We start from the raw sequence: 133,734 nt of genomic DNA, 5'->3' as shown, positions 1-133,734 counted from the left end.
AATATGGTGAGAGAAATATGTGAACAAACGAAGCGTCAGTTACATCGTACATCCACGAAAATTATCGAGCCGATATTGGCAGAAGAATTGCTTGCATTCATTGGAATAATGCTTGCGTCTGGCAGAAATAGGACCCGAAAATTAAGCTTAAATGAATTGTGGACTAATGACAGCGCTTTTTGCCAACCATTTTTTACGGCATCTATGTCTTGGGATAGGTTCATCACAATATTCAGTCAAATTCGTTTTGACGACAAAGAAACCAGACAAGAAAGAATACACGTGTCGTCTGATAAATTAGAACCTATCAGGACAATTTTTAATGAATTTGTAGAAGAATGTAAACGTAATTATTCTCCAAGTTGCAACATTACTGTGGATGAACGTTTGGCTACCTATAGAGGCAATTGCCCATTCCGCGTATATATGAAGTCGAAACCCGGTAGATATGGAATAAAAATGTGGGTATCGGCTGACTCTTCAACAGCATATATATTAAATATACAGGTTTATACAGGTATGGTTAATAATTGCCGAGAGATAAATCAAGGGAATCGTGTAGTGATGGATTTAGTTCAACCGCAATATGGCACCAATAGAGGTGTAACAACGGACAACTTTTTTACTTCGGTGGCATTAGCTGATAGCCTTTTAGATAAAGGGCTAACTCTAACTGGCACCCTACGTAAAAATAAACGGGAAATTCCCAAAGAATTTTTACCATCGAAACATAGACTTTTACACAGTAGCTTGTTTGGTTTTACATCAACCAAGACATTAGTTTCGTATGTGCCAAAAAAAAAATAAAGCAGTTTTGCTATTGTCTACTCAATTTCATGACAGTGAAGTGAGTAGTCATGAAGAAAAGAAGCCGGAAATAATAATGTTTTATAATAAAACAAAAGGCGCAGTAGATACCGGCGATAAAATGACAAGTGAGTATTCTTGTGCAAGATCAACAAGAAGATGGCCTTTTAGAGTGTTTATGGAGATGCTGGATATAGCTGCGCTAAATGCATATTTGCTATGGGCGCAGAAATATCCAGAATGGAAGGCGAATAACAGAAGTCGACGAAAATTATTTATTAGAGAACTTAGTTTGGAATTAGCTATGCCCAATATTGTAAGGAGAAAAAAAAGTACAGTAAAATTCCATAAACAACAACAGGATGCTATTGATATGGTTATATCGCAGTATGATCGACAATCACTAGAAGCACATTCCACTAACATTCCGCAAGAAGGCATATTGGAGAATACATCTACCATTTCTAGAGTGCAAACGAGAAACTGTAGATTCTGCCCTTATCCAATGATAAAAAAAAGAACTCGGCTATTGTGCTATATTTGTCAAAAGCCTGTTTGTATAACGCACATAATTGAACAAAAAATTATTTCATGCTCTGATTGTTATGTAATGGACACAAATATTTAATTTTATTGTTATTCGGTTTTCGTACATTTTTGATGCTATTGTTCTTTACTTACATTTACATAAAATTTATATTTTTATCATTCATGTGAATTTTGTAATTTTTGTAATTGTCTACTTGTATTATAGCAAGGATGAATACTTATATTTATCAATTAATTATTATTATTATTGTCTTATATTTTTTTTATTTACGTTTACTTCTCATTTTTTTTTATCAATTTATGTATTTGTGTATTAAAATTATTATTGTGAAAATAAATACATAAAAAGTACATATAAATATATTTTATTTTATTTGATGAAAAAATTGAATATATTTTTACGCATAGGTTTTGAATCATCGCGTAATTCTGGCGGATGTGGCGTGATCACTGATCAGCGAGTCGCGGAGTGGGGGCCTAGTGTTCGTCCTCACTTGGAGATGGGCGGCCTTCTGTGATTGTCGTTCACGCGTCTTCAATTTCATGCTTTTTAGATCGTTTTTAGCAGTATATTACCAATATTGATACATATATATTCATTTATATAGATACGGACTATTACTATAGTCATGAATAGAAGGAAAAATGGTTAAATATTCATATTTATCCGACTTTAAAATCACGAATTTCTAGAACGACTGAGTCGACATCACCGCTGCACGCGTAATTTTTTAGCACCGTAAGGGAAAGGTTAAAAAATAGAAAAACCGGATGAGAGTTTTGGACACTGTATAAGGAGCTTGTGGATGATGGACAATTTTTTTTTTTAATATTTCCATATGAACCGATACCAATTTAAACAATACTGGATAAAATAAAAACACAAATCACTAAATCTACAAAAGTAAGTAAAGTAAAAGTAAGAGCACAAGTTGTGCTATATTCATACAGTTGCAAACTTTTTATTTGTTCTACATGAAAATGTTTAGATTCATTCAAGTGCTGCATGTGTCGATTGATATAACCCGGAAAAACCCGGTATATTCCAAACATAGAAAACCCGGTTTATTCCTGGAAATAAACCGGGTTTTTTCCTACTGCCACATCTTTAGTGACGACTATCCGCAACAGATAAATGATCGGAAATTCTGATCAAAATTTCTCGGACGGCCACAAAATGGCAGCATGTTGACAGCTAACGGGAGTGTCTATTGATATTTCGATCACAAGTATGAAATTGCCCGTTCGCGGAGCTCGTAAAATCGTAATCGTTTTTTACATCAATATCAAGGGCCAAGGAATCTTCCGTTCTATAGTTACTATTGAAAATTGTGTTGCCCAAGTAGCAATGGAGTGCAGACTTTGTCTTTGCTCTGCTCCAGCAGAGTCCTTCGTCTCCATCCATGACGACCGTCATCCACCGGGATTGGCGCAACGTATTTGGACCTGTTGTCAGCTGGAGGTTACACCCGAACCATTGCTATTGTTAATTGGCTAGTCCTCGTAATCTTCAATAGTCAATACCTTTCTCATTTGCAGGTTAGGAAAGATGACCCTCTGCCAGATATGATATGCCTTTCTTGTGCCAACAATCTGGAATTGCTCGACAGCTTTCGGAACGCTTGTTTTCAGAATGACACAGCGTCGAGGCAGGCATTAGGCAATTGTTTGAAAATCAAGCCGGAGGAAGTTTTTCTGGAAGATTCAATATGGGAAGATGAGTTGGGTGAAACAATGGCGAGGTTAGTAAATAGGATTCGGTTGCCTTTAATCGATTCTAAGCGAAACATTCAGTTAACCCTACAGTGCATAGTGATTCATATATGAACCGCTGTGTATTTTTGCATGTAACTTTGTGTGACGGAGATTTTTTTATCTGAATTCATGGTAATTCCATTGTGAATAGGGTTGTCGGGCGTCCCGATTAATCGGGATTGTCACCAGTTTTAATTCTCGTGTCCCGAACAAACCTCTCGGGACGCCCAAATGTCCCTGTTTACTACTTTTTAAATTCCTACAGAAGTTTTTAACTCATAATTAAAGAATATGTAACATAAACTATAAACAAAAAGTCAATGTCTGGACAACACACTGCAGCAATATTCAACGATGAACTGTAGAAGCAAACGACATCACTCAAAACAAAAACAACTTCTTTGGTTAACCTTTCCTCCCCTGTGATATGTATTTACTACAACTCGACTCTAATAATGGGAATATCGATATGAAATTTAATAGATACGAGGTTCAGAATTTTTGTATTCCTCCGTAATATAATTATGAATTACATCAATGTATTATAATATATATAATTATTCATCTGCAGCGACGGAAATAAATAATTTGTCGAAAAATCGGGGATTTCGCGCGGGTAAGCTTGTTTGTGTGCGTTTTTTTTCACTCGTGTTCCTTGCTTCACCGAGGGTCACTCTTGCAGTCTGCAGTCTACAGTGGTTCTCAAGAGTTTCGTGATTATTGTTATTTCTCGTGATACTTTTGGGTGTGTTACTTTTTTTTGTTTGCACTATTTAGATTTTTATTTATGTTACTGCACTTTATTCAATTTTATTCATTATACTCGTATATTATATGTTATTTTAGAAGAAAAATGAAATGGATGAAAACAGATCTATGAATGAAGATGAATATGATAGTGATATCGAGTTCGAAATCAACGATGATATTACAGACACGGAAGATTTTGTTGAAGATTTCGACAATGTTAGTGAGAATGATGATGGAGAAACCAGTGAGAATGAAGAAGAAGAAGCTACTAAGAATGAAGACGGAGAAGCCAGCGGGAATGAAGATGTAGGAGAAATATTCACATCGAGGTATGGACATGAATGCAATCCATTACCACCATCGTCCTCAAGACGTCGGATGAGCAATATCGTAACTGAGAATTCTGGACTTAAAAATGATAGTGCCAATGTAAATACAATTAGAGATTTTTTTTCCTTATTTATAACTAAAGACATGATAAAAGATATATGTGAGGAAACAACCCGTCAAATGGATCGTTCACCTGAAAATAAAATGGGCCCGCTTTTTGAAGAAGAGTTATGCGCTTTCCTCGGAATAATGCTTGCGTCTGGCAGAAATCGTTCACGAAAACTTAGTTTGAATGAATTGTGGTCTACTGACGGTCTTTTTTCGCAGCCATTTTTCACGGCAGCTATGTCTCGAGATAGATTCATCAATATATATAGCCATATTCGGTTCGACAACAGAGACACGAGGGAACAGCGATATAATGCTTCTTCAGATAAGCTAGAGCCCATAAAGTCAATTTTTGACAAATTTGTATGTGCATGCCAGCAAAATTATTCACCAACATGTAACATAACCGCAGACGAACGTTTGGCCACATTTAGGGGCAATTGTCCATTTCGGGTTTATATGAAGTCAAAACCTGGGAGATATGGAATTAAAATTTGGGTAGCAGCTGACTCTTCCACGGCATATATATCAAATTTACAAATTTACTCGGGAATGGTCAATAATAGAAGAGAAGTCAACCAGGGAAATCGAGTGGTTATGGACATGGTTCGACCACAATACGGCACAAACAGAGGGGTAACAACCGATAATTGTTTTACATCGGTTCCATTATCGGTTAATCTATTAGAAAATAAATTAACACTGACCGGTACTCTTCGAAAAAATAAGAGGGAAATACCCAAAGAGTTTTTGCCATCTAGACAACGTGAACTACATGATGCGGTAGACACTGGGGACAGTATGACGGCAGAATATTCGTGCGTGAGGTCGACGAGAAGATGGCCTTTTCGCATCTTTATGGAAATCCTTGACATGGCAGCACTAAATGCATACTTATTGTGGATTCTAAAGTATCCTGAGTGGAAGAAAAATAATAGAAGTCGCAGAAAATGCTTCATCAGAGAGCTCAGTTTAGATTTGGCCAAACCTAATATAATTCGCAGAAAAAATAGTCAGATCAAGTTTCATAAACCGCAACAGGACGCAATTGACATGGCAATAGCATATTTTGCAAAAACATCACCCGAGACAGCTGCAATAGATAGTATGAGCAATTCACAAGAGGCATCAACATCTACAGCATCCCGAGCGTCAGTGAGAACATGCAGGTTTTGCCCTTATGCAACAAAAAAAAAGAGTACGCTAGTTTGCAATATTTGCAAGAAACCTGTATGTTTGACACACCGGAAAAAAATGATATCGTGTTCCGATTGTGCAAACTAGACATTTCATTTACCCCTTCTTACTTCACTTTTTTATTTTCAAATTTTATATTTTATATGTACATACATAATTCATATTTGTGGTATACAAAATGTCTATACCCTTCAGGTATAAACACAGATTACCTAAACATAATCTGCTTTAGGTCATCGACTTTAGAGAGTCTTTAACCCTTTGACTGCTACAACAACGATAAATCGTTGTTTTGAAATCGGCGAAGATTGCTACGACGATCGTTGTTGACGTCATTAATTGTCGTATTTCAATACTTTCTTTGAGCCACCAGCGCATCAGTGGCACGAAACATTTTTTTTATATACGTATTTATATTTATTTTTCAATCAGGCTTTATAAATATTTATCAATTTTTTAAATAAAAGCTCTTCAATTTCGGGTTCATCATCAAAGTAAATTTCGGGTTCATTGTCAATGTCATATAAGGAGTTATTACTTGGGAATTGATTATTGTCGATAAATCCATTTTCAGAATCAGTAGAGCTGCTGATTTGTCGAGTTCCTCGGCGAGGAGCTATTATTTCGCTTTCATCACTTTCACTGTCCGATATCATTTTGCAGAGTTAAAATAAATGGCAAAAAACAATAGAAATCCGCTTTCAATTATATAGGTCACGAGACGTCACGAATTCATGCAATCAATCAAATGCAACTGAAATGCATACAAAATGTTTATGATACATGTTGAAAAATTATTTGATTATTAGAAACTTCGCATCCTTGTGTGTCTCGCTCACACGTACACAATTAAAACCAAGAAAGAAAGAGAGAAAGACCGCTACCTGTTTCGAATATATCGCATGTTGTAAGGATACATCGATATCTAAAAATAGATTATTGAAAAGAATAAAGCGTCGGAAAACAATTGTCAAAACTTATTTAGTGTATATATGTAGGTATCTCTTTCGCACGCACGCATGTAAAAGCAAGACAGAAAGAGAGAGCACGAGTCCACGACTGCTTCTTAAAAATGTATATAAAGTATTATAAAAATTACGAGTGTTCGGCGAAGTAAGTATGTAAAAAAAATATTATATTTATTTTTTTTCAAAATAATTACAAATGTTAGCATTTTTCGCTTGGACATTGAAAAACCTCGTAGCAGCCAAAGGGTTAATTAATATTATGTATTAGATGTATTATGAACATTTATAAGGATTGTAAATAGGTTTTTGAGCTCTTTTTCCTATTATGCTTTAGATTAACATTAGAATAATATAATACTGTGATTAATAACCAAATTAAATTAAATTGTAAAAAATGATCAGTAGATCAGTAGCTATTAAAATAGATATAAGATGTATTGTGAACATAATTTCGTAATAATAAAAAGCATTTAAAAATCAAAATATTTGTGGTATTCACACGCATTCTGTCTTTATATTTATATTTCGTTTTATATGTATATTTTGTATTTTATTTGTATATTGTGTATCTTATTGTCTAATGTCAGTTGTATTATTTTTTACATTTTGTCTTTATATCTAAATGTACATATATACATTGGCTTTTTTATTTTCAATTTGATATTTTATATATATGTTTTAAAAAAAAAAATACATATTTGTGGTATTCACATGCATTCTGTCTTTATACTTATATTTCGTTTTGTATGTATATATTGTATTTTATTTGTATATTTTGTATCTTATTGTCTAATGTCAGTTGCATTATTTTTACATTTTGTCTTTATACATTGGCTTTTTTATTTTCAATTTTATATGTATGTTTTTAAAAAAAATACATATTTGTGGTATTCACACGCATTCTGTCTTTTTATTCCACGAGAAATATTATTAAAAGATAATGTACGTATATGTATAGTGCTGGTACTTGCGACTATATATAAAATATTTATGAATATTTCAATTTTTCCGGTTTTTAAGTCACTTTTTCATATGGTGTACAAAATACATATCATCGGAGCGCGCGGATGTTTTTAGCACCGTGAGGGAAAGGTTAATCAAGTTTTCGCACCTTATTCAGTTGATCTCATTCGTAATGAACTTCAAAGTTGCTCATATTATAGTATTATCACCGATTCTAGTAACCACAGAAATCAAAAAATATTTCCGCTTGATTAATAAAAAATAATTCAATATTTTTCTAAAACAGGAATAAATGTAAAATTGTTAAAATTGGGGAGTTTAAGGGGGGGGGGTAAACTTCAGATATGGTCGTCAATTTTTGTATACAAACTTTTAAATTAAAAAATGCGTTGGATTTGGGGGGTGGCAATGCTAATGTTAACCTTCCAGCGGGCGCGCTGTCGTAAAATTTACGACAAATGCGCTTTATCGCATCCCCTACTTTTACCACTTGGTGATAAGCTTCGAGCTATTCGAAGATCAGTGTTTCCCGAAACTGCAGGCGAATCGGTTGTGCTTAGAAGTTTTTGTGAGTCATCGATATTTGGGAATTTCCGTTGAGCGTAAATTTTACGACACGCGCGCCTTCTAACGTAAGTATATTAAATAAACCACTTTTTTCTATTTATTTCTCATTTATATCGTTTATTTTGTAGCTAAATGTATTTTTACTTTATCTATGTACGTAGTTTTGTTTTAGACGTCTTCCATTATGGAGATGATGAGACTACAAGATGATGAGGCGTACTTTCCTTCGAGTGACAGCGAGTTTTCGGAAGAAGAAATCGAACTACAACTTGAAGATAGCGATACTGATCAAGAAAACACTTCAGACGAATCTGAAGGAGAGCAGGAAACAATGGAAGAATTTTTCATTGGAAAAAATAAATCTACAAAATGGCGAAAGACAACATACCGAGTTTCTAGAAAAAACAAAGAGATAAGCGTAGTCAAAGTACCCACTGGCTTGACTCAAAAATCTCGTGGTATTGAAAATGAACTACATGCATTATTACAAATTATCGATATGTCTATGATTGACGACGTTTTAAAATACACAAATATGTATATCGATCAGCTAAGAGTTAACCATCAATATTCTAGAGATCGGAACTGTAAAAACATCGACAGACCAGAATTTATGGCATACTTTGGTCTACTATATTTGATAGGAATAAAAAAATGTCACCATGCAAATCTGAAAGAGATTTTTGCCAGTGACGGTACCGGGATTGAAATAGCAAGAGCTGTCATGAGTCACAAGAGATTTCTCTTCATCACCCGTTGCCTGAGATTCGATGACAAGAATACCCGAGTTGAAAGGAGGAAAGTTGACAAACTGGCAGCGATACGTGAGTTTTTTCAAGCTTTCGTTAATAACTGCAAGTCATCATTCAAATTGAGCGCATATACTACAATCGATGAGATGCTGCATCCATTTAGAGGTCGTTGTAGTTTTATACAATATATTCCTAGCAAACCAGCAAAGTACGGGTTGAAGATGTTTGCGTTATGTGATGCCAAAAGTTTTTACACATCCAATTTGGAAATATACTGCGGAATTCAACCCGCTGGACCATTTGCGGCCTCTAATACTCCAACAGATATTGTAAAGCGTCTAGTCACTCCGATAGAAAACTCGAACCGGAATTTGACCACCGATAATTGGTACACAAGTGTACCACTCGCTGATTATTTGCTTACGAAAAAAATAACAGTTTTGGGCACAATAAAAAAGAACAAAGTAGAAATCCCAAAAGAATTCTTGCCGGGCAAAAGCAGAGCTGTTGGATCCACTCTTTTTGGTTTCCAAAAAGAAAAAATGATGCTTTCCTATGGACCTCAGAAAAATAAATCTGCAATATTACTCTCAACATTACATGACGACGACGAAATGGATCCTGACACCGGAAAGCCTCAGGTTATACTGGACTACAGTGACACCAAAGGCGGAGTGGATACAGTCGATAAAATGTGTGCCGCTTACTCGGTCTCTAGAAGAACAAAGAGATGGCCGTGTGTAGTTTTCTACGCACTAATGAATATTGCTGGCATAAATGCTCAAATTTTATACAAATTTGCCTGTCCAGAAAAGACTCCAAGGCATCGAAGAATTTTTCTAAAAAATTTAGCATTGAGCATGATGAAAGAGCATCTTATCTTCAGATCAAATATCAAACATTTACCGCAAGATGTAAGTGCTTTTCTCAAAGTAAATTACGGTCGGGAAGTTGAACCGATAACAGAAGAAGAAAATAGAAGCCTTCCAAAACGCGGTGTTTGTCGGTCATGTGCACTGGAGAAGAAAAGAACGTCAGCATCAATGAAGTGTTGCCATTGCCAGTCCTTTACATGCAAGAAGCATTCTGCAGTTGAGGTGGTTTGTAATAATTGTAAGGATGAAAATATTAATTCTGACTAATAGGTAATATTGATTCTGATTAATAATTCTGAATAATGATCGAATAGGTCGATAAAATATTTTGTTTTGAAATGTTAGCATATTTAGGGTGTTGTTTTGGTTTTTTGTTGAGAAAGTAAAATATATATTTTTTAAAGTATTGTCATTTATCATTTTTCATAACCTTACATTTCCTTAACATTTACATAAAGAAATCACCATTTACACTAATAAAACACCATTTACATGGAGAAAACTTGATGACGTAAAATTTACGACAAGCGCTCGCTCAAAGGAAATAACTTTGCGCGCCCGCTGGAAGGTTAATTTTTGACTTGCATGAAATCTGACACCCTTAATTGTGAACCATCCATTCTCCAGATGTTAAATCATAAAAATGATCCTTTTTTGACCATTTTGTGACGATCTTTCGACTGGTCAACACGGGTAGTGAATTTGTGCTACTTTGCAAAGAAATAAATTCCTTTACGTCTTTAAGTTATGTCCAAATTTTTACATATATATACAATACAATTTTTTTATTGTATTGTATATATCCTAGAGAATTATGTTGTGATGTTAGATCTTGAGTTGATTTGTATTTATTTCTCTTATATGTACCTCAAATACTGGTTGATTCATAAATGAATCACCATGCAATTGAATATGCTTCAGTATAGTATATTTAGTACTTCAGTTAGAGTACAATTTTTTTATATGTTTTTTAAATTTTAGATGCCTTTCATATACAAAAATGGGCTTGAAAGAATAGATTTGGAAAAATTAGATAGTGATGCCTTATTTGACTTAATCGAAAATACACCTGTCGGCAGTGATGACGAATTAGATGACTCGAATGATGAAGGAGACAATTATATTGTTTCGGAGACATCGTTAGAAAATTACTTAGATAGCCACAATACTTCTGAATTGCCAATTCTTGTACCTCCATTAATTGAAGAATTAACACAACCTACTACATCACAAAATAAACCCAATCCGGTGTTTTCCAAAGTCAGAAAATGTTTGTGGAAAAAAGATTTTCCGGCATTTACCGGAAACTCGGTGCTGTCAGATTCAATAAAAAAATTAGAAACGCCGTATCAATATTTTAAATATTTTTTTGATGATAAATTAATATACAAAATTGTCGAAGAAACTATAAAATATAGTGATCAGAATAATGCGGCAATACCGTTTGAATTTTCAAAAACAAATCTTTTGAAATATTTGGGAATTTGCATTATTTCATCAGTAGTTTCGATTTCGAACACAAGGTTATACTGGAACGAAATCGTCGGTCTAGAAATTGTGCGAAATACATTAAGCGTAAATGCATTTGAAGCAATTAGAAAGAATTTGCATTTCAACGATAATTAAGTAGATGCAAATAATGATAAATTACATAAATTAAGGCCCATCATAGACTCACTTTCTTCCAAATTTATTTCAACCCCCATGGAGGAAATGCTTTCTATTGATGAGCAGATATGTTCCACAAAGGCTCGCCATCGTGGGGCTGATTTACTAGATAGCATGATTGGCAGATATAAAATTAAAATGCGATCACGAAAGTGGTATATGCGGCTGTTTTATCACCTTTTAGATATTTCTGTTATAAATGCTTGGTTGCTTATGCGAAGATGCAATGAAGGCAAGGATGTAATGAAATTAATCGATTTTAGATTAGATCTGGCTCGTACATTGTGCACCATTGGGTTACCTTCGTTGGAAAAACGAGGAAGACCGACTGGTTTGCAAATGGAGATCGCTTGCAAACAGAAAAAACCCATTGTGGCGGTTTTACCTTCGCCTGATGTACGGCTAGATAACATAAATCATTGTCCGATTTGGGGAGATAGACGTGTGCGGTGCAAACTGCCATCCTGCAAAGCACAAACATATGTGGAGTGCGAAAAATGTAGCACAGCACTGTGTTTCAATAAAGATAAAAACTGTTTTAAAAAAATTCATGAAATATAATGAATGCATGATGATGCATATATGAATCATCCACTTTTTTAAATAAAAAAACAAAGAAAAATTAAAACATGATTTTTTTTATTATTTTTCCCATAATCTAATTACGATTTCACACTAGGCTATATTTTTTATTTTTAAAAATAAAAAAATCATGCACTGTAGGGTCAATCGAAAATCTAATAATCACCTATAAAAATGTTACACATGTTAAATTGAATAACGTTTGGTTTATTTTTTAGACCCCTGGAAGAAAAATTGCTTCAAGAGATAATATGGCAGCAATAATAGATACCAATAGACACAATCTAGCGAAAGAATTGTCATTACAAAAAGCTTTAGATAAGATGTGCTCTACACATTCTGAATTGGACCACATAACAGATTTCCAAGACAAATCATTTACTCATGAAAACAATCTGCATGATTGTGACATTGGTTCAACATCATTTAACAGGAAAGACAGTCTAAGCGTTGGCACGAGGGTTCATAGTGGGGAAAAGCCGCACAAATGTGACATTTGTTCAAAAACATATGCTACGAAACGATCTCTCAATGCGCATATCAATATTCATACTGGGGTAAAACCACACAAATGTGACATTTGTTTAAAATCATTCCCTAGAATATATGAACTCAGTGCACATATGTATATTCACACTGGATTAAAGCCACACAAATGTGACATTTGTTCAAAAACATATACTACGAAACGAAATCTTAGAGCACATATCAATATTCACAGTGGGCTAAAACCACACAAATGTGACATTTGTTCAAAATCATTCTCCACAAAATCAAACCTTTGTTCACACATGGGTACTCATAGAAAGGAAAAGCCACATAAATGTGACATTTGTTTAAAATCATTCTTTAGAAAATCAAAACTTAGTTCACATATGGGTATTCATACTGGGATAAAGCCACACAAATGTGACATTTGTTCGAAATCATTCTTTGGTAAGTATCGACTCAGTGCACATATGGGTACTCATACTGGAGTAAAGCCACACAAATGTGACATTTGTTCAAAATCATTCTTCACAAAATCAAACCTCAGTTCACATATGTGTATTCACAGCGAGGTAAAGCCATACAAATGTGACATTTGTTCGAAATCATTCCCTAGAAAGTATGATCTCGGTGCACACGTGGGTATTCATACTGGATTTAAGCCGTACAAATGTGACATTTGTTCAAAAACGTATGCTACGAAACGAAATCTTAGAACACATATCAATACTCATAGTGGGGTAAAACCACACAAATGTGACATTTGTTCAAAAACATTCTTCACAAAATATCTACTCGGTGCACATATGAGTATTCATAGTGGAGTAAAGCCATACAAATGTGACATTTGTTCAAAATCATGTATTACGAAACATAATCTTAGAGCACACATGAACATTCATACTAGGGTGAAGCCACAAAGAAAGAAAGCTAATAAGAGGCTTGTTATAAAAATAGAATAATATAAGTCAAAACAGGTAATTTTGGTTCCCTATATTTCATACAATTTTTTGTATTCAGATTAAAGGTATGATTTTTGTAAAATAACGCTTCCCTAATACAAATATCCCTTGTAAGCGAAATTGCCTTGAAAGTTCTCTTCCCATTTCCTTCAACTTACTCCTGCCAAACTGATTTTTATAAATATTGTTTAAAATAATTTTAGAAATATTTTAATCTTGGACTTGGGATTGGAATCTACGAATATTGGCTCGACTTTATGGAATGTCTTTAAATTGGTCTCGTGTAAATGCAGCATAATGTTAGCGAAGGAGCATAACGCGATTGAGTTGCTCAACTTCTATTGCGTAGCTAAGTAGGTTAACTGATGGTTAAAACGTATACAAGTGGGAAATCGAAAAAAAAATAACGTCAATCCACCACAATGTCAAATTATGTATACGGCAATAAGCATACTCTTTACTGCCTTTTATAAAAGCTTTACTGCTACATATTTACGCTTCCTAGTCTCTTACTGACTCACTGATTCAAAAAATTATAATATTTAACAAATTGTGCATACATAATATAATCTTCATACTAGGGCATTTGATCCCGGGATCACAGCGTTTTCTGGCACCGTGAATCCCGGTGTTGAAAGTAGTGTTAATACCGGGATTATGGTGCTGGCAGAAATTTATTTATAAATATTATTTTTACGAAAATAATATTTATAAAACATAAAACAACGTTATACTAGGTCATCCGCTCGAAAATGTTGGTTTTATACGGATTTTTAAGAATTAGTTGTGTTTCAACCATCGGTCTCAACACGTGTTCTGGACGCATGCATTTTTCATTTTCAAAAAAAAATATATATTTTAAAAAATATTATGAATGATTTTGTGCCGAACAAATATTGTAGCATATATATATATATATATATATATATATATATATATATATATATAGGATCCGGATGTGAAGGATTCCAAGTGAAAAGCGCAGATTCAGTCAGATCTATTTATTATAACCATGTCGTCCGGCTTGTTCTCCAACAAGTGACCATAGCAACACGCATCCGGTCTCTCCCATGCATACCACACACACTTTATCCCTAGCAAGTTTGGCCAACCACACATACGGCTCGTTTAAAAATCATTCATATATATATATTGAACAATACGGAAAAGAAATTCAATTAAAAATTGACGTCAAAATTCGATGGAACAGTCATTACTAACCTCTTCTTATTGATTGATGAGGATTCAAATTCTTTCATTTGAAAAGAAAGAATTTGAATTCATTCATGATTTGATGAAAACGCTAGAACCTGTAAAGAGGTTGAATCATTTTGTCGTTGTGATGCAACACTTCTCTCAGCTGACATTACTATAAATTTTATGATGAACAATATATAAAACAGCGATTTAGCAATTCAACTAAAGGATTCATTTGCTCGTCAAATAAACAAACGCCGGACTAATGTTTCTTCTTTATTCCAGTTTTTGCATAAGGGCGAACAGGACAACACGAATAAAAACCCATTGTTAAATTTTGAGCGCTTAAATAAATCATCAATAATAAACCTGGTTGTTAGCATGTCCAAATCATCAGATAATACTTTAGAGCCAGATACAGAAACACATGTAATAGACGACGACATAGAGGAAGTCGAACTAGAAGTTGAACAGTCTTGCAAGAAAAACTTAATAAAGAATTAAACACATGTCAAAAAAACCAACAACACCAGATTTATCAAATATAGTCAAAAAAGAGCTTCAAAATTCTAGAATTGATGGTAAACGTGGAGCAAAGCTCGAAAATTGTTATTACAATTTAAACTCCTTACCGCCCATACGTCAATATCTAAATACATGAATACTGTATTTTATTTTTTTTTTGTTATTTATACTTGTTTTATTATATTTTATTATTACTAATATTTTAAGTATATTTGTATTTACGTGTATTTTTTTAAATAAATACAAAAATATTCAATTGAAAAAAAAAAATATTTTTCTTATACATTTTATTTCCCGGTGCTAGAACTTCCGGGATTGGAAAAAACCTTCCGGGATTGGATGCCCTACTTCATACGTATTTATTATTTTATAGTACAATTAAATTCAAATTATATTTATCGTAATCAATATTAGAATATTATACAGGGCAGTAAAATTACACATGAACATATATTCAAAATATCATAATTTAAATTTGGTAGTGATATTTTCAAGTCCCACTCTCATCGATAGCATAAATAATGATATATTCTTTTTATACCATTGAACATTGTAATTAACGTGAGTTTTCCAATTTTTATCCAAAAATGCTTTGTAAAAAATGCTCATTTCATCAGCGCTTAAAGTTTTCGTTTCACCTTTTGACTTCGCAGCAATGAACAACTCTCGCTCCTGAAACAGACATACATATTTGATTAAAAATAAAATGATTCGCTATTTTGTCAGTAACACTACCGATGCGTTTTACTTTGACAAATGCTGTGTTATGCGAGGCCCAAAATGCTTGATTCCAAGAGTGTAAATCGAGACGAGCACGGCGATATTGTTCTTGTAATTGAGATTCCACAGGTGATTTGACTAACTTGATTGGTCGCAAATGTGAACGAGGGCATGGTGGCCCAACCAGATCGAACGATTGCGCCATTTTACTCATCGTTCTCGCGATATTCAGCCGAAACATTTTATTTTACAATTTTAACACTTTGTATACATACATATATGTTGTATTTCAATACAGAAATCGACTATAAATCGTACGACTAAAGTGACAGCAAACAGCTGACAGCCGACTATGTGACACAACATTTGATCTAAATAAACAATAAATCGACCTTACTACAAAATTACAATTTGACGCATTTAAAAACCGTTGTGTCTTCACAATTTTCACTTATGATGTAATCACAATCACAATCGATATATTATTAAAGACTAACTGTGATTTTTGGTGGCTAATGAATGTCTTCTGATTATGAGAAAGATTGTATTTTATTGTCTTCGGAGATACGTAATCACTATAAAAATTATTTGACTGCTAGCACTTCATTAGCGAAAAAAAAAAACTAAATTGTAACTAAATTAAATTAAATTGTAAATAGTAACTGAATTGTAGAAATGGTAATATATTTTCATAAAATATTGATCTCGCTTTAAACAGTTCGGTCATGATAAGAAAATTTTGATACTTAGAATTAATGAATTATTTAGCTATTTTTCTTCTTCCTCGTTTTTTCAATACTAAGCGTCGTGGTTATTGATGAACGATCCACCTCCACTTCTTCCAGTTCCGTGCTAATTTAAGGACAGCGTTAAGGGACGATCCCGGCAGTTCTTTGATCTGGTCTGACCACCTCTTGAGAGACCGTCCTCACGATTGTCTTCCCTTCAACGTTCCAGTGACTACCAGGCTCTTCATATTCCAAATTCCTAGTCATATGGCCAACTTAGGAAAGAGTCTCTTTGAAACTTCCAGCTCTTTGAGGACGGAGATGTTCATGCGTTTTGCAGTCCATAAATGTCCTCTCGATCGCCTTCCTTCCAACGTTCCGGTGACTACCAGCCTTTCCACACTCTGCCTAGCCATATGGCCAAAACAGGAAAGAACCCTTTTCCTACATGTTGTGGAGAGTCTCTTTGAGGGGATGGAGATGTTCATGCGTTTTGCAGTCTATGGTATGTGAATCATCCGTCTCCAACACCACATATCGAATCGGTGGCCCTTACGGCATAAACTCCAAGTTGATGAAAACTCGAAAAATGAACTCGTACCATAAAGTAGCATTAAGATTAGGAGTGGGAGTAGACGGTTTCGTCGGCTCCTCCCACGAATCTCACTCATACACGCGTACTTGTCCCATAAACTGTCTACCCCCACTTCTAATCTTAATACTTTGCTACGAATTCATTTTTGGAGTCTTCATCAAATCAGAGTTTGTGCTGTAAGGTGGACTCATTTCGAATGCATCTAGAAAGTACTAGTACGCGGGACAGATGTGTTGACCGTGTCCCGGTCTAAGAAAACACCGTTTGTGTTTGTAAGAGGATTGTTTATTTTTGTTCATTTGTTAGAATGGTTATTGTATGTACGAAGAGGTTGAGCTTCGGAGAAGTGAGCTGGTTGAACTCCAGAGGTTCACTCTGGTGTCTGGAGCTACTGCTGAAGCGTGCCGTGTGCAGATGCTTTGTCTTCGTCTTCAAGACACGTGTTTTATAGCTATGGCATCGTTTGTTCAGGAGAGATGATGATTGGTGTGAACTGTATGAGATCACTGGTTTCGATTCGTAATAGCACAAGTTGTGCTAGATTCTTACAGTACCTTTCTTTTTTTTTCAGGGTCAATGTCTCGATTCCATAGAATGCAATGGGGAACACCAGACGGGATTTTGATTCTTTAAAAGGCAATCGCAATTGCTTAGTGTCATCATATTTGGGTGCAGAAGTTGCCATTGAATGCACTGTCGTAATTTTAGAACGTATTTAAATAAAAACGCAGAATGATTTGTTAAACGTCACATGGTCACGTGGAGGTGCGTTATGGCCGCAGATGATTTGATGCGCGGATCGAGTTGACGTTTGTCGATCGTTGCTCGCCGCCTCGATGACGCCATGACATTGGGGGCTCTTCGAGACACACGTGAGTTGGTTGCTGCAACCCTCTCGCCCCTATTTCCTCACTTCCTCACCCGCGCCCCCCCACCCCACCCCACCCCCACCCCTCCCGCTATCCTCGCTTGCATCACGTTACGTAACTCTGCCAACTGAACCCCGACCCCCGACCCCCGACCCCAACCCCCAACCCCACTCTCGACCTAACCTGAAAACTGTCACCACATCGGCACTGTATACACTGTATACCATATTTGAAAGACCTCACAAAAGTACACAAGAAAAATAGTAAACTACATCTCCACATGTGTTATCCCCAGTGTACTTTTTTACTGTTGCAATTTCAGATCATTTCGAACATATGTATAAGTATGAGTTGGAACGCGCGCATATCTGAGCGTGTCACATCAATGTTTATGAAATGTTCAAAATGAAAAAAATATGCATCTACATACAGTGCCCGACAGAATTAAGTGGACACTATTTAGGTGAACTCAAGAAAGCGGTTTTCTCAAAAAGTATTCAACATAGAGCTTTGTAGTTTTCAGAAATTAAAAGGGTGTTATTTTATGATCCTAATTTAGACATTTCGTTTCTTACACTTTATAGCTGTTTCGTTGACATATATATTTTATAGCTGTTTCGTTCACGCGGAACGAATGTATTTCAGTTATTACTGATACGATTTCTTCAATTTTTTTTTTGTTTTATCATTCTATCCTTTGAATTTGGTAGGAGACCGTTGTTTCGTTAATATTGTTCCCGTGTAGTGTCGTAAAAAATAAAATGTCGAAAAAAATGGGTCTGGGGAGTACTTTCATCTTTCAACAGGACAACGACCTTAAACACAAATCGAAGAAAACAATGAAATTTTTCGAAGAAGATACAATTGAATTATTTGAGTCGCCTCTTCAATCACCTGACATTAATCCCATAGAAAATTAGTGGTCTATAATGGACCAAAAAATTTTAAAAATCGGTTACAATGATAAAAGTATGTTTTTTGATGAATTGTCCACTATTTGAAAATATATAGATGCTGACACACCAAAAATTAGTTGAAAGCACACCCAATAGACCGAAGGCTGTAATTAATTCCAAAGGTTCTCATACAAGTTTTGAAAAAAATATATATATCTCAATTTCTCACTGTCCACTTAATTTTGTCTGTACTGCTCATTTTTCTGTATTTTTTTTTTTAATAAACGGTATTGTTTTTTCAAATAATTTTTGTATAATTTTTTAAACCCAAGTATCATGAATATTACTGATTTATTTCTATTGTGTATAAATGTATCATAACAAAAATATTCTGTGTTAAAGTTTTTTTCTGAAGTGTCCACTTAATTTTGTCGGCAATGTATGTAACCTGAAGATATATATTTTTACAATTGTAATTTTCGAGCCGTAGTATGTGAAGTTGGTTTATTTTCTTGGAATATAAAATATATATAAAAACTTGATTAAAATAAGGGAATTTTATATGAAACATACATACATACATACATATTTAACAATTCCAATATTTTTGCATGCAGCTTTGGACGAAACTGATGATAAAATTACTCCTCAGTAATGCAGAGAAATGAACAGGTCGCTGATTATAGTTTGTAAACTTTTAATGTTGATTTGCTTAACACTCACAAATACGCTGTATATTGGTTCGGTTGCAAAATTTCGTGGCCTGAACACTTTCTCTTTGTTAAATGGAAGTTATATCAATCAAATATCAATGTTTATATAGTAAAGAAAAAGCACTCATGTTTTTACTGTGTATTTTTTATTATTGTTTAATACATTTTTTTCAAATCAGTGTGCACTTTTGTCGTAATTGAATATTGTGTATTTTTTTACCAATGAATTTATATTTGATGTGGTAGTATTTTTAAGGCTACAATTTGTGTTATCAATTTTCGTTTTATTTTTTTTCCTTTGTTTCAGTTTACTTCTGCATGCTGTACCAAATTTTGTGTGTGAAACTTTAAAAAAAGTCATTATAAAGGTCTAATTTACTTTCCGGGCTGCTGCAATGGCGGCATACTTGAACCGTGCAACGTCGATGGTCGGCGGAGACGGTTCTCAAAATCGTTTGGGACTTTTTACTAACGGGACGCGCACGATTTCGACCGTGAACGATTCTCCCCTACAGGTTTTTGTCCGTGCCAAAAAAAAGATAAACGATATATTTGTGGAAATCCATGATTATTCGAAGGATGCAATACTGTTTTTGCAAGGTTTTTTTTAATATTAATATTGAAATATTTTCACAGATCAAAATTGTTTAGATACTCATTCATTGTAATTTGTTGTAGAAATTGAAGATAAGTCAATAATTCAAGATGCTGAAGTCAAAGAAGTTGACTCGTTTGTCGGAAAAGTTAAGGCAATTCGTGATGTTTTATGCAGAGATCACATGAAAGTTGCCTTTTTTGGAAGGTATGCTTTGCTCTTCATCGAAATAATAACAAACCACTTAACCCTTTGAGTGCTGACGTCGTTTCTGTTGAAAGCACGCCACGCTGAAAATTTCGCCAACATTTCCAAACTAGAATTATTTAGAAATCCAATAGAAAGCTGGTTTAAAAATTGTAGCTAATCCAAACAAACCCTAGATCACTACCGCCGAGGATTTTGAGTTTTGTAAAGGTGTGTTTAGACTCTCTAATATATCTTGAAACAATATAAAATAAACAAAGGAAGTCTATTAATTAATGTATTTTTCTGAAACTATTTCCATCTTCTTCATTGTTGTTAAAATGTAATGCTCACAATATAAATTCCAAGCCACAATCTAAAACACTCGGTAGTTTGGGATTTCAATCGGGAAATTCTGCTATGGTTATAAATTCAGATATTCCGGTGTAAACCAGTCTTTATAAACGTTGGCACGGATTACACGACTCATGTTCAATGCTACCTGGAAAGGCTTTAGCGGGTAGTATTCTTGTTTACTTTGTATACAATGCCTATCGGCGTTTTTGAGGCTCATGGACTCGTTGGCAAAACGCCGATCGGCGTTGGTCAGCATTCAAAGGGTTAATATTGAATAGTATTATACATATTACAGTCTTAAGTGTTCACTCCAGTTCATTCATGTACATATTAGTTTGTTCATACACGAACTATTGGTTTTAGTTTAAGCGCTAACAGTCTAACAGTCAAAGCTATCTTCAAATAGGCTCCCACTGGGTTTTGCATGAAATTTTTAGTTGTCAAAACCTTTGAAACGTTGAAACGCCGTGTATTTGAAATGGAAAATCGTATCGAACCCGTATTACGATGTTGCAATAATTCCCGTGTCTGTCAATATTAAAAAATATTGCAACACAGGGTAAGTATACATATATAACCAGCGGCGTGTATTAGTGGTTAGCATACATATTGTTGCGTGGACGTGAAGAGGGGGCTTCCAAGATCGGGGAGAAAGACGCAGGAGCGTTGTAGAAGTCGTTTATTGGTCTGCTCTCGTCGGCGCTCCAGGTCGGAATGGTTTCCAGGCCGAGAGCGCCCCATATGTATACCCGTTTGGGCTCAACAACTATTGGTCGATGAGTCAGACGATCCCATTGGCCGTTGCATACGGCTCATTCATTTGTAGAGGCCATTTTGGCGGGAACAAGAGATCAGATGATCTGCGCTAGTAAACCATCGGTCCACGAGCGCCACTCAACTAATCTCTACGTTACAATATTATGCTTTTGAGCAGAGTATCACGGGTTCGATTCCCACTAGAGTCCCGCTGCTGGCCAGACCTTAGTTTGTCACTCCAGTTCGATCGTTTCTTATCAGAGTTAGCCAATTTTTCTGATTTTCATTGGAACAGTTCCTGATAGATTGGCTTCTCTCTTGTTAATCTCAAGTTGGATTTTTAAATGCTTTTTATTATTACTAAATTATGTTCAAAATACATTTTATATCTATTTGAATAGCTACTGATCTACCGATCATTTTCTATTTTACACTTTTAATTTAATTTTGTTAGTAATCATAGTATTATATTATTCTAATGTTAATGTACAGCATAATCGGAAAAAGAGAGAAAATTCTTTTAATCTCAAGTTTGAGGTTCGCCTATTTAATTATAAAATGCTGTAAAAATTTCTCCATTGATTTACCGTGGATGTTTGTACGAATTCGCATTGTATAAAATGTCAATTTATTCTTTTGTGTACACTACAACTGACCAGATTGGTTTGTGTGTGAACAAACTAGTATGTTCATCAATGAACGAAATGTACACTTAGACATATACATAATGTATGAATGTAGTATACAAAAATTAGATTGAACTATATTATATGCATATTTCATTATTTTGTAACGTCAACAGGACAAGTAACGGTAAAAGTACCGTGATTAACGCCATGTTACACGAGAAAATATTACCGAGTGGAATCGGACACACCACCAATTGTTTCCTGCAGGTTGAAGGATCTGACAATAACGAAGCTTATTTAATGACTGAAAATTCAAGCGATAAGCATAATGTTCAAGTACGTGCAACTGTATATACTACGGTAGTGCATGTTTCGATGATTTTTTATACGTTACTTGTATGATTTTAGTCTGTGGGACAATTGGCTCATGCTCTTTGCGATTCTCGCCTTCAAGAATGCGAATTGGTGCATATATTTTGGCCTAGAGAAAAGTGCGGCTTGTTGAGGGACGATGTTGTGTTCGTCGACTCGCCGGGTGTAGACGTAACGCCTAATTTAGACGAGTGGATCGATAATCACTGTTTGGATGCTGACGTCTTTGTCCTGGTCGCCAATGCTGAATCTACTCTTATGGTCACCGTAAGTCAGTCGATATTGGTGTTATTTGAAGTAACGCGTGTGGTATATTGTTTTTGTTATTTCTCGCAGGAAAAGAATTTCTTCCACAAAGTGTCTTCAAAACTATCGAAACCGAATATTTTCATTCTCAATAATAGATGGGACGCGTCTGCGTCGGAGCCGGAGTTTTTAGATCAGGTAGGTGACTGTTTTGTTTGAGTTTGAATATCTTTAGTAACAGTTTTGGAACGATAATTATTGGATTCCTTATTTTTGATCGAAAGCTTTGCGATGAGCAACAACAGGTCAGTGAAAAATCATTTTAAACACTAGACAGTTTCTGAAACAGTTCATAGGCGATGCTTATATGTGTGTTGTTTTTCACTTATTATCTGACGTTGCTGAAGTTTAAGTTCTATATATATAAACAAAAAAAAAATCACGTTTTTTTCTTACCGAAGCCGAGACTGATCAAATCTGCTGAGTTTGACCCGCTGAATTCGAATGTGACAATTATTTTTGTTGGTTCCTTTCGTTTATTTTATGTGAGCGTTTAAAAAAATGCGCAAAATTTACACATTTCTGACTTTGGCAGACTTTAAGTCAAAATCTAGTATTGCTGCGTCAAAAGTGAGTGTTGGAATCAGTAGTTAGATGTTTTTTCTTATTGATTGTGATTTTTACAAACCTCCTTTACGTTTCACTTACGATTACAATTCAGGAAAAAGTTTGCCTCTTATCCGATCGTTTTCATACTTTGCCATATTGCTCATTTTGGTCATCGATATAAGTAAATGGATCCGCCGCCATTACGATAGAGATAAAATATCGTTTAAGACGCGTGTGAAGTTTGCAAATTTTAAATCTGGGCGACTTCTATGTAGTCTTTAGTTTTATACATAGATGGCGGTAGTAAAATAAAATTATTGGTATTTTTATTCAAAATAATAATTTATATATCTTAATATTATATTATATATGTACAAAACTAAAAATGAAGTTTGTTTTTAAAAAACTTTTTTATTATTTTAAAATACTTATAATTAATTTTCTGGCGAATTTTGAAAAAGACTGCAAAAGCCAAAAATGTGTAAAAATTGTCCATTTTTTTAAACGCTCATATCTCGTAAATAAGAGTAAGCCATTGTCATAGTCAGTGGGTCACATTTTTAAAGGATTGATTAGTCTCTGTTCCGGTATTTTTTTTTAAAGCTCAGTGTAATTAATTTGCTATGTTGATCGTATTTGATTATGAGGTTTTAATACTACACTGTTGATGGATATTAAATTCTTACTTTTGCAATCATTTTGATTATTTTTATGCGTTTCTTTCTTTGGCAGGCTTCCAATCTTATTGCACATATTCAATTGAAACCAAACACTATTCAAAAAAATATGATATGTTGGAAAAGTTTTTATGTATTTTAGTCACAGGGTTTATTTTGACATTGCAGGTTAGAAGTCAGCACGCTACTCGGTGTGCCGATTTCTTAGTAAAAGAATTGAAAGTTTGCACGACAAAGGAAGCCGAAGAGAGGATTTTTTTCATATCAGCGAAAGAAGCCCTTTTAGCACGGTTGAGGGAGAAAGATCAAAAGCCTGCCAGTTGTAAGTAAAGTAATCTTAGGTTTATCGATAAACTTACATATGTCGATGGAATTCGATTCAAATTGTTCTTTATTGTGAAATTTCAGCTGGTGCTCTAGCCGAGGGTTTCCAAACAAGGTATTTTGAATTCCAAGATTTCGAAAAGAAGTTCCAAGAGTGTATTAGTCAATCGGCTGTTCGGACGAAGTTCGATCAACATTCTCAAAAAGGCAGATTAATTGCCACTGATATTAGAACTGTATTGGAAAGTGTGCACGACCGAGCGACCACTTTGCGGAATGGAAAACTGCAAGAAAAGGAACAGCTTCACGAAGCACTCAACAGGACTGAGCAACAGTTGATGATCATCACCAGAGAAATGAAGGAGAAAATCCGGTTTATGGTCGACGACGTTGAACAAAGGGTAATTTTTAAATGCACTCTAATTGAATATTATTTTTGACTTGTATTTAAAAGTTTTATACATTTTCGTCAGGTTTCCAGAGCATTGAATGAAGAAATCAGGCGTCTTTCAAATTTAGTCGACGACTTCAATCTGGCTTTTCATTCTGATCCTATCGTAATCAATCTTTACAAGAAAGAATTGCATTCACACGTTGAAAACGGTCTGGGATCTAATTTGAAAGCTAGATTATCGACCGCTCTAGCTCTTAATATCGAATCTGTACAGCTGGATATGACAGGTTGCTTTTTATATCCAAAGCCTATACAATAGTAACAGAATCCTCTATAATACCAAGCCTGCTCCTAGTTTGAAAAACATGTTAAATTGAACTCAATCTTCAACTTCAATTAAATATTAACATAAATCTTAGTATAAGTGTAATAGCATCTGATGTATTGTGTCCTATTTGTCATGTTTTTCAAAATGACAGGTCTAAGAGTGGATCTGTTTCAGTTTGTCATTCTATTACAATTCTTTTCTGTTAATAATTATAATCTTCATTGTATTTTTCAGATAAATTAACTGACCTTTTATCCGAAGAAAAGATAGCAACGAGCGGAAATACCATAGCAACACGGCGACAGCCTTTCCAAGTATCGTACAGGTTAAATTGTGAAAATTTATGTGCAGACTTTGAAGAAGATCTTCAGTTCCAATTCAGCTGGGGCTTAAGCGCCATGATCCAGAGGTTCCAAGGCAAAAATTACAATCGATTTGCGATCAAAAGCTACGGCTCAAACCAAATGGTAAATTGTACTATGAAAAGTTTCTTAAAAACTGTACTCCAACCGCTCATACGGTTTCTGGAAAATTCACAGGTGCCTCGACCGATGAATTCGCCTGCCGATTCTATGGATTTAACGACCGTTTCATACAACGGAGTTTCGAATCAGATAGGACCACTCTCGGCAGAACAGTGGACTGTGATTTCAAAAATAGCACTAGCTACTTTCACATCTCAAAGCACTATGGGTGGATTATTATTGGCTGGATTTGTAAGTTTTTCATAAACATATATACATTCCATCAAAGAGGTTGTGTAAAATGTGTAATAATATATTTTTTCAGATGCTGAAAACTGTTGGATGGCGTATTATAGCCGTTACCGGTGTTTTATACGGTGGATTGTACGCATACGAACGTTTGACGTGGACTAGTAAAGCGAAAGAAAAGCTGTTTAAGAAGCAATATGTCCAACATGCTACACGTAAACTGAGACTTATTGTCGATCTCACTTCGGCTAATTGCAGTCACCAAGTTCAACAGTGAATAAAACTGCATACTCGTAATCTTCGCATACTTTGTTTATGAATCGTCATTTATATGATTTTTTTTTTAAATTATTTACAGAGAGCTTTCTACGACTTTTGCTCAATTGTGCCATTTGGTCGACGAAGACAGTTGTGATATGGATGCGAAATTGCACGAATTAGACAAGAGCATTCAAGTGTTGGAGAAAGCGGCGGCGTCAGCGAAGAAGCTGAAGAATACAGCAAATTACCTTAATAATGAATTAGACATTTTCAATGAGATCTTTCTCAAGTCTGCAAATTAATGTTTGTAAATTACTGTTATTACATGTTACATATTTTGTATGTTCGTTTACTTTTTTCCCCTTTTTATTGAATATTGTCTCGTACAAGTCAACGTATTATATGGATAACCCCGTTTGTCATTATTTACAGTGTTATAACATTTTAGAAAGTGATTGTTTGTGTAATATTTAAATAAATGATCATGTTGCATGTGTTTCGTTACCATTTTAATCGATTTGAAGTGTTTTAAGTATACCAGTTTGTGTAAATCAAATCACTTGAATAATATGTATATATTATATTCTAAATATACGAATCTTTTAAATGATTATTCATTTGAATTTATGATCGATTCAAATAAAATCTTATGATACAAACTTTCCGATATGAAATATAATATGATGCATGTAAAGTCGGCGTTGAAAATACCATAAATAAAGATTTAGTTATCTCAATTGTGTTTCTTGTGTGTAATCTTGTGGTACGTCAAAAATAATCGTCCAATTTCATGAAATAAGTTACTCAAGTCTTTATATACATAGTTTCGGTAATCCAAACAAGGTTAAGGTTATTAGCGCAGTTAGTGAAGAGGTTCTTAAATGGATTATTGTTCCGGTTTATTGAATGGTGAAGTTTATAGATTGAAGTTGCATGCTTTATATATTTTAAATAGAGAAAATAAAACTTCATATAAACAAATGAACCAAACTCGACAATTTTATTGTGATATGTTTTAAATATATAATTTATATGTAGAAATGCATGTGTGTTTATGTTGATATTTGATTTGTATTGAAATACAATTTGTTTTCTACGGTACGAAATCATCCTATGTAATGTGTATTTATTATTTTACATAAATATTGGTATTGAACATTCTGTTGGGTATGTATGTATATGTATATGATGATTTGCTTCATGCAGTGCAGTGTCAAAGTGCACCAAATATTTCTCAAATGGTGTTATATATATATTATTTTTGTTAAAAATTCGCATTCGAAAGAGTTTAAAAAGTGAGTTGGTGCTAGTGTAGGGGAGTGATGTTTTGTACGGGTTTCTTTAACGTACGATACCGAGCTTCGATCAAATGCGAAACGTTGAAGTTTGGTAGAATGCGTTTGGAATGCATGTGCAATAGAGATTTTTGTAACCGATTACATTTGCAAACTTGTATTAATTAAACGATAAAAAAAACTGAATGATTTGTTATTAGTACTAGTCAAAGTATGTGTTTTTAATTTCATTGTAACACATTTAATTTTTTTTTTAAATAATGACTTGTGCTATAACACATTTTATAGTTAGTTTTGCGGGACTAAACAAAAATCTGTACATTATAGTGAAATTAGCATAATTATGAATTTCGTTTGTACAGTAATGCTTGTTGATATTGTTTACATTGAAAAATGTATTATTTATAAAAAAATGTCATTTGTTTAAACACAATATAATAAAAACGAACTTTTATGTTGGAACTTTTTTTTTTATATACATCTAGCTGAACCTCGCATGCGTTGCAATACCACAATAACGCATGCAATTCCCGTTCCCGTTTCTGGATGTGTTTCGATAAGTGAATGTTTCAGTTTCAAATTAATAATGAATAATCAAATTAAATTACAGTAATGCTAATTTGTCATTACTGTAATTTAATTTTACCGTAATGAGAGCGTGAGACCGGTAAACGGACTACTAGTCATATGTGAACCAGTCACAGGACAACCGGTCGCTCTAGATCGGTCACACGTGATCACCCGTCACACTAAAACTGGTTGACAGGTTTTAGGGTGTGACCAGTTTTAGTATGACGGGTGATCACGTGTGACCGATCTAGAGCGACCGGTTCACATTTCAAAAAAAATTAAGATACTAAAAATTAAAAAAAAAAGAAAAGTAAAAAAATAATACAGCATTTAACACAATCACAAGAAACTTTATAGTAATTAAAATTTAAAATAAAAAATACAAATAATGGAATGTCTTGCACCTGCAGCCTGTTCCGATAAATAAGAACAAGCTACAAATACAAAACATCCCTGCGAGGCCCAAATGGAAAAGAGTAGATTAAGATTCCACTCATACATCACATTCAAATTAAGAAAGTAATGATGAGCGCAGGTTACCAGATAAATATGTTAAAATAATATCCGATAATCTGCGCTCACCGAGGTGGAAGAGATTTTTAAAATGTATCTTAGTCTTTGACTCACTATCTTCGAGAAGGATTGTTGGCATTTGCAAATACTTCTTTGGAGTTTTAAATGTAAGTGCTGACAACCTCTCGATTTTATCGGAGCTAAAATTTTGAACTCTTGAGTGTGGCAGAGCTTTGCGACATCATCAACTTTTCTTACCTATTGTTGCGAGAACGTTTACTTTTGTTTTAAATCCTTAAGAGAAGCATTTAGACCCGTTTGATTGTTGGGTTGATGAACTGGTCAGTTTCATGACATTCAAAACAAGTCTATGGGAGGCGTATGGAGTGAAACGACGAAATTTTTAAGACACGACTATTTAATGTGACGGTCGGGAAGGAAGTAGCAACAAACCAACATGGCTGAGTTAGTCTTAACTCACAGGATGGTGACCGGAACTCGACCATGTCGTAGAGCCGCCACAAGTCTATTCAAATTAGATAAATGATTGATAATTTATTTATTTGTTTTGTAAGACTATTGCGACGCATTGGGGTAACTTGTCAGATCACATTGTCAATAATTTGTTATTATTTTTTATCTGTTAATTACAATAATAAAATAAAAACAAAATAAATATAAACTTTTTATTACAAGCTTTCACACTTTCTCGTATAAATTTTCAATTCACTAATCGATTATTAAAGTAACAATTCGTGAATGTTCCTTTCTTTTAATTTCTCTTCTATAATTTGCGACCTTTTTATCTTGACCTGTAAATTAAACAATTTAAAAATCATATTAATAAATAAGACATAAAACTACATATGTATGAAATACTTACTACAGAATTGTCAATGAAAGCATTTTTATCAAAATTGATGACGTTGTTGATGCATTTTATGCCGCACAATTTACAATCATTATGTAAATCATTGATGGTATCGTATAGAAGAATTGTTTTTAAATTTTCCATCGGATACGTTAAATTTTTACTATGGAATGCTACGTTCATAATTTTCAAAGCAGATCTAAAGTACAGACAGGAAAATAAATATAAAAATAGTATTGTATTATAATGGATTGAATGATTCATCGTCACTGACTTTCTTATTGATGGTAATTGCAGATACACAGTACATAAAGCCAGAACGTGTAATTTGGGTAGCGCATTGCATACTTGAACAAAATTTCCTTTTACATGACTCAAAGATAATTGAAACGCTAAATTGACCAAAGATGTTCTGAAAAGAAAGATAAATAAATCAATTTTGTTCATACATACGTTTTAAATTTTAAAACCAGACATAAAAAAAAAACATTATGCAAACATACTGATATTTTTGAGGAAGACTTAAGTATCGTAATAAAGTATTAGTATCACCAATATTGCTCATTAAGTATATAGTTTCCAATAAAGGTCTATTTGCATTTTCCTCACTGTGAACGTTTTTTGATATTTGTAATGTTTCCATTTTGTAAAACATTTTAGAATAGATTGAGCTAGAGTTCATCTCAACTTCGTCGTAGCATACGAGCAAACGCTTTAAATATTCCATGAACGATTTCTTGTGAAGTGTCGGATCATATTTCGATATATCTTCTTCGCACAGTCTGAAGTATTAAAAACATAGTTAATATAAAAGTACCGATACGTTCATTAAAACGTTGAAAAAAGAAACACCTGTAACCAAACAAAACGTAAAATTTCACGATAGGTTCATATATTTGTATGCAATAGTGTGCTGATACGCGCTGTATAATCATATCTTGACTTATAGCTCTGAATCTGTCGCATATGAAATCGTATCTGCAGGTCAATGTGAATCGATCATCGTTGACCGTGCTAAATGAAAATAAAAAAATAAAGAAACGTTCATATTTTATAGCATAGTCCAATCCAATAGTAATGTAACTCACTTGGATATAATATGTTCGACAGTCTTGTGAAGGATTGACGGCGGTCTTAGTTGGTCTGGACGGGTTAAATTTACACCGGCAGCAGAGCGGCTATAGCATTTGATAGTTCTAGTACGATCTGCTGTTGGAATTTTGTGTTTTTCAGTACCGGGTAGCATTTCTAAGGGGTGAAGTAGTCTTTCTCTTTCTCTCCTTTATTTTCACAAAAGTTGTGTACTTTAATAAATTTATTGGAATAGAAAAATAAAATCAAGTTTGTACAATCTTACAAAATTAATTCTTCTTGTGGACACATTTGCATGCATTGACCAACAACTGAAGACATTTTGGCGGGAATGTTAAGAGGATTTAGTTTAAATAAAAATTAGCAATTATATAATACGATTGTAAAAATTAATTTGATTTTTAAACATCAATTTCATTAAAATATGGAAATATCATAGATATAATACAAATAGAAACTAAAAGTAAGGTTATATTTATCGATATTTGACAGTAGCAAACGTCAAATGACGGTGTTGCAAGCACAATTTATAATGAACTTTATTGCCAGCCTATAATATTAAGGGTTCGGTGATTATTCCGCAAAAAGCGATCTCGCGCACATCACTAAAATCTCGATCACGAAATATCTGGCACCCAAAAACTCCATCAATCGAAAACCACCCATTCGAAATATTGTACTAACGAGAACTCGAGTGCCAGATATTCCGTGATCGAGATTTTAGTGACGTCCGCGAGAATGCTTTTTGCGGAATAATCCGTTTACCATCATATTTAGTTGTTGACTAGTGGCCGCTTATACACCAATACAGTGCCATCAGTTAGCAGCGAATAGAAGAAGCTTCTTCATAGTCGTTCCTTCAATACTAACGATCGTGACCTCCATAAGCTGGGGTGTGGTTAACGTCTCTTCTCCAATCTTATCTGGAAACAGAATTTCGTAGTGCGTCGATGACAGAACAGCCAAGAGCCGATCTTATTTGATCAGTCCACCGTATAAGACATCTTCCTCGTCCTCTTTTCCCCCTACGACACCAACCACAACAAGCTTTTCCAGGCTGCTGTCGTCTCTTCTAGCCACGTGTACAAAAAAACTGGATAATTCATCGTAAAAATATTTTTGAGAGACGATATTTAATATGCAATTTTTTCAAAATTGAAACATTGATTGGGCAGTTTCTTTCCCCCTATAGATACACCACCATTTCAACTATTTAGTGCCATCTGCATACATAGATATTGAATAAAGAAGAACCTAAGAGGGCATAAAAGGTTTTCAATAATTTCACAGGGCTTTTATTTTTGAACTTTAAGCTTCTGAAGTTTTTATCAATGTAATTTTTATTTGTCTATAGTAGTATCTCTTATTACTACTGAAAAATATCAACCTCTGGATTTTCTTTTAATCTACTTCAGCTTTTCTTTTACTGTGTTTTTGTTTTTTCCCTATCTATTGGTCCTTTAATGCGACATAAGCCAACACTTTTGATTTATGTAATAAACAATCGTTTGCGAAGTGAAACATAAAAGAAACTTGTTAACATAGGTGATGTTAATTAAAAAGTAATCATTGTGGGCAATGTATCACTTATTTGTTGGAAAGACTAAATGAAGGAATTGATAATCTCGAAGCACGAGAAGTACAACAGTGAAGTCAGGAAAAGGATTCTACATAGTTAATATTACGAAGTTGTATAACTGTATTACATACGTATAAATATATAATAATAAACTTAATTTACATACATAATGAAATACCATTAAATAACCAATCGATGTTTTAATGCAAGGTTTAGGGTTCTATAAAATAACGAGGAATCTGTTATATGTATATTTACACGATTTGTTAGTTGTGTTTACTAGGATCGACAGTTTTTCCTGCCTTTATCTAGTTTCTTCTTTCTTTTCCTTGTGAAAAGGTTTCTTTCTGCCAGCATAAGCCCCATCTTATAAAAATATGTTGGTTGCTGTATTATAAGAGAGAGACAAAAGTTAGTTGAATTTTAAAGCTAAAAGTAAAATTTATTGGTCATTGAGTATTAGTAAACAAAATCACCATTGTAGGGACACAAGGTTACCGTTAGTGTTATTTACTTTAAAATTTGTCTACCCAACTATTATAAATCATCCGATTGATATGATTTCTGTTATACATGTTTATTTCATTAATTAATTAATTAACAATCTAGGTATTAGTCTATTACACATTAAAATATTTTATATTCAAAATATAGTGAAATAACTGTTGATAGACAGTTTTTGATATAATTTATTTTATTAACAATTTGTTTACACGTTTTTTCTTTGTTATAAATATTGTTATATAATATTATAATGGCTATTGTGTATTACATTCCAAAGACGCCTTTTGTCACAATATAGCTCGTGCCAATTCAAAATGCGTTATCTAAATTGAGAAACAGCATACTAAGGAATTCCTTATTTGGTATTGGGTAGCGACCCTGATCACCCACATAATATCCTTCATATTTTCTTGTAAATAGTCAAATACGCTATTCTCGCGCACACGCACCGAACACAAAGGCTTATTAAATAATAGTGAAGATGTTCAATGGAAAGTTGTTGCTTTTGTTTGTTTTGCTCTTTTTTTCATAATAAGATGAACAACGCCTCGAATTGGCAGCAAAAGAAAACAAAAGTGTACAGGTGATGTAAGATGGCATACCTACCGTGGCCACCAATACAGTCTGGTTTTATGAGAAGTCAGTGACTTGGACAATTTGATTTTTATTCATTTTCAGATTTGATATTTTTATTATTTATTTATTTTATTATAAAAGGAAAACCAACAGTCTTAAATCAAAACAGACGAATAATATATTACATTTCAAAATATTTTTGATTTTTAAATGCTTTTTATTATTACGAAATTATGTTCACAATACATCTTATATCTATTTTAATAGCTACTGATCTACTGATCATTTTCTATTTTACAATTTAATTTAATTTTTTTAGTAATCATAGTATTATACTATTATATTATTCGAATGTTAATCTACAGCATAATAGGAAAAAAAGCTCAAAAACCTATTTACAATCCTTATAAATGCTCATAATACATCTAATACATAATATTAATTAGACTATCTAAAGTCGATGACCTAATTCAAAATATCAATTATAGGTTTCCGCTGGTAGAATAATAAAATATAAAATAACGCATTTTATAATATTGTTGCGTAGGGGTGGGTGGAGGATCCAAGTAAAAGGTCAAAGTCGTTTCACAGCATTTATTGGTGATTAAGGAGATACACACACTAGCAGTGTTCCGTCCAGAATGTCTTGATATCGCATAAGTTCCTCCTTATTAAGGAAAAGGTCTCTCAGGACATCTTCGACGTCTGGTTTGTTTACCTATCGTTATGGTCCGATGCGGTGAAAACGATCGAAAAGCGCCAGACAGACTGAACCACAGATAACGACACGTGTACCTTATGCGTGCGCACTGCTCGCACTTACACTAAGCGAAATCTACCCGAAGTCCCGACATACCTACCCTGTATACGTTATGTGCTTCTGATACTTTAGTTCCGAATTTTTCCTTATTAAATTATTAAAACTTGCCAGAAAGATCCAACTCAATTTTAATAATTACCATTTTAATAATTGCATCTGAGCACATCGAAAGGTTACTCGTCATCTGATGTGCAATTTTTCATTCGTGAAGTCGAGAATTGCGTTTAAAGCAGCCATCCAGTTAATCTGTCTGGCGCTTTTCGATCGTTTGCACCAAACCCGTTATGGTCACGTACTAGATGTGCCACGGAAGTCAGTCCCACGCTATCGCTGTGGGTTCTGAAAACTCTACCGGAATGCGACCGAGTTACCGCTACCCACGCTAAGTGCATTCGGGGGTATCTCATTGTTAGCCGACTTTTATTTAAGCCTGGATATAATCCCCGAAACCAATTATAATGATCACACAGTCTCTGGGATGCTACTCGGCCTAATCTGATAGCACTTACTCGGCGGTGTACGTAACAATATAATATAAAATAGCGCATTTTTTTTTTAAATGTAGTACCTATTAGGCATGCAAGTATGATTCGATACGAGACCACACGATTTATTTTACGTAGAAAAAAATCTACATATAAAATTAACCATTGAACCTTTTCCAAAACCATCGAAAAGGTTCAATGGCTGTGGCGTCATTAGATTGAAACGACGGTGTTGTTTAGGATCTCGCGCGATCTCGCGCACGTCACTAAAATCTCGATCACGGAATATCTGACACCCAAAAACTCCATCAATCAAGAACCAGTGTTGTGCCCGTTGATTTCAACGGGTGGCTTAGGAAAGGAATTGACACACGAATTAAAAACAAAAATTAAAATTGAAAAAAAAATAAGAATTAAAAAAAAAGTTTTGTTATATATAAATATAGTGTAGGGTAATTTATAGGCGCGCGCGCGTATTTATCGTAAAAAGTTGAGCGCCAATTAAACGCGTGTACGTTCGCTTGCGTCGAAATGATGAATGAATGTGTGTGTCTTCGTGGATGTGTGTACACTCCCACGCAGCGTATCTGACGCTGACGTCACTCATTTCAACGCGAGTGCTCAATATCAGGAGCACATCTCAGACGCTACACACTCCCCACTTCCCCGCGTCTTCTCGACACGCCACATCTCTATACATAACGTATACGCTTGGTATTCTAAAATTTGTTTTTTATTTTGATTTCTTTACTTGTCTACGCGTCCGCCACAAACATGCCCACATACATTGCGCCCGTTTTTATATATATTATGTATATAAAAAAAAATTGGTATTGTGCATAGACTTCTGAAAGAAAGCGCGTGTATGTAATATGAATGAGAGGTGGGCGGCCCTCCTCCCGCACTCCCACGGCCTTCTTTAGCTCTTTCCTCAATGCTTTGGCTTTGGCTTTGGCTTCGGCTTCGGCTAAATCGACAGAACCTCGATGAGGCATCCACCAGCTGGTCGTCATCCGTCACCGACATCATCACGCCCCATTTCCCCGTTTCTGACTACTCGTAGCCGCTGACTACTTGTCCAACCAGCCGGTCGCACTATTGAGCAACATGAAACTATTGGGCAACAGTCACAGACTCACAGACTGCTCGTAACCGCTCTGTTCTACCTTTGACAGACCTCAAACGACCTCGAAATGCCTCGGAAGCTGCTCAAGTTCCTGATCCTTTTCGACAACACCTCATTGCTGTATTTCCCGGGACAGTTCCTGTCTGGGAAGGTGCTGGTCGAGCTCCAAGACGACACACCTGCACTTGGTTCGTACGCCGATTTGCATATACGAGTACGAGTACGATGGAACTCTGTTGAGCGTTCGTTTATAATATGTGCGCGTGCGAGGACGTGATCTCATTCGTTAACCGGTTCGGTGCCAGTCAATGCGATTTGCACATGTGTTCGCAATGATTATCGTATGTCAATTAAGCAATCCGTCGAATGTGTGTTGTAATAGTTTGCTTTGAGCATCTTCGTTGAGTGAAGTTCTCAATTGATGTGTTGTTTTTATTTTTACTTAGTTTCATTTAACACCATTTTGAGGAGAAATACAGTGTCACATGGTGATTGAAAAACTGTGGTGAAATGAAAATTGTTCAGTGACTGCAACGAGCGGCTAAGTGTGAAACCCACATTTGTGGAAATGTTGATATTAAAATTGGTCTCAAATAATACATCTATATAAGAAGATAATTTCTTTGCCGTATTTGTAAAATAAAAAATGAATCATATGTAAAAATAACAAAAACGTTAGCAACAGTATAGTTATATGTAGAACAATACATTTAATTCTGATTGACAAGGAAAAATTATATTTATTAGTGATGTCACAGGGTTCTTATATTTTAGCGTAATTCAATGGGCAATATTAATATTGTTTATATTGATCAACAACTGCAAAATTTCCGTTTTTTTTTTAAATACATTTTTTTAATTCAACAAACATTTTTATTGTTAGCTGTGGTCATGTGGGAAGATGTCAAAAGGCAAAGAATATTATTTTAGTATTTTTCGATAATTTATTTTAGTATTTTTCGAGTAAAGTAAAAAAGTAACAAAGGACATTGGTCCAAAATTTGTTGGATGAACAAAGCAAATTTCAACAGAAGATAAATTATATTTATCACATAAATCTTGGCAGTCTCTATGACAATATAGTGAAGTTTTCAGCTTTTAAAATTGAACCATCACGGTGGATTTATTTTACCATACTCTCATGTAATTTCGTTGTATACATGTCTATTTATGTTGATATGATATTCATATGTTAAATCATAGTGTATTTACTATTTTCGCTTTCTGTCTACGATAATGCTAATAGCATATATTTTTTCTTAATAAGAAAATCAATATAAAATGCAGTCGCTTTTACTTTTTACTATTACGTTGCTGAATTCCACTATTAAATACAAAATATGAGAAAGTAGGTGTGTTCAGTGTACGATTGTGTTGGTTGATTATTTATTATATGATGGTTATTATGTTGCATTTTAATGAGAACGAGTGGCCTCATCCAAACAATGTAAACTGAATAAATTACTCTAAAGGTTATATGCGTTATATAATTCCAAACAAATACATATATTTATTTTATATGGAATTAATGGTTATATTTATCTATTAGAATGATATAAAACATTGGATTATTAAGTGACATACAAAGTTTTAATTAAAAAATTATGAAAATGAAACATATCAAGCATTTCAACGAAATGAGAAGGAATGTCTGTTTTCAGGACTTCATTTCCATGTCGTCGGTGAAGGCGTAGTTCGTGTAAGAACAGCAAGAGCAGAACGAATATATGATAAAGAAAACTATATCGACTTCCGTATGAGATTACTTGGAGAGCCAGGTATGAATGATTCAATATTAAATAAAATATAAAAAAATACATTTGCTTCAAATATTCTTGTAAACTTTTTTAGGACAAGGAGCGTCAGTGCTATCTCCAGGAATACACAGCTTTCCATTTAAATTGGGCCTACCGCCTGGTTTACCATCCACGTTTTTGGGAAAGCATGGTTGGGTACAATATTTTTGCAAAGCTGCTTTGAGGGAACCGAATGGCTTGACGCATAAAAACCAACAAGTTTTTATTGTCATGAATCCAATAGATTTAAATCTCGAACCTCCCATATTATCGGTTGAAAAAAAATCGTTTAAACATTGTACAATTGATTATATTTAATTTCATCAAACTGACTGTCACAATATATAATTTTAGCAAGCTTTCCGATGTGAAGTCGAACATCGCTTAGGTATGAATTGTGTTGGAGCTGGACCTCTAATATGCAGAGTCGCTTTGGATAGAGGAGGGTATGTGCCAGGGGAGAGCATAGCTATTACAGCAACAGTCATAAATACAAGTCGAACTACTGTGAAAAGTACCCGAGCTGCTTTAACTGAGGTTGTTAAACGTTTCATGAAATAATACCAGTGGCGTAGCGTGAATTCCAGGTGCCCCCCCGCAAAATATTTTAAGGCGTCCCCCCCCCATATATTCATATTATTTCCTTACAGCAAAATAACTTTCCAAATTAATAATTCATACGTTTTTTTTATGTATATATCGAAGTGCATTAATAGTCTTATCTGGACGACCAACAAGCAGTGCACAATCTGTTTAAACATAAAGTAACTGATGGTGAATCTTTCTTAAAAACTTCCCACCTGTTAATGTTGATAGCGAAAAATTTATAAATTTGTAAATTTTATTAGTTTTTCCACCTCATATAATTTTGTTTTACTGTTTTAACACATTGAAAAAATATATACAAGAATAAGAGAGAATTCTCAGCAAATAGGTTGAAAAATGGCACTGACGTTCAAAAGATGGAAAAAGAAGGCAGTCTTCCAGCCCTATTGGCATAGATCAATTACATTTTCTGGCCACAGTGTCATATTGGAGTGACCTGTGAAGACACTGTGGTATACTTGTGTATTAAACAAATAAACAAATATTAAACACAATGAGGATGATTTAAAAATATAATAATGTATGTACATTATTATATTTTGACATACAATAAAACGAGATGCAAATAGATTGAAATATAAGACAGGTTTTAAAAAAATATATTACAAAAAAATTACAGAACAAATTAAAAAATCAATGAAAAAGGCGTGCCGCTTTGTGGCGCCCCCCCCGCATTGCGGGGTCTGCGGGCGCGGTAGCTACGCCACTGTATAATACTTAATACTATTGGGAGTGGTTATACATAATTTAACATTTTCATTACAGACGATTCAGTACATGGCACGCGGTAAGGTAATTCAAACGGAGAGGAGAGAATTAGCTGGCTTATCTAGGGGTAAAATTCGTCCTGGAGAAGAAGACAAATGGATTAACGAGTTATTGTACGTGCCACCATTGCCTCCGACCAACTTGAGAGGATGTCATCTCATTAAAATCCAATACGATGTTTATGTAAGTACCGTTAATGCAATTGATGTCAGGAAGTATGTTATTGACCTTGATAATATAATTACACGAATTTATAATTTTTTTACAGTTTATAATTGAGCCGAAAAGTTTGGAGAAAGAAGTTAAATTGCAATTGCCCATCATGTTAGCGACGTATCCGCTCAGGGATGGTGATGATACGTTGAAGCCCGAAACTCATTATCCAAGCACATTACCAATATTTAGACCTTGGTTGCATGACCAAGTTGTACACTGACATAATTCTAAATAAAAATAATTATATAATTAACACAAGAATTATAGATAGCATAAAAAAAAGGATGAAATGAAATTAGTCACACATTTTTAATAATATTAATATGTATTTTTTCTTTTTTGATATTGGAGTGAAAAGAAATGTAATGAAAAAGCGAATGTTAGTTAACATCTAATTTTAAATTGTGATTATATGCAATGATTAAATGCGTTGCGACGTATTTACTTTTTATTTTGTACTAATGAGAAATATATTTTGATTTATTAGAAACTTATTATATGTATCGATTGATAAGTTAACTTTAAAAGCAAAAAGCCATATTAATTTAAATAATATAAATATTGACATTTGATAATGCATTTAAGTATTTAATTTTATATATGTATATATGTATGAAAAAAAATCATATTAAAAATTGAAAAATTTGTAATCGGATTAAATCTTTACGAATAAATAATACTTAAGAAGTTTTTCTAGTGTTTAAATTCATTTTGACTATGTAACTCACTGCGAGTGCGTTTTATATCTACTGTTATATGTTGTATAGTTGGTGCATTTGTATTATTTTCGATTTTATTCATTTCAAGTTTCTTTCTATTCTTTTCGGCATAAACTGTTCCATAGTATCTAAATCCCAAATAATAGATTAGTTCGACGAAACTTAATAAACTTGCACCGACGAAAAGTCCAGTTGTACCACCAGTGGAAACTAAATTAAATATAATTATTATTTAGTATAGTAATAATTTAATTATAAATAAGCTATTTAAATCGGGGGGGGGGGGGGGAGGTTCTTAGCTATAAACGCCTTGGGCTATTGTGGAAACATTTCAAGTGGTCCGTGATCAGTTATTGGAAAAAATCAACTCATTATGTTTGATTCAGCTAACTTTAAACTGAAGTCTAGCATTTCCTTTACTTTGATTTAGACAAAAAATTAGTATAACAATTTGAGTTTAGCTCAAAAAGCCTATTTTATATTTTAAAGAAAGCTACGGAAGTTTTAATCCTCTTTGTAACATACATATCTATGTATATGAATTTAAATTTTCAACACTATGTACATATGTAGTTACAATGAAAACAAAAATTCGAAATCGATTATTTATTACTGGAAATCTGCTCAATATCACATATGTGTTGTCTTGTCAAGTACTATGTACAATACTGTTTATTAATGTTCTTATTCAATATATAGAATAATAACACTGAGCAACAAAAAAAAAAATACCAGAGCGGAGACTAACCAATCTTTACTAAGTTTGACCCACCGAATTCGAATATGTTAATAATTTTTGTTGTTTGGGTCTCCTTTACGAGATTACACGCTTCTAGTGTGAGCTCACGGAAACTGAACGAAAGTCTTTCTTAGCAATTACCGCTCGAGTTAGTACATTTAGATAAAAATAAAAAATATGGAGATATAAAACCAATCCATATAAACGTGGTGAAATAAAAAACTGACCAAACAAATGCAAAATAGCACATAGAAAAAATCCGTAAAAAAAAAATATTTTTTTGACTTTTAAAATTCGCTAGAAAATTAATTATAAGTATTTTAAAACAATAAAAAATCACAATCAATAGAAAAAATATCTGACTATTGATTCCATTACTCACTTTGAGCACAGCAATACTAGATTTTGAATTAAAGACCGCAAAAGCCAAAAAACTGTAAAAATTGCGCATTTTTTTAAACCCTCATATCTCGTAAAGGAGACACAAACAACAAAAATCATTATCATATTCGAATTCAGTGGGTCAATTTTAGTAGAGATTAGTTAGTCTCTACTCTGGTAACTCAAAAACGTGATTTTTTGTTGCTCAGTGTAATCATTGTATTGTAAATAGTCCATGTGTTAGGAATCCCGATTTAAATGGAAGTGAAGAAATGTCTCAGAATTTAATGTGAATATATTACATTAATGTTACATTTTCAGTGTTTTAGAGAGGATTTAGATAAAAGAAGTTATCAGGAAGAATAGACTCATTTAAGCGTTATTTAATATTTTGGTAATTCTGAGTAATATTGAATTTCTTTTGTGCTAACATGTGGTAGATTTGTTTATAGAGAAAAGACGTTTTGAAATATTTTATGTACTCTACTCTAATACTCACCAACAAGATCAAGGCGGCTACGCACAACATTTCTTTTAAATCGCTCCGTCGGTAAATACTCCATTTCAATTTCTACCAAACTTGATTTGGCATTTCGTCTAAAATTGTGATGAAATTCATAAAATAATATTTTACTATGTTTATTGGAAGAAATACGGGACAATTACGATTTCTTGTCGTCTTTTATAACGGTGATGTCAATTTCAGTGCACGACGGAGGACACTGACAAATGAGACCGCTGCGTCTTGCCCATTCTGGACGCATCACAGAAAGATGAGCATAGTGCTGGTTTAAGCACACGAGTCCTACTAAGCCACACTTGTCACGTTCTTCTAAAATAATGCAGTTTAGTGAAAATATTATCGTACATTTGAATCTGTGCACGAACTATTTTTATTAATATTGTGCCTGTGTTCGGCATGAAGTGATCCGTGCAGTTGCAAAACTTTTTTTGGTGATCTTTTCGACATTGCACAGTACAAGCGCTGTATGAGTAGTACGGATATACTTCCAGGTTGTTTTCATCTTGAAACCGGCAGTTACGCTGTATCGGTGTAGTTTCACGAGTGTTAGGATCGTTTTCTATATTTCTTATAGCAATGTGTCTCCTATATATTACATTTGAAAAAGGTTTTTGTTGATTTTAATTAAATTATTTATTTAATGAAATTTGCTTATTAAAGTACCTATACTGAATATTTTCTACAACTGGGAAATAATCTGATTGTAGTGATGTCAACGTAGGAACTTCTTCCTCCCCAATAGTATAAACCTACAAACAGATTGGCCATTATTTTGTTCATATTGCATTCAATATAATCTTACTATAAAAATAATTAAAGCCGAGATCATATATACCGTTCCCGGTATCAACACTTCCATCGAAAGTAATCCAAGTTTATTATTCTTATTATTAATCATTGGATAAGTGGGAGCATTTTTCGCCCTGCAAACAATCAACCGCTTTGTTAAATACTATAATATGTATATAAATATAAATGTGTATAGCAATATATATAAATGTATATAAATGTGTATAGTAATATATACAATATATATAAATGTGTATAGCAATTTCCACTTGTAATTATTATAACTAGTGTTGTGCCCGATGAAATATCATCGCATGGGTTATGGCATGTCAAGTTATTAAATAAAAAAATTAAAAGAACTGTGTCGATCCTGTGTTTGATCCGCACACGATCTAATTTTTTACAAATATTTAATTTAATATTTATATGTTTAATAATATGAAAAGAAAATGGTAAAAATACCTACCAGCGGCGTGCGGTAAAATTCCCTCTCTTTTTGTCGGACAGCCTAACTTAATGTGCGCGAGCGGAATACAAGAGGAACAAGCTGTTCCTCCTGTATCCTGCCCGTGCACATTAAGTAAGGCTGTACGACAAAAAGAGAGAGAATTTCACCGCACGCCACTGATACCTACCTACCTACATATAAAAATATTATACACCAATAGAAACATTTATTAATTAAATAAATTTTCAATAGATGGCGCTAAATGCTCAAGAGTCTTATTTCCCTTGAGGAAACATTGGTAGCAAACAGTATATATAGAAGTTTTTTTTTTCGTTTTTATATTCGTACATTTTGTTGAGAGTTTTTATGCCAGGGGCGTCATTTGAACGGGACTATCCACGTTGTCAGTGCCGGTTTTAGGGGGGGGGGGGGCTGAGGGGCCAAATAAGTTAGGGCGCCACTCGATGCGCCAAAGGCCCTACAAAATTTTAGATTAGAGCACCAAAGGCGCCTTTACTTTCTAAACTCAAACATTTGTACTCGATAAATGTTATTCATTGAGTGAATGCGCATTCCCTTCTGTATTATAATTAACGTTTCCCTGTGGCAACCACAATTTATATCTTGTGCTATATGACGCTGTCAAATCTTCTGTAACATCGCAAACTTTTTTCGATATTCTCCGAAGATTTTTTACACTATTTATATATTTTCAGCTTCAATATATCGCTAGAAGATTCTAGCTGATTACGTACAATTATGTATATTCCTAAAAAAAATATCTTAGATTCGAACAGTTAAACGAATATGCAAATATGTGGGGCTTTTTGTATTTTGTAAACCATCTACTGGAGAGAGCCGATCTTCAAATTAAGCTCACCGCAAATTCAAAATCTGATATTATTACCAATGAACTTATCAATTTAAAAGCCTTTCTTTCAAATAAAGTTCAAGGTAAAATTAAACCACTCATTGTATTACATTTTATAAAACAGCATAATTTAAAAGAATCATATCCAAATATTTGGGTTGCTATGCTTTTGCTGACACTGCCTGAAACTGTAGCAAGGTCCCAAGCCCAGAAAAAGGAGGATGGTAAATCCATTTTTTTAGAAAATAAATAATTTTTTAAGGATGTTAAGTAAAAATTGCCCAAGGGCGCCATTGGGTGTAAGGCCGGCACTGCACGTTGTTTAATGTATTATTATGAATTAAAATACTAAAATACTAAACTAACAAACCAAATTTCCCCAACCCCCCCCCCCCCCTTTAGAAGGTCAATCCTTACTGATCGAAAATCTTGGGGAAAAGCTGAAATGACACCCAAATTTATGTCGAATCATAAACGAGTATTATAATACGGCGAGCGTTATCGCAGATACACAGAATTTCGATATTATATTGTATATATGACGGGCTGAAAACCAGACTGGTACAAGTGACATTTTTAAAAAAAGCTGGTTTAAGTAAACTAAACTAAATTAAACCAGATTTTTTTTAAAATGTCACATGTACCAGTCTGGTTTTCAGCCCGTCATATGATGATTGAAAACGGCATACATACTTATGTTGGACTGAGTTTATAATGTAACAGCGGCCAACATCGGTTTCAATTTCGTGAAAGTATGTGCAACAATCAAACTTTTTATCATTGTATTTACAATTAGCGATAGATTGCCTGCAATTGCTGCGGACTAAATTGGCATAAAAACTAAAATTATTCATCGGACACAACGGGTCTGCATCCTTCTTGTTGCAATATTGAAGCGTGTAAAATGTCAGACCACGAAAGTAAGCCAACTCCTTCAGCACTTCTTCCAGCTCTACTTCATGCTGGGGAGTCCAGATCCTATGTACATGTGAAATATTCATGTCACTTATAATAAGAACGAAAGCGCATATTTTCAAAAATACTATTATATCTACATACGAATCGGATATTTCATATACTCTTTCAACGTTATCAGTTTCGCATACCGCAATTGCTGGAAAGTTCGTATCCCAATCCTTATATGTGGTTTCCATGACGAATGATATGGCATTGTTTTGAAAGGCATCAAAAGATGCCAAAATCAGTAGACTCGAACCATACCAACTCAGTAACACACAAACAACCCAAAAACACCTTAAAGAGTATTATTTTACATACATAAAAGCTTAAAATGCATACTAAATAATGTATTTGATACCTCTCAGTCCAGTGTAATTTATCATCGGCGATGAATCGCAGACCGTGAAAGGAAGAATTTAAAAGGTAATCTTTTATTATTGCTTTGGGTCGTTGGAACATTTTCAATTAGATAAACAGACTCCACCTTTCATTGAATTACATGGAAATAATAACTACACGTCATTTGCCACTTCAAACTGTCTCATAATGAATTCATTGCAATACGTGCTGGAGTTGTGCATGCAAATGCTGATCGATTTTTATACTTTTCTATGAATATTACAAACGATAATAATCGTGTTTAAAGATAGAATCTATGAAATCCTTGAAATTTTATTATATGCCTATGTAACTTGTAACGGATAACATATTTTCACAATATTACAATTAAATGTGCTTATTATCAAATCATATTAGCTAAGGTTACGTGACGTATGTATATTTCTCAGTTGCTAACACCATTTAATAAACTATATATAGTTCATTATCGGATAATTGATTTATCATAAATTACATACATACACTAAGAAGTCCAAAATTTTTTTGAATAATTATGTAATATTGTTCTGAGATTATAACGAATTTACTGACTTTATATAGGCAAAATTTTCTCCAAACAAACACCCTAACATTGGTTTGCATTATTACGAGCTTGTAGACCGTTTTAAACACGGCTAATTTTACTTATTTGCTCTTCCTTATTAATTACAGTTTTTTTTTCTGTAGGAATATAGCACAACTTGTGCTATTGCGAATCAAAACCAGTGATCTCATCATCGATCCTGTACAAACATGCATAACTCGAGGGCAACGTCCCCTTCGAACATTCCAGAAGAAAGAGTTCATCGCTCGATCGTAAAACGAACGAAACCCAACAGTGATGTTAACAGGCGACCGCAACACATGCCTGAAAATCGTTTACATGTGGCAGTCATTAACGCGTGGCACATGCCCGCATTCTCAAACGAACGACGTCCTGGCGTTGACCCCACAGCTATAAAGCACGCGCCTCGAAAATAGGTCAACACGTGTCCTGGAAACAAAGACAAAGCATCTGCACGCGGCACGCTTCAAGCCATAGTGAACCTCTGAAGTTCAACCAGATCATAGACCGCTATAAAAAAAAGAATGGAATTAATTCTTTATCTCAAGATAGGTTAGTGTTAACTTGACCATTGTGCACTAATGATTGAAATGCAATATAATGACTAGACTTCGGCGCTGGCTTGGTGCTCTTTAAATAACAATAGACCTCTCCGGTGACTGGATAAATGCACTCTCGAGACTAGTCACCGGACCCAGAAGGTGCCGCGTATTGTTCAAAGGTTGTAAATGCATTGTTAAAGGTTTGCCGAACCTTTTTTACAAAGGATTTACAACAATGGATAGCACTGTGACTATCCTACCTCTACTCGAGACATCCAAACTTTCAAAGATGCTCAAGGAGAAATAATGTGATAGAATTCCACAAAAAAGCGTCAAAGGGTATTTGTATATTATTCGAGGGTGCTAACCTTTTTTTGTGGAATTCAATTGCATAAGTTCTTCTTGAGCGCCTTTGAAAATTAGGACTTCTCGTAACTACGCCGTTATTCAGTGCATTTTTCCGGGAACCGACCTCTCCATTAGTTTCCAAAGCAAAAGAGCCAAAAAGCATGGCACTTCTGAACCATTGTTTTGCAAAAGCATCGTCCCACTGCTGATATCCGATGATGGCTAATTTTCCAAGTTACAAGCCGATTCTTGTACCACAGCATAGTGCATTGGTAGACCTATTGCATACCAGTAGATAAAATCGTGGGTTCAAGTCTCAGCCAAATTTCTGGGTAAATCCAAATACTCATCTTCCCCCCCCAGTTTCTCGCAAATTCGAGTTCTTAGCATTGAATCTTATAAATGCTACCAAAATGAAAATTTTGTTGATTGTCCATAGATGTCTCTATTTGTATTCAATATACTGTTATATTTGAAAAATTGTTTGTACTTTTGTACAAAAATTAGCCCAACCATATGTGTCGCCTTGGGGTAATTCTTGTCCATACCTAGATACCATACATAGATGTATGTATGTAAAAAAATATTATTTATAGAAAGAATGAAACAAGCTTCGGGGTACTTTTCTATTCAACGAAATTCATTCATCATACTTATTAAAGACAAAACAGTAACAAAAACGTATTAAGGATAATTAAAAGACGTGCAAATATTTTTTAAAAAATTATTTGAATCAAATAATTTGAATATACACAATAATAACATAATCCAAAATTTAGTTTAATACATTTCTGAAATACTATGTAAGTATATTAACACAAACAATGCTTAAGACGCACGACCGTGTAGATACACACATTTATGCATATTTTTATATACAGCTATATATGTAGAATGTCTTTGTCTTAATGGCACTCAACTTTAATAGATGTCAGCATGAGTTTATGACTATTTGCTTTTATATATTATAATATAATAGTCTCAAAAGTTCAATGCTACTATTACACACATTGTATTCAATTTTGGCACCATTCGACAAAGACATCACTATATAGATTTTAATACATATATATTATATAACATTAACTATTTTGTACATACAACGAAAAGCCAAATGATAAAACTAATAAAGCAAAAAATAAATTTAGGTAAATTTTAAAGTAACAATTTTCAGCTTTGGTTAAGAGGAAAGAAAAAAACACAAAAACATTATTCGCAAAGGCTTATTAAACGTTCAATGAACATAATATTTAGTGATTTTCTACAATACATATAGACATTTATAATAAAAAAATCATATTTTACAAAAGCAGTGATAATATTCAACAATATTGTATGACAGTTAAATTATTTAAGCAATGAATTTCAAATCCACTAGATTTATACGTCCATTTGATCACAGAATGAAGCATACATAATATAAGTATCACATGCTAATTAATATAGGAATAAAATTATTCTATATATATATATATATATATATATATGTATATATTATATAAATTTGCCACAAAAATCTAGAATTATCGATCAGATCATGTGAATATCTCATTTTATTAAAACATCTCAAAATAAATAAAAAGTGTAAAGCCAATATGTAATATACAAGTTAATCTATTTACAAGGTTCGTATGGCAAATTGAAAAAATATGTAATCTTTGATAAGATTTAATGTTAATGCACAGTAATGAATTCGCAAGAGCTATAACTCCAAGTGCTTCAAATGAAAATGATTTGGGAACTCACGTACATATATGTAACTTACTTAATATACAAAAAAAAAAATAGTTCCAATAAATATACTTAGATTTGTATGTATGTTAGATAACATATTTTAATACCAACAACACATATAACATTTAACACATACTCAATTTAGCTTAACGCATTGACAATTAAAAATAAAATTTTCAGCAGTTTTGCTGAACTTTAGTATTAAAATAATTTCGTCATCGAATTTAAGAAAATCAATTCCGAATAGCATTTGGTGTTTCAGGTATGAGCGAGGTGAAAAATGACGTGAACGCTGTCCACGTTATGGTGAAAAATGAATCTTCATTGACCACTTGATTGTTGGCCACGGTGTTATCTTGGTTTGAGGCGTCTGGCTCTAGCGCGGCATTGTTCTGCACTTGCTCGTTGTTATTATCGGCGGGTTGTTGATAGTTGTTGTTGATGTTGTCGGCAATATCTTGCCGCTGTTCGTTGTGATTATTATTATTGACTCTGATCGTGAAGTAACCAGTTTGAAATCTACCACAAAAGAAATAATCCATAATGTACAAAAATATGTAATACAATCATATTTAATTCGAAATAAATCTGTCAAAATGTACAAGGGAATACAAATTTATTATATAGGTAGACGTATAAAAAATATTCAACCTTCCCATCTTTCTTGCAGAGCTACATCCATATTGAGTAATTAAGTATATTAAATTTGAGTTCTATCTGTTCATACTTACAAATATATAGTTGTTCCTAAGATGAGAACGATTAAAAATCTCATAGGGCTCGAATAAAAGTATACAATTGAAGCCATCACTAAAATTCGACTGAAATTGTAGAACCAATCTAGCCAATCTCGATTATCTTGATCATTGCCATCGTTGTTAGCATTGTTTACAGGCTCTTGTTGGTGTACGGGCTGGTGAACCTCTTGGTTATCTTGAATGTTTCCGTATACTTGTTCTGTATTAAATCCAGGAACCTATACACAATAAAGACGTTTACGATTAATTAAAAAAACTTTTGATTACATTGATATGTTTATTTAATTGAAATATCCTAATACCTGTTGGTTTGGAGGATAGACTTGAGGACCGGCAAAGTTACCTCTGAAAATATTCAACGTACATTCATTAAAAATGATAAACAATATCCAGCAGATTTCCGGAAACTCTATTCAAAATTTAACATTTAAATTTATTAATCTTTTATCTCCATTTATTATTTATTTATTTTTAATTCCCAAAATAATTTGTGTTATATTAATTTCAATGTAAGTTCTAATTGCTACAAATAAATTAATACCGATAAGAATTCAATCGAAGATAATCATCAGATATTCAGAAATTATGCATTAGTATGCAAATATATATTACATATGTAAATTTTAATCTACATTTATATATTACTAGTGTTTTTACCTGGCTTCGCTCGGTATTTGTAATATAAACCGCTTAAACATGGCCAATCTAATAGTAAACATTTTATTAAATTTATTTGAAGTTTTATTTTATTTAAATTTATTTGAATATTCATTTGTTTTTCTACGAATCAACAATAGTTACATACAAAGTCTCTTTCAAAATTATATATAAGATTTATATTTATATGTATGTATATCTATAGATGTAAATGGTTTTTGTAACTAAAATACCTACTGGAAGATTTTTTTTTTTTTGAGAAACCCATTTATCACGGAAATTGGATGACACCACAGTCTATATCTTTTACAATAATAATAATCAGTAAAAAATCTTACACATAATACTGTTGCATTTGCTGCATTCTCATCTGCTGCATCCAAGCGACTTGGGCAGCGAACATCATCGGATCCATGTTGGGTAGATTCGGAGTGTTTGTCGTGCCAGTCGGATACGCATTATAGCCCGCTGCAGCCCAATGATTCATCTGCGTGTTCCAAGCGTCAATTTGCTCTTGATTCCAATAGTACGAGGTGTACGGATTGTATGAGTAGGGGTTTTGCGGATTGGGCGCGTTTGCGTTGTTGGCATTATCTTGTCTATTTTCAATCGATGATGTTTCACCGACGCTCCGATGTCTGAGGCCATCGGTGCTGCTCGTGTTACTCGAAATGGGAACCGACTGAGTGTCGCGAGTTGGCCGGGCTTGTGATGATGCGCCAGACGTGGACGGTGCCGGCTTCGGCTTAGGAGGAATGCCATATTTCGCTTGAGGAGATGTGCATACTAAGTGGACCGTATGAGTGTCTTGCCCTTCGTACTTTCTGAGGACGTCTTTTAAAACCACAGTGTCTGATAACAGTTGACCCGAGTATATCAGTTTCTGTTCTTCAGATTTCTGTAATACAAAAATATAATATGAATTTGTGTTCAACAATTGTACTGTAGCGTTTGGGACAAGTCTGAACCAGACCAAAAGTAGACAAGGTAAATAAAGACAAGTCTGGATCGGCGTGCATAAACAATAGGCACGCCAGATTAGTCCAACAAGACATGTATGTGTCCAGATAATGGACACGCCAAATTGGCTTCACCGACCACAGAGGCTGTACTGCAACCTGCCCTTTCAAACGAGGTACACAGTGTGAATCATAGCACCCTCAAGCGAGTGGCTGTCCCAGGTGGACCTCTTGAATCAGAAGAATAAATGCTGTGAAGCAGCTTTGGTGTTCGATTAAAATCTTGAATCCACTCCTACGCAACAGTGAGCGACTGTCCCGTGTGGACCTCTTGTGTGAAGCAGCTTTGGTATTAGATATAAATCCAAAATCTACTCCTACGCAACTGTATCATAAGTGCACGTAGAAAAAAAACAAGCAATTAAATCAATACACCTAGTGTAATCGATATGAATCTGATCAGATTTAATTCAATTATCATTAATTTTGGTATACTCAATGTAATTACAATAAATATGATTTAGTCCACAGAAGAATAGGAATGGCGATGATTAGTCTGACGAAGATATGGAAAAACCGTTCTAGATACAGTGAAAAAAAACGAAAATCTGTCTGGTGTGATTACTGGTGATCTCCAGTGCATTGTATGTCGAGTCGAGATATGGACGCCAAAAAAGAGAGAAAAGGACATGTTAGATGCCTTCGAAATGTGGAGGCTGGAGACCACAAAACGCAAGAACATCTCCATACACAAAGAGCTGACAGTTTCAGAGAAAATCTCCACAACATGTAGAAAAGGGATTCTTTCCTACTTTGACCAGGTTGCCAGAAAGGATTTGGAGAGTCTAGAGAAGATGGTAGTCACCGGAACACTAGAGGGAAGGCGAACGAGAAGACGGTCTCCCATAAGATGGGTCAGATCAAATTGAAGAAGTGACGGGTTCGTTCCTAATCGCTGCTTTCAACTTGACACAAGACCAGAAGGAGTGGAGGTAGATCGTTCACCGGATCCCAGACGATAGAAATGACCACGGCACTCAGACAGTTGATATATAAATTCAAAAGCCACATCGTTGTGCACTGGTAGGGCTATTGTATACCAGTAGAGAGGTTGTGGGTTTAAGTCCTGGCCAAATTCGCCGCTGGTGAGATCTTGTGGTTATTAAAACACAGATCGACTGTTTCCTAGTAAATTTTCTGATATTTCCAGCGTAATTGTTGTGACGGATCCGATAAATCTGTATCCTTCGCCCAGTTTCTCTCAAATTCGAATTAATACGATAATAGTGTAACGTGGGAACATGAGAGAGAGAATATCCACTGTCTAAGTGGTAAAAGATTCGTAGGTAAAAAGTAGAGACCACGGATTAGGCTAACGCGACTCAGTAAGTGCCCGAACTTAAGTGCCTAGACAATAGACACACCAACGGATTGGGGAAGCTGTGCTGCGCAACTTGTCCTTTATAAGGAGGTACACAAGCTAGATCAGATATTCTGAAGTCAGCAACGGTTTTGTGGGTGTTGACTAAATGTTGTAAAGCGACTTTGGCTTTTCATTTGGATCCTGAACCCACCCGTTACGCAACAATAGTATCTCGAATTTGTTGAAACTTATAAAAACACGCTACCTAGTATCAATCTAATCGAGTATCAAAAAATTTGTAGATTGTCCATATATGTCTATATTGTATTCTATGCACTGTTGTTTAAAAAATTGTTAGTACGTATGTATAAAAATAATCTAACCATATATGTACATATGTCGACTTGGGGGGTAATTCCCGATATGGCACATATGATTTATTTTATATTTATTTTAAATAGATATATACCAGGAAGGCCCAAGAGGAAGACCCAATGCGCCTTCCTAGACAATTAATTACAAACATTGCAGCATTTTTATTACGCTGTATTTCGAAAGGCTGAAGAACACAAAATTACCAATTAATTAATCCATAGAGACATCCATGGATTTAGACTTGTACATAATTTTTTACATATTGTACATAAATCAAATTCAGATATTTGTGACATAGCGGGTAGGATGGATTTTGCCAATTTGATGGAGGAACCGTTTCAACAATAAAATCAGATAAATTGGCAAACTCTGATAAGAAACGATCAACTTGGAGTACCAAATATCCAAGCCTGACCAGCAGTATTAAAGATTAGCACGGGATCGAGCCCGGTAACCTCTCGGTGCTAAACATAAACGCAACCACCGAGCCGTATTTATGTATTAATGCTAGTAAATAATATGACAACTTTGGGTTGAACAAAAAATGAACGAGTGGAAAAACATAGAACATGGACAATCTCAAATTAAAAATAATTAATAATTAATTATTTTTATATGTAAAAAGAAATCCATTTTCATATTGAAATTAGCATTAAGTATCTCAAAATATTCAACAGCGAACTTTCCTTCCAATAGACCAGTTATTATACAACGCAAAAGATCTGGTTTTGACGAAAATTTTGGTACGAAAAGTAATATATTTGTATACACAGGTGAAAGTGAAACATAATTTTGAACAAATAAAGAATCCGAAGCAAAATGAAAATAAACGATATCAGACGTGTATGTATTATATGAGCGATTTGATGTGAGTTTACGTACGTACATACATATGTAGTTGTTATCGATTTTCGTCTAATCAGCTGTTGTACATGAAATGTGTAGATAAACCAGACATAAATAGCATATAACGTAGTTCAGGACAATACACAATTAATCGATTTCTTAATAATGATGACGAATGTAATGAAAACAATACGAAAAAAGAGGACTAGCACAGCTTAATGATATATAATACATACATAGATACAAACGCATGATGCAATCGAGTCGCGTCAAAATGAAATTTAAAAAAAATTAACTTTCTCTGCATCAAATATAATTGAAAACGACCGGTTTTTATTGGCATTGTCAAGAGTACATTTTTTTTTACTGACAAAACACATTCAGGGCGTAAATAAAAAGCAATTTAAAACGACAATGCTATATCATTATTCGGTGATAATAGCATATTGATACTGATGTTGATCGTCCTTGATAAAAACAAATTGTCAAAATAAATACATGTAATAAGAATAGAGGGGCCCTTACGAATAAATAATTGTTGTCGATTTTACGCGGTACGTCTCTATAAATACGCTACATCGCACGGAATACAATCGGATCAATTTACTTGTAAAAATGTGTCCCATGTTGTTTATTGTGTGTTTTTGAATGTGTTGTGCAATTTTTACCGATGCTTGCCCATCTTGCGAGTAATATAAACAAACAGAGAAGTTTTTATCGGACATACGTCGAGCACCAAGCGTCAAATACGACTGATGCTAAAATTATTTAGATCTGTCCGTGGACAGAATGTCACTTGACAACAAAAGAACACCTAAAGCCACTTCTATTACTATTACATTTCTCTGCATGTAATTGTTACGATGTTAAATTGAAATCTATCAATATGTATGTATATTTTTCTATTGAATCGATGGAAACAACTAAACTTACCTGATGGAAGCAACCCGTATTCTGCGCGCGTAAAAAAGCCTGTTCCTCTTGTTCCTGTTATATCCTGCTCGCGCATTTAAGTGAGTATGTACCGTTTACCATGCACCATTTTTTTTGATCTTTCGACTTAAGATCTTTCGATTTTCGATCTTTGCCTTCCGATATTTGCGTTTTCTGTCATTTAACATTCTGTCTCGTCACGGAGACCGCCTTTAAATATATTTGATTTAATATTTATATTTAATTTTTTAATATGAAAAAAAAGTGGTAAAAACTACCTACCTACCGACATATAAACAATAGAAAAATTAATTAATTAAATGAATATTCAATAGATGGCGCTAAATGCTCAGAGACTTATTGCCCTAGAGGAAACATTGGTAGCAAACAGTGTATTGTATATTGAATTTTTTTGTTGATCTGTTATTATGTTTGTATTATATTCGTACGTTTTGTTGGCAGTGTTTTGGCTGTGGCGTAAATATGTCGAATCGATACGACTATTATATGTAGTATGGCGAGCGTTATCGCACACAGATGCACACAAAGTGACACAGAATAGCGCTATTATATATGTATATATACTAGTATTGTACCCGATGACATATCATCGCATGGGTGTTGGCATATTAAGTTATTAAATAAATAAAAATTAAAAGAAATGTGTCGAATTTTTTTCAAATACATAACTCATAAATATAGTAATTGTTTAATATGACAAAAAGGTAAAAACTGCCAACCTACCTATATGTAAACAATATAAAACAATATAAAAATTAATTAATTAAATAAATTTTCAATAGATGGCGGAAAATTCTCTGCCAAGAGGAAGCAAATAGTATATATATGTAGAAGTTTTTTGCTTTTGTTATTGTATTCGTATATACGTTTTGGCAGTGGTTTAGCTGTGACGTACATATGTTTATCGGATCGAAACGACTATTATAGTACGGCGAGCGTTATCTCAGACAGACACAGACAGATAGAATAGCGATATTATATATAAGAATTAGCGGGTCATCTTTGTTATAGATAATATATTTTTGAAATAATATTCAAATAGTGGTGGGGTAGGATGGTTTATGCCAATTTGATGGAGGAACCTAGGGGCTTCCAATGAAATCAGATAAATTGGCAAACTCTGATAGGAAACGATCGAATTGGAGTCACAAATATCCAAGTCTGACAAAGCAAGCAGCATTTAAGATTATACTCGGAATAAATTCTTTTCAATCGAGGTCGGCTCACGGTATGGAACCTGGCGACCTCTTCATGCTTAATATCAACGCAACCAGATTCACAAATTCTTAGCTCGTGAGTTAAGAATTTATGAATTAAACTGCAACAGTTTGTTATAGTTCAAACCGTGGCAGTTTTTCAATTCTACATTTAACTGCGCGCAAAAAGATCGAAACATTTTTTTATTTAACACAAACATATTTATTAATTGCGTAATTTTTATGCTATATAATTTTAAATTATTCGTTTTAAGAAAAGTTAATTTTATTAAATGCACCGTTAAATCGAACCCATTATTATTCGTATTTCATTTAGTGTGACGCAAAATTTTTATGGGATTTATAAGTTTTATCAATCGCGAAGATTATCGTCACATTTTAAGTCATAATTTTTATGGTCTTCAGATATCTATTCAATTTTGTTTTATTCAGTTCCGACTATTATGAACTATTCCGAGATATAGTCTTATTTAAAATCGAGTTATGGGGTCTCAGGAATGATAATTAGTTTACCTATATATGTATATATATATATATATATATATATATATATATATATATATATATATATATATATATATATATATATATATATATATATATATATATATATATATATATATATATTGATTTACAAATTAACATACTAGCATTGACTTAATGAAATTAGTAATTCAAAGTCAAAACATGCATTTAAAGCAGGAAAGGAAAGGTTACAATCAAATTTACATATTTTCTTTGTATTATTTTTTTCAACCGATGACTGTCTTCTGAATGATACATGTCTCATAACAAAGATTAAAAGTGTATAAATAGTATATAGAATAGATTTAGCTGTAAAAAAATTGCAAAAAAAAACAACAAAGCAATTTGTACACTAAGAATCGACAATCTTTTTCTACATTGGAATAGGAATTTCACATTACTCATCAATAAAAAGTGAAAACAAAACAATTCAGAATTGTACTTTTTCTATATAGTATGTAGAATATATAAAAACAAATGCATAAAATGTAACCAGTAGTTGTCACTATTATCAAAGTTCGTTTGATTTGAACGACTCTGATGTGAATAAATGATTTCATAAAAAGTGAATAAATATATGTACGTAGATACATATAGTATTGTATACGAGAAGCTGTTAATTCTTCTCACCGAACAGATATACATATCATTGAAAAGGGGTGTAAAGAGAGTGCAGAAACAGTCTAGTGTCACTTCACTTTCGAATTCGTCAACAAATAAATCGCACACGTCAGGGGGTCAAAAGGTCATAACATTGAGAACAATTAGGTAAAACCCAGTAGGAGCGATTGTGACAGTATCAACCGGAAATGGAAATTGCGCGAAAGAGCGGGGTAGGTGGGGGGGAGGAGGGTGGGGGTGTGAAGGTTTACCGACCGGTTTGCAGGGGTACACTTCGGAGAGATGTCCTTTGAGCCTGCGGATGGTCCAGTGCGGTTGACAGCGGATGGTCTGGTCGGCCACTTGCTGGTTGGGCGCCTTCACTATCAGAGTCACTCCCAACGACTCCTCCATCTTCGTTCTTCGCTCTTCGAGTGGCCGGTGTGATGTGTGATGTGTGATGTGTGATGTGTGGTGTGTGGTGTTCACCGAAACCTTGGTGGGTCCGAGCCGGGACGCGGGGCGAGGTGGCGAGGCTTTGACAGGAGAAGGAGGAGGAGACGAAAGGTACAAAGAGAGATCTCTCCGAATGGCGAATGGCGAACGGCGAACGGCGAACGGCGAACGGTCTCCGTGTTATTTCCCAGCTGGCCGCCTGCGATTGGCCGCGAGCACTGACGTTTATCACTCCCCCTGACCCCCTCGACCCCCTATACCCCTCCACGCCTCTCTATAACAATATACCAAAATAAACGCCTTTTCGCCACACCGTGTCATTGCAAACGGTTCGGTGGATGTTTCACAAAAAGCGATCTCGCGCACGTCTGGCACCCAAAAATTCCATCAATCATGCGAAATATTGTATCGGCGAGATATTCCGTCATCGAGATTTTAGTGACGTGCGTGGGATCGCTTTTTGCTTAATAAATCCGTTTACTATTGCAAACGTATCACCATGTACTTGGAGAACAATCGTCAAATTTGATTCTTGTTTGAGCTAAAAGCCCTCATGGCCGTTGGTTGCGCTCTTACGGCTCGCGTCTTCGGGCTTCACTCACTTGCGCGGGCATTTCTGACGGTAATTGGACGGTGGTCACAAAGACATTTTTTGCCATGAAAATCGCGAATACACAATATTTGGCACTCAAGTTCTCGTTACTGTAGGCGGGGTAGGATGTTTTGACCGTATCCCAGCCTAACGAAACACTGTTGTGCTTGTTTTAATAAAGTTTTATTGTTTGCCTAAATATTGTACAAAGGTATTAGAATATTTGGGCAAAAGTATGTCGTTCAGCAGTCTCTGGATATGGTAGAGTGTCGCTGGCTCGGCATTCGGCTATGTTCAGAAGGTCTCTGGATGCGGCAGTGTGTTGCTGGCTCGTTGTTCGGCTATGTTCAGAAGGTCTCTGGATGCGGCAGTGTGTTGCTGGCTCGGCATTCGGCTATGTTCAGAAGGTCTCTGGATGCGGCAGTGTGTTGCTGGCTCGTTGTTCGGCTATGTTCAGAAGGTCTCTGGATGCGGCAGTGTGTTGCTGGCTCGGCGTTCGGCTATGTTCAGAAGGTCTCTGGATGCGGCAGTGTGTTGCTGGCTCGGCGTTCGGCTATGTTCAGAAGGTCTCTGGATGCGGCAGTGTGTTGCTGGCTCGGCGTTCGGCTATGTTCAGAAGGTCTCTGGATGCGGCAGTGTGTTGCTGGCTCGGCGTTCGGCTATGTTCAGAAGGTCTCTGGATGCGGCAGTGTGTTGCTGGCTCGTTGTTCGGCTATGTTCAGAAGGTCTTTGGATGCGGCAGTGTGTTGCTGGCTCGTTCGTTCGGCTATGTTCAGAAGGTCTCTGGATGCGGCAGTCTGTTGCTGGCTCGTTGTTCGGCTATGTTCAGAAGGTCTCTGGATGCGGCAGTGTGTTGCTGGCTCGGCGTTCGGCTATGTTCAGAAGGTCTCTGGTCTGCTGCTGTGTGTCGACGCTTGCTGCTGTGGGTCGACTGGCGTTGCTTCTTTGTGGCTGCGTTTTAACGATAGTTTATAGGGAGTGCCACTCCTTAACCTATCCATCGAACGTGTTGTATGGGATCGGACTCTCGGTGATGTTTGTGGTGCGGGCTGGCGGCTGCTCGCTTGTGGGGTGTTTGTCGATCTGGAACACTAAGCAAAATTAGTGCATCATCTGTGGGATACTGTTGGGGTTAGTGTGTTAGTGGGTGGTTAACGGGTATGGACCGTTTGGAGGTGGTTGAGTCTGGTTAATTAAATTGGGTGCTATTTTAGCCTATACCCATCTTCAGAATGTCGATGGGTCTTTGATTGGACGTGAGTTTGGTCACACTGAGGGAATTGATCAGGGGATTGTCTATTTTGCCGAGAGACTTGAAGTAGTTCACGGCAAGTTTGTGTACGTGTTTGTCGAGGTAGTCAATGCTTAGGTCATTGTGAATTATAGTGTTTCTTGTGTACCAGTTGTTCCGACCAAGTCTTCATGGTCAGCTTTCGTGGCGTTACGACCAAAGGAGCCGGTTTGGAGGGAGATCGGCGCCGAGCGCGCGTCCCCGCATTCTATTCGTTTTCCGCGTCGGTCGAGTGAACATCTCTGTTCGCTACCGAGTTGGTTCCCACCACCGAGTCCCGATCAGCTCAGCCTTGATCGGCAGACGATACTGGAAGTACAGCTTCAGTATACGTCCGGTGAGAAGTGAGGAATTCCTGGTCTCTCTTCGTCGAAGTCAGATCACGGAGCCACGTGGTTGAGTGAGGTTACCATAACCTCTTGAACACGTGCGCGCTAATTTCAAGTCGGACTCCCCCCCCCCCTTTTTCTGTCCCCCCTGCTTGATCTCTGTATATACATATATATATAAAATACAGTCACCATACAAACAGAATTATAACCTGTTTTCATTACTATTCAATTTCCCGCCTTTGTCCCGTATCACCCTCACTTACGCACACTGTACGAGAGAGAGAGAGATATACATCGAGCCGAGCCGACAGCAGCAGAGACCAGACCGCAGACGACGACCTGTGGATCCCTTGGAGGAAACCAGCCCCGCCCACGCTTACCACGAGCTTCTACGAAATCGACTTCCGGGGTGCTCTCGAGTTGAACATCCCTGGAGTCTGTACATTTGGTCCTTCGAGCCGGATTTCTTCCAGAGCTGGTCTGTCAACGTCGTCTAATCTAGGTTGGTCGTAATTAGCATTTTTCTGTTGTTGTTGTGATTTTTGGTCGCCATTTTGTTTCTTTTCCCGTGTCCATTGTTTATTTTTGTCGTGTCCAAAATGGAAGCACTTCGGAATACGCGGAAAAGCATTCGCGCTCGGTTAACGAGAAATGCGAACCATTTGGAGGGGGATCTTAGTATTTCCATGCTCCAAATCAGACTCGAGATAATTAAACCTCTGTTGTCTGATTTCGAATCGGTCCAAGCTCAGATTGACGAGCTGGACGAAGCGGAGGCTCGGGCCTCCGAGTCCGTCATTGACGAGTTCGAGACGGAATACTTAATCGCCCTCGAACGATGTATGGAAATGCTCAGATTGTGGGAGCTGCAACTGAGCGCGTCGCCGGTAGGTGGCGCTGCCGTCACGATTTCCGCTGTATCGCAATCAAATTCGGCAATAAAATTGCCCCGTTTGGAGTTGCCCACCTTCGAAGGCAACGTCCAAAATTGGCCCCTTTTCTCACAACGCTTCTTGGTCGCTATGGCCGGCGAAACTTCTCAACTCGCCCGTTTCCAATACTTGTTGGCAGTCCTAAAAGGAGAACCCAATCGCGTAGTCAGTGGCTTAGAGTTATCTGATGATTCCTTCTCCCGCGCTTGGTCCATTCTGGAGCAGCGCTACAACAATAAAAAAATTGTTGTTCAGTCCCACATTCGCGCAATATTGGACGCGGAACAAATTGCGTCCAATAGTTACGCAAGTTTGCATCGCTGCATAGACGATTTTAACATGCACGTCCGTGCACTGGCCAACTTGGGCGTTCCGGTCGACACTTGGGACGACATTTTGGTCATGTGCATCACTAGGAAGCTCGATCGATACACGGTTCGACAATGGGAGCTTCAAGCGCCAAAACATGAGGAGTGCACATTCCACAAACTCATCGAATTTCTGACGCTTCAGTGCCAATCGATGGCAAATGCCGACTTCGTCTTAAAAGGCGAGTCGAATCCTCGACCAAGAACCATTACGAATCCGAAGGCAGCAGTTCTGCATGTGAGGAGGGAACGCCCCTCCTGCATCAGTTGCAGCGGAAGTCATTCTCTGCTAGCCTGTCCATCATTCCGCCAAATGAGCGGTGATGAGTGTAGGTCGAACGCCATAAAACGTCGACTATGTCTCAACTGCTTGAGGCCAGGGCACATAGTTCACGCGTGCCAAACAAAGCAGAGATGCTTCAAATGCGGTCATGCCCATCACACCATGTTACATGACTCAACTCCATACCAAACTTCGCCTTCAAATAAGGCCAAACATTATCGGAGCCCAAAGAAATCAGAGAACGCCAAACCCGTAAAATCATCGTTGGTTTTACACTCGGTGAGACGCGTATCGCCTTCTCACGCCCGAACTGTCCTGCTATCCACCGTGGAAGTACAAGTTCGCGGCGGAGATGGGCGTTCGCACAAGGTTCGAGCATTGTTAGATAACGGCTCCGAACTCAACCTCATCTCTGAAGACTTAAGAAGGCGACTCGCCTTAAAGTCGAAAAGGATGGACGTCAACCTGGTAGGAATAGGTTCAAATAGGACGTCCATTACTAGTGGCGCGGTAATTCGAATTCTACCGCACATCCCCAATCAGGGCTCCAGTGTTGATCTCGATTGCGCAATCATGCCCGAGATCGCGAATTAACTTCCATCGCGCAACGTGTCCGAGATTCGGAGCCATTTGCCGCTTCATCTCCCCCTTGCCGATCCGTCATTCGATATTCCCGGTACAGTGGATATGGTGATAGGCAGCGACGCCTATCATGCGATGTTACGCAATGGCAAACGTACCATTTTAGTTCCCTCCAAGTCACGCGGTGACAGAGGAGGACGCATCGCGATGATGAATACAGCTTTCGGCTGGATATTGGGCGGCTCTCTAGAAGCGCCCACAGTTTCAAGCGATTCTCGGAATTGCCATCACACAACGGGTCGTGATCCGTTATCTTGTTTTGGCGCGAGACGTCCAGTCAAGACAGTTACGCGTTCCCTGGACGAATCGCGTATTTACGCGGAACGAAGATTCCGCTTGCCGAAGCGCAATGTATCCGCGCCCTTTAACCCTCACATCTTTCGACCTTCCCAACCCAGCTCCCATAACTCCTGGCCAGTTCCTAGTTGGCGCACCACTAGTTGCGCAACAGCAGGAGGATCTGGTCGATCAGCCCGGAGCGAGGGTGCTACCACACCAGCACATGCAGCAGCGGCCCCTGGCAGACAGGGGCACAGGAGTAGGTCCTACTACTCCTCCATCAGCAACACCAAGCGAGCAGTCCGGCGATTAGCTCGACTGCCAGTCGAGCAGCACTCAGTGAATTTGTGCAACGGTGTGGCGAGCGTTCATAACGTCCCACATTAAAGTTGGCGCGTTGTTTGTATCTGTGTTGTGGATTCAGTTTATGTGTTTTAACTAAAGTTTTTGAGTTGCTTTTCTTTTATGCTTCTCTTGTTGGTTTGATTGGTGCTTTGTAATGGAGCTATCAGGATAGATTGGGACATATAACGGTTGAACAATATTGTTACCTAGCATTGGTGTTGGTTATTTGTTGGTGTTTTGGTTGTTTGTTTGTCTATTTTTTGTTTGTTTCTTGCCGGCTTAGTCAGCTGCTTATGTAGGATGGGAAACTGACGGTGGACTAATGTTATTTTGTTTGCTGACTGGGTTATTTTGTTGTGTTGTTTTTTTTATTTTGTTGTTATTTTTTGCTTATTTGCTTGGTTTTTGTGTATTTCATTAGTCGCTTGTGCACCATTAATTCTTGTTTGTTTTGGAATTCGATCCTCTGACTTCCAACGGGGGAGTATGTTCCGACCAAGTCTTCATGGTCAGCTTTCGTGGCGTTACGACCAAAGGAGCCGGTTTGGAGGGAGATTGGCGCCGAGCGCGCGTCCCCGCATTCTATTCGTTTTCCGCGTCGGTCGAGTGAACATCTCTGTTCGCTACCGAGTTGGTTCCCACCACCGAGTCCCGATCAGCTCAGCCTTGATCGGCAGACGATACTGGAAGTACAGCTTCAGTATACGTCCGGTGAGAAGTGAGGAATTCCTGGTCTCTCTTCGTCGAAGTCAGATCACGGAGCCACGTGGTTGAGTGAGGTTACCATAACCTCTTGAACACGTGCGCGCTAATTTCAAGTCGGACTCCCCCCCCCCCTTTTTCTGTCCCCCCTGCTTGATCTCTGTATATACATATATATATAAAATACAGTCACCATACAAACAGAATTATAACCTGTTTTCATTACTATTCAATTTCCCGCCTTTGTCCCGTATCACCCTCACTTACGCACACTGTACGAGAGAGAGAGAGATATACATCGAGCCGAGCCGACAGCAGCAGAGACCAGACCGCAGACGACGACCTGTGGATCCCTTGGAGGAAACCAGCCCCGCCCACGCTTACCACGAGCTTCTACGAAATCGACTTCCGGGGTGCTCTCGAGTTGAACATCCCTGGAGTCTGTACACCAGTCGTAGTTGCCCGTGGCACGCAAGAATTTGTTTTGAATTGTCTGTAGTCTGAGTATGGATCTGTTGGAGATGGTAGTGTGAGCCCACACGGGGCTCGCGTACGTGATTTGTGGGCGGATGATGGATTTATACAGCAAGCACTTGTTTTTAAGCGAGAGCTTGCTGTTTGGTTTGCATAGTGGGTAAAGCTTTGACGCAACTGCCCTAGCTTTACGCACCGCGTTAGTGATGTGGGGTCTCCAGGTTAATTTGCGGTCGATTATTACCCCCAGGTAGCGGGTAGACGTGGTCCAGTTGACTGGTTTGTCGTTTATAATGACTGGCTTGGCTGGTTTGCACCGTTTTTTACGTCTGGAGAAGAATATTGCCTGACTTTTATCCGGGTTGATTTTCATCAGCCATTTATCGTACCACGCTACCAGTTGGTCCGAATACTTCTGGAGGGCGAGCGAGACTCCCTTGGGGCCGACGGAGCTCGCTAAGATGGCCGTGTCGTCGGCATACTGTGCGATGTTTGTGTACCTATGTGTAGGAGTGGGTATGTCGTGTGTGTAAAGGTTGAATAGCGTGGGGCCGAGGATGGAGCCTTGGGGTACCCCAGCGGAGATGCCTCACTGAGTTGATATGCGGTCCTTGAGTTTGACCTGAAATCTCCTTTCTCTTAGGAAGGATGCGATAGAACGTATTGAGTGGGGGGTGATGTTGGCGGCAATCATTTTGTAAAGGAGGCCAGAGTGCCAGACTTTATCGAAGGCTTTGGAAATGTCTAGGAAGATTGCTCCAGTAGACATGTTGTGGTCGAAACCGTCTATAACGGTTTCAACAACTCTGTGAATCTGGTGAACGGCAGAGTGTTGGGGTCTGAAGCCAAATTGTGTTTTGGGAAGAAGGTCAATTTTTGCGATTTCGCTGTTGAGGTTTGAGATTAAGATCCGTTCCAGGATCTTACTCAGTGAGGATAGCAAGCTGATGGGTCGGTAACTTGTTGCGAGGGAGGGGTTCGAGTAGGGTTTTCTGATAAGAATGACATTGGCGAGTTTCCATTGACTCGGAAAATAGCAGATTCTGTTGGTGGCATTTAGTATTGCTGTGAGTGCAGCGATGGCTTTTTGAGGGAGTTCTTTTAGAGCTTTGTTGGAAATTCCGTCAGGGCCAGGGGCCTTTTTGGCGGCGATAGTTTTGATGATGTTTAGGACTTCAAGCGGCGAAGTGGCGACAATGGGTACTGAGGCTGGGTTTTCGAGGTAGCTGTTGACGGAGCTTTCAACCATTTGGCAAAAGTCACTTTGCAGGTTGAAGTTTGAGAGAGAGAATTGGTCCTGGAGACTGTCGGCTAGGGCTTCCACTTTATCGGCGGTGGAGTAGACGAACTTATCTCCAACTTTGATCCTGTCGATCCTGTTGCCGTTGCTTCTGAAGATTTTTGACAGTTTCCAGAAACCGTTATGTCCGTCTTCTAGCGCTCTGAGTTTGGTATCCCAGTTGTCGTTTCGTAGTTCCCACAAGGCATTTTTAACGTCTTGTTGAAGTCTGTTCATTCGCTGTTTGAGGATTGGGTCCTTGTACCTTTGGAATGCCTTCCTAGCTCTATTCTTAAGGCGAATAAGATCGCGAATGTCGGGGGGTAAAGCTTGCGGGTGCAGAGGAGAGTGGGGTGTGGTGGTGGTGCTGGCGTCTAAGGCTGACTGTATTTCATCCGTGAGTATGTTAATAGCGGAGTCTATTTCTTGGGTGGTGTGAATTGAGTGGGGGTAAGTGACGGTGTGATGAAGGAGAGTTGAGAATTTCTCCCAAGATATGGTACTTCGGAGGATGGGGTTTATAGTTACGGGTGTGTTGGTGAGTTCTAGTATGACCGGGTGATGGTCGGAAGAAAGATCATTTACTACAGTCAAGGACTGCGCGCCCGGAAAATTTTGAGTTAGATCGATGTCTAACATATCGGGTCTGCCTTTGAAGTTAATGGGGATTCTTGTGGGTTCGTCTGGGAACTTTAACGACGGAAACTTTTGGGTTTGAAAGTTGGGAATAACTTAAGAGAATTTTCCCATTATTGTTAGTGGCTTGACTGTTCCATCTGGAATGTTTGGCGTTAAGGTCGCCTGCGGCAATGGTGGCTTTGTTAGTGTTGAATATTTTGTCCAAGTCTGTGGTGAGTAAGTGTTGTTTTGGTGGGTTGTAAACTGCGTGGAGGATGAGTGGGGTGCCAGTGTTAGTCCAAACTTCTACCGACGTCAGTTCTATCCCTGTGGTGATCGGCCGCGGGGCCAAGTTGTGTTGAATTGTGTGTTTGATGAATATGGCAGTGCCGCCGGCGGCTTTGCCTATTCTGTCGTTTCTGTATGTGGTGTAGTTTGGGAAGTTTAGTCGATTGCCAGGTTTGAGCCAAGTTTCGTTTACTAGTGCGATATCAATGGAGTGTTGGAGCAAGAATTGCTCAAATTCGACACGCTTGCTGAGTATGCTGCAGGCGTTCCAGTAAACGATCTTGAGGTAGCAAGTCATTTTTTATGTTGGTGGGTGAGCATGAGCAGGATGGCATTTATCGAGTCAATGGACTGTTCGATTTTGCTCATCCGATTTGAAAGGTCTTGGTTTGGGTTCCAGCTAGTGTTGATGTTGGGTTAGGGGAGGGAAATTTGAGTTTTCGTGTCTATATTGCGGTACGTTGGTCTTCGTTGGTTGGAGGTGGGAGGGGTTGGGGTTTCGGGGTTGGCGGGAGTTCTTCCTGCTTTTGTTGTTGGGATTTGAAGGGCAGCCTCTGTAGCTGGAAACGTGAGGGCCTCTGCAGCTGGTACAAGTTGGAGTGGAGGTTGTTGACACACAGTCAGTGGTCAAATGGGGTCCTGCACATTTGATGCACAGGGGGGCGACATGGCAGTTGTAGGAGCCGTGACCAAAGCCTTGGCAGCGGTGGCACTGCGGTACAGTATCACCACGGCGAAGTGATTCGATGCGAACCAGTTGGCCGAAGATGCTGAAGAGGTTGAACAACTTCTTCCCCTCTTCGTTGCGTGTGGTCTCGACAGTGAACATGGGCATGTCGCGCTTGTCACGTCGTGATTTCATGACGGTGGCTTTACTGGCTTTGTAGCCAAGATTGGCCAACTCGGCGAGGACTTCTGACTCGGAATAGTTGGGGCTAATGCCTCTAATGACCAGTTTGAGCGGTTTGTCTTCCGTTAGAGGGTGGGCATAGAATTGGAATTGTTCATCTTGGAGCACTTTGGTGATTTGGCGGTAATCATCGATGGTGCATGGTGTGATTTTGACTCTGTTTTCAGAGTAGACGGCTGTGAATTTGTGGTTACGTCCGTCGAGTTTCCTTTGAACTACCTTGTAGTCCGATGGCAACCTTAGAAAGATTGGAGCAACTTTAGGTTTGGGAAGCACATCCGAAACGGTGTTTCTGGATGGGTGAGCGGGGCTTGTGGTCTGGGGGGGGTGTACGAATTTGAGCTGTGAGAGGGGTTTGGGGCGTGTTTGCCGACGGTGTGCTGAAGGCCGCTTGTTGGGTGGGTGTGTTGTGAATTGGACGCTTCTGGATATGTTTCCGATTTCGGATGATGCCAACAGGGAAGGAGTATTCCTCCGGTTGTGGTGCAGGTGTTTGTGTAGGTGCAGGTGTTTGGGTAGGTGTGGGTGATTGTGTAGGTGTGGGTGGTTGTGCGGGTTCAGGTGCGGCTGCTGATGCGGGTGGGGACTTGGCAGCGGAAGTAACCTCCATTTTGTTAGACTGCACGGAGTCGGAATCGGAGTCGAAGTCGGATTCCGCGAGTGCCGCGTATCTGTTGCTGATGTGTGGGGGCGACTGTAATTGTGTGTGTGTGGTGTTGGGTGGGCTCGTCATTCTACGCTTACCGTTTTTGCGGGGTGACGTCTGGGGGGATGTAGCCATGTCCTTTGTCTTTGTGGTCGTTGTCGTCGTCGACTGGGCCTGCGACATGTTTGACGCGAGGTTTCCCAGTTGGGCGGAGTGGGCTGCTTGGTCAGCTGCTCGTTGGGCTGCGTGAGTCGCGATTAACTTTTTGAGGGAAGAGTTTTCTTCCCTCATTTCTTGGTAAGCCTTCACGAGTTTTTTAAAGTCGTGTTCCGTGAATTTATGCGTTTTAGCGCTAGTGTCACTGCCACCACGTCCATCGCGCCGCGCACTGGCCATCTTGTGGGTGGGTTTGTTTGTTTGTTGTGTCACTGTCACTTGTCACTTGTCACTGTCACTATCACTTTTGTTTATTTGGCTGTTGCTAGGACAGCTTCTCATTCCCAGAGGGACGCGTTCGGAGAGTCGAGCGGTAGTTACATCGCGGTTTCGGCGACGCAGCTGTTAATGGCACAGCTGTTTGTAGCGCGGGTAACGACAACGACAGCGCGGCGGGACACGTCCGAGCACTGCGGGCGCTGGGCGCGGTCCTGTGAATTAACTGGCGTTGTTTGGGTTGTACCTCCTTTTATAGTGTTTCTGGTTGCTGGCTGTTGTTGATGCGTATGCGAGGAATGTGTTTTTGTCGATGGGGTAGACTTTTCTGGAACGATTGGCACCGTTCCGCTCGATGTAGTTTAATGGCTGCAGGTGTGCTTCGACTGGTTTGTTTCCGCTCGAGTGGTAGCTTTCTAGAAGGTTTTGGCACCGTTCCGCTTGAGTTTAGTTTAATGGCTGCAGGTGTGCTTCGACTGGTTTTGGGAATGTAATCTGCGTCGCAGTAAATGTTGGTGACGAGATTCCCACATTACTATGATAGTTATCGTTAGTATGATGGACTTTTCGGCTGCCGGATGTTCCGTTATAGAGATTTTAGTGACTTTGTGACGAGTAATTTGTGACCAGTAATCACCGAACCATTTCTGACAGTAGCTATTTAGCCTCCATTCCGTAGGTCTGTTCGTCCGGTAATCCCGGCGAGGACCGCCAGATGTAGCTCCTCGTAACAGCCAGCTGAGGAGGCTGGCCCCGTGATCGACCCGTACTGATCACGGCGAGCTCTCATCACTGGCATTATAGAAGCTCTCCGAGAAGTTTGGCTTCTCTCGTAGTCGACCCTTACTGACTACGGCCAGCTCGTAACAGCCAGTCGAGGAGGCTGGCTCCGTGTTCGACCCGTACTGAACACGGCGAGATCATCCACAGCCTCCGCCATAAAGGGGCAGCATACTCCCCGAATTGGCATCATTCAACTGTTAATAAACAGGTTAAACTAAACCGTGAATTTTCTAATTACCCCACCCCGCACCGTTCCAGGACGAGCTGGCCGACGAGAGAGACGACGACCACATCGAAGTCACTGTTCATCCACCCCCCCCCCCCCTGCAGCTATACGAAACAATTCTATTACCCATTTCTTATCTTAAACGCGTTTATTTTTTTTTACGACATACACGGAATCACCCATCTTATTGAGTAGGGAAAATGCTACAATTGTGTATCGAGAGTGAATTTTGTGAACAGAATTATTTCGTATACAAATATCGCCTTACATTAAAATCTTAATGACATTGTAGTGGCTCTACGACATGGTCGAATTTCGGTTACCATCCTGCGAGTTGGGACCAACTCGGTCACGTTCAAAAGTTGCTATACCATTTCCTCTTCGGTTGCCATAATAAACACACGTGCATCAACCAGCCAGTCGTCTCATTCGTTCCATCCCCTTGATTTAATTTTAATTTAATTTTAACATTGAATTTGATTTCCTTGAATATGCATCGATCCGCTTTAAAGAATATTATAAAATAAAAGATGTTCTATCGCTGACTAACGATTTCAGTTGATGTCTCTCAATGGGAGATCATAGCAAAATATTTGAAATACATTGAAAAGTAAATGAAAAATATGAAAAAAATGGAAAATATGAATAAAATGAAAAATATGAAAAAGCTGAAAAAAACTGAAAAAAATGAAAAAACTGAAAAAAAATGAAAAATATGAAAAAAATGAAAAATATGAAAAATATAAAAAAAAACGAAAAATATGAAAAAAAAAATTGTTCCCCATACTGGTTGATGGTTGATCGTCCGTCACATACAAATATACAAATATATATATATATATATATATATATTTAGCGACAGTCCGTTTTTATATATAGTATTCATAGGGATATAAATTTTAGTGCAGAAAAAATATTAGATAAATACGCGAAGAGTGGATCTGTGAATTTCGTACTTTTTTAAAGTATTCATTATTTTTATTTTATTTGAATTTTGTTCATACTGTTGCGTAGGGGTGGGTGGAGGATCCAAGTAAAAGGCCTTAGTCGTTTCACAGCATTTATTGATGATTAAGGAGATACACGCACTGGCAGTGCTCAGTCCAGAATGACATGATATCGCCTACGTACCGCCTTATAAGGGGTAGATCTCTCAGGATGTCTAATCTGTTTACCTACTGTATAGTCACGTATTCGGATATGTATTCCCACGGTATGAGAAGTGCAATCATTGTTTAGCTTACTTGCACTTAGCCTGTCGCTAATCCTTGAAACCACTTATACCGTATGCACTTAGTTAATCCGTTAACAGATATCCTTGAACGGTCACACAGTCTCTGGGATTCTATTCGCTTAATCCGCGGCGTACGTAACAATACCATATGTTTATTACGTATTTACTTTATTTTTATATCTTGTGATTTTATATTAATTAAATATAAATTATCTTGCCTTTTTTCCTGTCAAAACCCCCCCCCTTGACAAAATCCTGGCTACGCCACTGGTATAGGTAGTATATGTATAACATTTTTCCGATTTTAACTGATAATAATCTATTGAAACCCGGGCCTACTATATTACTCATACATTTCAGAATTTGTGTAGTGACATTTAGTATATTGTTATAGATCAGCTATTATTGTAAGTCTCATTCGAATATATTTTTTTCAGTTAGGCTTTTACATAAATTTATTATTGTGACAGCATCAATTAATGTTTTAAGGTCTGTTCATACCTAGTCAGCACGTACCGACTTCAGCAGGTATCCGGCCGTACGAAAAGTATTCTTTTGTATGGGTATATTCATACCAACCGTCACGTTTACGCCACGGTAGGCTTACAGCAGTACCCGACATTTCCGTTTCATACCTTACAGCAACATCCGTCAACGTATCGTATCCGTTTTTTTGGCCATCGTGGAAATATACACGCGAATTACGTGCCATGAGTCTGCCGCTTTGCTGTTTTGGACCAATTATCGATAGTGACAGTTGACAGCTGTTCAATCTTTCGACATGGTTTTGGCGCAAATATTTAAAAAAAAATTAAATTTTTTACGGAAATATTAAAAAAAATTTTGTCCATCATCCACAAGCTCCTTATACAGTGTCCAAAACTCTCCTTCGGTTTTTCTATTTTTTAACATGGGATGCACATCAAAACGCCTCCGTGCTTTTTTATTGCCTTCTTGAGCTTCTTCTTCCAACAACAGCGCAATTATACATAATTTTTCGTTCGATAAACGTCGAAACATTTTTGCTGACTTGTATTCTGACGCGTAGCTATGAATGCACGTGTATGCATTCATATTGCAAGTACTCGACAATACGACGTAAGCAATATTGTGCCGTATCGTCATGGCCTCTAATGTATAAGTAAGCCGATTTTGCCTTGCACTCGGCCAAATTGCTGTAAACGTGACGTGACCGCGACGTGTAGGTAGATATGAATAGAAATGTAATAAAATGACATATTTGAAACGGAGTCGTGCAGTGCTGAAGCCGTGCAGTGCTGTTAAGTATGAACAGACCTTTAAGCTGTTGTGACATTTCTATCTGTTTGGACCAAATATAATGCGAGTCGTTGTTTGTGCCGGTTGACAGTTCTCAGTTTTAGTTTTCAAACATTTTTAAAATGGGCGTAACTATGTAAGTACAATCGTGTTTGAATAGCTCTTTAAATAGCACTTTTCATTTATTGAAGTAAAGTGTGTTAATATATATTAGTTAATATTTTTAACCTCCAATTTGTTTTTACAAGCTTTTTATTTTGTATTGAAAATCCTTTCCTTAGTTTGCAGCAATATCCTATGTCTGATAATAAGACTGGTCTTCAAGTGATAGATTTCCTCACCAAGCGTATTGCCGCCCTCGGAGCCGTTCAAAGTGGACAGTTCCTTGTGGATTGTGAAACTTATTTGTCGCTTCCTCAAATGGGTATATTTTCTTTAATTTATGCTGGCATCATGAAGAAATATTTTTCTTATTAAATATTTTTCTAGGTCCCCAAAAGACAGTACACATTTTGCACAATTCAGAACAGCCGGCGTCGGTGTTTTCTATTTTAGAAAGTGGAAATAAAACCATCCACGTTGTAGCCGATGGTTTGTTCGATTTGTTGATGTTGAAATTGTCAAATCATTACACATCAAAAAAGCAGACTAAAATGGAATCCAAAGGGCCTAGATTTGAACTAGGAGATTTTTGTATAAAACTAGGATCTGTAACGATGAATCAAACGTTCAAAGGCGTCTTAGTAGAAGTATGGCTTGTTTTAAAATTTTAAATATATCAATGCTGATCTATTATAAGTGTATGTTATAATGCTTTCAGGTAGAATACAGACCTTGCGTAATACCCGGTGCTGTTTGGGATCTTATACGTGAGTTTATGCAGGGGTTTTTAGGAACCTTAGTCTTGCAACAACCGCCGCAATACATAATCAACAGATTAAATGAAATATACCAGCCGATGGATACTATTCATCAATATTTAGAAAATTTTAGCTCTTACAGAAAAGCCATGAGCTTACGACCCAATTGAAAGTGCGATCATGAATGTTGTGTGTACCTCGTGTCAGTTGAAAATGTGATGTTTTGAAATAAGATACATATATATAATATAATTTAAATAAATAAATAATACAAATATTTTCTCTAATGTTTTATTTTTTTTAATTTTCAACGCAGACTTAAACACATTTTTCTTAAAATAGTAAAAATGACAACTAAAACATATAGAAGCATTTTCATACTGTGAAATAATTTGAGTCGAGGAAATCTAACAAAGTAAATAATTGCATAAGTTATTGACACTGATTAACACTTCCATCTATGGAATGGGTAACATTGGTATAAGTTTTATATATGAATGTATATAGTATTTCGTACGAAATAATGTTTCCGTTATCCTAATACAAAAAACAAAGGTTTATATCATAATAATAGCGATGCATGTGCTATTAAACTAGAATATAATCATTTACAGGGTTTGTACATAATTAGCAATAACAAAAAATCTATAAGCTATGAAATTCTTGCACGGAAAAGAAAAAATATATATATATATATAGCAGAAGGTAATGCATATAGTTTCAAATGTATCTCATTGTTGATTGTCAATTACATTCATTCAGATTTTAGCTGATTTTTTTGTGATATTTAAGAAGTATGAAGATATTACGTATAAAAAATACTACTTTTATGCTTAGTAAATATTTCAATCAATATATGTATGATAAACGCTGTGAATCAAGCATACTACATAGTATGTCTAGTTTTGGGATTAAAATAGCTAAAAAATCTAGTATAAATGGAAAAATAATTATTTGGAAGAATAATTTTTTTAATAATTTATCTTTAATAGGAATTATGACAAGTTAGGATGATAGTATGGACCGAAATATCGATTAAAAAATGACGGCCATCTTTGTTTATAGTGATATTAGCTGAGCATTTTGTTTTATTGTATGTGGTGGTGTATAATTTATATTTTCAAAAGAAAGGATATCTTTTTTAATATATGTATATGTTTATAATGCTATTATTTGGATGACTACGTTATTAAACTGAAAAAAGTAAATTTTGTAACAAATTAAAAAAAAACATTACATAAACAAGCGAGCAGTTTTATTAATATTTGAAAATCATATTTCTTTTGTTATTAAATCTTAATATTTATGTCTTTTTGATAATTAATCTATGTAAATTGCCAGGCCACTAATCGATGATTCTTACATGTACGGTAAATTTACAATGGATCATTTTAAAGCTTTAGATACACTAAATCTACTATTTTATTATTTATTTAATATGAAACAATTTCGTTGAAGAAATTTTGGATAAGATTCCGATCAAATTTAGATAATTTGTTGAGTTGAAACGTTTTAATCTAATATGTATGTACTTAAGATTTGGTCAGTAAATAAATTAAAACTCATTGAGATAGAGCTAATGTTTAATTTTAACTTTATTAGCCAAATTTAGTTAGATATACTTTTCGCATTATTAATTTTACATATAAAAGTAAAATGTAATCATAATTTATTAATCGGCACGCACTTTTCTACTGTCAATTCCGATTTGTGCGGTTTTCATACATTACTAATATGAACTTTTTTCTCAAACCGAATTTTAATTAAATTTACTAGATCTATTTGAGCATATGGTAACATAAGTTCTCGGTATATTATGTATGTATTTAATAACTAAAAAAATCCAATGTAGAGTGTATAATCGTAGATAAATCAATGCTCTTCCGAATTCCGGACAATATTTATTACATTACGCAGATTTTTTTTCAATTTACGTTATATTATTTTTGATTGTGATTTCAATAATTTGATGTTATTATTTCTTGACGACTTGATTTCTGCAAATTTCCTTCAAAACTTTGGTATTAAAATTTATAGGACACTTGAGCGATGCTAATGATCTTAAAAATTCCATTAATTTGTTTATTTAATACATGTATTATGATTTTGTATTTAATTTTTTTTTTTTGATGGTTCGACCATCTCTCTTTATATATTTGTAAATTTTGAAATATTATTTGGTGTTTGAAAGAAAATTTTGATACATACATATATTGGTGTATTTAAAAGTCTCAATTTATTTATGGCAGACGGATAATTATTGTATATATGTATGTACATATATATGTAATATATTTTCAATTTCTAAAACTTTAGTTATAAGTAGTTTGTGTACTAATTTTCAGCTAATTAATAATAAATGTACATGTTAAGCACAAAATGTTGGTGTTAATAAATGAAAATTTATAGATTTTAATTAATAATTTGTATTCAATAGATAATATGTCATGATATTGTTTTAATTACGATTTTTTTTGTGTTACAAAAAATTAATGTATTAGTTTGGGGAAATTAATGAAATTTACGTTAATTTAATGTTGGACGCCACTGTATGTTCGTAAGTATTCATATAAGTATGTATCGTCTTGTATTTTTCACGATAATATGTAAGTGTATGATCAATTGAATTGTCAGTTGAATGAAAATGTCTTTTTGTAATTATATGAAGTTGAAAGGCAATCGGGTAAATAAATATCATCGAATGTCGTGAAATTGTCGACTTTCTAAATGGATTTTTACTCTGTTTTTTTATGAAAAACCAAAATGAAAATATTATATGTATGTATGGAATATACATACGTATGTTAATTGTTGAAAAGCTGACTATAAATATTTAAATATAATTTACTCACTCTTTGTGACCCATACATATATACAATTTATTATAATTTAATTTGTTATAAAATTAATTGACTAATTTACTGGGAATCTGAATTTTTACAACTAGCATAAGACATCACTAATGCGTTTTCCACAAAAAAACACCGAAAGCTGCTTCATTATTATCTAATATTAACTGCTCTAATGGAAACGTGTCTATAATTAATTACCTGGTTTTATTTAAGTGAAAGTAGTAGAAAAATTCAAAAGGATACATAAATTTACACTAATATTTTGAAAAAAAGTGTGAATAGACTCAATTGAAAAATATCAAAAGGAAGCATGTTAAATTTTACTGTAAATTGGTGTTTAGATTATGCAATTTTAATTATATTGTGCATATTCATATAAATTCGATTTATGCACATACATAAATATGAATTCATTTATATTTGTCAGGTTTAACATGTCGATTTTGAATTTTTCACTAACTTTCACATTATTGTCACGTGGAATTGTTGGATACTAAAGCTTATGCACATGAGAGATGTTTTCACAACCCTTTTTACTTATATTTAAGCTAACTAGATTTTATGTAGACTTACATTTAGAACATGAGCGTAAACTACTTACATACAAAGGTATTTAATTTAACAAATATACTTATGTACCATGAAATACAGTGTATAAAAGGATTTTTCTATATGTCTATCACAGCTAACTTTGTGGGTAAAAAATCAATTGTTGCTTACAAATATACATAAATGTTCTATTATGTTATTATATTTTGACAAAATATTTTATAAGATCAACATTCATAAATTAGGACAAGTCCTTTGGATGTATGTACGTACACACTTTTGTATATTATATTGTAAACTATTTCTTAAAGCATTTTTTAAGTTATTGTCAAGGTATTCATTTAACTAATAAAATTCGAGAAATTTTAACATTAAAACTAATAAATATTATAGTATACATATATTGTAAAATTTGAAACATTTTAACACATATTATAGTAAAAAGAAAGATACTCTTTTATGTCAATTTTTTTAAATTATACAATTTAAAGTCAGTAAAAATATGTGGCATCTATTAATTTCAAAAGTTATAGTTTATAAGTAAACAAATTATTATAGGTTATATGCGGAAAAAATTTCAAAGTTAATTAGAGTTAATCTACCACATTTTAATCTTCACTAAAATTAATCCACCTTAAATTTTTTATCAAACAAACAATACAAATGATGCAATTTCTTTTTTTAATGAAAGAGTACACAGAACTCGTTGAATTCAATTTGAAGAATCTCACTATTATTCAAAAAAAATATGTGAACTTTATTATAACACTTTATTGTTAAATACATATGTAAATATTTATTTTAAGTATTTAATTTCAATTTTTTTGAAATATATTATTTGGAAGTGTATTTAAAACAATATGCATATATTTTCAATTGTTTATAAAAAAAAATAGTTTTGAGTTCAGTTGTTTGTTGGTCATATTGTGAAATATTTTTATTTTATCTACTATATTATTTTCATTTACTAATAAATATAATGTTCAAAATGTAGTTTTCGTATTGACAAAAATGGTGTTTAGATATTTAGAATATTAATGCCACATTTTATTGTCGAGGCTTGTCCGCCAATTGTAAACTGTTTTTTTGTAATTCAATTATTAAAATTTGAAAAATTTTATCTTGAATAAAAAAACAAATGCATATTTCAATATTATGTTAAAAAAAGTTGTAATTACATACCCACAGTAGGTAGATTATTGTTATTATGCATGTATAAATACAATAATTGATATATGTATATTATGTATTAAGAATCGTTGTTTGCGGAATGGTATTTTGTCAGTAAATATATAATATAGTTTTTGATAAAGGCTCAAACTATTTTTCATTTTCATTTCATACATGCTATAAGTTTTATTCAACCGTAAACTAAACATATGTGTATATATGTAATATGTTTATATATATATAGGATCAATCAATCAACTCGAATGATCGTTTTCCGGAATAATTTTCTTATAATTTTTTCTCTAGACCTAAATTAGTCCCAAGCTCTTTTTAGTGTATTACGATACCTACTACAAAATTATTGTCGCAATTTGAACAAATTATTGAATTTTGCGTTCGCAGTTTAAAAAATGGTTATTTAAGTAGGTTTCTTTTATGTAAACTATTTGTACAGCGAACGAGTGTTCATAAATTTTAGCTTACATTTACATATACATATGTATTTACATATACATATGTATTTACAATATGTATGTATTATATAACCTTTTCACCTTTGGAATTCCTATTTCATAAGATATATCTATTAATAGTATTGTATTACGATTATTTTCACTGTTCGACTCATTAAATTGATTTTTATGTATGTATGTATGAACATACGCACATACTTCATAATAATATATAATATATCTATTATGTTACATATATTATAACAATGGTAATGTTTTTCGATATGAATAAAAGATATGAAAAGTTAATCGCTTTCGAAAAAGGTAAAACTGATATATCGAAGTTAAAATTTACTTCATTTTTTTGTATCAAACGATACGTATAATATAATTGATAATTTATTAGTCGATGGTAGATAGTTTTCGTATTATGTGTACGTTTATGCAAATATTAAAAATTAAAATAGATATTTATTTTCGTTTTAATTTTTTACAACTGAAAAGTGTGTTTCAATTTACACTCTTTTCTATCTTTTTATCGTAAAATTTTGCACAGACTTTGGATCCATTTCATCCAAATCTCTGCCTTTGGTTTCTGGGACGCAACATACGACAAAACAGAGACCTCCGATTGATATGACGGCATATAACCAAAAAGCACCGTGCAATCCGAACATTTGCTGGAAGTCGACGAAGGTTTTAACTCCAATGAAAGCACATAGGTAACTGAAAGCTGTTGCCAGAGCACTGCCCGTGGCTCGAAACTCCAAAGGAAACAACTCTCCTATCAGCAGCCACGATATCGGACTCATACCCAGGGAGAAGGCTACTGTGAAGACTAGAACGCAGAGCAGAGGAATCCAATCATTCTGACCTGCGTTTTGAGCCAAGACCACATTCTGCAACCGCTGGTTCCTGTGCACCTCCTCGTAGTAAGCATAACTACCAAACCCAGCTAGAGCCATCGACATGAATACAGAGCTGGCTATCAGCAGAGGCAGACGACCTACAGTATCTATCAAAAGACCGGATAGGCAAGAAGCCAAGAGTTGTACGAAACTCACGGCTATAGCTCCCCCATGTGGGTTCATACCTCCAAACGTCTTTCTGAAAATAGGCACAGCGTAAAAGTTGAAAGCATGCGCTCCGGAGAACCTCTGAAATAGCATAAGACCGCAAGTTATGAGCACTGGGCCTCCAATCCGAGCTGTGAGCAAAGCATTCATAGTGTTACTACCGGCCACTTGTATGTTTCTGTTTTTGAAGCTCTTCGTGGCTATGACGTGAGCCCTTATAGTGGCCAATTCTTGCATGATGTCCGAACCAGGTCCACGCAACCACGTCAGGGATTTGTAAGCCTCCTCGTCTTTGCCACACAGAACTAAGTAGCTGGGTGTTTCCGGTATGTAAATCATCGTGCAGAACAGCATAATGGGTGCTATGGATATAAACATGGCCAGCTGTTGCCAATCCAAATATGCTCCAACCGTGGATGAAATCAGCACGCCGAGATGACCGACGATTTTCAGAACTGCGTTCAAGCAACCCCTAATATCAGGAAGGGATATTTCGCTCACATAAACCTGAAAAATAAAAAAAAATGATCAGAAGACAGTTAGAGGACAATATTTTAATAAAAAGACGAGCTGTAGGTGTCAGAAGCTAAATATAATTTATATAAAAAACACTGGATCTTCTACATAATTAAAATGTAAGAAATTCCCTCCGTGAAATTTAAGCGGAATATCATTTCCATTTATATATACATACATATTTTGTTCCTGAATATTAAGTACGATCTTGAAGTTGATCCAGTCGAAAATATTGATTGTTTATTATTTCATAAATGAAAGTAAAATTAAAGTTTGCCCTCAATATTTTTGATTTTATTTTAGCTAAGTCAAGGCTGTCACTATATGTAGATCAAGACAAGCTCGACAAGACATTATAAACCTATAGTTTGGAAAACATATGGTAAATCATGTTAAATCTATGGTGAAAATAATGTTCTTACATTGGGCTTAAACGATAATACAATTGGACCTGATATTTTACATATGTATAATCATCATCATCATCACCTACAGCCATTCAGCATCCACTGCTGGATGAAGGATTTTCCAACATGCATCCACTTGTCTCTGTTTTGCGCAACTCTCCATCTCACCCTTCACATTTTCCTAATTTTGTCTACCCATCTTCCTTGCGCTCTTCCTTTTACCCTTTTGCATTCAACACTTATTTTTTCTACTATATCTACTATATCCAATACTCTAGTCATACTTCTCACCCACGTATTCCGTTTCCTGTCTTTCCTCGTTATGGCAAGCATGCAAAGTTCCATACTTCTTCGAGTGCATTGGAATTTGTATAGCAACTTGACGTTCGATGTCCAAGTTTCACATCTTCACGTCATCACTTGCAAAACATATTGATCGAAGATCTTTTTCGTCAGGCAAAGTTTTGATTTAAAAACCGCATTCATCCGTCCAAATGCACTATTAATTTCATACGTCTCTTTATTTTTTCTTCTTTACTACCGGACATGTCTATTATTTGACCTAAATATAAATAATTATTTACTACTTGTACTATTTTATCATCTAATGAAATGCTATCAGGCATGCAGTAACTATTGAACATTAGACATGCATACATAACATGTTATATGTATACATATGTATATGTATAATACGGAATTGAAAATGTATTTATGTACATCAGTCTATAAAAATACCTGCGACACCATAGAAACAATCGAACAGCAAAATCCGCCCATGAAAGATGTGAAAAACATCATCTCAACAGAAGTAGCAAAAACTGTCAAAATCCACGACAAACTAAACGGAAGTGACATCACCAGCAGCACCTTGCGACGTCCATGTCTCATCGCAACACCTCCCATCACTCCACCGAATAGTGCTCCTATAATTTACAAATTTAAGGTAAGTATGAATTGGGGTCGAACATGAAATGTTATTTTGGTTATATTATATTTACCAAGCAAGGAAAGACTGGCGACCCAAGAAGCTTGTTGATCAGAAACAGATATATCGTGGGTAGCACTGCCGTTGAACGGTCTTCTGGGTCTAAGTTGTTGAAGAGAAGCTATCGCTGGAGAGCTGTAACCTTTTCCAAGACCAGCGGCAAATGGAGCCAAAGACACTGCAAGGGCAGCTACCACCTATTCAAGAAAGCATTCGAAATAAATATTAGATCAAATTCAATCAGATGCTTATTGATCAATTGAGACAAGGATAAAAGCAGGCCTCAATTTTTATGGTATACTGTCAAAATCGCCCCGACATAACTGCCCCAACATTGATATTTTAATTTTTTCATATATTTTGGCGCGGTTTTGTCGCCAAGCGCATTTTGATGGAGCCTTTTTGTCAGTGGCGTGCGTTGAAATTCTCTCTCTTTTTGTCGTACAGCCTTACTTAATGTGCACGAGCGGGATACAAGAGGAACAGCCTGTTCCTCTTGTATCCTGCTCGTGCACATTAAGTAAGGCTGTACGACAAAAAGAGAGAGAATTTCAGCGCACGCCACTGTTTTGTCTCTATGGTTTTGTCTCCAGCGGTTGTGACGCCTCGTGGTAATGTCGGGGTGGTTACGTCGGGGCACCAATTTTAATTTGTCTGTTTGGCTATTTTAATTGGTTACAAATTTTATATATATAATACGATTGCAACACTTAATCTGCAATATATGTATATATGTAATTGAGTGAGGATAGTTTTGAATATGTATCAGAACAATCTATATTGGAAAATTCATATTGTTATACATGGCTATTATTCAAATTCTATGGCTCTATCATTATCTATGAACACTTTTTTTTCCATTTCAGAAAACTGTATTCAATTCTGATCTCTAGCCGGATTCGTCTCGTGCAGAAACTTTTCTGTTCCGGCTTGTGAAATATTTTCCGAGACCGGAAACGGAATTGATTCATCCCGCGTTGAAATCCACGATACCAGAGCCGAAATAAAAAGTTGCAGTTTTCCTCGTTGACAGCTCACCCTCCTACTCATCCCACCCACACTGTCCTGGAGAATTTATCGCGCTTTTTCCCGTCACCAGATAACCACCAACTTTATTATGATCCTCGCGAATTGAATATTTCCAATAAAGTGATGCTCCATACCCACACCAAGTATGTGAGTGTGAGTGTGCGACCGGAGAGCTAAAACTTTGATTACAGACGTCTGCTTTCGTTATTTGTGTTTCTGATTTGTTTGCCCCATTCGGCACTTTTCTTCGTTGTATTATCGGCGATTTGTTTGCACGAGTGTTTTTCTGACAGGATGGAATATAGTCGAGGACTAAAGTTTATTGAAAAATATGATTTTGTTTGCTTTGAAAGGATTACTCCAAAAGAAAAAGTTATCAACGAATATACGACGCGATGAGATAATGGTAGCACTTGAAAGTCGTTTAAACTTAATTTTTTAGAAAGAAAATAAGTTAAAGTCTCACCTGGGATAAGTATTTCCTTTTAGTGAAGCTCGACAGTAATCCAGTAGTTTGTCCTGGTTTCAAAGGCAATTTTCCAGCTGGAGCACTCCTCGCAGATTCCACTCCACTCCCAATCAAGCAGTGGCCATTAGGCGTAGATTTTTTCTTTCCTTCAGTGATAGCTGGATTTAATTTATAATCCTTTCCTATATTGCACTTATCTGCTACTTGGCTGAAGGACACTTCTAACTCCCGTACGTAGACCGCTTGTTTTCCGTTACCGTTTTTGCTCACTTCACAACCGCTCACTTCTGAAAATGTTACGTTTTTTTTCACCTCGTATTCGTTCCTCCTACCGGCTGAATTATTGCTTCTCGTAAGGCTTGCATTATCCAGCATTTGCTGCTGGGTCACAGTGCGTTGTTGTTTTAACCCTCTGTCCTGTTGGTAAAATATTTCCCTATGTGCGTATACTCTTTGTTCTGGTCGAAGTTTCCTAACACGTTGCACTCTAGTACTGTCTAAATCGCCATACCATGGAACTACATCTCCAACACTTTGCCTCCTTACGGAGCGCTTATAAGACACGCTCTCTTGAATATCATTGTACGGTTTCGGATCTTCAAAGTTGCGCTCGTCCGAAAAATATTTGATGTATCTCAAAGTTTGCATCGGGTCTCTTTGAGGGACCGGTCTAGTTTGTCTGTAGTAGTTGTAAGCCGGGGAGAACGTAAGATCGGCAGTTGTGGAAGCTGAGTGTATAGGAGCAAAGTGATTCTTGTATGAGTTACTGGAAGAAATGCTCCAACTCTTCGGCAGAGTTGAGTATTTATTGGCTAGGATGTGAGATGGTAGAGTGAGGAATTCGGATCTGATCGGTTTATACGGGGAGGAGTAGTCGTATTTGGACTTGTATTCAGCCCACCTTGCCCTCTTGGAGTAGATGTCTTCGTAGACGAAACCGTTCCTCCTCGGAGGGTAGAGACGGGTGGGTCTTTTTGGGAGTGGTTCACCACTGTAGTAGCTCTGGGTAGGTCTGACATCTCTGTACTTCTGGGTGTTTTTCAAGTCGTCTAAGCGGTACTGAAAGGAGCCTCGATCTGGTGACATCATCTGGACTCTGACCGCTAGTGAGCAGTCCTTCTGGGTAGGGGTGTGATAGTCGAATAGGGAAGTGGTGCACTGCGACATCTCGATCCCTTATTTGTGCGTCTTCTTCTCACATCTGTCATCCCTGTTTGTCGGTTTTATTGTCTCGTGTTCAGTCCTGTGAAAGAAGAATGCGAAATTTTTAATAAGGTAACGAAAGCGAGAGCGGGAGATTTATCGCAAGCACGTTTCAGACGTGACGTATAATTTGCGAGATGTAACGACTTCAGATGTAAAACATTGGGTAGCGTGTTGTGTTACTTCAGAGTAGCCCTGAGGAGCTGAATAAGTAAAATAATAGGTGCGTGGTGAGATTGTTAACTTTTTTCCTATCCAAGCAGAAAAAAAAACATCTATGTCACCGGTGGCGATAGTTGGAATAATGTATGAAGTTCTTCGCCTCACTGTGCCAGAGCCGAGAGACTAAGTTTTATCTATTTTACTGAGATAAAGCTCGAGGAAAGGAAGACGATGGGGTTGGAGGATGGGGTGTATTCAGTAGCAGGGGAGGAGGGAGTAACTCTGTAGCCGAAATTGTCTCTTTGAAGAGACTCTTCCTTATAAAATATTCAATATGCGGCTTTTAGCTTTTGTTGCTGATGCCGCTCACAGTCAACACAACGTCACGTGCTTGAAATGAATTACAAATCTTGTTACGTAACGAATTACACTATTGTTATACACACTTACGTGTATTCACTATCCTTATACCGGGTTGACACGATACGAATGCACACAGACTGAGTCCGCTAATTTAGTCACTCGGACGCTGCCGCATTACGAGTAAAGTATTCGGTCGGGGTTTACTCGTATCGTGTTAGCCAGGTATTAGTCATTTCAATAGATATGTATAGAATTCAATTTCTACCTTAACCATGTATGTAGTAACAATAGATGAAGTTTTGTAATCATACGAAAATTTCAATTTGAGATTTTGTCTGATTCGAACTCAGAATCGATCACTGATCACGTTTTCATGATCTAGAAAAAATGTGTGTGTGTCTGTATTTTGGGGATTTTTTGAACATCGTTAGTCCTATCAAACTGAAACTTAGTATCGGTTTCTGAAATGCTAATCAATACGATGTGAATTTTTTTTTCAATTTTTTTAAGTTGACCGTAAATGGTATCTCCCCATATAGGTGTCCTCTTTTTTAAAAATTTTTGATTCAATTATCTCCCAAGCCGCTCAATGGATCAGACTAAAATTGTTACATGTAATAGAAATTGTAAATTTCATAGAGTTATATATTTTTAAATATTTTGACTTCAACCGGAAGTAGTAATTTTACTCTAGAGATTCGAGGTTTTTTATGTTTTTCTCAGAAACCTTTTAGTATATTGAACTAAAATTTCATATTTAAAAGTGGCAGTTTACTCTTGTTTAATTTTTTTCGATCTTTTTTGGTTAACTATCCCTACATTTGCGCTCAATTTGAATCGGAAATGCTTTCATAGCCGGTATGTGTCAACGTGCATGTAAATATGTTTTATTATAGAATTTTGTTTTTTATATTTCTTGTATTCCTCAAATACATAAATAAAGTCGTGGGTTGGTCATATCCGAATTTTTTTCGTCAGTTTTTTTAATTTGTTTAATAGAAAAAATCAATATTCAATGTAATTTAAGTGTTTTTAATTTAATTTTCATAATTTACCGGATTTAAAAACATTTAATCAACGTGAAAAAATAAATTATAAGATAAACTTCATTGCCACTTTGTACTTAATAAATTTTATTGATTTTGTTCCCTTATTTCTTTTTCAAATTACGAAGGTTCTATATTGCAAAACTTAAAACGTATGGATTTAAATAAAAACTTTAAGGAGTTACGACTTGAGGCATTGACTTTTATCATTTTTTGATAAACTAGTAGTTAATTTGAGCTGGAATATATGCACATACATATATAATATTACATGCATTAAATCGAGTCATTTAAATTTACAGTTTGAGAGCTAGCGGCCAGTTGGGTAACGGCCGCTATTAACGGGGCACAACTTTAACGAGTGGATATTTTCCCCGGGTGGAAAAAATTAGCAGCACACGTTTCGCGCGAAACGCCAATCACAGCCGGGAAAACTGGCGACGCGATGCCAGTTTTCCCGGGTGGAAAACTTATAACGAACGGAAAAACATTAATATTCAAGCTCGACGTTGCGACGCCAAATCTAGAGACGAAGCCCCGCGGTGAAGCCTCTCAGTTTAGGGGTGTGCGGTTTACGGGTTGCCGTTTACAAACGGCAATATTGTGACGGATCCGGAGCCTCTTTGTTCTGGAATTTCCCGGAAAATTATTCCCGTAGACGCGTCGGATTAATTTTTAATCGCATTTCCCATAATGTATTATATGTAGTATCGCTTCGACAGCGGTTCTCGGTTCTATTCGTAAACAAATAATGTTGACGATTGTGTGCTCGTGTTCCATATTCGATCATAATGCGGAATACATTTTTTTTTAATTATTTTTTATAGCATATATGTATGTTGGTGATTGCGTTGATACTAAGCACCGAGAGGTCATCGGGTTCGATCCCTTGAGCTGACCGCGATTGAAAAGAATTTATTCCAAATATAATATTTTATGCTATTGGTCAGACTTGGATATTTGTGACTCCACGTCGATCGTTATCAGAATTTTCCAATTTATCTTATTTCATTGTTGAAACGGTTCCTTCATCAAATTGACAAAAACGATCCTACCACTATGTCACCACTATTTGAATATGATTTATTATACTATTTGAACACATATATATATATATATATATATATATATATATATATATATATATAAATATATATATATATATATATATATATATATATATATATATATATATATATATATATATATATATATATATATATATATATATATATATATATATATATATATATATATAATCCACAGATGTCTTGTTAATTTCGAGTTTATGTATACTTTTCGAGATATGTATATGTATACTTTCAATCGAGGTCAGCTCACGCGATCGAACCCGGTGACTTATCGGTGTTTAGCATACACACAACCACCGATACGGCATTTCTTGATTCGATTAGTATTTATTTAAGGACATCCAACACAGCTTAAACCACAACTGTTTGTTTGAAAAGCTGTTTAACTTTGGTATACATTGATAAAAAAATAAAACGTGTCAATCATAAATACACACATTTGTAAGATTAGGATTCACGCGAGTCTGAATGATATAAACTGGATTAGATTAAATGACGTTTTTTCACGTCTATCCGTCAGGCCTGCCAAAGAGCGAGTGCCTCATATACAGTTGCACGTTAGCTTTCAAACACTCTGTCCAAACACACTGTGCACTATGCGTGCTCGCTGTCCGCTCACTTTGCACGTTCAAAAATCTTTAATACATAAATCCATACTAATTTACATATAATATATAGATAGAATTTAAGCGTCTCTTCTTCCTCTTCTTGTTTTCTTTCTCATACGTTGAAATAAACATACGAAACAGTTTCAATGCCCAAACAAGTTTTACAACGCTTAAAATTTTGATTAAACGTATAGTAAAGTAAAATCGCGTACAAATATTTACATACACGCTTACAGCTCCAAACTTTCGAGCTTATCCCTCGCGCATACAAATATCTCTACACACGAGCGACTTTAACTGCGATTTAAACAGATTTGCACAATAAGGAGACTGCCTTTGAAGGCTTCCAAAATTCGAGTATGGAATGTGTGTATTTTTATTTATTTACATTATACAATGTATTATATTTTCCGGCGTTCGAACGGTATGGAAATTCAAATACTGGTTACACCGCTATTTTTATATATGAACATATGTATATAATACATATGTATATAGGGTTAACGTGTGTGACATGTATGAATGTAGGTTTTCAGCAGTGTATGCGGAAGAGCTGCCATATCATGTCGGAAAATATTCCGGTTAAGAATGATCATTTTATCTAGAATTGTGACAGTGAGCGACAGCACTCTCGCCCACCCCTCCTAGAGTGAGGAAATTTTAAGCGTTATAAAAAAATATATAAATTTGTATTATGACTGAGATTGTTGAGTGGACGTCTGCGAAAATTATAATCTCTCGTAGCGCGATAACCTCAAAGTTAAATAAATATATCAAATACCTCAAAGTTTACATACATATGTACATACATATTATTAATGTTATCATTAGTCACCGGACCCAGAAGGTGCCGCGTATTGTTCAAAGGTTGTAAATGCATTGTTTAAGGTTTGCCGAACCTTTTTTACAAAGGGTTTACAACAATGGAACAATGGATAGCACTGTGACTATCCTCCCTCTAGTAATCATCGATGATTTAACATAGTTGTCAAGACGTTTCTATATCTTTGAGCGCTGATGTCTTTTCCGTTGAAAGCCCGTCACGCTGAACATTTCCAACTAGAATTATTTAGAAATCCAATAGAAAGCAGGTATAAAAATTGTAGCCAATCCAAAAAACCCTAGATCACTACTCTAGATAACCACCACCGAGGACTTCGAGTTTTGTAAAGGTGTGTTTAGACTCTCTTATATATCTTGCAACAATATAAAATAAACTAAAGAAGTCTATTAATGAATGTATTTTTCCAAAACTAGTTCCATCTTCTTCATTGTTGTTAAAATGTAATGCTTACAATGCTAATATCTTAATGCCAAGCCACAATCTACAATACTCAGCAGTTAGGGATTTCCATTCAGTAATTCTGCTATGGTTATAAATTCAGAAATTCCGGTGTAAACCAGTCTTTATAAACATTGACACGGATTACACGACGCATTTTCAATACTACCTGGAAAGGCTTAGCGGGTAGTATTTTTGTTTATTTTTTACATACTCAAAAAACAACGCCTATTGGCGTATTTCAGGTTCATGGACTTGTTAAAAACGCCGATCGGCGTTGGTCAGCATCCAAAGGGCTAAATAAAATTTTTATATTTTTGTCTTATATTCTCTAGACTCTAGAGAAGTTAATGAAAATATTTTGGAAAAATATTGTAACGTTAACTAGCGCTGATCATCTGATCTCGCGTTCGCGCCAAATTGGCTTCGGCGAATAGAGGAGTCGTGTACATCGGCCAATAGGATCTCGCGACCCATAGACCAATAATATCTGTGTATGGAGAGCGCCCGATGAGTATATGTAAATATTGGGCGCTTTCGGACCGCAGAGTATTCGAATCTGGAGACCTGACGGGTGCAGACCAATTAAGAACCTCTACTACACACTACGTCTTTCTCTCCGATCCTAGAAACCCCTATTCACTTCCACGCAGCAATATTTTTCAAGATATTTCGTAACTTGAAAATTGTAAAATGCTTGTTTTGAGGAATTAATTATGTACGTTCGGAATTGAGTGTGATACTTTAAGAAGGAATTTTAAAGTATCTGCTACAGTCGAGATTTACCTCAAGCTTTTTGCCACTATAAAATTCTAGCTGAACCCTGCATGCCTCTCATTCCTGTTTACCCGTTCCCGTTTTTTTACAGAAACCATGGCAGGCATGCACACAATAACTCATGTAAGTTTCATCGCATTCGGTTGAATGCTATAGGAACGCATAAGACACAGACAGACAAACATACAAAAAATATTTTTTATAAATATGTACCTACATATATGTATATATAGATAATTGTTTTAAATATTGAATATATTACGTTCCAAGAGTACATTTCGTTCGTTCATGAACATACTAGTGTATTCATACATGAACCTGTCTGGCCAGTTATTGTGTACACAAAAGAAAAAAAACTCACAAGTGAACTAGTTTGATTATGCACACACGTAAGGCATGAACAGATTTGCAAGAGAGATTGGAAAGAAGATGTCAATAAACAGGAAACCTTTAAATGAAAATCAGAATCAGCTGATAACTAAAAATAATTGTATGTGATGTATGTATGTATGTAAGCTTATTGTAAAAAACTAAATGTATGTAAGCTTATTGTAAATCATATTAACAATTAGATACAACATAACTTCTTATTGAATACTTATCTCGCAGATAAAACTCCGTGAAGAAATATACTTTTAGCCGTGAAATGTCAGATTTGACATATTTGGCCATAAATCAATATATATCGTGTATTACATTACATGAAGCTAGACGCCAAATTTGAAATTTATATATACATATGTATGAGAGTTAAAACTATACATATTTAAATATTAGAGATAACGAGAACCTATAGAGCAAATTTTATAAAATATATAGTGAATTATAGGCGTTTAAACAATTAAAATCTAAAATGGCCATATCAAGGCGAAAAGGTTGAAGATAGATTATGGTAGCTTGCCGTACCGTCATAGATGTCACCGTACCCGAGATTCTGGATATTTGATACGCATTGTATACGATATTTTATCTCCAACGTAATAGCAGACGATACATTAACGTATATTGATGACCAAAATGAGCAATATGGCAAAGTATGAAAACGACCGGATAAGAGATAAAAATGACCGCTAACACGAAAGCCATGTGAAACGTAAAGGAGGTAAGTAATAAGTAAAAATGAGCAAACTCCTATAGGAAACGATCGACCTGGAGTCATAAACCAAGGTCTGGCCAACAGCTACTAGTGGGAACCGACCCGTGACCACTCTGCACGAAAGCAGAGAATGATAACCATTAGTCCACGCTGTTGGTTATGTACTTAATTCACGACAAAACAATTTTCAGTAATTACCGATGGCAAAATCATCCACACACTGACAGTTGAGCGCAGCGTACTGAATTCCCAAGCACGTGTACAAGGGACTTTCCGCGAAAATAATTATTTTTGTTGATATTGATGAACGTTTTTCTTTTGTAATAACATAATTCGAATCATAAAGATTTTCATGGTCCATCGGTATCCATCAAGTACTAACAAATATAGGGTAAGTAGCCGATTTGTGAGGAATCGTTTCAACAAACAAATCAGATAAAAAACGATCGAATTTCAAAGCAAAATCACAAAAATACTTCAAATCATACAAAGCGGGATTTTTTCAGTAGAGATCTTTCCATGACTCGAACCTGGGACTTCTCAGTCGCTAGCAACATACGCTATCCTGTTTACTGTATATTATGAGTAGGGTTGATTTTGCACTGTTTATATATTAATTTTAATTTGTAAGGCGTTTTTTTTAAATGAGACTAATTTTTCAGAGAAAAATCATCCCCATTACAACGTTCAACCTTACCTAACCTAACGTAACCTACGGCAGTCATGTTTCTCTCGCCCGTCCTACGGTCAAAGGATTAACCGCACGTAAATACATATTTTTTATTTAAAATTTACGATGCGGCGTCGCAGATGTACGAGTTCGAGGGGAAGGGGATGGTGCGGGGGCTTAAACCGCACACCAGCTGGCGCCACTTAATTTCCCGTCTTGCCGCGCGTAATCCGGCGCGATTGCGCGCGCGCTTTCCCACCGGTAAGGCTTGTCGACGACGACGCTCTCAACTGTTTTCAGGTCAAATCAATAAGCGCCATTTAATGGGCGAACGATGAAATATGCGCCGCTCATACTAACCGTTCGATTCTGATCATCAACTATACGAAAAATCACCTTTAGGACGACCCTCGTTTCACGTAGTTCATACTAAGCGCAGACTTTCAGTGGCGGATCTGCACCAATTTTTGGGAGGAAGGTTTTCAAACTACATGGTTTTTCAAACGGTGCTACTTTAGTATGCGGTCTACCTTTACATATGAGCCGTCTAGTTTCAAAACCAGATAGATCCATTTTTTTCAATTTTCTTTTTATGTTATTTTTGTTAGGTCAAAATACGGATCCATATGTTGGCCAAGTAAGAAAGTTCAAAGCAATTTACATCCTATTGAATTACTTAGGTTTGTTTCAAAATCAGATAAGTCTCGAAGTTTCCAACAAAACCAAATAGATCGTCCAGTGGAGGTTATTTATTTTTCCACATTTGATTGGTTAAAAAATAGGTAAATAGTTTGTATACACTTTTTAACATTATAAATTGGTTAAACTTATGCAAAAAACTTATTATCTGAATACTTAGTTTCAAATTCATATACATAAATTAGATATAGTTTGTTTCGAAACAAGATAGATCCACAACGTTGGTTGCAAAAACAGATACATTACTAAACTTGGTTGCAAAACCAGATAGATCCAAAATTAAATTTTTTTTTTTAAAAAAACTAGTTATTGGTCAAAAGTGAAAATACAGTCAAGGATGTAAACATCTATGACCAGTTTATTTAAAATATTTTAAAAAATAAAAATAAAAATTAAGCTAGTTATAAGTTTTTCCTTTTTCCTGAAAAATTTCTAAAAACTGACTTATCTGGTTTTGAAACTTAAACCTTTCAAACATTCATTATTGAAAAATCACGACATTTTCACTCGAGGGTCAGTAAGTTTGTCATGGGCTCCTTGGGCTTTGACTCCTTAGCTTCACGTAGAAACAATCATCTTGGTAAGCTTTTTCTAAAAATTCTAAGGGGTGAATGTCATCTTCCTGAAGTTCTGTGTAATCTTAAACTTAGAGTACCTGAGAAATTGAGAGAATCTCGCTCCAGAACTCTATTCCTGCCTATTCGGGCCAGAACTAATGTGCTTGATGACTCACCCCTTTCAAGAGCCATTCGACTATTTAACCTGCTTTCTGGGAGCCTTGATGTTTTTACTTCATCATACAGTTCTGTCAGGCAGCATATTTTAAATGACTTCTAGCTACATACATATTTACACATGTTGTTTTCATTTTGTAATTTTATTATTTAGCATAATGTGTATGTATGTTGGTTTTATCTTTATTTATATATATATGCTATTTTTTATTTTTATATATATGAGTAATTTATCTTTATTTATGTGTATTTATGTGTTTATGTGTATATGCATGTATAATGTTTGTATGTTTATTGATGAATGTAATGTATGTGTATGTGTATATATATATGTATATGTGTATGTATGTATATGTGAATATATATATATATATATATATATATATATATATGTATATATATATATATATATATATATATATATATATATATATATATATATATATATATATATATGTGTGTGTGTGTAGGTGTGTATGTATGTATATGTATATATGTGTATTTTTATATTTATGTATGTATGTATGTGTATTTGTGTATACGTGTAAGTATTTGTGTATATATGGATGGTGTACATATATGTTTATATAATTGTCTTTGGCCAGGAAGGCGCATTGGGTTTACCTGTTAGGCCTTCTTGGTGTAAATTAAAAAAAAAAAAAAAAAAAAAATTACCGGTTTACTGATTTACCGATTTTGCTATCGGTAATTACCGAAAATTGTTTTGTCGTGAATTAAGTACATAAACAACAGCGTGAATTAGTGGTTATCATTTTCTGTCACGGGTCGATTTCCACTAGTAGCTATTGGCCAGATTTTGGTTTGTGACTCCAGGTCGATCGTTTCCTATCGGAGTTTGCCAATTTTTCTGATTTTAATCGAAACGGTTCTTGTAAATTGGTCTCTCCTTTTCAATCACTCTTGCAAATCTCAAGCTATTCAGCGTCTTGAGGTTCGTCAATTTCTCCATAAATGCCACTGTGTATGATGTTTGTATGAATTCAGATTGTATAAAAATTGTATCTGTATCAGTAAATTCGTCGCTTTAAAGCGATCTGTAATGGTTCGATTGAAAAAAAATATATACATATACATATTATACATAGGTGGTTCTAAAGTACAGGTAGTATACATATTTATGTATTAAATTATTATGTGCGTAAATAAATAGCCAATGAATAAATTATTTAAGTGTTTAATTTGAATTGTAAAATGTTTAATATGATTTGTAAACTGTTTAATTTGATTTGTAAAGTGTTCAATTTGAAGTGTAAAACCTGTACATACATTCGGTCGATATACTTGATGTTAGTAGAAAGATTAATTGTTAATATTTTAATACATTATAAATGTATATACTTATATACATACGTGCCGAGCTCAAACTGACACACATAGCATCCCCATTTCGGCATCAGGATTTTCTTCATGCCGCACAGTAGCTTATCTCGCAGTAATTAGTAGGACGTGTCTTTTTGAAGATTTCCTGGTAACACGATCCAGTTTTACGGACTTCACTGACCTTAACCCCGATAAATATGTTTATTGCCGGGATAAAACCGACATCGAACCCTCCCGAATAATATAATACACACATACGTATACAAATGTATGTATGTATACACATATATACGGGGTCCCGAAAGCGTTTCGGGTAAGAAAATTCTCGGGCCAAAGATGTGATCCGATCATTACGACGTCGATATAAAATTCGCAAAAGTGACCCAGTTCTAACCCATTACCCGCCGATTTTATCTAAACATCGCATGCGCATAGTTTTATCCCTTATATCGCTATCTGTACCTGTGTATGTGCTCTGGCCTGTTTTAACTTAAAGCCCTATCAACCATTAACGATTCTTACTGTCCCTTCGTCGGATATTTGCGATAAAATCAGTGGAAATCGCTTTGATGAATGCTTTGTACGAAGCGCTCTCTAATGACGATATGCGGGCTATTTGATATATCTATTATGTGAACATCAATTATCTATTATCATTATCTATCTTTATGGGGCTTAAACGTATATTATATTATTCTATATTATATTATATGATATTTTATTAACTGATGTTAGTGCCTACACATATTGGAAATTAAGTATGTGAAATAAATTACTTACTGGGCTGATTGAGTTCTATGTAGCGATCAAGGGTGATAAAATCAGACACGCAAAAAGTTAGAATGGTTCGCGTTTGATAAAATAAAAGATTAAAGTCCTAAAATAAAGTGAAAATGAAAAGCTAGTAATACATGTATTTATTACTAGCCGGCGTTGCCCGGAAAAGCTGTGTGTTTCCGGGCTTCGCCTCCAGAACTATTAAGGCGGATGGAAGTTAGAAAATTGTAATTATGATACAAAAATTCATGTATGTACATATACATATATATGTACATATGTATATAGTATTAAATTATTGTTTAGCAAAAGTTATGAAAGAGAATTTTTCTAATTTGTCTTATATCCCATTGCTTTATTGCATACTAGCTGTATTACCCGGCTTCGCTCGGTATTTGTAATATAAATCGCTTAAAAATGACGAATCTAATAGTAAACATTTTATTAAATTTATTTGAATAGTTTTAATTTATATAAATTTATTTGAATAGTTTTAATTTATATAAATTTATTTGAATACTCGTTTGTTTTTTTTATTAAATTGACTGTTACGAACAAACAAACATATATAGTAAGGCTCTTTCGAAATTATGTGTATACCAGAAACCGGCGCCTGTGCCCCCTATGGCTCTGCGCCCCCTAGGGCTTCGCCCCCCGGCACGAAGGTAGCTTCGCCCTCGGCGCCTTTGCTCCCGGGGACTTCGAATCCTTTGAAAAAAAATCAAATTATTTGTTCGATGACGTCACGGATTTACGACCCAACGAACGAAGGTTACATACATATACATATATAAAAAGTCTCTTTCCAAATTATATATTAGATAAGGTAATTTAATATTATAAAAGAAAAACAGTCAAAGGTACATACATATGTTGTATGTGCGTGGGTTCATTATATGAATTTCAAATTAAATAATATTCATATAAGCAGAAAGAAACTCATAAAAGATGGCGGAAAACTTCTGCACGCTTTTTTATTATAAATGTATAAAGATTTATCTCGATATTAAATTGAGCGGTCACAATTCTTGCGCAACGAATGCGATACGATACATACATATACATATGTATTTATATATTATATAAATACATATGTATATATATATTTTTTTTCTTTATACTTTTGTTATTTAACGAAGCTTTTTTCATGTGTTGCGTGCTAAGCGCAAAAGGAAAATATATATGTACATATACGTACATACGTATGTACATGCGTAATATAACAATAGATATAACATCGGAATATTTTCATATAATTCATATGTACATACATACAAATACGAAAAAACCTTTCATAAAAAAGCATTCAATGGTTATTATGTTTCATATTTGAAAAAGAATATCGAAAATCTACGACACATATTTATCTAGAATTCAATGAATATGTATGTATAAACATTATGTAAAATATATTAAATACTATTATACGATTCAAAACAGTTTAGGATTACAGCTTAGAATTACAATGATATTAAAAACAATGTATATACATTTATACATACATATGTACATACACAGTAGGCCAGAGCGAAAAATGCGAATTTTAGATTTTCATCGATGGACCTAATGGAAAACTTTCGTTGTATCAAAGGAACGTAAAATATAAAATTTTATCGATTTTTTTATAATTCCCTGTGTCTTCAACTAATCGATTTAAAAATTATCGATAGACAAAATTTTAAAAATGATCTCTTTTTCGTGAATAGTTTCGATTTTTTTACAATTGAAAAAAAATAAAAGCTTTATATTTATGTATTTAAGTTTATTCGGAACAATTATGATAAGTTTGGACTGGTAATTGTCAATTTAAATCAAAATCGCCGTTTCGCTCGAAAGTACTCGCAATCGGTGTTTGTATGGGGGAAGCGTTTTTTTTCAGAAAATCGTCATTTATTACTTACCTCTTCTTACCTTGCCTTACGATTATTTCATGTTCTCGCGATAAGTTAGAAAATAAAAGGATATAAAGTAATATGATATAGTGTGAACAAGAAAAAGAACTAGGCGTTTAAACAATTAAAATCTGACAAAGCGAAAGGGTGGCAGTAAGGAAAATAAATACGGCAACTTACCATCAGACGTCAAGATGGTCAAAATTTTAGCATTTTTAAACTTGTCTATTACGATTAATATGCGCGCGCAGAATACGGGAGGAAAAACCTGTTCCTCTTGTTCCTGTTGTACCCTGCTCGCGCAAATTAAGTGAGTATGTACCGTTTACCATGCACCCTTTTTTTTGATCTTTCGACTTAAGATCTTTCAGTAAAATCACCAAAATTTCACAGGTAATTGCTAATAACTGCCGTAGTTAAAAGTTGTATGCTAGTCAAATATTATTATTTTTGTTTTTATAATTTTTATTCAATCAAATAAAAACAAATACAACCAGCTCTGTCAACAGAAATAAGTATTAGAGGCATAACAAGTTTTCAAAATTTGTCAATTAGGAAAACACTGATATTTTTTTGTATTTTAAAAAATAACAATAATTAACTTAATATGCTAACACCCATGCGAAGATATTTCAAATAAATTTGATTCAATAAATTTAATAAAGAAAACAAATTATCAGATTAGCCATGTTCAAGCGGAAGAGATCGGAAAATGTGATTTTATTATTTCATATTACAAATACAAAGCAAAGCTGGGCAGAATTAGTAGTATGTACATAACCAGCAGCGTGGTCTAGTGGTGAGTGTTGTATTATTTCGTGCAAGGTATCACGGGTTCGATTCCCACTAGAGTCTCGTTGTTGGCCAGACCGTGGTTTTTCGAGGTCGATCGTTTCATATCAGAATTTGCCATTTTTTCTGATTTTCATTGAAATGGTTCTTGTAAAATTGGCTTTTCCTCTCCAATTTTCTATTGCAAACCTTGAGTTATTGTTATATATCAGGTTTCGCCAGATTTCGCCAGATGTTTATTGAATGTGAAAAATTCGACTTGTTACATGAAAAATGTTATTGATCGTATTGTATACGATCTTTGTAATGATGTAACCATAGATGTCGGGTATTATTTCGATTTACATGTAATATGTAATATGTAACATGTACATATGTAATAATTATGTATTTAATATAAGTAATATATAATTTCTCGAGTCTTAATCTGTTTAGCACACTCGCTGCTTTGAAGCAATCTGTTGGGCGAGTGTGCTTGTTTCGTTTATTGAAGCAGAGTACGTGTACAAAAATCGAATAAATTTTCAATACTCAAACAATAAATTCATTTGTAGGGATTTTTTTTCTTTTTCCTTGGAAGGGCGACTCTTAAAATTTATTATACGCTATGAAACTTAATTTTAAATTATTACGACCCCTCTTTTTCACCCCCCACGTTCCCTTTACGCTTACATAAGTTGTATGCGCAGGCAGATGAGGTGGCAGTTTTACAACTTGACATAAAGAGAATAAACTCGGTACTTTTTTTCTGGCCAGCCCGTCGTTGATAACGTATAATTTTAGAAAAGCTTCTTTTTCATGATCTAGTTTAATATAAAACAAATACACTTGTACAAATTCGTGTTTTAAATAATGTCAAATAGTCTAGTAAGCTTTACGGGGCGGATTATTCGATAAGACGATAGATTTTCCCAGTGGAGCTTTCGGGGATAAGTCGCGAAAAGCTCATTTACACATTGCAGACTCTCCAGTTAAATAAAATGTATATACATATTAAATTTTCGCCCTGCGAAGATATCGCGCTAAGCGTTTTATCCGTGCTGACAAAAGTGATAATCGCGTTTTTGGAACTGTCGCAAATAGATTATCGTTTGGCGGGAAATTGACACGATTCGAATTGAATTAGTATTTGAGCGACCGTTATTAAATTTCGGAAAAAATTTCCCGGCTCGTGGTGGAAATTAGTCGCTCGAGTAAGTGAATTTTCATCCGCACACGTACAATTGTGTCAAATGTCGGAGAAGTACATATAGTCGTCGTTGAATATTTCGAAACATAATTTTAGCATGAAACAGTGTGGAATTCAGGGATCGACACAAGTTCCCGAAAAATTCAAAATTTTCCAAAAATGTTTCTTAACATTTTAGCCAGCTGCATAGCTTGGTACTTGCGTTAATACTAACCATCTCGAGGTTGTCGGGTTCGATCCCGTGGGATAGCCTCGATTGAAACGAATTTATTCCGAGTATTTCTGCAGTGCTGCTGCCCAGACTTGGATATTTGTGACTCAACGGCGATCGTTTCAATTTATCTGATTTCATTGTTGAAACGGTTCCTTGTCGGTTCCTTAAATTGTCAAAAACCATCCTAACCACTATTTGAATACGATTTCAAAAAATTATCTAATAAATTTCGAAAGAGACTTTGTATGTAAGTATTTTTGGTTAGGAACTTTGAAAACAAAACAAAGTTTCTATGACGACGATTCGATATATATATTTTTTGATTCAAATAAATTTATTAAAAAAAATAAAAATATTTACTATTAGATTCGTCGTGTTTAAGCTGTTTATATTACAAATACTGAGCGAAGCCGGGTAAACAACTAGTAATCTATAAAATATATATCTTCAAGTTTAATACCATAAATGTCACTCAGAGGCAGCCCGATAATGGCCTATTGGTAAATATAAAATTGGGTCCATCGGCTATGCCGTTTTTCCCAAAATATAAATAAATAAAAATGCAAACAATTTATTAATTAAGTTGCAGTTGGAATTAGAGTTAGAGTTGGAGTTGTATTCATAGCAGGAATATATTTTTAAAGTATACGACTCCAAAAAAAAAAGAATTTTCATAGTGGAACGTTTTGTTTTCCGACGAAGAGGACTTTCAGGCTGGATTCGTTGGGTGGAAGGTGGTGGCCTCATGTTGAGAGTTTTATAGGTTGACTTTTGAAGTGGCTTGAATAATAGAGCAGTTTATAAATTTAAGCTGAAAATGATATCAAAATCGTTTTTAAGGATTTTGCCGACACCAGTTCATTGATAAGTTTGCTGCCATCATTACGATTTTGTATCGATTTCGTCATCATTGTTGAAATCGTGTCTAATATTTCATTCCATGTCAGGCTTTTATATAAATTTTTGGTTTTTATTTTGAGAAAAAACAATATGTCTACTTTACATAAAGAAAATCTTTTCCTACAGCCTTCCGATCGTTTTAAAACTTTACCATTTTGTGCGGTTTGGTCAACGATGGAAATGTAAATCATTTCTGATTCAGTTCGATGGTGAAAAATAGTCGTAATAGACACGTTTAAAAATGTTACAATTTTTAACATCTTGACGTTTACTGGTAGGTAGACTTATATTTTCTATATATATATATATATATATATTTTTTTTTTTTTTTACTTCACTTATAGGTTATTATTTTATATTACGTGATTCTACCCGGCTTCGCTCAGTTCCACTGATGATCTCCTCCGATTTAGCGGATATAATAAAAGTAACTTTGAAATAGAAATGTAGTCTTGTAGTGAGAATACCGTCGAACCACGAAAAAAAATCTTTATTTGTTTTTTTGATAAATTTATTTGAATGGAAAAAAAAATGTATTGACCGACCAATCACAAACGTCTTTGACCAATCCAGCCAATCAGAAGCGACTTTGACGACAGCTAATCAGAAACGAATTATGGACGCAGATTCGGTTTTATAATATACTAGCTGTATTACCCGGCTTCGCTCAGTGTTTATAATATAAACCGCTTAAACATGACTAAGCTAATTTAATTAAAAAAAAAAAAAAATTAAAAAAAAATTTAAAAATTAAAAAAAAAAATAAAAAAAAAATAAAAAAAAAAATCAAAAAAAAAAATTAAAAAAAAAATAAAAAAAAAATTAAAAAAAAATTAAAAAATTTTTTTTTAAAAAATCAAAAAAAAAAATCAAAATTTTTTTTGCCTTCTAGGGCTTCGCCCTCGGCGCCCCCCTGAGCCTTTGCCTTCTAGGGCTTCGCCCCTCCACGCCCCATGAGCAATTGCCGTTTAGGGCTTCGCCCCCCTTAGTTAATGCCTTTTAGGGCTTCGCCCCTCCGCACCCCCATGATTAAATGCCGTCTAGGGCTTCGCCCCCCTTAGTTAATGCCTTTTAGGGCTTCGCCCCCCGCGCCCCCAAGATTAATTGCCGTTTAGGGCTTCGCCCCCCTTAGTTAATGCCTTTTAGGGCTTCGCCCCTCCGCGCCCCCATGATTAAATGCCGTCTAAGGCTTCGCTCCCATGATCAGTTGCCTTTTAGGGCTTCGCCCCCCACGCCCCCAAGATTAATTGCCGTTTAGGGCTTCGCCCCCCTTAGTTAATGCCTTTTAGGGCTTCGCCCCTCCGCGCCCCCATGATTAAATGCCGTCTAAGGCTTCGCCCCCATGATCAGTTGCCTTTTAGGGCTTCGCCCCCCGCGCCCCCAAGATTAATTGCCGTTTAGGGCTTCGCCCCCCTTAGTTAATGCCTTTTAGGGCTTCGCCCCTCCGCGCCCCCATGATTAAATGCCGTCTAAGGCTTCGCCCCCATGATCAGTTGCCTTTTAGGGCTTCGCCCCTCCGCGCCCCCATGATTAATTGCCGTCTAGGGCTTCGCCCCCCTTAGTTAATGCCTATTAGGGCTTGCGCCCCATGAGGCTGGGCCCCCCGGGCCCCCTTCGGGGCCCCACGGGGCTGCGCCCCTTGTGGCGCCCCCTTTTGAGCCCCATGGGGCTGCGCCCCATGAGGCTGGGGCCCCATGGGGCTGCGCCCCATGAGGCTGGGGCCCCACGGGGCTGCGCCCCTTGTGGCGCCCCTGGCGGGGCCCCATGAAGCTACTCGCCTTGCGCCCCCGCGGGGGTGAATCCATTGAAACGAAAAAAACAAATCGGCGCCCATGGATCGAAAAAAAAAAAATCGAATCACGTGTTCGATGACGTCACCGATCTACGGACGAAGACGACGACGACGACCAAGGATATTTACATACATACAAAGTCTCTTTCCAAATTATAGATTAGAGATAAAATTATTACATACATATACACATATGTACATACATGTAGAAAGATAAAACTATACCTATGTAGAACACACTCATAAGTTATCTAGGCGTTTATACACTAAGCCAGTGAATATTTAGTAGGCTACCTCGGTTTCTGTATACATATAAAATTTGTCAGATTTCCCCATCACATTTTCTCGGGGGAAAAAGTCCACGAACCGTTTCGCAGAAAAAAATACGTGATCGTAAAATAATCCAGCGAAGGTTGGTTACTTATTGGAGTGTGCGTGCGGCAAATGCGTGTTTTCCAAATTTATTTTCAATAATAACCGAAGTCTCACGAAACGTCCGAAACGTGATTGAAATACAAATATGGAGCTTATTCGAGCTTTTCAGCGTCGAGCGGACATAAAGCTCAAATACCGCGACTTATAAGGATAAGGTAACAATATTATGGTTATAAATCAATAGCGATATTGCGACAATATCTCAAGTGCTTTGCCCCGAATGAAAACAAACGCACGCCGAGAAACACAAATAACAAAGTTATATATACATAGGTAGCTCAACAATGGATATATGTATTATATGTATGTAGAACTGCTTCTTACGAACATTTGATATTGTATTACATACATTATGTACACCATGGTGACATCAGATGTTGATTGATAATGTGTTAACGTGGTTCTAATGTGTCTGTCAGTGGCTTGAGTTTTATTATGGTTTACCTCCACTTCTGGCGAACTATGAGATGAGTTGTGAGTTGGAATTATGTAGAATCTTCACAGATGCTCGATGAACGAAACAGTTTGGGTTAGTTTGCCAAATTTGGAGACGTACCATCAGCATGTCTCAAGGAACCTCTTAATGGATGGCAAATATTTGTATGTATTGTAGCGTGGACGTATAGAGCTGATGTAGCTGATGCAAATTCTTTTCAATCGAGGTCAGCTCACGGGATTGAACCCGGTGACCTCTCGGTGCTTAGTATCAACACAACCACCGAGCCACGCTGCTGGCTATTTTTATATTGCTGGTTATATATTGTACATATGACCCGAAACCTTTCACAGGAGATAGAGATTCCTTTTATCTATATATATAAAATTGAATGTCTGTTTTTTTGTTTGTCTGTTTGTCTGTTTGTCTGTTTGTCTGTTTATCTGTCTGTCTGTCTCGTATAGGCTCCTAAACCGCTCAACCGATTACGATGGAACTTTCAGGATTTGTTGTATGAATGTCCGGGAAGATTACTGTGAAAAAAACCTCTTAATAATAATATTCGTTATTACGATTTTACCGACGCGAAAGCTTGAAGCACCATTGTGTAGTCAACGAAATTTGTTCGTTGGTAACCACGTTACCAGTTGGTTTATGAAGACACGGCTTTGAAGAGACACGAGTTGAGCTCCAACTATCATTTGAAGCGGGAACGGGAATTGCATGCGTTATTGTGGCATTGCAACGCAAGCTAGTGTATTATATATATCCTTTTGGGCATGCTTGGGTATAATTCCCTTGAACTTCGGAGAAACTTCTCGTTAATTCGTTTCGTTCTCCAGCTATTGCGTGGTAATACGTCATGCCCGTTGTTGCTGGAACAGTTGGGACTTTATGTCCCTAATAATTATGTGCGTGGTAGACATCATCATTTGATGGTTGTACCTGCTGCTCGCACAGTTCTTTTTCGAATGGCTCCTATTCCAAGAGCTATTCGACTTCTCGATGAAATCGTTGCTGCTGTCCCTGAATGTGATATTTTCCACCTTGGGGAGCGTAGATTGTCGGATGTTATCTTAACATATTTATCTGGTAACCTGCGCTCATTACTTTCTTAATTTGAATGTGATGAATGAGTGGAATCTTAATCTACTCTCTTCCATTTGGGCCTCGCTGTGATTTTATTTTTTATTCATATTTTGTTTTATTTTATTTTACTTTTTCTTTCTCCTTTGTACATTTTTATATACTATTTTAATTTTGCTCAGTGTAAACAAAGAATGGGATTTATGGATTTTATTTTTAATTTTTACACTTTTGTTATTTTTTTTCTCTCTGAATGATGTATTATTTTCCTTTTTACTTTTTTTTTTATTATTTTATTTTACCATGTTTTCTGCTTTTGCTTTTTTCCTTTATTTACAGTTTACTTGTTTTTATATCATGTTTTTATATCTTTTTCAAATGTAGGCCATTGTGGCGCATTAGGTTCTTCCTGTAATGCCACAATGGTCCAAAACTATTAAATAAATAAATAAATAAATAAATAAATAAATAAATAAATAAATAAATAAATAAATATATGTATAATCGAATACATTACATGACGCCTGGAACCGAAACAGAAATATTAATTTCACAGCCCGATTCTAATTCAGCTGCGATTCTGTAGTCTGATGTTTGGGAATTCAAAACATTTGTGCGTGATAGTGCGCAATTTGACTCATGTCAGTTGCAAATTTAATTAAATTCGTCTGCAGGTCGAATGAAAAAGTCGTAACGTTTCATGTGCTGAAACGCGCTGTAAATTCAACGGCCATCAACGTCAAAAAAAAAAGTATTTTAAATTGTTTCACGTGCTTATGCGTCAGACGTGAATGTGATCGAAGGTAAAACTTGATTACGAGGCGATAAAGAATAGGGATGGGTCCAATTTTAGAATATTCCTGGCCGACGTTAGTTTTCAGGGTCGAATCGGAACCTGTCAGCCCGTTGAAATATCGTTTCTCCGATACGCACGGGAACCGGATAATAACCGCTTTATTCTCACGCGCGAAAAGGTTGAAGATCGCTGGTGGACCTCTGCGTATATATGTATGTATGCATGTAGTATATACCAAAAAAAATAAGACGTGCTGGAGATATGGCTTGGCGCTGGAGCGGCCAGGATTAAGGATGTCCGTGTAATAACAGGCCCGGCGTCTGGCCAGGCGCCAAAAAGAACGACGCCGGAAAAATTGACGCCTACAAATCGTTTGCCAATGCGGAAAAATCGATTTCCTCCAGGAGACGTTGATTGGTGAGTGTTTGGTCATGCTTTTGCATGTTATAATAATTTTTGACAGGAGGCGGCCCACTAGCCTGATGTATAGAAATAAACATTATTTGGAACTAGTGTTGTGCCCGTTGATTTCAACGGGTGGCTTCGACAAGGAATTGATACACGTATTAAAATAAATAATAATAATAATAGCTTTTATTCCAGACGATGAGGAGAATAGTGCAATCCCCAACGCCCATATAAATAATATATAGATAATAAAAAAAGTATTGAAAAATAGTAAACAAAAAATAAATAAATAAATACATAAGTAAACATATAAATATTACTGATAATAAAAAATAATAATAATAATTATTATAATAGTAAATAAATAGTAATAATAAAAATAATAATAGCTTTTATTCCAGACGATGAGGAGAATAGTGCAATCCCCAACGCCCATATAAATAATATATAGATAATAAAAAAAGTATTGAAAAATAGTAAACAAAAAATAAATAAATAAATACATAAGTAAATATATAAATGTTACTGATAATAAATAATAATAATAATTATTATTATAATAATAAATAAAAGATAATAATAATAAGTCTAATAATAATAAATAATAATTTAATGTCTATTCAAGGCGGTCGGTGTGGCAGTTCCATCCATCGAACATACAATGAAGAATGCAAATGAGAAGATGCAGCAGCAAGAAGACAATTAGGCGATAAAAATATACGACGACGTAGAGAGGCCGCTCTCATCCTGAGAATGGCTTCAAAGTGAGGCACATGCCCTTCCACAAACATTAGCGACGCGCTGCAGCTCCTAGGTAGTCCGAAAAGAGCACGGTAACAGTTGTTGTATTGTACTTTTATCTTCCTCATCGTCTCCCGCTTGTATCTGGTCCATAATTCACCAGTATAGAGGCTAGTACAAAAGGACATAAATACTTGTCTCTTAGCCTCTACACTGGAGTGGAAAAATCGTCTAGCCAGCATATTTGCCCTTACACAAATGGCTCTTTTTTGTCTTTCGATGTCACGGTCATCAGATAGATCCTCCGTCAGCAAGTGTCCCAGATACTTGACTTCCCTAACAGTTACATGTTATATTTATGTAAATACAGTGTAAGGTAATTTATAGGCGCGCGCTCGTATAAATAAGCTCGGTCGTTAAGCTTCTGCTTAGCGTCGAGAGGCGCCGGGTTCGATCACATGAGCTGACCTCGATTGAAAAGTATTTTTCTTAGTACATCTGTAGTGCTGCTGGTCAGACTTGGATATTTGTGACTCCAGGTCGATCGTTTGCTATCAGAGTTTGCTAATTTTTCTCTGATTTCATTGTTGAAATGGTTCCCGTTTAAAATTTGGCTAAAAAAATCCTTCCTACCTACATACTATGTCACCACTATTTGAGATTGATTAATGTACAATAAAATTTATATACAATTCATAGACGTCTCGTTAATTTGCGAGTTTTTCAGTGTCTCGTAATTCAACGACTTGTAATAAAATTGCTGCATTGTAATTGTAATTTGTAATTGGCCAGGAAGGCGCATTGGGGTTTACCTGTAAGGCCTTCCTGGTTTATATGTAAAAAATAAATAAATAATAAATAATAAATGCGCCTTTTATTCGTTCAAAATTATGAATGAATGTATGTCTTCGTGGATGTGTGTATGTGCGTACTTTCCCGCGAAGCGCATCCGAGGCTGACGTCACCCGTTTCAACGCAAGTGCTCAATATCAGGAGCACATGTCAGACGCTCCACACCCCACCACTTCCCCACTACCCCGTTTCAACAGGTCTTTTAGAAACGATCGCTCGACATGACGTTTACTCCTGGTATTCTAAAATTTGTTTTTTTGAAATCTCCATACTTGTCCATGCGTCCGCCACATTTTTACAAGGTTTTTATTAGTTTCACTTCATTAATTAGTCTGACAAACTTGCTAAATTCTTCCTATATATTTGATACTTTGCCATTTCGTGAGGTTTGGCCGCCGATAAATTTGGGTCAGTTAAGTAGATGGTGAAATATAATCGTAATAAACAAGTTTAAGAATCCAAAAAAAATGGAGAAGGTGACAGCTCACCCACTGTCAATAAATAGCTTGTAGCCTTTTTTGTTTGACTTTCCACCCCCGACTCGTTTTGTCAGATTTTAATTGTTTACACGCCTATAACTTTATCATTTAAACATATATCTTATTATCAAGTGAAAGAAAGTATATCAATGGTACATATATTTTTATTTAATATGTATTTTATTTTATTTAATATGTCCCGACAAGGTCACATTAAATCGACACATTATAGAGTGTACATAGGTATTATATTAATTAATTACAAACGGCAAGCATATACATGCTTGCAACAATCAAAAAACCAACAGCGTGGACTAATGGTTAGCATATATGCTTTCAAACGTAGTGGTCACGGGTTCGAGTCCTATTGGTTGCTGCTGGCTAGACATTGATTTGTGACCCCAAGTCGACCTTTTCCTACCAGAGTTTGCTAATTTATCTGATTTTCATTGAAACGATTCTAACAAATTGGCACTCTTTACTCATTTCTCGCAATTTTCGAGTTCAGTTTCAGTTTCGAGTTATAAAATGCTGCAAAATTTACAAATTTGACCATAAATGTCTCTGTGGGTGTTAATTGAATATGTATTTACTGAATTACGCTGCATATTTACTCGAATTTCGCTGATTCGTATAAAAACGCTGCAAATTTGCCCATAAATGTCTGGCAAATTACGAGTTTTTCAGCATCTTGAAATTTGACGATTTACATAAATAAAAATTCTCCGAAAATATAAAAATTTATCCATAGATGTCTCAATGATGCTTTGTTAAAATTATTCTAAATTTGTATAAGGATGTTTTTAATTGGATTGAAAGGTGGGTTTACCTGTTAAGCCTTCCTGTTATATATGTACATATGTATGTAAAAATAATTAAATCTACTATATAAAACACTTTATTTTTATTTTTTATTTTTCGTCAACAGTCTATTTTTCTGACGTCATCGAACAAATAATTCGCTTTTTTCCGATTCAAAGGATTCAAAGTTCCCGGGGGCGTAGGCGCCGAGGGCGAAGCCTTAGGGCTTCGCCCCCTAGGGGGCGCAGACCCCGGGGGGTACATATAATATTTTATAAGAGACTTACTATATATGTATGTTTGTTTGTTCGTGACAGTCAATTTCATAAAAAAACAAATGATTATTCAAATAAATTTTTATAAAATGAAACTATTCAAATAAATTTAATAAAATGTTTACTATTAGATTATTCATGTTTAAGCGGTTTATATTACAAATACTGAGCGAAGCCGGGTAATAAAGCTAGTATATATGTATATAAAACTGACCATTTGCTGGATGACTGTATTTAACAACTGATTAAAGCTCTATTATTTTACACGTGAGAAATATATTCATATGTACACAATGAAAGCGTGGATTATGTGTATGTATGAGAGGGGGTAGTTTTAACGCGGTCATTTAATTTAATTTTTTTCACGGTGTTTTCCCTCGTGAAGATTTATATTGGTTTGTTTTATACGCACTGGCTGAAAAAAATTCACAAACGCCAAAAACAAATCGCAGGAATTAATTCACGACAGCTGGATAGATTGTGGGAATCAGGTTGTGGTCATTATGAGGGTCGTTTCCTTTTACTTTCTGACCGATATCGCCTCTAAAAAATAACGTATCATTCTCAACCGGGAAAAAAACTTGCAATTCACACAATGCCGCCATTTATATGCGCATACGTGTGTGTGGATGTTACATTTAAAACAAATAATACTCGGAACACTATATTTAGACTATGTAAATGAATTATGGTAGAGCACGTGGGCTTTCAAACGCTTGTTCCGTGTAATGCTGTGACTCTATAAAAGTCCTTCAAGAGATATTTCAAATTAATTTTAATTGTAAGTTGACTTTTAACACTTTCAACTCCCATTGACCTCGAAATAAGGAAGTAAATATTTGATTTAAAGTATGAAAAAAAATAAAGCAATTGTTTTATGAGCACTGGAATCATACTTATTTTAACTTTCAATTCTTATGATCGTTTTTAGTGTGATTAAATTGAGTCTGCTTAAAATAAAATGGAAAATTTTGCCTGGAATCACATTAAATTCCAGTTTGATTACATTCATATAATAAAATTTGATCAAATGAAATTTTATCGCATTGAATTTTATAACTTAAATGTAATAATTTGAATTAGAGTCTCATTAGTAAGGATCGAATAAAAATATCAGAGTGAAAAAAGTAGTTTTATCACTGTTTGAATGAGTTGCAAAGGGGTGGTAGAAAGGCGAGTATGGATAACTAGCCGTCATCGCTTCAATATTCCGATGTAAATTTTAATGAGTTAATGATTAAACTCTTATTAGCTTATTTCAATGTCAGCTAACTCCCGTATGTTGGTAGATATCCAAGAGACCTGAATAGTGGAAGTGGTTCAAAATCAGATCACAATTTGACTAACAGATTGAAGTTAATGAAAAGCTTGTAGAGATGGTTGCTTCAGAGGCCAAACTGGGAAATTGTTTTATTTCAAGGAATTATTATAATTTAAATTTATTATTATAATTTAATTTTATTTAATTATTATAATTTAATTTTATTTCAAGGAATTATTATAATTTAAAAAATTTAAATTATTTTTAAGCAACAAGGGGACGATAAATTGATTGGAATTATTAGTATCAAAATCAATGGAAGTTTAATATATCAAGTACGGTTTTATTAATAACTATGTAAAACTTTCCCCGTGGATGACCGCTATAGGCGTCATGCTAAAAATGGCAGTAGCGTGGATGGTACAATTCAATGTGTATGCAAAATAATTCAGGTATAAATTGACATATTTGGTCACTTGAATAAATATTAATATAAATGGTCGTATACTCGATTTACAAGTGTGATAGTATTGAGTTTGATTACAAGTGCACGTATTATGTCTTATTTAATTTTTTTGGTTAAAAATTTTGCGATTTAGACGTTTGATTACATATAAAGAGCATTGTTTTTACACGAATTACATATTTTCAGCCTTGCGGCGCATTTTTTTTGAAAATGAAATCACACACATTAAAAAAATAAATATTTTTATAATATTTGATTTTCGAATGTAAGTTTAGTTTAAAATTTTATATATAAAACCGAATTTTTTTCACGGTTTTCATTTCATTTCCATTTACAGAGCGAAGCCGGCTAACACCACTAGTATCTTCTGATATATAATTTTAAAAGAGTAAAATTTAAATTTGTAAGTATTTTTGGTTTGGAGTTGAAAACCAGTCAGTTTCTATGACGACGATTCGATTGGTTGAATATTATTTTTTTTTTATTCAAATAAATTTAATAAAAAAAGAAATGAATATTTACTATTAGATTCGCAATGTTTAAGCTGTTTATATTAAAAATACTGAGCGAAGCCAGGTAAAACAACTAGTAATATATTTGATTTTTGAATGCTTTTTAAATTATTACTAAATTATGTTCACAATACATCTTATATCTATTTTTTTTTTTATCATTTTCTATTTTAAAATTTTAAATTAATTTTGTTAGTAATCATAGTATTATATTATTATAATGTTAATTTACAGCATAATAGGAAGAAGAGCTCAAAAACCTATTTACAATTCTTATAAATGCTCATAATACATCTAATACATAATATTAATTAAAGACTCACTAAAGTCGATGACCTAAAGCAGATTGTGTTCAGGTACTAGTAATATATAAAATGAATTTCACTGTTGAAAAAGCATGGAAATCTTCTATACATATATATATATATATATATATATATATATATATATATATCTTTTTTTTTCTTCATTTTTTCAGTTTTTTCATTTTTTTCATTTTTTTCATTTTTTCAGTTTTTTCATTTTTTTAAATGTGTAAATATATATATATATATATATATATATATATATATATATATATATATATATATATATATATATATGTAAATATATATATATACATATATACATAGGTATACATATGTACATATGTATGTACATAGCATTCGAATCTAGTATGAAATGAAACGATATATTTAGCTAATTAAAATATCCGGAACTACGAGTCTGTGAAAGCTCCAGTGAAGTCTCTAAGAAATAGATAAAATCGAAGAGTAGCATAATTTATGGGTCTTGCAATTAGACAGTCTGAAAATTCAATTCGAAGTAGACCCGTTGCAGCGTTTCCCAATCGTCTATCAGTGGCTATTAAACTTGCAATCTGGCAAAACTGGCAATCCTCGAATCCTATTATACGGTATATTTGGCAACAATGCGTAAAAATGGATCCGGTGCAGACACGACATTGGCCACGAAATTGCCGCAGTATCCGACAAGTAGAATTAAACTGTGGGACGTGATATTCAAACTGTTGTCGGAAAACCTGCCGTATTCCAGTGTGTACGTGACTCGACCAAAAGAGACTACACACAATGTGGAATATAATACACCTCATGTGTTATATAAGTCAATTTCATTTATTTTACTTTGCGGATAAAGGAAAATTTACTTTGATTTTTTTCGGAATATTCGTATTAACTGAAATGGAAAACCTTAACTTCATATAACAATAAAATCTATCTAGTATATATGAACATACACGAAATATACAGATTTATTTTATTTACTAGTTGTTATACCCGGCTTCGCTCAGTATTTTTAATATAATCAGCTTTAACAATGACGAATCCAATAGTAAATATTCATTTGTTTTTTTTATTAAATTTTCTAGCTGAACACGGCCTGCGTTGCAACGCCACAATAACGCATGCAATTCCCGTTCCCATTCCCGATCCCGTTCCCGTTCCCGTTTCCGTTTCCGTTCCCGTTCCCGTTTCCGTTCTCTTTCCCGTTCCCATCTGTCGGAAAAACCCAGGCAGTGAACACTTTGGTCGCGACGCGAAAGCATTTGAAATTATAGCGTTGCAATGACACTCGTTCCCGTTTTTCCCGTTTCCGTTCCTATTTTTCGGCGATTTTTTTTCACAGTTATCTTTCCGGACATGCATACAACAAATCCTGAAAGTTCCATCGTAATCGGTTCAGTGGTTTAGGAGCCTATTTGAGACTTAAATCTAAAAAAAAATATATATACAACCAATCGAATCGTCATAGAAACTGACTTGTTTTCTATTTCCAACGAACTATAGTTACAAACTTAAGTCTCTTTCGAAATTTTACGCATATTAAATGTATTATATATTATACCAGAATCCGGCGGCTCCCCTGGCATCCTTCGTCCCCGGCGCCCTCCGGGCCTTCACCCCCGGCGCCCCCCGTCCCCCGTCCCCATGTCGTCATGGAAATTTTGACTTGTTTTCGAAGTTCCCAACCATTTTCCATCCAATAATATTTACTTACATACATAGTCTTTTTTGAAATTATATATTAGATACTTGGGAAATGTGGCATAGCTGATGGACCCAATTTAATGTTTTCCCAAGATGCCGTTATCGAGTTGCCCCCGAGCAACATCCCTGGTATTAAACTTGTACGTACATATGTATATAAATATTTTAAATCATACTCAAAATGTGGTCACATAGTGGGTAAAATGGTTTTTGACAGTTAAACAAGGCATCATTGAAGCAAATTTTGTCTGCATTGAAATCAAACGAATCAGCAAACCCTGATAGGAAACGATCGACTTGGAGTATACCCAAGTCTGACCAGCAGCACCATGGATACTACTCGGAATAAACTATTTTCAATTGAGGTTATCCCACGGGATCGAGCCCGGCAACCTCTCGGTGGTTAACATTAACGCAACCACCAAGATATGCTGCTGGATCATAAATGTATGGATATACGTACATTCGTGATAGAACACGTGGTGCATGCCAATGAGACTCGTTAAGCACATTTTTTTTTCAAAAGATGCGCTCAATTTCAGAAAAACGTTAAGTTAAATTTGCGTACATTTTTTATTTGATTGATTGTACTTTCATATAATTTGTACGCGAATATAATATTATGCATATGAATACATGTATATTATTAGTGTTTGTAATATAAACCGGTTAAACATGGCCAATCTAATAGTAAACATTTTATTAAATTTATTTTATTTAAATTTATTTAAATATTCATTTGTTTTTTTTTTATTAAATTAAACGTCACGGAATCTATGAACCAAACAATTGTTTGAAACAACAATGTATTTAAAGTCAAAGGTTTTTTTTGTAATATCGACTGAAAATGTAATTTACCTCAAGACGCTGTATAACTTAAGAGGGCTGTACACCCGAAACCTTAATTTTGTTACCGTTCCTTTCTTCGATATATATATTGAGTGTATGTATATATTGAGTGAATGCGACAATATATATCAATATATATATATATATATATATATATATATATATTGAGTGAATGCGACAGTTACACTTCGACCAGATAAAACGTGTTTTAAATTGACAAAATCGAGGTTTCGTATTCTTCTATTTTCTCCTCCAAAACTGGACCAATTTTTAAAAAAATTCATCATCGGTATGAGAAAGATACTTTCTGTGCGTATATTGGCGTATTTTTTTTAAAATCGACCGTTAAATAAGCACGCTGGACTCGTTTCGTGGGTGTAAAAAAGAGGCGATTTTATAGATGTTTGGCGGCTCCTAGCTCCTATGAAAAATAATTAATCAAAAAAATAAAACGATAGATGCACCCCAATGGTGGATATCCATAGCATATTAAAAAATAATTTCTCTAGTGCCATAATTGAGGAAGAGAGAAGTATAGTACGTTTGTATGGACAAGGCACTGCTGTCCAGCCCTCTTAAGAATGCCAATTTACAATTGAAAATTGGCAATTTCTGAAGGGAAACTTGACTCGAAGTCTGGCCAACAGCCACTAGTGGTAATCGAACCGTGACCACTCCAAATCGAAAGCATCATATGTTAAGCACTAGTCCACGCTGCTGGTTATATGTATGCAGTATCGCAAAAACAATTGAAATCAATAATTTAAACTTGAGTTTGAGTCAATGTTTTTTCATTTGCTTATTTAAGTGTACATATTATGGAGTGAGAAAAATTCTTGTGTTGTAATGAAATTCGAAACGGTCGCCGATTAATTAATTCAGATGATCTTGGGAGTTTAATTCGGAGCAGTTTAGGTTCATTTGTCGTACTATTAGCAGTCGAGCGGACGGCACGGCAATAAATTACCGAGACTCGCGAAACATCCTAATATATATATTTTCGACACAATAGAGCCAGTGTTCCGAGTCGAGGAAACGGCCATTGAAGCCACAGCCGGCACAAAGCCGCAAAATAATTACGTATGTTGTGTATATACACACATACACATATACATAGGTATATCCATGTATGTACATATATACATATTTCTGTTTGCGAAATTTTGACGCGCTAAATTACATTTTGGATTTATCAAAAGCCTTTGGCGCGAACGTCTGTCTAAAATATCGCCGCCTTTTTGTTAATATTTTAAAAGCCCTTTGTGCGCGTGCCCTTTTGTGTTTTGTGCTAAAATTGGGTTGTACGGATCCCTTGGCCGGATTTCCTCATTTGCATGCCGTCTATATAAAACCTTTAATCAAGGGTCAATGCGGTACAGATAACAAGGTTCAACTTTAATTCACCGAAAGCTCTACGCGTTGTTAGGTTTTGTGTGCATTTTGATACAAAAGTCGGAGGGGGTGGGGGTAGTTTTGATGACTGAAAGCTATTGAATTTACCACAACTTAATTTACATATATATATATTATTGTTACAAATCAATATACACTCGCCATTACAGATTTGCTCCAATGCGACGGGTGTACGTTAACGAAATACAGAATACATAAACAATCATAAATACAGTAATACATACATATACAGTCAGAATATATAGCATATAACAATTAATCAGAAATAAAAATCATAGAGACATCTATGGATTATTTTTAGATTTTTTTTTGTATACAATTTTTATACATATAATAAATACGAAATTATAGAGATATCTATAGATTTCAGATTACTGTGTACAATTATTACAAATTATACACAGGCAGATTTTGTGCCAACAGGATTAGATAATACCAATTTTCAGGAACCGATTCATCAATGATCAGATAAAATTGGCAAACTCTGATAGAGAAACGATCGATTTGGAGTCACCCCAAAACCCCCAAATCTAACCAGCAGTGGCGAGGACACGAACCTTTCACCTCAGTGGTGCTAAATATATACGCTACCACTAACCCAAACTGCTGGCTAATGTATCAGACTTTTTATTAGATTTTTTATGTATATTAACCAGCAGCGTGGTCTTGTGTTGTTGTATTCTCTCGTGGTAGGTTAGAGTTCACGAGTTCGCTTCCTACTGGAGTCTCGTTGCTGGCCAGACCTTGGTTTGTCGAGGTCGGTCGTTTCATATCAGAATTTGTCAATTTTTCTGATTTGAAACGATTCCTGTAATATTGGCATTCTTCTCCGATTTTCTATTGCGAAAAACCTTTAGTCATTATTATCTCTTAGGTTTCGACAGATTTTCTCCATAGATGTCTCTATGGATGATTATTGAAATATAAATATTTCGTATTGTTACATAATAAATAATGTTATTATTCTTATTGTTTACGATGTTTATAATAATGTCTGACCATAGATGTCAGATGTTGTTTCTATTTGTTTGTATGTTTAATTATGTATTTAATAATATATGTATTATATGATGTATCGATTCTTAATCCGTTTAGCACATTTGCCGCTTTGGAGCAATCTGTTAGGTAAATGTGCATAATTAATTGAAAAATAAAATATGTATACATATGTACATACATACATATGTATGATCAGGATCTGAGGGACTTTTAATGATGCACTCGGATTAGACCAAACAACGTTTATTATACCTGAACAGGCTTGTGTTTACGTCTGTTATTTTATTTATTTTAAATAGATATATACCAGGAAGGTTTGACAGGAAGACCCCAATGCACCTTCCTGGACAATTAATTACAAACAATGCAGCATTTTATTATTACATAAATCACTGTATTTCAAGAAGCTGAAGAACACGAAATAATAATAATAATTATTTAAAGAATTAGTCCATTGAGACATCCATAGATTTAGATTTGTGCATAATTTTTACAAATTTTACACGCAATACATACAGAATAATTGTTACAGCAGAAAAGATGATTTTTTGCCAATTTTCAGGAACCGTTTCAACAATGATTAGATAAAATTGGAAAACTCTCATAAGAAACGATCTATTTGGAGTCACAAATACCTCCAAATCTAATCAGCAGTAAAGCGGATCGAACTCATTGAGCCATACTGCTGGCTAAATGGTAGCGTTATGACATACGTTCCCCCACCAATCATGGTAATGCTCAATTAGGCGAATTGCTCACGAACGTTTAACTAGACACGTGAAGGTGGTCTTCAGTGACACACCGAGACACTCGAAGGTGTTCGCCAGTGACACGCCAATACACTAAAGGTGCTCTTCATAGACACATACATACATATATGAAGACACGTTTGTCCGCTGATAAGGAGAGATAGAGCATAGATAAGCATAGAGCCGTCGGCAGTTCACACCAATGAGCAAATTCAGGACAGTTATAAATTCATTAAACAAAATGATATACAAAGAGAGAAGAAAGGCATTTCAATCAACTCTATACAGTCCCCAACATGGTCTTTCGAACTTAGCTACAAACCCAACAATACCTTTTAAAAAAAAAGAACAATATTATAATCTATGTATGTATGTCTAATTTTTGCCGTAGGCCAATGCATTAAAACGGTCCCTTTCGAACGTTGCATTGAAGGGGGAGTTACTCAGTATTTCAAAAGCAATATTAATGAGATTATTAAGAGCTATACACAAGTCCATATATTTCGCCCACCGCCCACTCAAGTTATAAATTTTAAAAGCAATTATGAAAACTTTTTGATTGTCCGGAGTCGAAATAATGTATCGATTATACGCGACCTCTCGGATATTTAATTAAACAGCGAATTATTTTTTAACTACCCGAGTTTCAGAGGGTGGTGGCGGGGAGGGGGAGGAGGGGAATCGGTTTGACCCAAAATTGTTTTGACATGTAATTAAAATATAGCAATCAAAATTTAAATCGAAATTTTTGAGATTGTGTAGGTGGTATAGAAACATCACTGAGGAATCAGTTAAAGGTTTCGAGCATTTTTATCGCATCTTCGGAAAATATTCGCACAATGTTTAAGTTCACGAATGGCATCTGGACGTGGCGAACAATGGCATTGTTCGATAAGATGGGAAGACATCAAAACAAAATCTGATAATGGTTTCTCAGTGGCGCGTCCTTGTCTCGAGCGATTCTTCAATTCGGAGAAGGTTGGGCGAAGGGGGGGTGAGAGGGTGGGCGGATGAAAAAATAAGGGGGTGGCTTTGCGCCCTTTAATTAACCATTGGCAACCTTTACGCCGCGAAAGGACTCCATTTTTTTCAGACTGGCTGCCATCTTCATTTTCTTTATGAAAATTCGGAATTTCCACGGCGGCGTTGAATTGCCCATTCTGTCTGGGAAAGGTTTTTTCCTCCCTTGGTTGGGTTCGTTTTACGCGCGCTAAAGAGTTATTGAATGCGATCGCAAGAAAATGAAATCCATTAAACTAATGAGACTCGGTGTCGTGCGAGCGATGAAAAGTTACACATTTTCCGTGGAAATTATCCTGCGGAAAATTCCGACACACTCTCGTGTGTTTGCGCGCGTCAAAGTTTTGCCGATTTTCTCTTCTGCGGTCGATTTGGACAAACCGCATTGCGGGAGCTTTCTTTAACTTTCGAATGTATGTCGGATAATATACATATGTATTTGCGATTTAAAGTTCGGATTAAGCCCATTTATTTTATTTATTTATTTATATATATTTTAGCTATCAAGCTAATTTAAAAATACATCTTAATTATTATACTTAACTCTAAAATTTATAATTAACTTATATGTACTGTCCCTCACTTATATGTACATTGCGGAATAAAAATTGTATGAAACTTGATAGAAGTATCGTAACATTCAATTTCGAAGGATACAATGCTTGAATACAAAACATGAAGCAATTTCCGTCAACCGATTTTGTACTACACATATACAAATGCATACAGCCATCAGCATAGCTTTGTGATTGCGTTAATGCTAGCCACTGAGAGGTTGCCAGGTTCTAGCCCGTGAGTTGACCTCGATTGAAAAAAGTAGTATCTGTAGTGCTGCTGGTCAGACTTGGATATTTGTGACTCCGAGTCGATCGTTTCCTATCGAATTTCATTGTTGAAACTGTTCCTCATCAATTTGTCCAAAAAACTACACTGCCCACTATGTCACCACTATTTAAATATGATTTCAAATTTATAATCTATAAATTTATATACTACACGTATGTATAAGTTTAATACTACAAGGACTTGGGAAAATATACACAGAGTAGTGCACTGGTAGAGTTATTGCATACCAGTAGAGAGGTCGTAGATTCTAGTCCCGGCCCAATACTCTGCTGACGAGATCCTGTGGTTACTTAAACACAGATCAACCGTCTTCTGTTAAAATTTTCCGATTTTTTAGCTGAATTGTTGTGACGCGTCCAAAAAAACGGTATTCTCCTCTTCACTATCTCTACTATATCAAATACCCTTGTCATATCTCTAACCTGTGTATTCCATTTCCATATTTTCTCGTTTTGCCACACATACAAAATTCCATACCTATTTCAGTGCCACGACTGGTGCACTGGTAGAGCTATTGCATACCAGTAGGGAGGTTGTGGGTTTAAGTCGCAGCCAAATACGCTGCTGGTGAGATCATATGATTATTAAAGTACAGATCGACCATCTACTGTTAGAATTTTCCAATTTTCCAAGCTTCATTGTTGTGATTGATCCAATAAATTATTGTCCAATAAAGCATCTCGATATTGTTGAATCATATAAACTGCTACCTACGTAATGTATTTCTTGCAAATTTGCTGTGTATCAAAATTTTTATTGGTTATCAATAGATGTCTCTATTATGTTTCAACAGTTGTTAGTACATACATATATACAAAATTAATCTAACCATATTTGTTGCCCTGGGCTAATTCCTGTCATGGCACATTATATATGTTTGTAAATAAATAAATAAATATATTTGTATTTAATTTCACATTCTTAGCCAGTAGTATGGCTGGGTGGTTACGTTTATTTTTAGCACCGAGAGGTTTCCGGGTTCGATCCCGTGCTAATCTTTAATACTGCTGCTCAAAATTTAATATTTTTTACTCCAAGTCGATCGTTTCTTATCAGAGTTTGCCAATTCGAAACGGTTCCTCCATCAAATTACCAAAATCATCCTACCCACTATATCACAAATATCTGAATTTGATTTATGTACAATATGCAACAATTTATGTACAAGTCTAAATCCATAGATGTCTCTATGGATTTATTATTTGTTAAATTAATGTTCTTCAGCCTCTCGAAATACAGCGATTTATGTAATAAAAATGCTGCAATGTTTGTAATAAATTGTCTAGCAAGGCGCATTGGGGTCTATCTGTTAGGCCTTCCTGGTATACATACATATATCTATGTATAATAAAATAAAATAAAAATTATTATTTTTGTGCAAAATCATATGATTAGTTTCTTAATAAAAAGTGAGTATAGTAAAAAAAAAAAAAAACGATGGATAAACGTCAGGGAGTCAAGTTCGAGGAAGTATTTTCAAACGTGTCTAATACGATTTTTATTCACCATCGTAATGGCGGATGACACTTCCACTTACATTGATGACCAAACCGAGCAAAATGGCAAAGTATGAAAACGATCGAATAAGAGCCAAAATTTTTATTGAATTGTAATCGTAAGGCAAGGAAAGAAGAGGTAAGTAAAAATCGGACTTGTGCAAGATTGGGGATGTGAATATTTGAATTTTTATTCAGCAGATATGTATGTATAATACATGTGAAGTGCTTAAAATATTTTTCACAATTTACAGGTAAAAAAAAAGTCACCTTTGGTATTACATAAAAATTTATCAGAAAGGAATATTGCGTAATATTTCGCTTGAAGTTTTCCCGGAATTTTTCAATAAGCTTATTTGTTATGAAAATATTCTAATATGAGACAGTCTCCGGGAGATTTGCCCGCTTTTAACGGATCAGAGTGTAGTCGGAGCATATGTACCGGTGAGAGGCTCGCAATATGGGATTTCAAAGAGACCCCGAAACACAATTTTGTTTTTATAAGGTACGTTATTACGTTTCTCAAAATAAAAATTGCTCTTATCGAGTTTGAGTACGGTACATATTGTTTTCTTCGACATCGATTTTCACATAAAACGCAGCGTATAAATTTCCATCGCTTTTCCCAGAGTTACATATCACTTTTCCAAGGACGGGATAACTCTATCGTAACCAATTTCGTGATATTGTTTTACTATTATTCATATACCTACATACATATGTTTAGCAAATACGTACTTGCTTAGATAGTATTGGATGACTCCACTCAAAATTTACCAATTTCATATCATATATAATGTACATATATAAAATTGATCACAACAAAGCCATCCATCAAATTATTGCTTCTTTTATCGATTTGGAAGTTTTTTTTCTCCTATGTTCAATATCAATTCATTAAAATTTGATTTTTCTAAAAAAATTAAGCAAATACAGTCATTCCTTTTTGAAAAAGACAACAACATTTTCTATTTTAAGAGCACCAGTCTCTCAATTTTCATATATTATATTATACAAATGTATATGTATGGTCGACACGACGTTAATCACCAACAATGAGGATTTAATGCTCGATCTACTTCGTAGAATGGAAATAGGGAGTAAACACCTAGGTCTAGAGATAAACAAACATCATCTTCGTTCACAGATTCGAGTCTCATAAAATCATTTGGATTAAAAAACTGAGGACGTTCTTGTCTTTATCTACCTATGTAGGTGCTTTGATATCAAGAGAAGGATTATACCAATCAGAAATCCGCAGCAAATGGCGATGATCAATCTGACAAAGATATGGAAAAAGCGTTCTATAATGAGCAAAACAAAAAACTGTCTGGTGCGATCTCCTGTGATGTTCATTGCATAGTATGGAGTCGAGACATGGAAGCTAAAAAATAAAAAAAAGAAGGGGATATTCAAAATTCAAAGGCATCTAGTCTTTGAATTTTGGCGGATGATACGTATTTCATGGACCGCAAGTCACACTAAAGAGTTAGAAGTTCCAGAGAGACTCTCCAAAACATGTAGAAAAAGGATTATTTTCTACTTTGGTCTATTGCCAGGAAGGATGTGGAGAGTCTAGATAAGCTGGTAGTCACCGGAATACTAGAGGAATGGCAAGTGAAAAAATTGTCTTCCATAAGACGGTCAGATCAAATTAAATAACTGACAGGTTCTTTTTCGAATGGCTCCTATTCCAAGAGCTATTCGACTTCTTAATGAAATCGTTGCTGCTGAGTCTGAATGTGATATTTTCCACCTTAGTGAGCGTAAATTGTCGGATAATATTCTAACCTATTTGTCTGGTAGTCTGCGCTCATCGTTGCTTTATGATTGATTGTGTTTTATGAGCGGAGTTTTGATTTGCTCTCTTTCATTTGGGCCTCACAGAGATGTTTTGTATTTGCAGTTGGTTCTTATTTATTGGAACTGGCTGTAGGTGCAAGACATTCCTTATGTTATATTCTATATTTGATATTTTTACGTTATCTGCTGTTATTAATTGCTATTGTTTTTTATGATTATGTATAAATGTACGGTGTTTGTGCCCCCTAGGGCTTCACCCTCGGCGCCAACGCCCCCGGGAACTTCGAATCTTTTGAATCGAAAAAAAAAGCGAATTATTTGTTCGATGACCTCACGGTTTTCTATGACCCAACGAACGAAGGATACATATGTACATACATACAAAGTCTCTTTCCAAATTATATGTTAGATTCCCTTCTTTGTTGTTTTTTTTTTATAATTTGTAATTATTATTATTATTATCTATTATAGCTTATTATTTCTATGTTGTTTTTTTTTTATAATTTGTAATTATTATTATTATTATCTATTATAGCTTATTATTTCTATGATTGTGTTAAACGTGTTATTTGTGTATCCATATTATATAATATATGTTTTATTGTTGTCACATCTAATTTCTTTAGTTATTATTTTGTTTATTTTCTGTTATATTTTTTACCATTGTGGCGCATTAGGAATTTATGTAATGCTACAATGGTCCAAACTTTAAATAAATATCATTGAACTCTAAACATACTTGCATATGTACATATACAACCAGCAGCGTGATCTAGTGGTGAATGTTGAATTATTTCGTACTTGATGTTACGAGTTCGATTCCCCGCTAAGTCTCGCTGTTGGCCAGACCTTGATTTGTCTAGGTCGATCGTTTCTGATCAGAATTTGCCAATTTTTCTGATTTTCATTGAAACGATTCCTGTAAAATTGGCGTTTCCTTCCCAATTTTCTGTTGCGAACCTTTAGTTATTGTTATATCTTAGGTTTCGCCATATTGCTCACCATAGATGTCTCTGTGGTTGTTTATCGAATATAAAATTCGTATTGTTACATGAAAGTTATTCATCGTTATTTATCGTATTAATACGATGTTTGTAATATATGTATACTGACCATAGATGTCAGATATTTAGATTTACATGTATCTATGTAATAATTATGTGGACCAGGAAGGCGCATTTGGGGTTTACCTGTTAAGAGGGCTGTACGTACACCCGAAACCTTAATTTTGTTACCGTTCCTTTCTTCGATATATATATATATATATTGAGTTTATGTATATATTGAGTGAATGCGACAATATATATCAATATATATATTGAGTGAATGCGACAGTTGCGCTTCGACCAGATAAAACGTATTTTAAATTGACAAAATCGAGGTTTCGTATTCTACTATTTTCTCCTCCAAAACTGGACCAATTTTTAAAAAAATTTCATCATCGGTATGAGAAAGATACTTTCTGTGCATCTATCGGCGTATTTTTTTAAAAATCGACCGTTAAATAAGCACGCTGGACTCGTTTCGTGGGTGTAAAAAAGAGGCGATTTTATAGATTTTTGGCGGCTCCTAGCTCCTTTAAAAAATAATTAATCAAAAAAATAAAACGATAGATGCACCCCAATGGTGGATATCCATAGCATATTAAAAAATAATTTCTCTAGTGCCATAATTGAGGAAGGGAGAAGTATAGTACGTTTGTATGGACAAGGTGCAGCTGTCCAGCCCTCTTTAGCCTTCCTGGTATATTTGTATATATGTATATGAAAATATGTATGTAAAATAAAAAAATAAAAATATGTATGCTTAGAGTAAAATCTTGTGCACAATAAATATACATATGTATGTATACACAGTTCGTATCAAATATTAATTTTAAATCGCGTCCAAAAAAGCAAATAATAGTATTTTTAATTAAAATATAATTTCGTTATACTAATCCAGTCGCATTTGTAATTTTCCCTGGCTGTTGATGGGACGTTCAAACGGAGCGTGAGAGAGAGAGAGAGAGAGAGAGAGAGAGGGAGTGAGCAAAATAGATTACGCGCCAATTAAAGTGATCACAGAGAGCCTTTGTTCCGGTTGAAAAATTTGACCAACTAATTGGATCAAGTTTTTTGTGGATTAAACGGGAAATTATGCATCCAGTGAAGGAGACAACCGCCAGGGAAAATCGACGACTCGTTAGAGCGAGACGGAGCGCTATATCCGAACGAGTGAGTGCGAGCGAGAGGCACTCACTTACGTTAAATAACGGCCGATTTTCTCGAGCACCTGATGCCGGACGAGTGTATCTGTTTGCTCTTCAAGAACGTGAACGATGGGGTCCATCATCAATTCGCGATCAATAAAAACGTACAGGTCCTGCGGTTAATCACGCCAAGACCCTCGAGACCCTGGCTGAATCGGATCGGGGAATAATTTCGTAATAAATCAACTATCATACACATTCGACCCGTATATACCCGATATCCATTGGTTCATTTGATACTCACATTTTTGAGAGAGCATTTATTGGATTGCACTTCTATAGGTAGAACCAGCAAAATAGACTAGTATTTAGCATATAATGCTTTGAACAAAGTGGTCATGGGTTTAAATCGCACTGGTTTCTGCTGGCCAGACCTTGGATTTCCTATCAGTGTTTGCCAATTTATCTGATTTTCATTGAAATGGTTCCAACAAATTGGCAGCCTTATTAATTTTCTCGCAAAACTCGAGTTTTCAGCAATCTCGGATTTTGCTGAATTGTATAAAATGCTGCTAATTTAGAAGTTTACCCATAAATATCTCTATGGATGTTAATTGATATGTATTTACTTTGTATACTAATACTTGTATCAAATGTACAATGTTTCTGGCCAGGGAAGTGCATTGGGGTCACCTGATAGGCTTTCCTGGTATAAATAAATAAATGAAAAAAAAAAAAAACGAAGAGAGAAAGAAAACAGAATACGTGGGTGGGAGTATTTATTGGATTGCATTTCTATAGGTAGAACCAGCAGAATAGACTAGTGTTTAGCATATAATGCTTTGAACAAAGTGATCACGGGTTTAAATCGCACTGGTTTCTGCTGGCCAGACCTTGGATTTGTGACTCCAGGTCAATCGTTTCCTATCAGAGTTTGTCAACTTATCTGATTTTCATTGAAACGGTTTCCACAAATTTGCAACCTTACCCATTTTCTCGCAAAACTCGAGTTTTTAGCAATCTCGTTTAAATAAATGTTTCAGTTGATATTAATTGAATTTGTATTTAAAAAATAAGTGTTTAAAAAATGCTGCAAATTTATAAATTATCCATAGATGTCCAGCAGCGTGGTCTAGCGGTGAGTGTTGTATTCTTTTGTGCAGGGTGTCACGGGTTCGATTCCCACTAGAGTTTCGTTGTTGGCCAGACCTTGCTTTGTCGAGGTCGATCGTTTCTCTTTCATCAGAATTTGCCAATTTTTTTGATTTTCATTGAAACGGTTCCTGTAAAATTGGCTTTCCTTCTCCAATTTTCTATTGAAAACCTTGAGTTATTGTTATATCTCAGGTTTCACCAGATTACTCTCCATAGATGTCTGTGTGGATGTTTATTAAATATAAAAATTCGTATTGTTATATGAAAAATGTTATTGGACGTATTGAATACGATGTTTGTAATGTATGTCCATAGATGTCAGCTATTGTTTCAATTTATGTAATAATTATGTATTTTTATACATATAATATGTAATTTATGTATTTATATTATATAATTTCTGGAGTCTTAATCTATTTAGCAAACTCGCCGCTTTGGAGTAATGTGTTAGGCAAGTGTGCAAGATTAATTGTGAAAAATAAAAATAAAATAAAATAGAAAAATGTATCTGTGTATAATACTAATAATACTTGTATCAAGTGTGGCAAGTGGTTCTGGCCTGAAAGGCGTATTGGGGTTACTTGTTAGGCCTTCCTGGCATAAATTATATAAAAAAAAAGGTTTTTAAACCTAATCCCACACATGTAGCCAGCAGCATAGCTCGGACGTTAAGCTTCTGCTTACCGTCAAGAAGGTGCCGGGTTCTATCCCTAAATGAAAATGAATTTTTCAGAGTATGCTGTTGGTCAGACCTGGATTTGTGACTCCAGGTTGATCGTTTCCTATCAGAGTTTGCCAATTTTCTCTGATTTCATTGTTGAAACGGTTCCCGGAAAAAAAAATTGGCTAAAAATCCTTCCTACCTACTATGTCACCACTATTTGAAATTTGATGGATGTACAATAAGAATTTATGTACAATTCATAGATGTCTCGTTAATTTGCGAGTTTTTTCAGTGTCTCGCAATTCAACGAATTATAATAAAAAATGCTGCATTTGTATTTGTAATTGGCCAGGAAGGCGCATTGGGATTTTCCTGTAAGGCCTTCCTGGTATATATGTAAAATAAAAATAAATAAAATGTACATATGTTTAACTCTACATATGTATGTATCAAATGCTAAACCTCATACTCAATTCTAAGCAATGTTATACAAGTAACATGTTCTTTGTACATACAAACATAGGTGAGATGGGTACTCGTTTTAGACTGGAAGCGGTGAAACTGAAATGATGGAAGGAAGAAAGGATTAGCTTACAACTTACATTTCCGTCTCCCCTTACATATAATCATTCAAAAGGGTGAAATTATTGATGTAGAACTACGCGTATTAGTGGTAGCGGTGATACGATAATGTGTCCCCTATAAAATTGATATTATTTATTTTTTAATTTGTATTATATTTTACCATGATGTCATTATGGGTTTACCCCTGAGCGACACCTATGATATTAAACTTGTACATACATATATAGATTTAGGCGGTCTCCGTGACGAGCCAGAATGTTAAATTACAGAAAACGCAAATATCGGATGGCAAAGATCTAAAATCGAAAGATCAAAAAAAAGGGTGCATGGTAAACGGTACATACTCACGTAATTTGCGCGAGCAGGATACAACAGGAACAAGAGGAACAGGCTTTTCCTCCCGTATTAATGTGCGCGCGCAGAATACGGGAGGAAAAGCCTGTTCCTCTTGTTCCTGTTGTACCCTGCTCGCGCAAATTAAGTGAGTATATACGTGATTATGTACCGTTTACCATGCACCCTTTTTTTATCTTTCGACTTAAGATCTTTCGATTTTCGATCTTTGCCTTCCGATATTTGTGTTTTCTGTAATTTAACATTCTGGCTCGTCACGTAGACCCAGATTTAGGTACATGGTGAAATATTATTCAAATAGCGGTGACACAGTGGTTGAACTAATTTGATGAGGAACTTTCTCAGCATAAATCAGTGGTAAGCGTGTAATGCCTTCAACTGAGTGGTCATGGGTTCAATCCTTGGTCCAGCGCTGCTGACTCCAGGTTGATAGTTTCCTATCAGAGTTTCCCAATTTATCTGATTTTGTTGAAACGGTTCCAGAAAATTGGCAACCTTGTCCTATTTCTGACAAAAATTCAAGTTTACAGCATCAAAATCCAAAAATGTTTGTCAAATTTATCTATAGATGTGTCTGCGATACTCTATAAAATTGCTAATAATTTATTTATAGATGTTTATAATTGGCCAGAAAGTTATATCATCATCATCATCATCATCATCACCTACAGCCATTCTCTATCCTATTCTAGCCACGTGACCCGCCCATTGCAATTTCAATCTTTTTAATCTGTCCACTATGTCTACTACCCTTTTCATACTTCTCACCCACGTGTTCCGCTTCCTATATTTCCTAGTAATGCCAAGCATACAGCGTTTCATACTTCTTTGAGTACATACATTGGACTTTGTGTAGCATTTTGGCGTTCAGTGTCCAAGTTTCACATCCATATGCCATCACTGTCAAAACGCATTGATCGAAGATCTTTTTCTTCAGACAGAGTGGCATTTTTGATTTAAAAACAACATTCATTCGTCCACGCCATCCTAATATACCACCGGACATGTCAATTATTTGACCTAAATATAAATAATTATTTAGAACTTCTACTGGTCTATCATCTAATGACATGTTATCATGTATAAAAATAAAATATAAAAAATTAGTACTAAGTAGTTAGAAGTATGTATGTACATATGTAGTAGTATGTACCTCAGTTTTGGATATTTGGATTGTTCTTTCATTCATTTTTTTTCTGTTCGTTATATGTGATATGTATATACATATTTACGTAGGTGTGGTTATACATATGTAGAATGGAAAATGTTATTTACAATTATTATTTTCTTTAGCCGCGTTTAATTATGTGGCGTAACGACTCGCCGTTACTCTGTTGTCGAGTTCACGCAATAAATATTTAACGGCGCGTTTGAATATTCATTAACGGACGTTGGCAAAGTCAACACGAGCGGCGAGGATTCTTCGGGATCAAGCGAATTCGCATCCCGGGAAAGGTTTTGAATTTTCGGAAATAGGTCATATCGGAAATAGATCAACGATAGGAAACAATTCAAAGGCGAGTCACTTCGTAGAGCCCGTTATGGTAGGTTCTATGTATCAATTTATTTTAAATATAAATACATACATACATTACAGTACATGTATAGATACATACATATATACGTATTTGAGAAGTTAAAATAAAAGATAAATATATCAATTTTTAAAAAAAATTCAAAGATTATGGTGAATGCTGTTGATTAGGAATTAAAAAAAGAACTTCGAACATTTCCAAAACTCGTCTATGATCTTAATTAGAGTGCTACTAGACGAATTGTGTGCGTCAATATCATTTTTTTTATTTCTTATATTCCTCGAATACATACATACATAGATACGTCATGGGTCACATGAGAATTTTTTTATATTATAAATAAAGAAATGGATAAAAATAATTAGCTTTGCGATTAACTTTCCATATTAAAATGTTTTCATATATCTATGTATTAAATAGAAATGAAAAAAAATTATAATTTCTCCAAGGCATCTATCCATTTTACTGAAATAAATATTTCCAGATAAATATATTAAATATCTTATAGTAAACCAAGTATCTTTTAGTATCAAGCAATTTTTTTATACAGACAATTTTTGCAACCATTAATCATTTTAATCATAATCGTTTTGAAATGATTTTAATTTTGTTTATTAATTTGTTGTTTTTACTAACTTATATAACTTTAGCTCTTCTTACTTATTTATATTTTTATTGAATAAATGCGTATCAATAACATTTATATTTATATCCTGTCCAATGATATATATTTAGTTGGGCTTATCTATATGTACATACATAGTTGGTATATAATTTTATTTTTAAAATTAGTTTTTGGAATATTTTAACATTGTGTGTGTGTTGAAATGTATCTTCCAGTTGTAATATATTTTGACTAGTTGGAATATGTTCCGATTAACCCACGGAAGTTGATATGGCGAATTACATTCCAACTGGTCAAAATAAATTACAACTGAAAATACAGTCCAAATATAAGTTGGTACCAGATTAGATGTAGAGGTAAGGTTTCCGTGAAAGCGTCACTCGACTAGTAAATTAAGTAGGAAAGTCATATTTTTGTTTGAACGCAATCTTATAGTTATCGTAATATGGTACTCATTACCTTTATTCGTAATACCTAGCAAATATTAACGCATTATTGAATTCTAAAGAATTCATAAAAGCACCCGAGTTGTTGAAACTGTACTGTTATATTACAACTGGCACAAATTGTTGAAAGTGTATTTGCCCTTGTCGAGATATTATTTCCAATCGAGTTGTATTCGAATTTGAATGACCTAAAACGCCAGTTGTAATATATTGCAACTGAAAGTGCACTTCGACTGTTCACGCCCAAACTATTATATTAGGCATAAATTCAAGTATTCTCAATCGTTTGTCCCATGCTTTATGTATGTTCGCTTACCCTGGGTTGCAATGGTTTAATATTTGCGGAAATGGGAATTATAACAACGTTTTAATGCGGTTTCCATTGGATTACCCCTTTAAATACTTAGTGTTGTGACAGTGAAATGTTTCATGCAACATCTGGTGAGTCTATTTGAAGATAGTTTTTGACTCTTAGCACTTAAATTAAAACCAATAGATCGTGTATGAAAACATTAGTAAGTTCATGAACGAACCGGATTGAACATGTGGACTGCAACATATAAATTATGGTTTATTTTATAAATAAACTAGCTGAACCCGGCATGCGTTGCAATGCCACAATAACGCATGTAATTACCGTTCCCGTTCCCTTTTCTCGATGTGTTACGATAAGTGAATGGTTCAGTTTCAAATTAATACTTAATAATCAAATTAAATTACAGTAATGATAATTTGTCAGTAAAACGCAGGTGGCGAATAGCCGTGTCGTCATAAACCAACTGGTAACGTGGTGGTTACCAACGTAGACATTTCCTTGACTACACAATGGCACTTCAAGCTTTCGCATCGGTAAAATCTTAATCACGAATATTATGTATTAATTAAGAGGTTTTTTCCCGTTTTTTTTTCACAGTAAGCTTTCCGGACATGCATACAACAAATTCTGAAAGTTCTATCGTAATAGAGTGAGTGGTATAGGAGCCTATACGCAGTGATGTCACCCTAAAGTTTTGTTTTCCGTTGTTAAAAATCAAAAGTTTCTGGAAACCCGTTATTTAATCTAAAAATTCATATAATTTTTGTCAAAATTTATACAAATCTTGAAAATTTAATGAACTTTCATGTAATAGTGTCTTGCACGAAAAAAAATGTATATACATTTATTTATTTATTTATTTATTTAATAGTTTTGGACCATTGTGGCATTACAGGAAGAACCTAATGCGCCACAATGGCCTACATTTGAAAAAGATATAAAAACATGATATAAAAACAAGTATACTGTAAATAAAGGAAAAAAGCAAAAGCAGAAAACATGGTAAAATAAAATAATAAAAAAAAGTAACAAAAGGAAAATAATACCTCATTCAGAGAGAAAAAAAATAACAAAAGTGTAAAAATTAAAAATAAAATCCATAAATCCCATTCTTTGTTTACACTGAGCAAAATTAAAATAGTATATAAAAATGTACAAAAGAGAAAGAAAAAATAAAATAAAATAAAACAAAATATGAATAAAAAATAAAATCACAGCGAGGTCCAAATGGAAGAGAGTAGATTAAGATTCCACTCATTCATCACATTCAAATTAAGAAAGTAATGATGAGCGCAGGTTACCAGATAAATATGTTAAGATAATATCCGACAATCTACGCTCCCCAAGGTGGAAAATATCACATTCAGGGACAGCAGCAACGATTTCATTGAGAAGTCGAATAGCTCTTGGAATAGGAGCCATTCGAAAAAGAACTGTGCGAGCAGCAGGTACAACCATTAAATGATGATGTCTACCACGCACATAATTATTAGGGACATAAAGTCCCAACTGTTCCAGCAACAACGGGCATGACGTATTACCACGCAATAGCTGGAGAACGAAACGAATTAACGAGAAGTTTCTCCGAAGTTCAAGGGAATTATACCCAAGCATGCCCAAAAGGAAAGGAGTAGGATAGAGATATGGGTAGTACCCATACTCTTTCTTATAAAGAAAACGAAGAAATGCTTTTTGCACTTTTTCTATAATAAGAGAGTAGTTTGCTTCATGCGGATTCCACACAATTGCATTATACTCTAGCTTACTTCTAACAAGTGAGTTGAAAAGCAAGCGAGAAGACAAGGGGTTGGAGAATAATCTAGCATATCTCAAGACAAATCCAAGTCGACGAAAGGAAACGTCAGCGATTGTCTTGATGTGGTTGTGAAAGGTGAATTGAGGATCAAAAGTGATACCCAAGTCGACCATTGATTCCACGCGCTTCAACAATACGGATCCAATGGAATATCCGTGACAATAGAGCGAATTCGCACGTCCATAACTCATAATAGCACATTTACTAGTATTCAGTTCAAGCCCTAAACTGGAACTGAACTCTTATATACATACATATATACATACATATGTATATACCCGTTGTGCCAAAATTGGGGTGACATCACTGCCTATACGAGACAGAAAAACAAACATATACTAATTTTTATATATAATATATAGATTTCCATGAGAAAATTCGTTTCTTAGGTAAGGATTTTTTTTACAAGGTTTTACTTCGCCAATCGGTCTGACGAACTCCCAATATGCTTCCGATCGCTTTGAAACTTTGCCATTTTGCGAGGTTTGGCCGCCGATAGAGATTTCAATTGCGTCCGCTAGTCAGATGGTGAAATATAATCGTAATAAATACGATTAAGAATCCAAAAATTTTGGAGGTGACATCTCACCCACCGCCAATAGCCAGTGGCCTTTATTTGTTTGACTTTCCACCCCCCCTCGTTTTGTCAAATTTTAATGGTTTAAACGCCTATAGCTTTATCATTTTTACACTATATCTTAAAAAAAATGCATGAAGGCTCTCATATATGTATATTTTTACTTCACTAATTGTTATTTATTGAATTTTTGAAAAATCACTACGTGGTGTTATGAATTTTCCACGAAGTATCTAAAATTTCACAGACAATAGCACCATTTCCCCCGTATGCCTGTTTGTCTGTCTGTCCTCGCATGCGCTTCTAATGAGTGAGTATAATTTTTCAAAGGCGCCATACAAGCAACCGCCTGCTCTCGACACACACAAAAAAAGTATTATTATACCCCCCCCCCCTCGTTCCCATATCCCCTTGGCCGCTCGTACAGTTACACAAACTCGAATAATGCGTCGTTTACGCATTTACATGTACGAAATGGCGGGATGCGGGATCCCTTCCGGTTGAGATGAGGGATAGGTTCGAGAAATTTGCGAAATACTCTCCTTCTCCCTTTCGTGTGTCTGATCCGAGAGAGGGACAGAGAATCTCGAGAAAGTTTCGCGAGGCGTATGCCATTATGTGCGCGATCTTTAAGCGCGTATTGTACGCTTAATCGTCTCGTACAATATTCTGACGTGCAAGGTGCTATCATAAAGTTTGGGGATTGGGTTTGAATGCGGGAAACACAGCTACACACTCTTGTCGATCATCCATGCTCCGATCGAATGAGTTTTTCATAATACAGAGTGGTCAAAAAAGACAAAAAACAGCATACAAATATATTTATCAATGACTTTTGGACCATTGAAGAGCGACGGATAGATATTACCATATTACCAGAATATATATCAGCGGACAAACGTGTCTTCATATACATATGTGTCTATGAAGAGCACCTTTAGTGTATAGGCGTGTCACTAAAGACCACCTTCACGTGTCTAGTTAAACGTTCGTGAGCAATTCGCTGCATTACAATGATTGGTGGGGAAACGTATGTCATACCGCAACCATTTAGCCAGCAGTATTTATTTTTTATTTTTTTTATTTTTATTTTACAAATATACCAGGAAGGCTTAACAGGTAAACCTCAAATGCGCCTTCCTGGTCCACATAATTATTACATAGATACATGTAAATCTTAATAATATCTGACATCTATGTATGGTCAGTATACATATATTACAAACATCGTATTAATACGATAAATAACGATGAATAACTCTCATGTAACAATACGAATTTTATATTCGATAAACAACCACAGTGATATGTGACATATGATATATGACACAGCAATCTATGGTGAGCAATATAGCGAAACCTAAGATACAACAATAACTAAAGGTTCGCAACAGAAAATTGGGAAGGAAACGCCAATTTTACAGGAATCGTTTCAATGAAAATCATAAAAATTGGCAAATTCTGATAAGAAACGATCGACCTAGACAAATCAAGGTCAGGCCAACAGCGAGACTTAGCGGGGAATCGAACTCGTAAAATCAAGTACGCAATAATTCAACATTCACCACTAGACCACGCTGCTGGTTAGTATGGCTCAATGGTAGCGTGTATGTTTAGCACCAAGTGATTCGATCCGAGTGGGTTCGATCCGCTATACTGCTGATTAGATTTGGACGTATTTGTGACTCCAAATCGATCGTTTCTTATTAGAGTTTGCTAATTTTATCTGATCATTGTTGAAACGGTTCCTCAAAATTGACAAAAATCATCATTTCCTGTTGTCACAAATCGTCTGTATTTATTGTGTATAATTTGTAAAAATTATGTACAAAATCTAAAATCCATAGATGTCTCAATGGATTAATTCTGTGATTAATTAATTAATTGTTATTTTGTGTTCTTCAGCTTCTGGAAATACAGTGATTTATGTAATAATAAAAGGCTGCATTGTTTATAATTAATTGTCCAGGAAGGCGTATTGGGGTCTATTTCTATGTAAAAATAAAAATAAAATGCTTTGAATAGCCACGGGTTCAAATCCCATTGGTTTCTGCTGGCCAGACCTTGGATTTGTGACTCCGGGTCAATCGATTCCTATCAGAGTTTGCCAATTTATCTGATTTTCATTGAAACGGCTCCAATTAATTGGCAACCTTACCAATTTTCTCGCAAAATCTCGAGTTTTCAGCAATCTCTAATTTCGCTGAATTGTATAAAATGCTGCAAATTTACAAATTTGATCATAACTGTCTATGTGGATATTAATTGACAAGTATTTACTGAATTTCGCTAAATTGTTTAAAATGCTACATATTTACAAGACCATAGCTGGATATTAATTGATATGTACTTTGTATAATATTTGTATGAAATTTACAATGTTTCTGGCTAGGAAGGCGCATTGGGGTTACCTATTAGGCCTTCCTGGTATAAATTAAATATAAAATAAAATAATATTAGCGTGATATCAAATGTATACAAATCGAATGGTATTTTTTTTTATAATAAATTCATTTCAATGCAATCAAAGACGTATGCCTGGCATAATGAGAGGAAATATAAAACGGAATACGTGGATGAGAAGTATAACAAGGATATTTGATATAATGGTGAGAGTGAAGAGATTGAAATGATAATAAGTAACGTAGCTAGAAGAACGGACGATAGATAATGAAAGAAGTGCTCGAATGATACCCCAGAGAATGTAAATGGTGTAAGACAGAGCACAGAAAAAATAAGTGGATGCAATTAGAAAAATGTTTGGCATGAGATGGATGAGAGTTACCCATAACAGAGACGAATGGAAGTGTGTTAGAAAGACCATTACTGAGTAATGAAAACAGTATGATAGTATAACTTACTGACTAAAAAAATACTGGCTGAAGAAAATGATATAAAGTTTGCTTCTAACAGAAGCATAGTGGTTGTGTTAATGCTAACCAATAAGAGGTTGCCGGGTTAGATCGCGCGGGTTGACCTTGATTGTAAATAATTTATTCCCAGTATTTCTGTAGTGCTGCTGGTCAGACTTGGATATTTATCGTCGATCGTGTAGTATCACAATTTGCCAAATTATCTGAGTTCATCATTGAAACGGTTCCTTGTTAAATTGGCAAAAACCATTCTATTCAATATGTCTCCACTATTTGAATATAATTTCAAAAATTGATACAGGCAACCCGTTAGGACATCGTGGGAAAATATAAAATATAAAAATTGGGTACATCGGCTTTGCGACTTTTTCCAAGTAATATATATAGCAATAAAATAAAGATTCAAACAAAAATAATTGGAGGGTTGGTTCCATAAGACATATAATTTATTTTGCTTTCGTCTTTTCATTTTCACATTTGTACCTCTTTTCAATGACTTTTAAGTTTATACTGAAATCACTAACAATTGCCCTCTTAATTACTAGGTTTCAAGCTGACTAGGATTGTTGTGAAAAAAATTTTTATACTTTTAAAGGTCAGTTGGCGAAACTTGAGAAGATTGAAGATCCCAAGGAATGATATCTTAGTGGTAATGTAAGATGGGGTTTTGTGTAAGAGACGAATACTATCGACGGGAATTTGATTAGCAATTCATTATTATAAGTGAGATTTGTTTAAATATTTATTTTATTAATGATAATTAGATTAATACGATTTGATCTATTAAAAGTCACATACAATTGAAACATTTTAAAGCTTCAGTTGCATACGTATGTACATATTTCATGAAACCAATGCTCAAGAGTTATTTGTTTGGGATATTCGATGAAAAAACAATTGGGTTTTCATTGAAAGATTGAAACGATTGTGGAAACAAATCATTACACCACTTATTATATTTACATCAATTTGCAATAAATTTCAACGGAAATATTCAAATTATATCGTAATATCATGTCATTTTCACTTTATTTATTGTATATGTATGTACATATATGTACGTACGCAGAAACAATAAATGAAGTTTAGTGATAGTGTGAAAATTAAACCTCGAGATTTTGATCAATTTGAACTCAGAATCGATCACCGATCATCATATGTATGTATATAATATTTTATAGATTTACAAAAAAGTATGTGTGTGTGTGTGTGGTTAGTACTTTATTATAAGTAGTAGTTTATTTTAGAGATAATTTGAAAGCCGTTAACGAATCCTGTCAAATTGAATCTCGGTATCAGTTACTGAAATGATTATTGTTACGTTGTATTTTTTTTTTAATTTTAGATCAACTGGAAGTGGTACCTCCCATTGTAGGTAACCTCTTTATTTTAATACAGG

At 35.3% G+C, this 133,734-nt stretch overlaps 9 protein-coding genes and 1 non-coding gene across 10 annotated transcripts; 5 read left to right on the top strand and 5 right to left on the bottom strand.

Annotated features, from left to right (window-relative positions):
• Positions 1–12,113: 12,113 nt before the first annotated feature.
• Positions 12,114–14,157, top strand: LOC143913347 (uncharacterized). Its single transcript, XM_077433112.1, has one exon. It carries the CDS (start codon positions 12,123–12,125, stop codon positions 13,320–13,322), a length of 1,200 nt encoding a protein of 399 aa, XP_077289238.1. The 5' UTR covers positions 12,114–12,122; the 3' UTR covers positions 13,323–14,157.
• LOC143920500 (small nucleolar RNA SNORA69) lies at positions 13,933–14,050 on the top strand. Its single transcript, XR_013261348.1, has one exon. It is a non-coding gene; the product is annotated as a small nucleolar RNA SNORA69 (small nucleolar RNA).
• A 1,140-nt stretch (positions 14,158–15,297) lies between the features above and the next one.
• On the bottom strand, positions 15,298–16,140 carry Coa8 (Cytochrome c oxidase assembly factor 8). Its single transcript, XM_077432741.1, has 2 exons — positions 15,793–16,140; positions 15,298–15,716 (listed from the first exon to the last, which is right to left on the bottom strand). Exons 1-2 carry the CDS (start codon positions 16,003–16,005, stop codon positions 15,507–15,509), a joined length of 423 nt encoding a protein of 140 aa, XP_077288867.1. The 5' UTR covers positions 16,006–16,140; the 3' UTR covers positions 15,298–15,506.
• Positions 16,141–17,838: 1,698 nt separating this feature from the next.
• On the top strand, positions 17,839–27,742 carry Marf (Mitochondrial assembly regulatory factor). Its single transcript, XM_077437199.1, has 13 exons — positions 17,839–17,959; positions 19,873–20,165; positions 20,244–20,367; positions 22,262–22,424; positions 22,497–22,727; positions 22,797–22,904; positions 24,161–24,314; positions 24,401–24,717; positions 24,790–24,997; positions 25,273–25,505; positions 25,578–25,754; positions 25,828–26,024; positions 26,110–27,742. Exons 2-13 carry the CDS (start codon positions 19,961–19,963, stop codon positions 26,312–26,314), a joined length of 2,322 nt encoding a protein of 773 aa, XP_077293325.1. The 5' UTR covers positions 17,839–17,959; positions 19,873–19,960; the 3' UTR covers positions 26,315–27,742.
• Positions 27,743–29,062: 1,320 nt separating this feature from the next.
• On the bottom strand, positions 29,063–30,888 carry LOC143916276 (uncharacterized). The gene is made up of 7 exons (XM_077437308.1): positions 30,619–30,888; positions 30,350–30,541; positions 30,114–30,275; positions 29,765–30,043; positions 29,536–29,673; positions 29,274–29,460; positions 29,063–29,202 (listed from the first exon to the last, which is right to left on the bottom strand). Exons 1-7 carry the CDS (start codon positions 30,672–30,674, stop codon positions 29,131–29,133), a joined length of 1,086 nt encoding a protein of 361 aa, XP_077293434.1. The 5' UTR covers positions 30,675–30,888; the 3' UTR covers positions 29,063–29,130.
• A 4,307-nt stretch (positions 30,889–35,195) lies between these two features.
• Positions 35,196–39,268, top strand: Vdup1 (arrestin family protein Vdup1). Its single transcript, XM_077437314.1, has 6 exons — positions 35,196–35,631; positions 37,105–37,221; positions 37,295–37,512; positions 37,594–37,776; positions 38,611–38,796; positions 38,882–39,268. The coding sequence occupies exons 1-6, from the start codon at positions 35,511–35,513 to the stop codon at positions 39,047–39,049; spliced, it is 993 nt and encodes a 330-aa protein (XP_077293440.1). The 5' UTR covers positions 35,196–35,510; the 3' UTR covers positions 39,050–39,268.
• A 191-nt stretch (positions 39,269–39,459) lies between these two features.
• LOC143914482 (sodium channel protein Nach-like) lies at positions 39,460–44,807 on the bottom strand. Its single transcript, XM_077434726.1, has 9 exons — positions 44,618–44,807; positions 44,359–44,553; positions 43,993–44,277; positions 42,027–42,114; positions 41,855–41,940; positions 41,577–41,776; positions 41,335–41,500; positions 41,168–41,265; positions 39,460–39,758 (listed from the first exon to the last, which is right to left on the bottom strand). Exons 1-9 carry the CDS (start codon positions 44,716–44,718, stop codon positions 39,523–39,525), a joined length of 1,455 nt encoding a protein of 484 aa, XP_077290852.1. The 5' UTR covers positions 44,719–44,807; the 3' UTR covers positions 39,460–39,522.
• A 2,821-nt stretch (positions 44,808–47,628) lies between these two features.
• On the bottom strand, positions 47,629–56,790 carry Herp (Homocysteine-induced endoplasmic reticulum protein). The gene is made up of 5 exons (XM_077441001.1): positions 56,357–56,790; positions 49,580–50,139; positions 48,887–48,929; positions 48,558–48,802; positions 47,629–48,345 (listed from the first exon to the last, which is right to left on the bottom strand). The coding sequence occupies exons 1-5, from the start codon at positions 56,492–56,494 to the stop codon at positions 48,060–48,062; spliced, it is 1,272 nt and encodes a 423-aa protein (XP_077297127.1). The 5' UTR covers positions 56,495–56,790; the 3' UTR covers positions 47,629–48,059.
• A 13,699-nt stretch (positions 56,791–70,489) lies between these two features.
• Positions 70,490–71,570, top strand: MED20 (Mediator complex subunit 20). Its single transcript, XM_077434004.1, has 4 exons — positions 70,490–70,606; positions 70,752–70,894; positions 70,960–71,219; positions 71,291–71,570. Exons 1-4 carry the CDS (start codon positions 70,593–70,595, stop codon positions 71,498–71,500), a joined length of 627 nt encoding a protein of 208 aa, XP_077290130.1. The 5' UTR covers positions 70,490–70,592; the 3' UTR covers positions 71,501–71,570.
• A 5,310-nt stretch (positions 71,571–76,880) lies between these two features.
• Positions 76,881–80,501, bottom strand: LOC143917637 (facilitated trehalose transporter Tret1-like). The gene is made up of 4 exons (XM_077439220.1): positions 80,445–80,501; positions 79,354–79,537; positions 79,091–79,278; positions 76,881–77,936 (listed from the first exon to the last, which is right to left on the bottom strand). Exons 1-4 carry the CDS (start codon positions 80,499–80,501, stop codon positions 76,881–76,883), a joined length of 1,485 nt encoding a protein of 494 aa, XP_077295346.1.
• Positions 80,502–133,734: the final 53,233 nt, after the last annotated feature.

This window comes from Arctopsyche grandis, chromosome 1 (genome assembly GCF_051622035.1).
Source record: "Arctopsyche grandis isolate Sample6627 chromosome 1, ASM5162203v2, whole genome shotgun sequence".
NCBI lineage: Eukaryota > Metazoa > Arthropoda > Insecta > Trichoptera > Hydropsychidae > Arctopsyche > Arctopsyche grandis.
This window is presented reverse-complemented; position numbering and strand designations above follow the sequence as displayed.

Bases quoted from the DNA above. Each gene is read 5' to 3' on its own strand.
- MED20 (XM_077434004.1), top strand. The intron at 70,895-70,959 runs GTATATTTTCTT...ATATTTTTCTAG, and splicing joins TTTGTCGCTTCCTCAAATGG to GTCCCCAAAAGACAGTACAC. The intron at 71,220-71,290 runs GTATGGCTTGTT...TAATGCTTTCAG, and splicing joins TCAAAGGCGTCTTAGTAGAA to GTAGAATACAGACCTTGCGT.
- Herp (XM_077441001.1), bottom strand. From the start codon at position 56,494: ATGGAGGAGTCGTTGGGAGTGACTCTGATAGTGAAGGCGCCCAACCAG. The intron at 50,140-56,356 runs GTCGGTAAACCT...TTTGTATTACAG, and splicing joins AAGTGTACCCCTGCAAACCG to AAATCTGAAGAACAGAAACT. The intron at 48,803-48,886 runs GTATTAGGATAT...TATTGTGTATAG, and splicing joins TCTATCCTCCAAACCAACAG to GTTCCTGGATTTAATACAGA.
- LOC143913347 (XM_077433112.1), top strand. From the start codon at position 12,123: ATGGCAGCAATAATAGATACCAATAGACACAATCTAGCGAAAGAATTG.
- Coa8 (XM_077432741.1), bottom strand. From the start codon at position 16,005: ATGTTTCGGCTGAATATCGCGAGAACGATGAGTAAAATGGCGCAATCG. The intron at 15,717-15,792 runs GTAAAACGCATC...TGTCTGTTTCAG, and splicing joins ATAACACAGCATTTGTCAAA to GAGCGAGAGTTGTTCATTGC.
- LOC143914482 (XM_077434726.1), bottom strand. From the start codon at position 44,718: ATGTTCCAACGACCCAAAGCAATAATAAAAGATTACCTTTTAAATTCT. The intron at 42,115-43,992 runs GTATGTATGCCG...GATTGTTTGCAG, and splicing joins ATAAACTCAGTCCAACATAA to GGCGAAAAATGCTCCCACTT. The intron at 41,777-41,854 runs GTACTTTAATAA...TGTAATATATAG, and splicing joins GTAGAAAATATTCAGTATAG to GAGACACATTGCTATAAGAA.
- LOC143916276 (XM_077437308.1), bottom strand. From the start codon at position 30,674: ATGTCTTCAGTTGTTGGTCAATGCATGCAAATGTGTCCACAAGAAGAA. The intron at 30,542-30,618 runs GTAAGATTGTAC...GTGAAAATAAAG, and splicing joins CCACAAGAAGAATTAATTTT to GAGAGAAAGAGAAAGACTAC. The intron at 29,461-29,535 runs GTCAGTGACGAT...TCTGTACTTTAG, and splicing joins CAATTACCATCAATAAGAAA to ATCTGCTTTGAAAATTATGA.
- Marf (XM_077437199.1), top strand. From the start codon at position 19,961: ATGGCGGCATACTTGAACCGTGCAACGTCGATGGTCGGCGGAGACGGT. The intron at 20,368-22,261 runs GTATGCTTTGCT...TAACGTCAACAG, and splicing joins AAAGTTGCCTTTTTTGGAAG to GACAAGTAACGGTAAAAGTA. The intron at 25,506-25,577 runs GTAAATTGTACT...GAAAATTCACAG, and splicing joins GCTACGGCTCAAACCAAATG to GTGCCTCGACCGATGAATTC.
- LOC143917637 (XM_077439220.1), bottom strand. From the start codon at position 80,501: ATGGAGCATCACTTTATTGGAAATATTCAATTCGCGAGGATCATAATA. The intron at 79,538-80,444 runs GTTATCTGGTGA...TTTCTTGAATAG, and splicing joins GGATCATAATAAAGTTGGTG to GTGGTAGCTGCCCTTGCAGT. The intron at 77,937-79,090 runs GTATTTTTATAG...TTTATTTTTCAG, and splicing joins TTGTTTCTATGGTGTCGCAG to GTTTATGTGAGCGAAATATC.
- Vdup1 (XM_077437314.1), top strand. From the start codon at position 35,511: ATGCCTCGGAAGCTGCTCAAGTTCCTGATCCTTTTCGACAACACCTCA. The intron at 37,222-37,294 runs GTATGAATGATT...AAACTTTTTTAG, and splicing joins GAGATTACTTGGAGAGCCAG to GACAAGGAGCGTCAGTGCTA. The intron at 37,777-38,610 runs GTTGTTAAACGT...TTTTCATTACAG, and splicing joins CCCGAGCTGCTTTAACTGAG to ACGATTCAGTACATGGCACG.